The sequence below is a fragment of the Leucoraja erinacea genome, chromosome 11, assembly GCF_028641065.1.
Source record: "Leucoraja erinacea ecotype New England chromosome 11, Leri_hhj_1, whole genome shotgun sequence".
NCBI lineage: Eukaryota > Metazoa > Chordata > Chondrichthyes > Rajiformes > Rajidae > Leucoraja > Leucoraja erinaceus.
This window is the reverse complement of record NC_073387.1, coordinates 53,244,622-53,356,546: the sequence shown is the minus strand read 5'-3', so window position 1 is coordinate 53,356,546 and position 111,925 is coordinate 53,244,622. Positions and strand designations below refer to the sequence as shown.

The 111,925-nt window shown below is 44.7% G+C and overlaps 1 protein-coding gene and 1 long non-coding RNA gene across 3 annotated transcripts; one reads left to right on the top strand and one right to left on the bottom strand.

Annotated features, from left to right (window-relative positions):
- The first annotated feature begins 420 nt into the window (after nucleotides 1-420).
- On the top strand, nucleotides 421-92,321 carry LOC129701830 (uncharacterized). Of its 2 annotated transcripts, XM_055643300.1 has the most exons (18): nucleotides 440-1,416; nucleotides 7,877-7,909; nucleotides 8,910-9,019; nucleotides 14,822-14,954; nucleotides 19,033-19,199; nucleotides 27,273-27,345; nucleotides 37,048-37,465; nucleotides 40,767-40,881; nucleotides 47,105-47,154; nucleotides 54,379-54,521; nucleotides 59,495-59,571; nucleotides 62,167-62,213; nucleotides 65,448-65,562; nucleotides 65,655-65,756; nucleotides 74,599-74,805; nucleotides 81,596-81,645; nucleotides 85,805-85,911; nucleotides 92,122-92,321. In XM_055643300.1, exons 2-18 carry the CDS (start codon nucleotides 7,903-7,905, stop codon nucleotides 92,190-92,192), a joined length of 1,992 nt encoding a protein of 663 aa, XP_055499275.1. In that variant the 5' UTR covers nucleotides 440-1,416; nucleotides 7,877-7,902; the 3' UTR covers nucleotides 92,193-92,321. The 2 variants fall into 2 exon arrangements, 1 of the variants encoding a protein (XP_055499275.1); XR_008724273.1 differs by lacking the exons at nucleotides 81,596-81,645; nucleotides 85,805-85,911; nucleotides 92,122-92,321 and having other exon boundaries at nucleotides 421-1,416; nucleotides 65,655-65,878; nucleotides 74,599-74,732.
- Nucleotides 27,341-85,367, bottom strand: LOC129701831 (uncharacterized). The gene is made up of 2 exons (XR_008724274.1): nucleotides 85,018-85,367; nucleotides 27,341-27,609 (listed from the first exon to the last, which is right to left on the bottom strand). It is a non-coding gene; the product is annotated as an uncharacterized LOC129701831 (long non-coding RNA).
- Nucleotides 92,322-111,925: the final 19,604 nt, after the last annotated feature.

The window sequence follows — 111,925 nt, the reverse complement described above, 5'->3', positions numbered from 1 at the left end:
CCATCCCCTCAACGAGCGGTTGGGGGGGTGGAGGGGGCCTGTGGCGTCACACACACACACAACCACCCCCCAAACACACACAGGGGGGAGGGGAGAGGGGGTGAAGTGGGGGATGAGAGGGGGGAGACGGGGGGGGGGGGGGGGGGGGGGGGGAGATGGAGGGGGAAGGGGGAGGGTGCAGTAGCAAGTTTCGTTCAGATTGATGTTATATTTTAAAAGTTATTGACATATTAAACTTTAATAAACCTGGCAGTCACGCTCCCACTTGCCGGCCATGCCTGCGCAGATGGGGGAGTGTTGCCGTGCACGTCACAATGGGGATCTCTGGCGTCACAATGGGAACCCATCAGCCGTGCCTGTGTGGTTGGGGCTTTTGCCGATTTTCAGATCGACATTTTTATTGAGTGGCCTCACAATGGGGACCCAACGGCGCTGCAGGTAAGTTTCCTATTTTACAAATGCCACCACAGGTCCTCTATTCACTTTATTAACTTTAAGTTAATTTCTGCCGTCAATGGAATAACTTTGAACACGGCAATCACGCCTGCGCAGTGCGGGTCCATCAGCCGCACATGCGCTGTTTGGTGTAATATTGTGTTGGGGAAATGGGACCCAATGGGTCCGCGCTTTGTCTAGTATACTATAAATGTGGCCACACCATTGTCTTGTACTTACAGACATAGAGTGATACAGAGTGGAAACAGGCCCTTCGGCCCAACTTGCCCACACCAGCCAATATATCCCATCTACACGTCCCAGTTGCCTGCATTTGGCCCACATCCCTGTCCCACCCATGAACCTGTTCTAAATGTTTCTTAAGCATTGCAATAGCACCTGCCACAACTACCTCTTCCGGCAGCTCGTTCCATACACCCACCACCCTTTGTGCGAAAACGTTACCCCTCAGGTTCCTCTTAAATCTTTCTCCCCTCACCTTAAACCTATGTCCTCTGGTTCTCAATTCCCCAACTCTGGGCAAGAGACTCTGTGCATCTATCCAATCTATTCCTCTCATGATTCCTCTCGTCACTGTTGAACTGTGAGGGAATGGTAAGGAAGGGCGAATGAGCATGAAAGTGGTGTCAGTCACAAGGCAGTGTCAGTGTTTACTGATTGCTGGAATAGAGAGTTGAACCCTGCCCCGGCATGTCAGAGGAGCCAAGCCCAGTTACATAATCAAAACTCCGTAGATTTCCCACATGCACCCGGAAGAACCAAAGATCAAGAACTCGTTTCGACTTTTAGCTAGAAAAACTTTAAATTTTAAATTTAGAGAGGACAAAAATGATTGTCCACGGATATTGAACAGTATCGTCAGTTTGTATTGTGTAATAATCAATTGATTTTCTGGTTCATTTTAGCTGGCGTGCTGGTTTCCCGTTTACTCCTGTGCTGAAACCTACTCAAGATTGTTAGGTAAGTAGCCATTACTGCTTATTTAACAGATTTAGTTCAGTTTACTTTAGAGATACTGCATGGAGACAGATCCTTCAGCCCACCGAGTTCGCACTGACCAGCGACCCCCGCACACTAACACGATCCCACACACACCAGGGACAATTTTCATTTATACCAAGCCAATTAACCTACACACCTGTACGTCTTTGGAGTGTGGGAGGAAACGGGAGCACCCGGAGAAAAGCCACGCAGGTCACGGGGAGAGCGTACAAACTCCGCAAAGACAGCACCCGTAGTCAGGATCGAACCCGGGTCTCTGGCGCTGTAAGGCAGCAACTCTACCGCTGCACCACCGTGCCACTTTGTGTACATATTGTACTGAGTTTGATTTTGAGGCTTGTGATCTGTTATTTGAACTGAAACCTAATCTTGAATTCATGAAGCCACCAGTCTCTTGTCTGAGCAAATAGATAGCACTACGATAGTTCATTTTTCTTAAACTCTTTTGAAGGCATTAAGTAAACAAACATACTGCCTGCCATCAGTCTCCACAGCTCCATCAATGGTGAATTAATAGCCTGGAGTCACTGCATCTGCAATGAATAATTCCTCACACTTATCTTTCCGCCTGAACCATCAGAGTAAATAGAAAAGACAGTTTGTACCTTACCTGCTTCTATATTTCTAGGGAGTAATGCATTCATTCACTTTATGCAAGTATGCAAGATTGGTGGAGGTGGCAGACGGTGATTTAATGCGAAGAACTGCAGATAGACACAAAGTGCTGGAGTAACCAGTGGCGGAGTGGCCAGGGTGTCAGCTTGCCCGATGGCAGGAGGGGCCCCTGATGAAGTGATAGCAAGTGATGGCAAATGGGCCCCTGTAGTTGTGGGTGGGCCCCCTTTGTCTCCTGGCAACCAATATATTTAGACCCTGTCCACCACTGGGAGTAACCCAGCGGGTCAGGCAGCATCTCTGGATATAAAGGGTGGGTGGCGTTTCTGGTCGGAAGTTTTCTTCACACTGAAAGTTTCGGGTTCCGATCTGAAACATCACCCATCCTTTTCCTCCAGTGATGCTGCCTGACCCTCTGAATTACTCCAGCACTTTGTGTCTGTCTTTGGGGGGAAAGCAGCATCTAAAGTTCTTTGTTCCTGCAGGAACTGCAGATGTTGTTTTACCAAGAAAGACACAAATTTGAGGCCTGGGTTAAATCAGCCAGGATCATATTTAGTGATTGAAGAGGCATGGGAGGCCTGGCAACCTACCCTCTCCCCTCCCTCCCTCCCTCCCATCTATTTTCTTGTGCATTCTTATTGAGTGTTACATACCTGACACGAAGGAGATCATTCAGCCCATCAGGCCCATGCAAGCTTCCAGCTGTACAAAGGTTACAATCGGTGTTAAAGAATTGAATGTGTAGGAAGGAACCGCAGATCCTGGTGTACACCAAAGATAGACACAAAACGCTGAGTTTGAGTTTTGTTTAGTTTGAGTTTAGTTTATTGTCACGTGCACTGAGGTGCAGTGAAAAGCTGGAGTAACTCAGCGGGTCAGGCAGCATCTCTGGAGAGAATAAATATGTGACGATCAGACTGGGAATTTAATGCTTGTTAATTGAAGTGTTAATTAAATTCTTAATTAAATAATAAAAGGTTTTGTTTTGCGGAGAGAAATAGGTCACAACATTATTGCATACTTGCTTTGGATGTGTAGAAACATAGAAACGTAGAAAATAGGTGCAGGAGTAGGCCACTCGGCCCATCGAGCCTGCTCTGCCATTTAATATGGTCATGACTGATCATCCAAAACCAGTACCCCGTTCCTGCTTTTCCCCCATATCTCTTGATTCCGTTAGACCTAAGAGCTATATCTAAATCTCTCTTGAAAACTGTGTAATGCTGGTAGAGTCATAAAGTCATAGAGTGATACAGCGTGGCAACAGGCCCTTTGGCCCAACTTGCCCATACTGGCCAACATGTCCCCGCTGCGTCAGTCCCACCTGCCTGCGTTTGGACCATATCCCTTCTGGAGTTATGTAAAATCAAGAAGGAGTGAAAAGAAGGACCGAATAATGTTAAAATAAGGTGTAAAATAAGGGGGAGGGTAGTAGTGGTATATATTTAGAAGTATATATTTTATTTCGAACATGTAAAACACAAAAAGTTAAAAACAAAGCAAAATAACAATATAATGAAATGAACAATAAACCTTTACACAACTCACTGAATAACTTCCCATAAACATCACAAATTAAATCTTACATGTTCGAAAAGGAGTAGGAGGAAGTATACACTTATTTATTCCTACCTCTTCTCCGCTACTCATCAATTAATTCACAAACATATGATCAAAATAAACTATTCATTCATTCATTCAATCATTCATGCATTAAATCTCATTCATTCAAACTTTATCTCATCTACTTATTATATATATATATATATATATATATATATAATATAATATATATATATATATACATATATATATATAGATATATATATATACTGTGTGTGTGTGTGTATATATATATATATATATATATATATATATATATATATATATATATACATACACACTAACATATGCATACATATACGTATGTATATTTACGTATGGAAGGGGCAGGATGGGGACCCACAATCCCGTTTATATCAACTGGTGGAAAGTGTCAAAAACTTCAAATTCCTGGGCGTGCATATTTCCGAAGATCTTTCCTGGTCCCAGCTCACTAATGCAATTGTAAAGAAGGCACATCAGCGCCTCTACATCCTGAGAAGATTACGGAGAGTCGGTTTGTCAAGCAGGATTCTGTCGAACTTCTACAGGTGCACAGTAGAGAGCATGCTGACCGGTTGCATCGTGGCCTGGTTCGGCAACTTGAGCGCGCAGGAGCGGAAAAGACTGCAGAAAGTTGTGACCACTGCCCAGTCCATCACCGGCTCTGACCTCCTCACCATCGAAGGGATCTATCGCAGTCGCTGCCTCAAAAAGGCAGCCAACATCATCAAAGACCCACACCATCCTGGCCACACACTCATTTCACCATTGCCACCAGGAAGAAGGTACAGGAGCCTGAAATCTGTAACATCCAGGTTCAGGAACAGCTGCTTCCCCACAGCCATCAGGTTATTAAACACAACATCAAATAAGCTCTGAACTATAACAGTCTATTATTATTATTGCACTTTATCTGTTTATTTATTGTGTATATATGGTCCATGGCAGTGCATATATGGTCTATGGCAGTGTATATATGGTCCATGGCAGTGTATATATGGCAGTGTATATATGATCAGTGTATGGCAGTGTATATATGGTCCATGGCAGTGTATATATGGTCTATGGCAGTGTATATATGGTCCATGGCAGTGTATATATGGTCCATGGCAGTGTATATATGGTCTATGGCAGTGTATATATGGTCTGGGCAGTGTATATATGGTCCATGGCCGTGTATATATGGTCCATGGCAGTGTATATATGGTCTATGGCAGTGTATATATGGTCCATGGCAGTGTATATATGGTCTGGCAGTGTATATATGGTCTGGGCTGGGCAGTGTATATATGGTCCATGGCAGTGTATATATGGTCTATGGCAGTGTATATATGGTCTGGGCAGTGTATATATGGTCTGGGCAGTGGGCAGGTGCTACAGACCTGCACGGGAAGGTAGACGCTCCCGCCCCCACTAGTCTCGGGCAGATGGGGCTCGTCAGCCTGGGATGTCAGTCCCTCTAGGAGATGGAAAACTCTTATTTAAAACCTCCACTGCCTTGTGGCCATACCCAGTCATGAAAAAGGCTCCAGGAGTAAACCTCAAGAAAATCCGGAGTCAGAGCCCCTAACGCAGTTCGTCGTTGTCTACAACCTCGCTCTGGCAGCTCCTGCGATGGCGCTGGTGCCAAACTGTAACGGCCCTGCTGTTCCTTCGGATGGATCAGCGACGTGGAGAGGGAGGACGTGCCGCATGGGCAACACATCTGTCCTCCATATGACATCGATCGCCCAGGCTTGCATCCGACCAGGAGGCATCATGACCGAGGGGGGCCTACTTTGGTCTATGGCCTATAGACACACTGAACTTGTATCTTCCGTTCTGTATTATGTTTACATATTCTGTTGTGCTGCAGCAAGTAAGAACTTCATTGGCTATCTGGGACACATGACAATAAAACTCCCTTGACATGACTCTCTTGACATACATACATACATCCATACATATACAAACTTGCCCATCATCACAGCCCTTCTTTATTCTTGTACATTTTTTTTGCATTTCTTGTTAAACTGAGTAATGTTTGTGCTTTGCTTGAGTTCCACATCCAAATCATTCCACAATTTCACCCCACAGATTGAAATACACACACCCTTCATAGTTGTGCAAACACAAAATTTCGTTAAATTAAACTTTCCTCACAAATTATAACCACCCTCCCTGTTAAAGAACATTGTTTGTATATTGTGTTTAAGAGGGAACTGCAGATGCTGGAATCGAAGGTTACACAGAAAAGCTGGAAACTCAGCGGGTGCAGCAGCATCTATGGAGCGAAGGAAATAGGCAACGTTTCGGGCCGAAACCCTCTTCAGACTTTAGTCTGAGAAGGGTTTTGGCCCGAAACGTTGCCTATTTCCTTCGCTCCATAGATGCTGCTGCACCCGCTGAGTTCTCCTCCAGCTTTTCTGTGTAACCATTGTTTGTATATTACCTGGTAGTAAATTATTTCTTACTTTATAGATTATTTGTGCTGTATTAAATTCTACTGGATCCATAATCACCACAAGGCATTTGACTTCAAAATGTTGGTGTGTTCACAAAATCCTACATTATTAACTATCCTTCTGGCCTTTTTTTTTTTGCAGTATGCATAATGGATGTTGGGTGCTTTTGTAAGTGTTACCACATACCTCCACACAGTGATTTAGACATGGCAGCACAAGTGAACGATACACAGTGTACAGCACTCTGTGATTCAGAATGTGCCTTGTTCTTCCCAGGACTGCGATGCTCCTTGCCAGCTTTGCTCGCACATGTTTATATGAGGTTTCCAGCAGATTTTGTGGCTTAATAATAATAATAATAAACTTTATTACGGACTCAAGGTCCAGACAAGGGGCGACATTACATTAAAAATGCATTTATATCAAATATCATAAATATATATATAATCATGGTATATCACATAAAAACATCATAATTTATATTTAACAAAAACCCACAATACTTAAGTTAAAAATCCAGATTAAATCTAAAGTTTAATATCACACCCAGTAAAATAAGGGGCAGAAATAAGGACTGCAAATAAAATTAGGAGAAAATAAGGGGTTAGAGCTGATTTTGAGTAAAGTATTCCTCTCCAGAAGAGATTTCGATGCCAGATAAAACTCTTGGGACAAGATATAGTTTCCTCAACTGTTCGTATTTCATATTTTCCCGATAAAGGTTTGTCCCGCGGATAATATGAATAATAGAAGACTTGCTTGTTCAGTTTAGTTTAGAGATACAGCGTGGAAACGGGCCCTTCAGCCCACCGTGTCCACGTCAACCAGTGATCACTTACACTGCCCTACACACACTGGGGACAATTTTCAATTCTACCGAAGCCACTTAAACAACAAACCTGTAGGTCAACAAACCTGAGCACCTGGAGAAAACCCACGTAGGTCACGGGGAGAACGTACAAACTCCATGCAAGCAGCAGTCGTAGTCAGGATTGAACCTGAGTCTCTGGCGCTGTAAAGGGGCTGTCCCACTGTACAAGCTAATTCAAGAGCTCTCCCGAGTTTAAAAAAAAAATCAAACTCGTGGTAAGCACGTAGAATGTCGGAGCTCGGGACGTCTCGTAACGCTAACGGCAAGTACTTGGGTAACGTGGTAAGCTCGCGAAGACTTTTCAACATGTTGAAAAATGTCCACGAGAGCCCCGAGTACCGACGAGCGGCCATTACCGTAATTCTCCGAGTTCGAATCAGGGGAAACTCGGGAGAACTCTTGAATTAGCTCGTACAGTGGGACAGGCCCTTCAGGCAACTCTACCGCTGCACCACCCTGCCGTCCAATGTTTGTGGCACAGCAGTGTGGATGAATTCTCGGTCATGAAAGGTGGCATAAATGCAAGTCTTTCCTACTAGTTCTTGGTTCCTATCAACAGACTCAAAGGACAATTTAAGGAGTGGTGGCCAGTGGCGGACTGGGTCTAAAAATATTGGTTTCCAGGAGACAAAGGGGGCCCACTTCATCAGGGGCCCACTTGATATAGGGGGCCCACTTCATCAGGGGCCCACTTGATATAGGGGGCCCACTTCATCAGGGGCCCACTTGCCATCGGGCAAGCTGACACCCTGGCCAGTCCGCCACTGGTGGTGGCAATCATTTAAATTTAAATTCAATGAAGGAGAGTCATTCAATTTTAAGTTGTTGTATTTGGTAACAAGCGGAATAATTTAGTTTTATTAATTCCTGTTTATTTCAGGTGAAGGCGAACCTTAAGATGTCAACATGTCAGGTTAGTTTTGGTCATTACAGAATACTGGTCTTGGAGTCTGATTTTCGTTTATATTGTCACGTTTACCGAAGTACAGTGAAAAGCTTTTGTTGTGTGCGAACCAGTCAGCAGAAAGACAATACATGATTACAATCGAGTCATTCACAGTGTATAGCACGGGGTAAAGGGTATAGCGTGAATAATGTCTAGTGCAAGTAAAACCAGTAGAGTCCAATCAAAGATAGTCCAAGAGTCTCCAATGAGGGAGATAGTAGTTCAGGACTGCTCTCTAGTTGTTGGTAGGATGGTTCAGTTGCCTGATAACAGCTGGGAAGAAACTGTAGATAGACACAAAATGCTGGAGTAACTCAGCAGGACAGGCAGCATCTCTGGAGAGAAGGATTGGGTGGCGTTTCGGGTCGAGACCGTTCTTCAGACTGGGAGTCAGTGGGGAGTGGGACATAGGGATATGGAAAGGTGACAATAACAGATCAAAGGGGACCGATAATCAAGGACAATGTAGAAGGGTTTATTGTTAGCTGAGGGGAAGGGGACAACGAGGCATACAATCAGTACAGTTCATTGGCTATATTTAAGAGGGAGTTAGATGTTGTGGCTAAGGGGATCAGGGGGTGTGGAGAGAAGGCAGGTACGGGATACTGAGTTGGAGCTGAGGGGCCAAATGGCGTGACAACGAGGGCCGAATGGCCTACTCCTGACCTAATTTCTATGTAAAATGAATCAGGAGGAGAGTGAAACTAGTCAGAGAACTAGGATGGGGGAGGGATGGAGAGAGATAGAGGGAAAGCGGGGGTTACTTGAAATCTATATGCGTACTGTTGTGTTGCAAACTGCCCAAACGGTCCCAGGATCTGGAGGTGTGCGTTTTCACGATCGATGGGAGAGGGAGTGATCAACGTCTCGACAAGTGAATTGGCTTCAATCACTCGTCTTGTTGTGACTTATGGAACAGTTTTCTAATGCTTTTATGCCCATTTCTTCCCCCATTGTCCTCTTGCAGCTTGGAAACCTCTGCCCCTGAACATAAATTCCCAGAACAGTCTTGCCGCAAAGGGTTTCCGCAGCGTAAGGCCAAAATTCCTCACATGTGACAGGAAGCCAGCGCTCCAGGTAAAAACTCAAATGACACCAGGTTGTTCTTATAATGATATTGAACAGACCATTTCATTATTACCAAGTACTTGTTCATTCAAGGTGTGCCAAAAATAGAGACGTGTTAACTCACCCTGAGGATTCCACACGTGTGCAATTGTTTAAACCGTGCGTTTAAAATGAGATAATGCCAGTGCTAAAATATCAGTGGGAATAACTTCAATGGAAAGTCTATCAGCTGAATGATAATGCATCAAATCCCTGTGTTCAGCTTGTGTTATTTTATAAAATATAATGATTTCAGTGGATCATTTCAAGCATACATTATCACTTCCAAGGAATCCAACGTAAATATATGAATACCAGAGGACATAGCTTTAAGGCGAGTGGGATTAGGTTTAAAGGAGATGTGCAGAGCAAGTTATTTTTTTAATGCAGAGGGTGTTGGGTGCCTGGAACGCGCTGCTGGGGGTGGTGGTGGAAGCAGATACGATTGTGGTGTTTAAGAGATTTTGAGACGGGCACCCAGATATGCTGGGGGTGGTGGGATATGAATGCACACCTCCAGATTCAGGGACATTTTCTTCCCAGATGATATGAAGCAAACTGAATCATCCTGCCAGCAACTTGAGAGTGACCCTGAATTCCCATATTATATAAATCCGTTAGTGGTGCAAGGATTGTGAACCATGTTGTTTAGATTGGACTTCTGATTCACTAAGTTCAGATAGACAATAGACACAGGAGTAGGCCATTTGGCCCTTCGAGCCAGCACCGCCATTCAATGTGATCATGACTGATCATCCCCAATCCGTACCCCGTTCCTGCCTCCTCCCCATATCCCCTGACTCCGCTATTTTTAAGAGCCCTATGTAGCTCTCTCTTGAAAGCATCCAGAGAACCTGCCTCCACCGCCCTCTGAGGCAGAGAATTCCACAGACTCACCACTCTCTGTGAGGAAAAAGTGCTTCTTCGTCTCCGTTCTAAATGGCTTATGGCGCAGCGGGTAGAGTTGCTGCCTCACAGCACCAGAGACCCGGGTTCGATCCTGACTACGGGTGCCGTCTGTACAGAGTGTGTACGCTCTCCCCATGACCTGCATGGGTTTTCCTCCGGCCGCACCGGTTTCCTCCGACACTCCAAAGGTGTACGGGTTTCTAGGTTAACTAGCTTTGGTAAAATGTTAATTTGTCCCTAGTGTGCAGGATATCGTTAGTGTGCGGGGATCGCTGGTCGGCACGGACTCGGTGGGCCAAAGAGCGTGTATCCACGCAGTTTCGCTAAACTAAACTAAAGATGAGAGGGGATAGCAACAAATTCCTGCAGCGGTTCTCTTGCCTGAGAGAATCACAAATTACCACACAGATTAAAATTAAACTGGAAATGATCCAGGATTATCCGAAGCTGAAGAAATGCTCGCATGAATCAGAAAATAGTATAACCAGCTGAGATGTCACTTGGCAGTGCCAGAACGAAAGAAGCCAGGAATAGTAAGGTTATGGAAAATAGAACATGAAAGGTCAGAAACTTCAAACTTCTGAAAGAAAATGCAAACCACTGATGCTGATAGAAACATAGACTTGAAATAAATCTAGCTTAGAAACATGAACATAGAAACATAGAAAGGTGCAGGAGTAGGCCATTCGGCCCTTCGAGCCTGCACCGCCATTCAATATGATCATGGCTGATCATCCAACTCAGTATCCCGTCTTGCCTTCTCTCCATACCCCCTGATCCCCTTAAAAGGGCCACATAGAAAATATAGCCAACTAACTGAATATAGAGAGTTCCAGAGCAGCCACAGGTGTGAAAAAAATCTTCGGCCCACAATGAATCTGAATAGTGCAGTAACAGACTCTTCGGCCCACAATGTCTGTGCTGTACATAACATCATAGATGATAGGAGCAGAATTAGGTCATTTGGCCCATCAAGTCTACCCCACCATTCAATCATGACTGATCTATCTCTCCCCTAACCCCATTCTCCTGCCATCTCGCCATAACCCCTGACACCCGTACTAATCAAGAATCTATCTATCCCTGCTTTAAAAATATCCATTGACTTGGCCACTCCAGCTTTCTTTGGTAAAGAATTCCACAGATTCACCACCCTCCTCGTCTCCTTCCTAAAGGAACATCCTTCAAATTCTGAGGCCGTGACCTCTAGTCCTAGACCCGAGCACTAGTTGGAAATATCCTCTCCATATCCAAGCCTTTCACTATTCGTAATGAAATATCACGATCAAATTGAGAATGTTCTTCAGTGAAAATGGAGCCAATGTCATGAGAATCCATGAATTTACATGAAATATTTTTAAGGCTGTTTTGGCGAGAGTGAGAGCTGGATCGAGGAAATATTTTAAAGCTGCTATTTGTTGTTCATTCGTGTGAATCTGTGTAAGACTATCTCACTCAGTATTTTTTGCACAGCTGCTAATCTAAATTAATCAATTAATCTGCATAGACCTGACCTAATTAAGAGCCACAACTTCAATTAGCTTTTTACTCACTTTATGTAAGTAAATTAAAATGGCACCTCTCCAAGGATTAATTTCAGTGCAAAAGATCAAAAGAGAATTCAAAGTTCAATGGAGTTAATCTTTTTGCAGGTATGTACAAAATTATTATTTTCGTTCAATTACTAAAACATCACTTGCTTACAGTAGCCTTGTCATTAAAGCCTCTTAAGATAGACACAATATGCTGGAGGAACTCAGCGGGTCAGGCAGCATCTCTGGGGAAAAGGCGTAGGTGACATTTTGGGTGGAGACCCTTCTTCAGATTGAGGGTCAGGGGAGAGGGAAACTAGAGGTGTAAAAAGGTACAGGTGCCTGTCCCGCTGAGTTACTCCAGCATTTTGTGTCTATCTTCAGTGTAATCCAGCATCTGCAGTTCCTTTCTACCCTTAAAGCCACTTATTCAGGTAACAGCTTCACCATGGACCTCATGGGTTGTGTTCCTTTAAATAAATAACTTAGTCAGACAGCATTGAAAAAGGCCCATCGGCACAACTCATCTATGCTGACCAAGATGCTCCAACTAAGCTAATCCCATTTGCCCAGTTTTTGGTCCATATCATTCTAAACCTTTCTTATCCATATACCTGTCCAAATTTTGTTATTGTGCCTGCCTCAACTACTTCCATGAGTATTGGAGTATAGAAATTGGGAGGTCATGTTGCAGTGATATAAGACATTGGTGCGGCTGCATTTAGTGTATTGCGTTCAGTTCTGGGCACCATGTTACAGGAAAGATGTTGTCAAGTTGGAAAGGGTGCAGTGAAGATTTACGAGGATGATGCCAGGACACGAGGGTGTGAGCTACAGGGAGAAGTTGAGCAGGCTGACACTCTATTCCTTGCAGCGTAGGAGGATGAGGGCTGATCTTATGGAGGTGTATCAAATCATGAGAGGAATAGATTAGGTAGATGCATAGAGTCTACTGCCCAGAATAAGGGAATCGAGAACCAGAAAACACAGGTTTAAGGTGAAGGGGAAAAGATTTCATAGGAGTCTGAAGGATATTTTTTTTGCACAAAGTGTGGTGGGTGTGTGGAACGAACTGCCGGAAGAGGTAGTCGAGGCAGAGACTATCACAATGTTTAAGAAACAATTAGACAAGTACATGGAAAGGACAGGTTTAGAGGGATATTGGCCAAACGCAGGCAGGTGGGACTAGTGTAGATGGGACATGTTTGACAGTGCGGGCAAGTTGGGCCGAAGGGCCTGTTTCCATGCTGTATACCTCTATCACTATGGCCGTTTGTTTCATATTCCTACCATCCTCTATATGATGACATTGCCTCTCAGGTTCCTATTAAATCTCCCCCCCCCCCCCCCACTTTAAAACTATGCCCTCTAGTTCTCGAAGTCCCTATTGGATGTATATAACATATTTATAATAGAAAAAAAACATCCAAACAGAGGTATAAAAAATATGTAAGAAGCCTACTATGTGTAAGATCACACATCTTGATCATAGACCATTATCCTTTCACTGAAGCTCATAAAATATGACATCCATATTCGAGAAATCACTGGCTGCATTTAAAATTCACCCCCAGCACATTTCCACCACAGTTTGTTCTCTGAATAACTTTGATTGCTCATTCTTGCCTTGTGGTCAATGCATTTTTTAAACTTCAGAATCAACATCAAAGCTGGGGACCAATTCTGAACTTGGCTGTTTCTAATTCTATTTATTCTCAAGTGTAAATGCCCTGATTTCGGACTCGTTAGTTTAGCCACATGCTGGTTGTGTTCATCTGTGCGCAGAAGATGAGCGTTTTTGATGGTGTGTTGATCAGCCGTGGATGAGTTATAAGTCTGTAAATTAGTTGTAATACAACTCGGAATGGAATACTCTATTGTCACATGTGACAAGGCACGGTGAAATACCTACTTCTTCTTGCGTATGGCGTGCACAGCCTAAAGTTGTAGGACAAGGTGTTCTATTTGATCTTATTTGATTGTGCACGCCAGGTTGATTGCATTCGTCGAAACAGGGTGGACTACGTAAAGGTTGCAATCTCCCACCCTGCTTGCATACCCAATATATACAAATAGCGGCCACCTACAGTGTTGACAAATGTTACAAAGTAGGCCGGCTCCTCCTTTGTTCTCCCACCCCCCATGGCTGTCCCTCCACGCCGGGTCCTCCATTGTCCGTAGTTCCTCTCTGTTCCTCACGGCACCACCCCCGGCCGGGTCCTCCGACCGTTGTTCTTCCGCTCACCCCCTTCAACGATTTGAAGAATCGCAATCACAATAATACTTTATTAGCCAAGTATGTTTTGCAACATGCGAGGAATTTCATTTGCCAAGTCACCGATACAAATAAAAAGCAACGGAACACACAAAACACATTTTAACATAAACATCCATCACAGTGACCCCTCCACATTCCTCACTGTGATGGAAGGCGAAAACATTCGAGGGCTAAATAACTCACAAACGACACTTGGCGTACAGAACCCGAACTGTATTTATTTCAAGCCAACATGGCTGCCGTTAAAACCCTGAAGATCCCCTCCGGGAACCTTCCTGAGGAAACATTCATTTCAAGGCAGATCCCTCTAGTGGGGATTGCAGGACACAACACTTTTACCTCGTTGTAAATGAAGGTGATCATATAAGTGGACACAACAGTAACCGACGGTGTTTGGTCCCTCCGCATCGAGGCGATCAGCTCCTGCATCGGGGGGATGTCAGCTCCCCCGCGCCGGATGATCGAACCCCGTGTTGGGGTTTGTCGAGCCTCTGCATCGTTGGAGCTTCCCGACTAGCCTGTCCCAAGATTGCGAGCTCTTGATGGTAAAGTCTGCAAGCCACAGTTGGAGCGATCCCAGGCAAGGGATCAGCTCCGATGTAAGTCCACGTCCCACGGCGGGGCTCAAGTCAGTCCGAGTATGCCACCAGCTCCATCGATGGTAGGCCGCAGAGTGACCGGAGAATGCGATCCGAAAATTAATCGCATCTCCGGCAAGGTAAGAAACTGGAAAAAAAAGGTTTCCCCCAACCCCTACCCCCCCACATAAAACAAACCGGAGAACATTTAAACAAACTTTTAACACACACTAAAAATTAAAAAAATATGAAAAGACACACACACTCTGTTGGCGGTCTGAAGAAGGGTCTCGACCCGAAACGTCACCTATTCCTTCTCTCCAGAGTTGGTGCCTGACCGCTGAGTTATCCAGCTTTTTGTGTCCATCTTGTGGATATGATTTCTGGGCTTTCCTATTCATTTCACGCTGGATTCTTTTTTTCATTCATTATTTTACTCGGTGCGATAATTTGGCTTCTCTTTTCTCAATTCCAGCAAAATGGGAAGGTGGATCCCAAAGAGAGAAATGACAACACACGTACAGAAGATTGCCTCTCTTCACATCTACCAAACCAAGAGACATCTTCGATGAGAGCTCAGTCAAGCATCCCACGTGATAATGAAACAGGTAAACGATCCAAAGAGAGACACAAAACGCTGGAGTAACTCAGCGGGACAGGCAGCATCACTGGAGAGAAGGAATGGGTGGCGTTTCAGGTCGAGACCCGCTGAGTTATTGCAGAATTTTGTGTCTATCTTCGGTGTAAATCAACATTTGTAGTTCCTTCCTGCACAGGTAACTGACTGAAATCTCTTCCCTTATCTCATTGTCCCATATAGGACAGGATAAATAACCAGGATAGTACTGTCGTCCTCCGTAGTGTTGTACCCCTCGTTATCACCTCTTCCACAGCCAACAATGGACCATTGTGGGCTCCACCTTTCCTTGATCATCCTTGCTGGCCTTGATTTGTTCTTTTCATACCTTTCATTCTTTTGTTCTTTGTGCCTTTTCACACCTCGACTTTCCCTCCCCCCCGACTCTCAGTCTGAAGAAGGGTCTCGACCCGAAGCGTCACCTATTCCTGTTCTCCAGAGATGCTGCCTGACCCGTTGAATTACTCCATCATTTTGTGTCCATCTTCTTCTTTAGAAATATCAGAGAAATGTGACAATAGGGTAGAAACATAGCAACGTAGAAAATAGGTGCAGGAGTAGGCCATTCGGCCCTTCGAGCCTGCACCACCATTCAATATGATCATGGCTGATCATCCAACTCATTATCCCGTACCTGCCTTCTCTCCATACCCCCTGATCCCTTTAGCCACAAGGGCCACATCTAACTCCCTCGTAAATATAGCCAATGAACTGGCCTCAACTACCTTCTGTGGCGGAGAATTCCACAGATTCACCACTCTCAGTGTGAAAAATGTTTTCTTCATCTCGGTCCTAAAGGATTTCCCCTCTATCCTTAAACTGTGACCCCTTGTTCTGGACTTCCCCAACATCGGGAACAATCTTCCTGCATCTAGCCTGTCCAACCCCTTAAGAATTTTGTAAGTTTCTATAAGATCCCCCCTCAATATCCTAAATGCTAGCTAGTACAAGCCGAGTCTATCCAGTCTTTCTTCATATGAAAGTCCTGACATCCCAGGAATCAGTCTGATAACTTTGCACCTTGCGGTAATTGAAAGGAGCATGCTAATATTGAAACCGGTAAATATAGATAATGATTTGAAAAATAAATGAAGCGCTGGAGTAAACCATCAGGCCAGCCAGCATCTCTGGAGAATAACTTGATAGCTTAGTTTATTAGAAAAGCTTTTTGTAGCACTGTCCAGTCAGCAAAAAGACTATCCATGATTACAATCAAACTTCCCACAGTGTACAAGTACAGGATAACAGGAATAACCTTTAGAGCAACATAAAGTTCAGTAAAGTCCAATAAAAGATAGACCAAGGGTCTCCAATGAGGTAGATGGTAGGTCAGGGCCACTCTCTAGTCGATGATTGGATGGTTCAGTTGCCAGAGAGTGGTGAATCTGTGGAATTCTCTGCCACAGAAGGTAGTTGAGGCAAGTTCATTGGCTATATTTAAGAGGGAGTTAGATGTGGCCCTTGTGGCTAAAGGGATCAGGGAGTATGGAGAGAAGGCAGGTACAGGATACTGAGTTGGATGATCAGCCATGATCATATTGAATGGCAGTGCAGGCTCGAAGGGCCGAATGCCCTACTCCTGCACCTATTTTCTATGTTTCTATGGTAACAGCCTGGGAAGAACCTGTCCCTGAATCTGGAGGTTTGCGTTTTCACACTTCTGTACCTCTTGCCCGATGGGAGAGGGGAGAAGAGGGAGCGACCGGGGTGGGACTGGTCCTTGATTATGCTGGTGGCTTTGCTGAGGCAGCGTGAAGTGTAGATGGAGTCAGTGAATGAGAGGTTGGTTTGCATGATAGTCCAGGCTGCGTCCACAACTCTCTGCAATTTCTTGCGGTCCTGGATGGAGCTGTTTCCCAAACCAAATTGTGATGCATCTCGATAAAGTGCTTTCTGTGCTGCATCTGCAGTTGGTGAGGATTGTTGGGGTCATACCGAACTTCCAAAGCCTTCCAAAGTCAAGGGATATGGGGAGAAGGCAGGAACGGAGTACTGATTGTGGATGATCAGCCATAATCACATTGAATGGCGGTGCTGGCTCGAAGGCCCAAATGGCCTACTCCTGCACCTATTGTCTATTGCTCATTCTAAAGAATTAGAGGCATTGGTGTGCCTTCTTGGCCATTGCTTCAATAGTCCAGGAGAAGTTGTTGGTGATATTGACGCCAAGGAATTTGAACCATCTCTATTTCGGCGCCAAGGATAGATGGCGCCGTGGGTTATCGTCCTTCTTCAGCCTGATTTTCTTTCTGAATGATCTGTTTTTCTGATAGAAGTTTAATGAATTGAAAATTCAGATGTGCAATTCATATACTGAACCTCCTCAGGGCTCAAGTCCTCTCGCAATGATACCTGAGGATTTGGTAACCAAAGACAATGGTGTCCTATCCACTAAGAGGTTGCCAAGGCAGCACAGCGGCACAGCTGGTAGAGCTGCTGCCTCACAGCGGCAGAGATCTGGGGTTCGATCTTGACCTCGGGAGCCGTCTGCGTGGAGTTTGCACGTTCTCCCTGTGACTGCGTAGGTTTCCTCCAGCTGTTCCCATTGCCTCCCACATCCCCAAACCATGCAGGGTTGTAGGTTATTTGGCTGCCTTAAAAAAATGTCTCTGATGTGTAGGAACTGGATGAGTAAGTGGGATAACATAGTAAATGGGTGATTGTTGATTCATGTGGGCTGAATGGTCTGTTTCCATGTTGTATCTTTAAACCAAAACTATTAATGCCAGCAAGACATTGGATAACGTAATTCATATGAAGAGCATTATATTATTTTATATTATGTTATTATTATATTTTATTATATTATATTATATTATATATTATATTAATGTTATTATATTAAATTTTTGATATTATATCATATTTATTTTGTGTTATATTATTATTCATTTTTAATTATTATTTAATTATTATTTATTTTATTATATTGTTTCATTATTTTATAATATATGATATTATTATATTATAATTCCCTTTAGGATGGGAATGGTAAATATCCACTTAAAGACCTATTTCTCGTTTATTTTTAAATCTATGAATTTCTGCTTGGCCAAATGCATGTAGTTAATGGTTAGATCGAGGTTCATTATTACCTTATTAGCTTCAATGACCTAATAAATGACATGCTTCTCCCCAAAAAAACTACATTGATGTAATTTAAATCAAAACCATGTTGGTAACTGACTCAGATGCAGGTGTAAGAAGGAACCGCAGATGCTGGTTTACACTGAAGATAGACACAAAATGCTGGAGTAACTCAGCGGGACGGGCGGCATCTCTGGATAGAAGGAATGGGTGATGTTTCGGGTCATGCCATCTTCTTCAGACTGAGAGTCAGGGGAGTGGGAGGCACGGAGATATGAAAGGGTATGGTGTGAAACCAAGATATCAAAGGGGACAAAGTTCAGGGAAAATGTAGAACAGACCAGGGCGGTCACGGTGGTGCAGCGGTAGAGTTGCTGCCTTACAGCGAATGCAGCGCCGGAGACCCAGGTTCGATCCCGACTACGGGTGCTGTCTGTACGGAGTTTGTACGTTCTCCCCGTGACCTGCTTGGGTTTTCTCCAAGATCTTCGGTTTCCTCCCATACTCCAAAGACGTACAGGTTTGTGGGTTAATTGGCTTGGTGTAAGTGTAAATTGTCCCTAGTGGGTCACTAAGATAGTGTTAATGTGCGCGGATCGCTAGTCGGTGTGGATCCGGTGGGCCGAAGAACCTGTTTCCACGCTGTATCTCTAAACTAAACTAAACTAAACTGAAAACTAAAGATCATTGTAAGCATGGGGAAGGTGACAACGAGGCATATACAGATAAAATTTAATCAGGAGGACTGTCAGGAGAACGAGGATGGGGGAGGGATGGAGAGAGAGGGAAAGCAAGGGTTACTTGAAGTTGGAGAGATCAAAACTCATACCGCTGGGTTGTAAGCTGCCCAAGCAAAATATTAGGTTATCAGATGCAAGTGGTTTCTACTGAATGTCCTTCGTTTGTCTTAGAAGTGAGTAAGATCATGTCTAAACCCCGCTGTAATGCTTTACTTCTCCAAGACTTCAAGGACAAAGAAGTTAATACATCCGATTCAGAAATGGACCTCCACCCAGTCTACAAAATCACGCTTCAAACTGCGGGACAAAAGATGACCACTGCCAATGTTTTGCCTGCTACTTCTGCAATAACTTCAGAAAAGGGAGCCTCGCCTTTAATAACAGAAAAAGTGAGTATTACATATGTTCCTTAAGATTATCTTTCTTTCCCCTCCCCCACAAACAGTCTGAAGAAAGGTCTCGATCCAAAACGTCACCTATCTATGTTCTCCATAGGTGCTGCCTGAACCGCTGAGTTGCTCCAGTACTTTGTGTCTTTGAACAGTTTTCAATTCAGAGAATTGGATTAAGATCACTAGGTGGCACCAAAACATCAATTTATCTTGAAGATATACAAAGTGCTGGTGTAACTCAGTGGGTCAGCCAGCATCTCAGCAGAAAATGGATAGGTTGATGTTTCAGGTCGGGACCCTGCTTCCATAGCTAAAACGTAATAAGATGGAACCGCATGTGCTGGTTAATACCAAAAATAGTCAAAAAGTACTAGAGTTTTTCAGCAGGTCAGGCAGCATCTCTGGAGAAAATGGATGAGGAAGAATTATTCCAAATACCCCTCACCTGTATCCACCTATCACTTGCCAGGCTTTGTCCCACTCCCACCTCTCTTCTCGCATTTTATCCCCAACTACAATCAGTCGGAATCATTTCGTTGTCTAATGCATTTCGTTGTCTCTGTACTGTACACTGACAATGACAATTAAAATTGAATCTGAATCTGAATCGGAATCGGAAGAAGGGTTCCGACCCGAATCTTTATCTATCCATCTTCTCCAGAGAAGCTGCCTGTCCCACTGTGTTATTCCAGCACTTTGTGTATTTTCTGTAATCCAGCACCTGCAGTTCCTTGTGTCTACATGAACCTCCAGGGACTGTCTTTGGTGTTTGCACTAGTGTTGCTATTATTATTCTTTTGTTGTAGTTAAACAATATCTATTTTATATCGTATGTGCCTGTTGCACTTACAGGCACATTAAGCTGTTGCAACTTTCTATGAGAGAGTTAGAGAGAGCTCTAGGGGGTAGTGGAATGAAGGGATATGGGGAGAAGGCAGGCATGGGTTATTGATTGGGGACGAGCAGCCATGATACCAGGTACCAAGGTCTAAGCGGAAGCTCAGAGGGGATAGAGCCTTTTCTGTTGCTGCTCCGGTACTCTGGAACACCTTGCCATTGCACATCAGACAGGCCCCCTCTTCCATCTTCCATCTTCAAATCCACCCTAAAAACTAATTTTTATTCTCTGGCTTTCGACACTGGCTGAGACATTGCTCCTGTTTTTAGTGCTTTAATGTCTTTTAATTTTTACTGTTTTACAGTCCTTTGTTTTACGGTTTTTAATGGTTTGTAATAACTTCTTGTCCATGAGTTCTCATGTACAGCACTTTGAGGCAACTGCAGTTGTTTAAAGTGCTTTATAAATAAAGTTATTATTATTATGATCACAATGAATGGCGGTGCTGGCTCGAAAAGCCGAATGGCCTCCTGCTGCGCCTATTTTCTATGTTTCTATGTTTCTAACTTTGATCCATTGTTGGTACATATAATAATTAAACACTCTTGACTTGTGACAAAGTTCCTCTCACCTTCAGTTTCCTGTCTTGTTAACTAATCCCAGTCTCCAGTCCCTCTCTTCCCTGCTCTTCTCTTCCTACACTTCCTCCCTCGTGGTGTACCATCGAACTGTCTGCATAACTTTCTTAAACCAGTCGCAATCTCACACAATTTCTGGATCTTTTTTGCTCTCTAGACGGTGATGAATGATTTAGTATGTCAGTTTTAGTTTCAGTTTTAGTTCCACAGATACAGCATGGAAACAGGCCCTTTAGCCCCATTGAGTCCCCACTGATCAACGATCACCCGTTCACACTAGTTCCACATTATCCCTGTTTTGCATTATACACAATTGAAGCCAATTAACCTACAAAGCAAAGATTGAAGCAAAAAGCTGGAGTAACTCCGCGGGACAGGCAGCATCTCCGGAGAGAAGGAATGGGTGACGTTTCTAGTGGAGACCCTTCTTCAGACGTGCATGTCTTTGAAATGTGGCAGGTGATGTTTCAGGTTGGGACCCGTCTTCAGACTCATTCTACAAGCCCGCACGCCTTTTCAGTGTGGGAGGAAACAGGGGCACCCAGAGAAAACCCACATGGTGATGAGGAGAACGTACAACACAGGATCAAACCCGGGTCTCTGGCGCTGTAAGGCAGCAACTCTACCGCTGAGCCACCCTGCCGCCCTTACTTGATCAAATCTCCACAAATGTTTCCAAACAGACTTTGCAAGTCCAGTGAGAGTCAGAGTAAATCTCTAGTGAAACTGTAAAGCAAGGAGGCCTCAATACTTCCTCTGTGTTGACTCTGCTAAGTTGATCAGCGTGACAGTGTAGCCATTAATATCGCCCAGGGGAAAGAGGCAGGTTTTCTGGCCCTCCTCTGTGCTACAAATCATAGCCAGGATAAGACCTGACTTGCTTAAATAATCCACTTCCATGGGTTTAGCCGTGGAAAATGACCAGTCATCTGCTGGAGTGCCTCTGATGTTCCGTGTGAGTCAATGACCTCGGGAGAGAAAAAGTTCCGTCTGAGTATTTTCCTTTGAAGCCGACTTGATGAAGAGAATATAGTTTTCTCCTTTAACAGCCTGAGTAATAGGCCTCAACCGCAACTCATTGGCTTGAGGCGCTTCCATAACACCAACTTGCATTAAAATAACACATTTTACATACAATGCCTTTTACATACTCGGCTAATAAATTAAACACAATTACAATTCACAGGTGTGTCGCTTTTCAAAATTTGCCATTAGGCCACTTACGGAGATATTGGTCTGGATTCAGATGACAAATTCTGTGATTGGCTGTGTAGGAAGAGAGACACAAAATTCTGTCTGGAGTACCTCAGCGGGACAGGCAGCATCTCTGGAGAGAAGGAATGGGTGACGTTTTGGGTCGAGTCCCTTCTTCGGGTGTGCAGAAGGGTCTTGACTGGAAACGTCACCCATCCCTTCCATCCAGAGATGCTGCCTGTCCCGCTGAGGTACTCCAGCATTTTGTGTCTACCTTCGGTGTAAACCAGCATCTATAGCTTCTTCCTACACAGCCAATCACAGAAGTTCCAAGCGTAGCCAATGAGCATTTTGCAATATACTGTATGTTTTGGGATAATGCAAGGAATCAGTTCTTAGATCAAACACCAATTTTGACCTGGTATGGAATTTGCAAGGCCATAGATTAGAGAGTTATGGATCATACAGTACAGAAACAGGCCCTTCGGCCCAACTTATCCATGCTGATAGGTTTCTGGTCGGGACACTTATTTGGACTCTTTCCGTCTGAAGAAGTCCCAACCCGAAACGTCACCTATCTTTTTTCTCAAGAGACGTCCATATTCACGTTGCATCTGCCTGTACCACTCCCCTGCCCTCCACCCCCTCCCATCCCCCTCCCACCAGTCACTTCCCCTTCCATCTGTTGTATAGTCCACTACCCCCTCCCCCCCCTCCCTCCCTCCACCCCCTCCCCACCCCCCTCCCCTCCCCCTGCCAGGAGCTTATTTCTCACCCAGTAGATTCCCCTCCCCCCCCCCTGGGTCCCCCCCCCCTCCTCCCCTCCCCCATCCCCCCGTGAAGTCCCCCTCTCCCCATCCCCCCGTCCCTCCCCACCTGCCAACCCCTATAGGCCCCCCCCCCCCCCCCCCCCCCCCCCCTCCCCATCCCCCCTCCCCATCCACCCCATCCCCCTCCCCATCCTCATCCCCATCCCCCTCCCTCCCTCCCCCCCCCACCTCCCCCTCCTCCTCCCCTCTTCTCCCCTCTCCTCCTCCTCCCTCTGTCCCCCTTCTCTTTTCCCACCACCCTCCCCCCCTCCCCCCCCCCTCCTCCCCCCCCTCCCCCTGCCTCCCCTACCTCCCCCCCCCCCCCCCCCTCCCATCCCCCCTCCAACCTCCACCCCATCCCCCCCTCCCCTCCACCCCCAACCCCCTCCCCCCTCCACTCCTCCCCCCCCCCCCCTGTCCCCTGAAGAGTCCCTGCATGTTTGAGATGGTTTTCGTTGCTATGAAGTCACCTCATAATGTGTTCCTCACAACTACACATCTTAAATTTGATCCTTGAGAATTCTATGAGTAACATAATGTTCCAGATCCGTCTGATAGCACATTGTTTTAGACATATGAAAATCTTCCACCTAATAGACTGCTTAAGGTCACCGTGTTACAATGCAACGTAACATAGTGTTCTGGGTCAGGCTAGTGCTGGGGCACGTCAGTAGTTTTCAAATCATTCCTGACTACCCAATTTAAAGTTGAATTCACAACCACTATGGTATTTTGAAACACCATTAGACTACGGAGTGGTACTGTATTTTTTTTCACATGTACTGAGGTGCAGTGAAATACATTTTTGTATATAGGTCAGTACACTTTAGTTAGTTTTATCCCATGTACCGAGGTACAGTAATAAGCTTTTGATGAGTGCTAACCAGTCAGTGGAAAGACAATTTACAGTGTATAGATACCTATAGTCATAGAGTGATACAGTGTGGAAACAGGCCCTTCAGCCCAACTTGCCCGCAATAGGCACCATGTCCCAGCTACACTAGTCCCACCTGCCTGCGCTTGGTCCATATCCCTCCAAACTTGTCCTATCCATGCACCTGTCTAACTGTTTCTTAAACGTTGGGATAGTCCCAGCCTCAACTACCTCCTCTGGCAGCTTGTTCCATACACCCATCACCCTTTGTGTGAAAAAATTACTCCTCAGATTCCTATTAAATCATTTTCTCTTCACCTTGAACCTATGTCCTCTGGTCCTCGATTCCCCTTCTCTGGGCAACAGATTCTGTGCATCTACCCAATCTATTCCTCTCATGATTTTATACACTTCTATAAGATCACCCCTCATCCCCCTGTTCTCCAAGGAATAGAGACTCAGTCCATTCTCTGTAGCTCACACCCTCTAGTCCTGTCAACATCCTCGTAAATCTTCACTGAATTATTTCAAGCTTGACAATGTCTTTCCTACAACATGGTACCCAGAACTGAACACAATACTCTAAATCCGGTCTCACCAATGTGTTATACAAGATGATAAGGGGAAAATGTTTAGTGCTAAGTAAAGCTAGCAAAGTCCGTTTAAGGGTATTCCGAGGGTCACCAAATGAGGTAGGTGGTAGAGATAGTAGCTCAGCACTGCTCTCTGGTTGTGGTAGGATGATTCAGTTGCCTGATAACAGCTGGGAAGAAATTGTCCCTGAATCTGGAGAGGTGTGAGGTGTGAGTTTTCACACTTCTGTACCTTTTGCCTGATGTAGTATCACTATACATAAACACTTAGATACACGTGTAGGAAGGAACTGCAGATGCTGGTTGAAATCGAAGACTTGGATACATATTAGATAAACATCTCAGGTACAGTACAAGTGTATAGCAGTAGTGTGCTGAGAGTGTACAGAGCAGGCACGTGTCGTCAGGGTAGGCAAGGTCCTGACTAAAATTAGAAAAAGGTAATTATTAAATATAAACAGTAAAGATTTCCAAGGTAGACAAAAATGCTGGAAAAACTCAGCGGGTGAGGCAGCATCTGTGGAAATAGAAATAGGCGACGTTTCGGGCAGACAGACCCTTCAGACAGAAGAAGGGTCTCGACCCGAAACGTTGTCCATTTCCTTTGCTCCATAGATGCGCATGCCCACAGGAGAGGAGACCAATCTACGCATGCGCTGTTTTTTAAAAATCTTTTCAAAGTCGACGGCTGCCTACAGGACCGATCTGCGCATGCGTGGTTTTACGTTTTTCTACGCATGCACGTTTTTTTTTACAATTTTTAAAGGTCGACTGACTACCCAGTGCCTACCCTGAGTAAATCACTTACGGCATGTGCCTGGTCACTAGTTTGTCGCCATTTCCGAGCCCCAGTTATCGTAAGTGCAGGGATCCCTGATCTGACCGTGACGGTCTATTGTCCTGGAGGCGTTGCAGGGTCAGCTTGGCCATGTGTAGTCATGGTGTCCTCCACCGCTGCAGGCCGCGTCTCGATCAATGTGATGTGATCAAAATAAAACACTGTTGTATTGAATCATTGGATTTTTATAGCACCAGCAGTTGGACCTCTTGGGAATAATTTTCTCTTTTTAGAAGTCTCGTACAGTTAATACGGTCGGTTTGGTTGGAATAGACTCCATGTGGTTTTCTGCAGATATGTTTCACCGATGATTGCACATTTATCTAAGCCTCTTTTATTAAACAAAAGCATGGCATTTATCTCAGTGGGGAAGGTCTACAGACTAAGTACTATGGACCATAATAGATGCACAGTTCAGATTACATTATTATAACATGCAAAAATAATATAATACTCCCACAGACTGCAGATACACAAACACCCATTCATAGTTTAACTGCTGAGGTAGTGACACAAATATCAAGAAAGCTTGTGAAGATAGACTCCAAGGGATGGAGTAACTCAACGGGTCAGGCGGCATCTCTGGAGAAAAAGGGCGGGTGATGTTTCAGGTCAGAGCCCTGAAGAGGGTCTTGTGTCTGAAGAAGGGTCCCAACCCAAAATGTCACCCATCCTTTTTCTCCAGAGATGCTGCCTGACCCGCCGAGTTACACCAGCACTTTGTGTCCATCTTCAGTATAAACCAGCAACGGCAGTTCCTTTAGACTCAAGAAAGTTTCCAGCAGGCCAGTGAGATGGCTCATTGAAAGGCCCGGCATTAAGTCAAGGGTGAGTCAATGGCCTATTTCTGTGCTGTAGCATTCTTTGATTCAGCCAGGCATATTTTTGGCAAGTTTAAAGAATATTTTATGATTGATTAAAAGATAAAAAAACTGTTTAGTGATCTCCCCACAAAGATTTTGATATAACCATATAACAATCACAGCACGGAAACAAGCCATCTCGGCCCTACAAGTCCGTGCCGAACAAATTTTTTTTCCCCTTAGTCCCACCTGCCTGCACTCATACCATAACCCTCCATTCCCTTCTCATCCATATGCCTATCCAATTTATTTTTAAATGATACCAATGAACCTGCCTCCACCACTTCCACTGGGAGCTCATTCCACACCGCTACCACTCTCTGCGTAAAGAAGTTCCCCCTCATATTACCCCTAAACCTCTGTCCCTTAATTCTGAAGTCATGTCCTCTTGTTTGAATCTTCCCCATTCTCAAAGGGAAAAGCTTGTCCACATCAACTCTGTCTATCCCTCTCATCATTTTAAAGACCTCTATCAGGTCCCCCCTTAACCTTCTGCGCTCCAGAGAATAAAGACCTAACTTATTCAACCTATCTCTGTAACTTAGTTGTTGAAACGCAGGCAACATTCTAGTAAATCTCCTCTGTACTCTCTCTATTTTGTTGACATCCTTCCTATAATTGGGCGACCAAAATTGTACACCATACTCCAGATTTGGTCTCACCAATGCCTTGTACAATGTTAACATTACATCCCAGCTCCTATACTCAATGCTCTGATTTATAAAGGCTAGCATACCAAAAGCTTTCTTTACCACCCTATCTATATGAGATTCCACCTTCAAGGAACTATGCACGGTTATACCCAGATCCCTCTGTTCAACTGCATTCTTCAATTCCCTACCATTTACCATGTACGTCCTATTTTGATTTGTCCTGCCAAGGTGTAGCACCTCACATTTATCAGCATTAAACTCCATCTGCCATCTTTCAGCCCATTTTTCCAAATGGCCTAAATCACTCTGTAGACTTTGGAAATCCTCTTCATTATCCACAACACCCCCTATCTTGGTATCATTGAGAATTGCATGGACATCTTACAACCCAGCAGTAGCAATGTTGATTTCTATAATTTCAAGTAACTCCTGTATTCTCTTCTCCCACCATCTCCCAACCTGGTAGTCTTCAATGGTTCATATATACATTGAACCTTTCGAGCCAGCACAGCAATTCAAAGTGATCATGGCTGATTATCCACAAACAAAGTACCCCATTCCTGCCTTCTCCCCATGCCCCTTGATTCCACTTTGTTTCTATCACATGAATATATGAACGTACGATCATGTAGCAATAAACTAAACTAAATTAAAACCGTGTGATAATCTCCCATGTCAATAGAACACTAATGATTTATTTTATATATCGTTTGTTACCTGTTTGTGTCTGTGCTGGATAGACACTGATATATGTTCACAATTCATTACAGGTTCCATCTGAAGTTATGCCAAAGGCCTGGTACATATCAATGTTTAAAGATGATCACACTATACAAAAGGCAGGTAAATATCATTTTATTCTCTTTACATTTAGTATAAAAGTAATCTATAATCCATATATAGGGCGGCATGGTGGTGCAGTGGTAGAGTTGTTGGCGCACAGCGCCACAGACCCAGGTTCGATCCCGAATGCGGGTGCTGTCTGTACGGAGTTTGTATGTTCTCCCCGTGACCACGTGGGTTTTTTCAAGATCTTCGGTTTCCTCTCACACTCCAAAGACGTACAGGTTTGTAGGTTAATTGGCTTGGTATAAATGCAAATTGGTCCTACAAGACAAGACAAGACAAGACAAGAGAGTTTATTGTCATGTGTCCCAGATAGGACAATGACATCCTTGCTTTGCTTCAGCACAACAGAACATAGTAGGCATGAATACAGAACATGTCAGTGTGTCCATATACCATTATATACACACATCAATTAATAAGCAGATAAAGTGCAAATAAACAGATAATGGTCTATTAATGTTCAGAGATTTGTTTAGTGCCCTAGTGTGTGTAGGATAGTGTTAGTGTGCAGGGATCGCTGGTCGGTCTGGACTCGGTGGGCCGAAGGGCCTGTTTCTGTGCTGTATCTTTAAACTAAACTAAATAAGGGCCCCGACATGAAACGTCACCTAATCATGTTATCCAGAGATGCTGACTGACCTGCTCAGTTACATAGAAACATAGAAAATAGGTGCAGGAGTAGGCCATTCGGCCCTTCGAGCCTGCACCGCCATTCAATATGATCATAGCTGATCATCCACTCAGTATCCTGTACCTGCCTTCTCACCATACCCCCTGATCCCTTTAGCCACAAGGGCCACATTTAACTCCCTCTTAAATATAGCCAATGAGCTGGCCTCAACTACCTTCTGTGGCAGAGAATTCCAGAGATTCACCACTCTCTGTGTGAAAAATGTTTTTCTCATCTCGGTCCTAAAAGATTTCCCCATTATCCTTAAACTGTGACCCCTTGTCCTGGACTTCCCCAACATCGGGAACAATCTTCCTGCATCTAGCCTGTCCAATCCCTTAAGAATTTTGTACGTTTCTCTAAGATCCCCCCTCAATCTTCTAAATTCTAGTGAGTACAAGAGTCACTCCAGCACTTTGTGTAAACCAGCATATGCAGTTCCATGTGTCTCCATATAAATTCCAGATTTGGTAGATTTGGGAAAGGTCTCGTGCGTAAAACATAACCGTTTGAATGGTACTAAAGGAATGTTTATAGCCTTTCATTGGACACCTGTCCTCCCATGCATCTTATTGAATAAATCACTCTTTCAGGATAATAATTCTTTTCTATTTTATAGGAACATTTTAAAAATTGAAAAAAGCTTTTAAATTTAATAGGGGTATTAATGTAGGCCTACAATACTGCGTGTATTAAAGCGGCTGAAAGATGATATAAAAGAACAAAATGTTGTTTTTGTGCTCAGTCGGAATGTGCAGTCATACTTTCCGTTGCTGAACTCAATTCAAAAAGTAATCCTTCAGAATCTAAACATCACTCGGCTACAGCTCGTCTGTCGACCAACAGGAGCTGATCATTCTACCCCCTACGGCGCGGTGGCGCAGCGGTAGAGTTGCTGCCGCACAGCGCCACAGGCCCAGGTTCGATCCCGACTGCGGGTGCTGTCTGTACGGAGTTTGTACGTTCTCCCTGTGACCTGCGTGGGGTTTCTCCAAAATCTTCGGTTTCCTCCCACACTCCAAAGACGTGCATGATTGTAGGTTAATTGGCTTGGTATCAATGTAAATTGTCCCCAGTGTGTAGGATAGTGCTTCTTCTTCTTGCGTATGTGGCCCTTGTGGCTAAGGGGATCAGAGGGTATGGAGAGAAGGCAGGTACGGGATACTGAGTTGGATGATCAGTCATGATCATATTGAATGGCGGTGCAGGCTCGAAGGGCCGAATGGCCTACTCCTGCACCTAATTTCTATGTTTCTATCTATGTTTCTATCTATGGCGTACACAGCCTAGAGTTGTCGGACAACTTGTTCTATTTGAAGGTACACAAAAAAGCTGGAGAAACTGAGCGGGTGCAGAAGCATCTATGCAGCGAAGGAAATAGGCAACGTTTCGGGCCAAAACCCTTCTTCAGACTGATCGGGGGGGGGGGGGGGGGGGACAAGAAAGGAAAAAGGAGGAGGAGCCCGAAGGCTGGGGGATGGGAGGAGACAGCAGGGGGACTGAGGAAGGGGACGAGATAGCAAGGACTAACAAAATTGGGAGAATTCGATGTTCATGCCCTCAGGATGCAGACTCCCCAAGCGGAATATGAGGTGCTGTTCCTCCAATTTCCGGTGCTGCTCGCTGTGACCATAGAGGAGACCCAGGACAGAGAGGTCGGAGACGGAGTGGGAGGGGGAGTTGAAGTGCTGAGCCACCGGGAGGTCAGCTTGGTTATTGCGGACCGAGCGGAGGTGTTTGGCGAAACGATCGCCCAACCTCCGCTTGGTCTCACCGATATAGATCTGCTGACATCTAGTGTTCTATTTGATCTTATTTGATTGTGCACACCAGGTTGATTGCATTTGTCGAAACAGGGCGGACCACGAGAAGGTTGCAATCACCACCCCAATGGATAGTGCTTGTGTGCGGGGATCCCTAGTCAGTGTGCACGCCGTGGGCAGAAGGGCCTATTTCCGCGCTGTATCTCTAAACTGAAATACTAATTCAAACGCCAAATCTACCCTCACGTACTGCAATCGTTCTCTTTTTCTTGGACTTTCTCTCCGGCCCAACCCCTACATATGAGACCTCTGGAGTAAAGGTCGGCAATTTCACTCTTAGAGTCATAGAGTTATACAGAACGGAAACAGGCCCTTCAGTCCAATTTGCCTACACCGATCAACATGTCCCATTTACACTGGCTCCACCTGCCTGCGTTTGGCCCATATTCCTCTAAGCCTATCCTATCCATGTACCTGTCTAAATGGTTCTTAAACATTGTGATAGTACCTGCCTCAACTACCTCCTCTGGCAGTTTGTTCCATACACCCACCACCCTTTGTGTAACAAAGATACCCCTCTGGTTCCTATTAAATCTTTCCCCCTCATCTTAAACCCATGTCCTCTGGTTCTCGATTCACTTACTCTAGGCAAGAGACTCTGTGCATCTATTCTCCTCATGGTTTTATACACCTCTATAGGATCACCCTCATCGTCCTGCTCTGCAAGATTAGAATCCCAGCCCGCTGAACCTCTCTCTGCCTCTCGCTCAGGCCCTCGAATCTTGCAACATCCTCGTAAATCTTCTCTGCACCCTTTCCAGCTTGAGAACATCTTCCATATAACAAAGTGCCCAAGAAACTGAACACCATACTCTCAATGTGGCCTCACCAACATCGTATAAAACTGCAACACGACCTCCCAACTTCTAGATTCCTTTATCATCGTTACATATCTTTTATTCATTGTTCTTTATCTCTCTACATCATCGTCTATGTCTCTCGTTTCCCTTATCCCTAACCAGTCTGAAGAAGGGTCTCGACCCGAAACGTCACCCATTCCGTCTCAACAAAGATGCTGCCTGTCCCGCTGAGTTACTCCAGCATTTTGTGTCTATCTTCTAGATTCAATACTCTGACTGATGAACCTTTCTGCCATTTGATTGATTTGTATCCAGGTCGACCTCTGTGTCTTCTTCCTTCATGGAAGAACATTGAACATTTTTCATACAGAGAGTGGTGAATCTCTGGAACTCTCCGCCACAGAAGGTAGTTGAGGCCTGTTCATTGGCTATATTTAAGAGGGAGTTGGATGTGGCCCTTGTGGCTAAAGGGATCAGGGGGTATGGAGAGAAGGCAGGTGCAGGATACTGAGTTGGATGATCAGCCATGATCATATTGAATGGTGGTGCAGGCTCGAAGGGCAGAATGGCCTCTACTCCTGCACCTATTTTTCTATGTTTCTATGTCTGACATTTGAACTTAGTAACATACTTACCATTAATTGCCATTTGCAGAAACATGTTTAGCAATTCTTTCACCCATTGCATATAGATCTGATTCCTAACTTAATTCCTAAAAAATCCCACAAAGTGCTGGAGAAATTCAGCAGGTCGGGCAGCATCTGCGGCTGGAATGGACAGGCGACGTTTCGGGTTGGGACCCTTCTTCAGACCGATTGTTGTAGGGCGTGGGAAACCAATGAAGGGAGATGGGGGTGGGCCAAAGCCTGGCAAATGATAGGTGGAAACATGTGAGTGAAGTTGGATTGGCAGATTGATGGAGTAAGTGACAAAGAAGATAAGAGGGTGTTAGGTTAAGGAGGTGAGTCATATCCAGAGAGAGGAATATTGGTGAAATGCGGGATTAGTGGATGGGAAATGTGTGAATGGAGGAGGAAGGTGTTGTTAATTTGCTCAAATTCCAGCATCTACTGTTCCTACATCTTCAATCCTGAAAAGGCGACTTTGAAATACTAAACATTGTCCACTCAACTTGTACACCTGAACGATTCTCCTCGAAATGTACTCCTTACAACCTTAACCTTTCAAATGCCATCAAATAGCATCCAAGTTTGTGCATTTTCCATGCAGTTTTTTTTAAGATCATAAGATGTCCTTCCAAAATTGTATAGTATTGCCCGAGTGTATTGCACAGGACTCCTGCTGAAATGGAATCATGACTATGTGTGGTGTGATATTTTTCTACCTCAAACTAAAAGGCCCGTGTTCAGTTTGCCTTTGTATTATTTTCTGCACCTGACCCTTTTTAGCTTAGTTCAGAGATGCAACAGGCCCTTCGGCCCACCAAGTCCATGCCGACCATTGCTCACCCGTTCACACTAGTTCTATGCTATCCCATTAACTCATCCACTCCCTGCACACTAGGGGCGACTTGCAGAGGCCAATTAACCTACAAACTCATGCAGACACAGGGAGAACGTGCAAATTCCACACTGACAGCAGCCGAGGTCAGGATCGAACTTGGGTCTCTGGTGCTGTGAGGCATTTGAACTGAATCTTAATTGCTTATGTATGTGGCCACCTAAAGGGCCTGTCCCACTTAGGGGATTTTTCAGGTGACTGCCAGCGACTGTCACACACACACATCGCTTCCTTCACCAGGCCGTTATGCAGGCGGGGGACAGGGCAAGTGGGGGGAGTGCTGTCTGAGTGAAATTCACAAAGCCAACGTGATACAGACACGCACAGCGATGAACAGGAAGATTGGCACTGTAGTTAAGACGGCTAAAACACAGTGTCCCTCCTTTAAAGGGAGAGGGAGGAGAGAGAGTGGGAAGAAGGGGGGGAGAAGGAGTGGAGACAACTTTTAAGAAGCCAGAGATACACGGCTGTGAAGCTAGGCGGACATTTAACATTACCGGTCGGTTATCCTTGGTTCTGAAAACTACTGCTTACGTTTCCCAATGAGCCAATGAAATTCACTGGTCAGCACCGGCTACAACCTACGTGAACCTTTGTCCTCCCGGCGACCCACTAGGACCTCCTGGAGACCCACCCACGGTACGAGAATTCTCGCTACTCTCCATGGCATCTTCATTCCAGTCGCCGCTAATTTTTCAACATGTTGAAAAATTCTCGGCGACCCTAATGGGGCCGCGACTAGTTCCCAGAATGCAGGAACGCCTCACGACCATAGATACATAGATAGATACATAGAAAATAGGTGCAGGAGTGGGCCATTTGGCCCTTGGAGCCTGCACCGTCATTCAATATGATCATGGCTGATCATCCAACTCAGTATCCCGTACCTGCCTTCTCTCCATACCCCCTGATCCCATTAGCCACAAGGGCCACATCTAACTCCCTCTTAAATATAGTCAATGAATTGGCCTCAACTACCCTCAGTGGCAGAGAGTTCCAGAGAATCACCACTCTGTGTGAAAAATGTTTTTCTCATCTCGGTCTTAAAGGATTCCCCCCTTATCCTTAAGCTGTGACCCCTTGTCTTGGACTTCCCCAACATCAGGAACAATCTTCCTGCATCTAGCCTGTCCAACCCCTTAAGAATTTTGTAAGTTTGTATAAGATCCCTCCTCAATCTCCTAATTTCTAGCGAGTATAAGCCGAGTCTATCCAGTCTTTCTTCATATGAAAGTCCTGGCATCCCAGGAATCAGTCTGGTGAACCTTCTCTGCACTCCCTCTATGGCAATAATGTCTTTCCTCAGATTTGGAGACCAAAACTGTACGCAATACTCCAGGTGTGAAAACCATGAAGGCAACTCCCCGGCAACCACCTGCGAACATGTGTCGACCATGTGGCGAATGCATAGTCTCCTGCAGTCGCCTAAGTGGTGCAGGCCCATAAATCTCCATTCTTGCTATATCTGAACACAGGCTGAGCATTTGTAATAGATCCATTCTTCAGTTCGAGCCGCTCATAAACACAGTTCCTGTGCGTTATTTTCCCTGTCTGGTGGCTCCAATTACATCTTAGCAAAGCCATGCAAATCCAGAAACTGTGTATGTGACGAGGAAATACCTTCACTGTGTTGTTGAAAAATTATGAGCACAAGAAAGATAGCTGCAATTTTCCACTAGATCAGTAAACTAATAGTTAGGGTAAAAAGGAACAGTTTTCATTGAACTTCTAGTAACCCTTGCAACCCTCTCTCTCCGACCCTCCCCCACCCAACTTCAAACCCACTGCTAGCTTCAAAGTCATCTTGTTGAGCGTCATTGCAACTCGTTTTCACCAAGGCCTGTCTGCTTTATCATCGTTACTTTGTTACATATATTTCATGCATTCGTGCTATATCTCTCTAAATCATGGTCTATATCTCGTGTTTCTCTTTCCCCTGACTCTCAGTCTGAAGAAGGGTCTCGACTCGAAACATCACATATTCCTTCTCTCCAGAGATGCTGTCTGACCCGCTGAGTTACTCCAGCTTTTTGGTGCCTATCTTCGGTTTAATAGAATAGAATAGTTTCTTTATTGTCATTGTAACATGAGCCATGTACAACAAAATTTAAAAATGTCAGTCAGCCAGTCAGTGCACCATTCAAACATTTCTAAAAGCTAAAGATACATACAAGGTAAAATATTAAAAGATAAACAACTAAAATAAATATCACGAAAATAGCACACATAAACATCCAACCCTCCATCCTTCCCGCATCTGCAGTTCCTTCTTACACAGTTTTCATCTCGTGCTTGTTTTGGAAGATGTAATTGTTAAGTTCTGTATATCCAATGCTGCAAGAAAGACATGGAACTCACCAAGTCTATTCATGGAGGTTATTCAGTCATGACATTCTTGCCATAGAGGGAGTACAGAGAAGGTTCACCACACTGATTCCTGGGATGTCAGGACTTTCATATGAAGAAAAACTGGATAGACTCGGCTTGTACTCGCTAGAATTTAGAAGATTGAGGGGGGATCTTGTAGAAACTTACAAAATTCTTAAGGGGTTGGACAGGCTAGATGCAGGAAGATTGTTCCCGATGTTGGGGAAGTCCAGAACAAGGGGTCACAGTTTAAGGATAAGGGGGAAATCTTTTAGGACCGAGATGAGGAAAACATTTTTCACACAGAGAGTGGTGAATCCCTGGAATTCTCTGCCACAGAAGGTAGTTGAGGCCAGTTCATTGGCTATGTTTAAGAGGGAGTTAGATGTGGCCCTTATGGCTAAAGGGATCAGAGGGTATGGAGAGAAGGCAGGTAAAGGATACTGAGTTGGATGATCAGCCATGATCAGATTGAATGGCGGTGATGACTCGAAGGGCCGAATGGCCTACTCCTACACCTATTTTCTATGTTTCTATGAAGTCTGGAACAACTACTGTAGTTGTTGGTTGAAGACCTCATGCTCAAAGATCATCTGAAGCATTTCCCAGCTCGCTGGTTCACTTTAGCCATCAGCATTTGAGTAAAGGCTAAAAACTTTAATCAAAAACACTCCTTGTTTAGAGTTTAGTTTAGAGAGACAGGGTGGAAACAGGCCCTTCGGCACACCGAGTCCGTACCGACCAGCGATCCCCGCACACCAGCACTATCCTACACACATGAGGGACAATTTATATTCATACCAAGCCAATTAACTTACAAACTTGTACGTCTTTGGAGTGCGGGAGGAAACCGGAGCACCCGGAGAAAACCCACGCAGGTCACGGGGAGAACGTGCAAACTCCCTGCATACAGAACCGGTAGTCAAGATCGAACCCGGGCCTCTTGCGCTGTGAGGCAGTAGTTCTACCGCTGCGCCACCGTGCCGTCCTACAGTTCCCTGTTTGTTACTGAGATTGTGCCTGTGAATTCACCTGAGCTCATCCATCAACTGAAGTCCTGTGTCGGATCAGTTATTTCCTAATTAACCCTGTATGTTCTATACAGTTTTGCAGTTGTTTTCCGTCAGAATCATTCTAAAAATGTTCTGGGGGACAAAGTGAGCTTATTGCTCGCAAAGATGTTATTTTGTGGCCACATACTCTGTTGACTGGCGACATTAGAGCATAGAACAATGCAGTACAGGAACAGGCCCTTCAGCCCATCTTGTCTGGTACAAAATACCAAGACCAACTGGTTCTTGATTAGTGTTTAAGAAGGAACTGCAGATGCTGGAAAATCGAAGGTAGACATAAATGCTGGAGAAACTCAGCGGGTGCAGCAGCATCTATGAAGCGAAGGAAATAGGCAACGTTTCGGGTCAGTCTGAAGAAGGGTTTTGGCCTGAAACGTTACCTATTTCCTTCGATCCATAGATGCTGCTGCACCCGCTGAGTTTCTCCCGCACTTTTGTCTACCTTTGTACGGGATTAGTACGGGTGTCAGGGGTTACGGGGAGAAGGCAGGAGAATGAGGTTGAGATGGAAAGATAGTTCAGCCATGATTAAATAGGAGTAGATTTGATGGGCTGAATGGCCTAATTCTGCCCCTATAACTTATTAATTTGTGAATTGCAGATTTATGAATTTCTGCTTGCACATAATCCATATTTCGACATTCTCTGCACATGCATGTGCCCATATGAAAGTCTCTTAAATGCCACTATAGTGTCTGTTTCCACCACCACCCCTGGAGGCGCATTCCAGGCACTCACCCTCTATTTGAAAACACTTACCCCCCATATCTCCTTTAAACTTTGCCCCTCTCACCATAAAGCTCTACCATCTAGTGGTTGATAATTTCATCCGCACTTCTTTGGGATGTGTGGGGAAACCGGAGCACCTGGAGGAAACCCACGTGATCACAGTGAGAACATGCAAACTCCACACCGACAGCAACGGAGGTCACGATTGAACCCAGGTCTCTGGCGCTGCGAGGCAGCAGCTCTACCAGCTGCACCACTGTGACACCCCTAAATTGATTGACATACGCATATTAATTATCTACGAATAATAGCTTACTTTAAACTCAGCCTTAGTTCAAATCTTGCAAATTATCATTGGCTGTGAAACAATTAAAAATGAGGATAATTTGGGTTTCCCAACAATGTAACTCAAGTTGGTAACAGTGCAGATGTATATATGGCAGACCAGCAAGCAGTTTAACTCCACATAGACAGCACCTGAGGTCAGGATCGAACCTGCATCTCGGGCGCTATGAGGCAGCAGCTCTAGCGCTGTGAGGCAGCAGCTCTATCAGCTGAGCCACTGTGTGACCATTCTATTATGAACAGTGTTGCCGTGAGGGGGAGGGGTAAGAAATAATTTATTCGATAATTGTTTGCATTTTCCATTTTTGAAACCGTGGGACGATGAAACTACAGAGTCAGTTTGTTCAATTACTTTTTCTGTTTTGTAGATGATGATGGATGGTCTTCTAATACCGAGGCCAGGCTGGAACCTAACGCAACTAAACAGTCCTTTCCCATAGTTGTTACATCAAGGTTAACAGAACCATTTCCCTACAATTCAACAACCAAGGACAAGTGTACAATCAAAATGCCATTTCCGTCAGACCCACAGCGCAATTCTGATGATGAAATGCAAAACTGTAACACCCAGTCGCAGTGTCTACAGCCTAAATCTTCAGATGCCCAAAGAGGCCAAAATGGTTCCAATCCCTTATCAGCCCACTCTCTTGATAGTACGGGTTGGAATTGGAAAAACAATGCTCCTTCCAGCGATCGTCAGCATACAAGCTCCATGGAAATATTGTCTGGTTCGCTGACAGCAAAAGAACTTCATCCACATTTTTCGACTACAGCCAATCCAGAAAAGTAAGTTTCATATATCCTTCCATTGAATCATTAATTGGATAAGGGAATTTTGGTGTTAGAAACTGCTTGGGCTATTTAGGAAAGCCTAGTCTATTAGTTTAACTGCCTAGGTCTGAGCTCGCCAGAGCCAGGTGTGTAAGTCGCTGTAGAAAATAAACTCTTCTACATATATCAAAGTTCGCCACTATAAGGGTGTGTTGGTGAGGTAGACTCAAAGTGCTGGAGTAACTCAGTGGGTGAGGCAGCATCTCTGGAAGAAAGGGTCTGGGTGACGTTTTTGGGTCGGGACCCTTCTTCAGACTCTTTGAGAAAGGTCCTGACCTGAAATGTCACCTGTCTTTGAGTATGAAGGAGGGTCCCAACCCGAAACATCACCCATCCTTATTCTCCCGGGAAGCTGCCTGACCCGCTGAGTTACTCCAACAGTTTGTGTCTATCTAAGAAAAAACGTCAATTGACCCCAGTTTAAAGTTTGCTCTTCTGGGTTCAGCGTTTCTCCCAAATGTTTGCGCCTGGCATGCTGATGTTTCATTGTTTACGAAACTTTTTTAGGTATATAAATGTATCAGCATTAGAATAGGAACCACAAGAGCAGGGTGACAAGGGATGTATGTGGTGAAAAAGCAGGAACATAGAAACAGAAACATAGAAATTAGGTGCAGGAGTAGGCCATTCGGCCCTTCGAGCCTGCACCGCCATTCAATATGATCATGGCTGATCATCCAACTCAGTATCCCGTACCTGCCTTCTCTCCATACCCTCTGATCCCCTTAGCCACAAGGGCTACATCTAACTCCCTCTTAAATATAGCCAATGAACTGGCCTCGACTACCCTCTGTGGCAGACAGTTCCAGAAATTCACCACTCTCTGTGTGAAAAAAGTTCTTCTCATCTCAGTTTTAAAGGATTTCCCCCTTATCCTTAAGCTGTGACCCCTTGTCCTGGACTTCCCCAACATCGGGAGCAATCTTCCTGCATCTAGCCTGTCCAACCCCTTAAGAATTTTGTAAGTTTCTATAAAATCCCCTCTCAGTCTCCTAAATTCTAGAGAGTATAAACCAAGTCTATCCAGTCTTTCTTCATAAGACAGTCCTGACATCCCAGGAATCAGTCTGGTGAACCTTCTCTGCACTCCCTCTATGGCAAGAATGTCCTTCCTCACGAGGTACTGATTTTGGATGTAGACAAAAATGCTGGAGAAACTCAGCGGGTGAGGCAGCATCTATGGAGCGAAGGAAATAGGCAACGTTTCGGGCTGAAACCCTTCTTCATATAGCCAAGATCATATTGAATGGCGGTGCTGGCTTGAAGGGCCGAATGGCCTACTCCTGCACCTATTTTTCTCTGTTTCTATGTTTCTATGACTCATTTCCCCTTTTACAGTTTGATGTAGCGGCAAGCCTCTACTTATAGGAAAGTGTGTCATTCTGCAGATGCCGGTCCACATGCAGAGCATAATTCTGATTGTTGTGCCTGCTGTGTTCTGCAAAGAACTGGCTTGGCCAGCTTTTGAAAGAGTAAACGGTCATGGGTGGGGAAGATTGTGACCTTTTCTGCGCTGCTGAACATGGCAGCTAAACAGTGTTTGTTTGGATCTGCTGACGTTTCTTCATTTCAAATCACCAGGGGCGTACCATGGCAAATGCACAGAGGTTTTAGTGGGGATCTTCTACAATAGCTGAGTTGGACACAGTAGAAGCAAGGAACTGCCAACGCTGGTTTACATAAGAAGACACAAAGTGCTGGAGTAACTCAGCTGGACAGGCAGTATCTCTGGAGAACATGGATATGTGATGTTTCAGGTCGGGACCCTTCTTCAGACTGAGTTGAGTTTAGTTTATTGTCACGTGTATAGTGAAAAGCTTTTGTTGCGTGTTAACCATTCAGTGGAAAGACAATACATGATTACAATCGAGCCATTTACAGTGTATAGATAAATAGATAAGTGGTAAGGGAATAACGTTTAGTGCAAGGTAAAGCCAGCAGCGTCTGATCAAGGATAGTCCCAAGGGTCTCAGTATGATCTGTATGAAGAAGGGTCCAAACCTGGAAAATCGCCTATCCACGTTCTCCTAAGATGCTGCCTGACCCGCTGAGTTACTCCAGCACTCTGTGTCTACTCTTAGACAGAATAGTGTTAGACAACTCTGCTCCAGAGGGACCACTGCAACAACCAGGTTCAGGAATTGCTACTTCCCCACAGCCATCAGGCTATTAAACCTGGCTCGGACAAAACTCTGATTATTAATAACCCATTATCTGTTATTTGCACTTGATCAGTTTATGTATTCATGTGGGTATATATTTATATTATGGTATATGGACACACTGATCTGTTTTGTAGTCAATGCCTACTATGTTCTGTGTGCTGAAGCAAAGCAAGAATTTCATTGTCTTATCAGGGACACATGACAATAAACTCACTTGAACTTGAACAATCTCGGGTCCTTCCACTGCTGGACATTGAGGGACAGAGTTTGATGGGGACACCCCTCAGACAAGGGAAGATGTGTCACTCTAGGGGCCACAAGAGTGGCAAGGTACTTGGTTTAAAGATAGCTGCGAACATACTGAATGTGACATTAATGAATGGATATACACTGAGAATGTCAGAAGAGTTTGTGTCCTTGTTTTGTATATATTTTTTATTCTGAATAAAGTTTACTTTTGGAAATAAAAAAAGTGGAAGCTGATACAATTATGACTTTTAAAAGACATTTCGATAGATATGTCGAAGGAGGAATAGCTTCTTCCTCTCTGCTATTGTGTTTCTGTGCAGTCGTTCGAGAAACTGGGGTACTGTTCGATTCACCTCTACCCCATTGTGGACATTGGACCTAGTCTACAGAACTGATACACTACAATGCTGAGAACTATATTCTGCACTCTGTATCTTCCCCTTTGCTCTCTCTATTGTACTTGGGTTTGGCTTGAGTGTATTTACATATAGTATTATCGCATCTGTTTGGACAGCATGCAAAATAAAGTTTTTAATATACTTTAGTTACCATGACAATAACAAACCAAAACTGAGGAAGGCTTTCGAGGACTATGGATCAAATGCAGGCAAATGGGACGAGCCCCATATTCAAACATGGTCGGCATGGACATGTTGGGCCGAAGGGCCTGTATCTGTGCTGTACTGGTCTATGATTCTATAAAGCCACACTGAGCTCACTAAGACGCTCTCTGTTCTAAAGTGTATCTGAATTACAATTGTGCAAAGTGCATTTAGGAGTTGGAAAAAAATAATGCAAACCAAGTAATTGCCAATAATTGTATTTGAATGTTTTTTACTCAGGAATGACTGGGCGCCTCACATGGGAAACATCGATACCTCCAGCGGTCACGCTGAAGCAGGGAATGTGCGTGTTTATGAGGGTGGAAAGTCATCTGTTTCACATCATAGTTGCCAAGTAAGTGTTCCAACAGTAGTGAGCGCAAGCATTCACCTGCTGTGAAGCAGAGGCTACATGGAATAAAACTGATACACAGAAATAAAATCCCTCAAGGACCTCGAAAGATATTCTTGCCATAGAGGGAGTACAGAGAAGGTTCACCAGACTGATTCCAGGGATGTCAGGACTTTCATATGAAGAAAGACTGGATAGACTCGGCTTGTACTATATTAATGATTTGGATGAGGGAATTGAATGCAACATCTCCAAGTTTGCGGATGACACGTAGCTGGGGGGTAGTGTTAGCTGTGAGGAGGATGCTAGGAGGCTGCAAGGTGACTTGGATAGGCTGGGTGAGTGGGCAAATGCATGGCAGATGCAGTATAATGTGAGGTTATCCACTTTGGTAGCAAAAACAGGAAAGTAGATTATTATCTGAATGGTGGCCGATTAGGAAAGGAGGAGATGCAACGAGACCTGGGTGTCATGGTACACCAATCATTAAAAGTAGGCATGCAGGTGCAGCAGGCAGTGAAGAAGGCGAATGGTATGTTAGCATTCATAGCAAAAGGATTTGAGTATAGGAGCAGGGAGGTTCTACTGCAGTTGTACAGGGTCTTGGTGAGACCGCACCTGGAGTATTGCGTACAGTTTTGGTCTCCTAATCTGAGGAGGAAAGACATTCTTGCCATAGAGGGAGTACAGAGAAGGTTCACCAGACTGATTCCTGGGATGTCAGGACTTTCATATGAAGAAAGACTGGATAGACTCGGTTTGTACTCGCTAGAATTTTGAAGATTGAGGGGGGATCTTATAGAAACTTACAAAATTCTTAAGGGGTTGGACAGGCTACATGCAGGAAGATTGTTCCCGATGTTGCGGAAGTCCAGAACAAGGGGTCATAGTTTAAGGATAAGGGGGAAATCTTTTAGAACCGAGATGAGGAAAACATTTTTCACACAGAGAGTGGTGAATCTCTGGAATTCTCTGCCGCAGAAGGTAGTTGAGGCCAATTTATTGGCTATATTTAAGAGGGAGCTAGATATGGCCCTTGTGGCTAAAGGGATCAGGGGGTATGGAGAGAAGGCAGGAACAGGATACTGAGTTTGATGATCAGCCATGATCATATTGAATGGCGGTGCAGGCTCGAAGGGCCGAATGGCCTACTCCTGCACCTATTGTCTATGTTTCTATGTACTCGCTAGAATTTAGCAGATTGAGGGGGGATCTTATAGAAACTTACAAAATTCTTAAGGGGTTGGACAGACTAGATGCAGGAAGATTGTTCCCGATGTTGGAGAAATCCAGAACAAGGGGTCACAGTTTAAGGATAAGGGGGAAATCTTTTAGGACCGAGATGAGAAAAACATTTTTCACAGAGAGTGGTGAATCTCTGGAATTCTCTGCACATAAGGCAGTTGAGGTACAGGATTCTGAGTTGGATGATCAGCCATGATCATATTGAATGGCGGTGCAGGCTCGAAGGGCCGAATGGCCTACTCCTATTTTCTATGTTTCTACATTTCAAGAAGTTTGGTTTACTTCAGTTTAGTTTAGTTTTAGGTTTAGTTTAGTTTAGTTTAGTGAGATAATGCCAAAATACTTGTCACTTATTAATGCATCATTTAAAAATATGTATCAAAACAAAACAATTGATTAAGCTTTGCAAGTACGGTGGTCAATTCTACCTGGGTCAAGCCGGTGTTAATAGATCTCAAAATATAGAAACATTCAATTGCATAGGTATGCTGAGTCCTTGCCAAACTCTTGAAAGCTTGTATCTGAACTTGGAATGCAGAAGCACCATCTTCTGGTGCCTTGTGGTACCTCTGAGAGGAAGGGTGGAGATACCTGAGTAAATGAGACCACACAGAAATACTTGCTATAAAAAAGAACTGCAGGTGCTTGTTTATGTTTACACGTCTGTCCGTGTTCATGTTCATAGGAGCAGAATTAGGCCACTCGGGCCATCAAGTCTGCTCCGCCATTCAATCATCTCTCCATCCTAACCCCATTCCCACGTCCCTCCCCATAATCCCTGACACCCGTACAAATCAAGGATCTATCTCTGCCTTCAAAAATATCCATTGACTTGGCCTCCACAGCCTTCGGTGGCAAAGAATTCCACACATTCACCACCATCTGACTGTTGTGTTTCTGTAAGAAAATAATTTCATTGTTCCCTTTTGGGACATATGACAATAAAACACTCTTGTCTCTTGAAGATAGACACTAAATGCTGGAGTAACTCAACGGGTCAGGCAGCATCTCTGGAGAGAATGGCCAGTTTATATATTGGGCTATTTAGGAAAATCTAGTTTGTTAGTTTAACAAACATGATCGGAGCGCTCCAGGGTCAGGTGTGCAAGTGCCTATAGAAAAGATACAAATTACCACCACTCTGGTACATATATATAAGTTCCACACCATAAAGGTGTGTTAGTGAGGTGGACACAAAGTGCTGGAGTAACTCAATGGGTCAGGCAATATCCCTGGAGAAAATGGTCACGATGGGCCGAAGGGCCCGTTTTCATGCTGCATCTCTAAACTAGGCTATTAAGTTAAGTGCTGGATTGTATTATAAACTCACTAATTTCCTGTACTAATGTCAGTCTACCTGCATTCTCTGCAGAAGGAGATGAATCAGTATCTCCATAGAGACTGGCAGCTATCCATTACCTTGCCTGGTCCTTAGGTTTAAATAAGAGACTTCTTCAGACAAAACAATTTATTAAACTCTGCTTCCACGGTGGTCAATTAGTTTAGTTTAGTTTATAGATACAGCGCGGAAAAAGGCCCTTCAAGGAATGGGTGACGTTTCGGGTCGAGGCCCTCCTTCAGACTCATCAATCTCCATTTCCATCAATTTATACCAAATATGATAAATCAACATTGTGATCAACAAAATCAGTTTAGGTTAGTTTAGCGATACAGCGCAGAAACAGGCCCTTGGGCCCACGGTGTGTGCAGACCAGCCAGCGTTCCCCGCATATTAACACTGTCCCACACTTGGGACAATTTTTACACTTACACCAAGCCAATTAACATATAAACCTGTACGTCTTTGGAGTGTGGGAGGAAACCGAAGATCTCGGAGAAAACCCTCGCAGGTCACGGGGTGAACGTACAGATAAGCACCCGTCGTCGGGATCGAACCCGGGTCACTGGGGCTGTAAACGCTGCAAGGCAGCAACTCTACCGCTGAGCCACTGTGCTGCCCCCCCCACCTGGTAAAACCCAGTGGTAATGGATCTTGAAATAGGAATGTGGATTGACCACTCTTTCAGCATTGCCTCTACTCCTGCAGTTACTTTAGTAGGCTCTAGTGCTTGCCTGCTTTTGGAGACTTGCCACTCCTAATATGCAAAAATGTACCCAGGATCCGGTTCGCAGTCAGACTCGGTCACAGTGCCTGGTGCACACAGTCTCCCTGCCCCGTCTGTGTTTGCAAGCAAAGTCAATATATTTACGCAAAGCATTTTGCCGCCTGCTGTTCTCAGGCGTACAGAGTTTATGCCAGGGTTTGCTGTAGTGCTGAAGGTAGACACAAAATGCTGGAGTAACTCAGCGGGACAGGCAGCATCTCTGGATAGAAGGAATTGGTGACTTTATGGGTCGAGACCCTTCTTCAGACTCATCAGTCTCCATTTCCATCAACTTATAATATCAAATATGATAAATCAGCGTTGTGATCAACAAAATTAGTTTAGTTTAGTTTAGAGATACCGTGCGGAAACAGGCCCTTCGGCCCACCGAGTCCGCGCCGACCAGCGATCCCTGCACACCAGCACTATCCTACATACACTAGGGAAAATTTACAATTGTCAACCAAAGCCAATTAACCTACAAACCTGCAAGTCCTTGGAGCACCTGGCAAAATATAGGGAGAACTAGACCAAGTAGGACCCGTTAGGTCACATGTTCACATGGGAGGGCTGGTCCCCCAACGCAATATTCCACCTCTCCACCAATTCCAATATTGGTGGCCAGTGGGAGGGGGGCTTTCTGGAGTGCTAGTTTGGGTGTTGTGGGCCGAAGAGACTGGTTTTGAGAGGGCTAGTATGGACATTGTGGGCCGAATGGATTCTTGGGCTGGCAGCTCAGTCACTCGGGCCTCGTGGGCTGGCAGCTCAGTCACTCAGGTCTGGTGGGCTGGCAGCTCAGTCACTCAGCGCTGGTGGGTTGGCAGCTCAGTCACTCAGGCCTGGTGGGCTGGCAGCTCAGTCACTCAGGGTTGGTGGGCTGGCAGCTCAGACACTCAAGGCTGATGGGCTGGCAGTTCGCTCATGGCTATTCTTGAAATTCCATTTCAAGCAGAGTGCAGGCCACCAAATATATTCAATCAATCATAGCATTTCAGGCAGAGTGCAGGCCACCAAATTCAATCTCATAGCATTTCAGGCGGAGTGTAGGCCATCAAATTCAATCTCATAGCATTTCATACAGAGTGCAGGCCACAGACTCACAGTTCAGTTGATTCACAGCTTAGAATCACTGTTGTGGACTCTCCCTCGCGGTATTCCAGAGTGACTGACTCATGTCCAGGCATCTGGGGTTTTATGGTCCGCAGGCACCTGCAGTTGGAGCTCCCGAAGTCGATCCCCAGCAAGGGAATGCCAGCATGTTAGGGGCGCAGTGGGTCGGGGATACGATACGGAAAAAGTCGCATCTCCGTCAAGAAAAGAGATTAAAAAAGGTCCCCCCCCCCCCACCCACCCATTACTTAATACAAAACTAAAGATACACTAAGACATACATTTAACAACAAACCATAAACACCAGAAGAAGTTCAGGACGAGACAGATTGTTAGCGAGGCTGCCATCGTTCGGCACTACCCGATGATGGATTGCATTATAAACTCACTAATTGGCTGTACTAATGTCAGTTTTCCTGCACTGCCTCCAGACGGAAATGAATCACGTTGGAATATAGTTCCACAGACACTGGCACCTCTCCATTGCCTTGCCTGTTCCATAGGTTGAAGCTCAGAGACTTGGTATGAGCAAATGATTCAAACATGGGAAGATTATAGCACACCCTGGCACCAACTCTATTTAACACGTATATCCAAACAAACACACTTCCCAGTGATGAGCTGAAGTGAGTCATGCTCGACTGGAACGGAGAAAAATATTCAAGGATGACTTAATCCTTTCTTCTCTCAAACTGGCCAGCATTGAGGAACAATATCGATGGGATTTGCTAAATCAGATCCTACCCGTTCAATGGGCAATGTAAAGGCTGATGCCGGTATTTTCAGGGACGGGACTTGATCCAAACCTTTCATTTTTGGAACATAGAACTTAGAACAGTGCAGCGCTGGAACAGGCCCTTCGGCCCACAATGACGGTACAGGATATGAGTCGAGTCAAGTCAAGAGGGATTTTATTGTCATATGTCCAAAACCGACCAATTACAGTATGTTCTTACTTGCAGTAGCACAACATATATGTAAACACAGTACCCTGTAAAACCCATAACAAACAAAAGTTGTTTTATATGTGTGTGTGATGATAGGTGTGTGTGTGTGTGTGTGTGTGTGTGTGTGTGTGTGTGTGTGTGTGTGTGTGTGTGTGTGTGTGTGTGTGTGTGTGTGTGTGTGTGTGTGGTGTGTGTGTGTGTGTGATATGTGTGTGTGTGTGTGTGTGTGTGTGTGTGTGTGTGTGTGTGTGTGTGATTGTATGTATATGTGTGTGTGTGTATTTATGTGTGTGTATGTGTGTGTATGTATATATGTGTGTGTGTGTGTGTGTGTGTGTGTGTGTGTGTGTGTGTGTGTGTGTATGTGTGTGTATGTGTGTGTGTGTGTGTGTATACATGTGTGTGTATATATACACACACATATACACACACACACATGCACACACAAACATAAACAGACGAATAAATAAGCCATAGTAATGCAAAGTAAAAAATAATCCCCCCATCTATGTAGTTTAGAGCCTATTTGGAGTGTGTAGTGTTTAATAGCCTGATGGTTGTAGGGAAGAAGCTGCTCCTGAACCTGGACGTTGCAGTTTTCAGGCTTCTGTACCTTCTTTCCGATGTCAGGGGTGCAATGAGAGCGTGGCCAGGGCGGTGTGGGTCTCTGATGATGCCGGCTGCCTTTTTGAGAGCAGCAATTCCCGTCGATCCTTTCTTAAGTTAATTTAAAACATTATATTGAAAAATGCTCTTTAACGGAACAAAGCATGTCAAGAATCAGTGATGGCTTTAACTTGGTATTTTTTTTTGTTTCAGACATCGACACGGAATGCAACATCAGTGGATCCAGTTCTACATAGGACTGGGTATGTATTAGTTCAATCACTGATACACATGTGGCCAACACATTGCATTTAATTCCATGCAGCCACCATTCCATGCAGCCACCGATCCCACTTTCAGAGGCCGAGAGTACCCAAGCCACGTAGGGGTAAGGAGGTGGAGGGTCAGGGATTTAGTTTATGCATTTTTTTCAGCGAAATTGTGCAATCTGGTGCCTGTAGAGAGTCTTTTGAATTACATTGGGTGAGATTTATGTTTTAAATTGGGAGTGAGAAGGATTGCAAGAGAGTACAGAGGCTAGAATGTTGCTGGGTTTCAGGGAGAATAGCGCCTGTTAGGGCTTTATTCTTTGGGCGCAGAGGAGGGGGGAGGATAGTGGTTTTTAGAGATGAGAGGATAGGGATTGACGGGAAAAGCTTTTCCCACTGGGGGGAAGATTCCCCCTCCCCTTAAGGTATGAAGCTTTTGGGTAACATGAGGGGAACTTTTTACGAAAGAGTGTGCAATCTGTGTGGAATGACTGTAGCGAGTTCTTTTTTATCATTAAAATAAATTGAAGTTATATGGATGGGAAGGGATTGGAGGGTTATGGTCTGAGCGCAGGTATATGGGACTAGGGGAGATCATGTGTTCGGCACGGACTAGAAGGGTCGAGATGGCCTGTTTCCGTGCTGTAATTGTTATATGGTTATATGGTTAATAAGGTTAGGCTAAATTACATTCCTAATTACATTCCACAGTAGAGACTAGGCTCTGATCAACAGGTACAGCACATGAATGATCTTAGTATTTTCATGTATGGAAATCAGATTATATCAAGCACTTGGCCCATGTTGACCAACCTGGGTCTCACTGCACACCTGGTATTACTCCTGGCCCTGACTCCAGTTGCATACCTTCTCTCATTCCTGACCCTGAGTCCAGCCTTACACCTGGCCCCCTATTCTACCCTGATCATAGCTGCTTACCTGCTTAGGTTCCCAGTGCTGAACACTCCCATTGTCCCAGCTTTGACTGCACACCTAGTACTATTCCAGACCTTGACTCTGGATGCACACTTGGCCTTGCTCCTAGCCCCTCTGCACTGACAATATATCTGGCCCACACGTAAAGCCTCATATTTGACCCCCTAGATTTAACCTATTGCGTTCAAGTCCACAGGTGCTTATCTAATGCAGTAATCTTTTATGGGGCACTTCATAGACCAAATTCTGCATAGCAAAATTTGCAACATCCATTGGCTTCCTTGTTATCTAACATGTTAGTTACTTTGTCAAAGAAGTCATCAATTGGTTGAACACAATTTCTCATCCATAAAATTATACTCACTCAGCTGTATAAGTATTCTGTGACCATTTCCTTCATTTTCCTAACAAACTGTCCTGAAGTCATTTTCACCCCCAATATTTTCAGTATTTTGCTGTCTTCGTCTCAGCTGGGACTTTTCCAAAATGTAAAGTCCAGTAACTATATATTTAAGCATATCTATATAACTAAATGTCTCATCTTGACCACTTCCTGTCTGCGCTGTACATTGATTTTAGAAAAAAATACTACCCTATATCGCTATGATATTTGCCCATATTACCCAGTCCTCCTCCGCTGAGGCAGCCCCGAGGATTTTTCCGATTAATGATAAAATAAAGAAGTTATGTTTAAAAAATCTTGAGATCAACTGATTGGTCCTCGCCTGTCAATCACCATGATGAAGATAACACCACTTCCGGGAGGGCGGGGGCAAGACTATAAAATCTCAGAAGCCTGGACGTGAGTCAGTCACTCTGGAAGATTGCAAGGGAGAGGTCGCAGCTGTGATTCTAAGCTGTGAATCAACTGAACTGTAAGTCTGCAATGAACTTGCATAAATGATTTGTTAGCCCTTATTTAAAATGAAATGAGTTGTTTGGCCTGCACTGTGCTTGAAACTGCAATGAAAATGGAAATGAAATGAAAATTCAATGAGCTGTTTGGCCTGCCCTGTGCTTGAAACTGCAGTGGAAATGGAAATGAAACAATAATCAAACAAGAGGACATGACTTCAGAATTAAGGGACAGAAGTTTAGGGGTAACATGAGGGGGAACTTCTTTACTCAGAGAGTGGTAGCGGTGTGGAATGAGCTTCCAGTGGAAGTGGTGGTGGCAGGTTTGTTGGTATCATTTAAAAATAAATTGTATAAGCATATGGATGAGAAGGGAATGGAGGGTTATGGTATGAGTGCAGGCAGGTGGGACTAAGGGGTTCGGCACGGGCTTGTAGGGCCGAGATGGCCTGTTTCCGTGCTGTAATTGTTATATGGTTATATGGTTAAAATGTAATGAGCTGTTTGACCTGCCCTGTGCATGAAACTACAGTTGAAATGGAAATGAAATGAAAATGCAATGAGCTGTTTGACCTGCCCTGTGCTTGAAACTGCAGTGAAAATGGAAATTAAATGAAAATGCTATGAGTTGTTTGGCCAGCCCTGTGCTTGAAATTGAAATGGATATGGAACTGGAAATGAAATGAGTTGTTTTGCCTGCCCTGTGCTTGAAATTGAAATGGAAATTAAATGAAATGAGTTGTTTGGCCTGCCTGAAACCACTAATTTCAGCTCACAAGACTCCTATTAGCCGAGAAACCAGTCCCTTTTGCCCAAAATGCCCGTATTAGCCCAAGAGGAGCATTTTGGCCCAAAAAGCCCGTGCCAGGCCAGGAAAAGTCCAGAAAAAGTGCCTTTCACTGAGATTTCAACTGTTTGAAGAAAATTTGTCCTCATCTCAGTCCTAACTGGCCTACCCTTTATTCTTAAACTGTGACCCCTGGTTCTGGCCTCCCACAACATCGGGAACATTTTTCCTGCAGTTACAGTAAGTGAAAATCTAGCAGGCAAGCAGGATGCTTTCTCCAACCACCCCCATTTGAAGGCCACTATCTTCCACCATTTCTACCCATTGCTTGGTACTTACTTCCAGCAGCCACTGGTTGTCCTCCAGGATGCACCGAGCCGCAGCCTGATCCATGCCGGTCACCTGGTCGAATTCAGCACAGACACTCTCAAGGCAGCAGCGCAACGCTTCCAACGCCTCCAACGGCCCGGGACTCTTGCACTGAGGCTGCTCCATGGCCGGAGCTGCAGCATGCGACTCGCCAGCCCGGCAAACACTAGCCAGCCCGGCAAACACTCGCCAGCCCTGGTTCCCCATCTGCATCTGTCCCCGCCACTGCTTCTGCTTCCACCCCTCCCTCAGCCCCGGCTCTCCAACACCCGCAGTCCATGCAGTTGATCTGAGTTTTGACATTTTCGTTTATTACAGAATTTCTCACAACAGAGCGTGAGAAATTTGTGATCAGCGTGAGAAGTTGGCGAAATGCTTGATTCTCACGTCCAATGCGAGAGAGTTGGCAGCCCTGTTGTCCCGTGCATCGAGGTACAGGGAAAAACCTTTGTCGTGTGCTAACCAGTCAGCGGAAGGACAACACGTGATTACAATCGAACTATTTGCAGGGTAATAAAGTTTACACAACGTTTAAGCTAGTAAAGCTCAATGAAAGGTCGTCTGAGGGTCACCAATGAGGCAGATAGTAATTGAGGACTGCTCTATGCTTGTGATAGGATGATTCAGTTACCTGATAACTGCTGGGAACTAACTGTCGCTGAATTTGGACGTGTGCATTTTCACACTTCTATACCTTTTGCCCGAAGTGTGTAAACGCAAACCTCCAGATTCAGGCACAGCACTCTCTTTATCCGAAAGACTTCCTTCTATGTCTGCAGTTTGCTCCTCTCTGCCTTGTCTCAACCTTTTTCCATGGATTTCTTCCTTTGCTTATCGCCAATAAACATAAGTATGCAAGTACATGGAGTAGCTTGCAAGATGAGTTTGGAGATACAATGTGGCCCTGTCGACCTTGATTCCTAGCTTATGTCCATCTCCTTCTATTATTCATCCGCTGACCATCCAAAACAAACCCTACATTTGTGTCTATATTCCCAATTCTCAAGACCAGCATCTGCAGAAGCGTCACCCTTCTCTCATCCCAAATTGACTCCATCTTTTGTGTCTATCTTCTCTTTAAAATCATCTGCAGCTAGTGCTCATCCCAAATTCGTCTCATACCCATCTTCCCCGTATAGCTGAACTTGATACTGAATAGTGTATATAGTGAACTTGATACTGAAGATAGACACAAAATGTTGGAGTAACTCAGCGGGTCAGGCAGCATCTCTGGAGAAAGGATCAGGTGGCACGATGGCACAGCGGTAGAGTTGCTGCCTTACAGCGCCAGAGACGCGGGTTCGATCCTGACCGCAGGTGCTGTCTGTACGGAGTTTGTACGTTCTCCCCGTGACCTGCTTGGGTTATCTGCGAGATCTTCAGTTTCTTCCCACACATCAAAGACAAACAGGATAGATAGTAGGTTAATTGGCTTTGTGCCCCTGTTTCCACGCTGTATCTGTAAACTAAACTAAAAACAGAAAGGTATAGGTGACGTTTCAGGTCGTGACTCAAAAACTGAAGAAAGGTCTCGATCTGCAACATTGCATTTTCCTTCTCTCCAGAGATGTGGTTTGGCCCGCTGAGTTACTCTAGCATTTTGTGTCTATCTGCGGTGAACTTGATACCATTTGATTTGAGCTTGTTACCATTCCCATGGCCATTCCCAAGCACTTTGGTCAACGAGAGTTGTTTTTTAAATGTGCTATAGAAATAAAAGTGACTTGACTTGACTTGATCTGCCCTTCATAATACATGATATCCACTGACAGAGAGTTTATGATGATTTATTAAGATGCAATTGACCTTCCCAATGCTGTGCTTGCTGGGAATGTTTCACCTAGTTCACACGCCCTTCCTGCTTTCCCCTTAATCCTGCACTGTTCTTATCTTTCGTGCAAGACTGTCTCCTTTGTTTCTCCCAAGGGTGTAGTTTGTGAACTATGATCAGACAAGAGCAGTGTGTGCAGATTGATCTGGACTGCTTCGGACTACTGTTCACTTGTTTAGCATCAGAAATTCAACAGCGTATTCATTTTGTTGATTGATGTTCCGTTATTTTATCCCAAAGAGTGAGATCTCAAAAGATTTCTTTCCACTTCATCCTTATCCGTTTATATTAGTGTAATGTTACTAAGCCAAGGTCATCGAGCCCTGAGGTACCCATCTCAGATATTTCACATACAGCCCACTGACCAAACTTCTAGAACTCATCGCTTCTTCCTTTTCAGTCAGTTCCTTATTTCATTCCTAGATTGCAATCTAAAAGTTATTCCCTTCATCTCGTATCTGTACACTGTGGACGGCATGATTGTAATCAAATAATCATGTATAGTCTTTCCGCTGACTGGATAGCACGCAGCAAAAAGCTTGCCACTGTATCTCGGAACAGGTGCAATTAAATAAACTAAACTAAACCAAAATTAGTTTCGTTTAGAGACACAGCGTGGAAACAGGTCCTTCGGCCCACCGAGTCCGCGCCGACCAGCGATCCCTGCACACGAACACTATCCTATACACACTAGGGACAATTTACAAGCCAATTAACCTACAAAGCTTTGGAGTGTGGGAGGAGACCAGGGATCCCGAGGCAAACCCACACAGGTCACGTGGAGAACGTACAAACTCCGTACAGACAGCACCCGTAGTCAGGATCGAACCCGCATCTCTGATGCTGTGAGGCAGCAACTCCACCGATGTGCCACTTGTCGAGTTAAAGCTTTGAATTTGACCAAGCGGGGCCCATCAATTATAGGGAAGCGGGGAAGAGCCTGCCAGTGATCTCAACGCTCACAAGTTCCAAGGGAGAAGAATTTAATTGAAATTCAGATGTTTATACCCTAAATCTGGTTGATTAAAAGCAAACTGGATCTCAGGTGGGGAAGACTTGGGCTGGTGCTACCAGTGAAACTGTTTTACTTGAGAGATACGATCCGGAAACATGCCCTTTGTCCCACCGAGTTTACACCGACCAGCGATCTCCGCACACTAACATTATCCTACACACACTCGGGACAATTTACAATTTTACCGAGAAAATTAACCTGCGTCTTTGGAATGTGGAAGCAAACTGGAGATCCCAGAGAAAGCCCATGTGGTCACGGGAGGAAGGTAGAAACTCATGCAGCACCAGCAGTCAGATGGAAGCAGGCTCTCTGGCGCTGTTATGCCCCTGTCCCACATACGAAACCTGAACGGAAACCACTGGAGACTTTGCGCCCCACCCAAGGTTTCTGTGCAGGTTTCCGGAGGTCGCAGGAGGTTGCCGGAGGTTGCAGGTAGTGGAAACAGGTAAGAGACTGACAAAAACCTCCGGGAACCTCCAGGAACCACATGTGAAACCTTGGGTGGGGCGCAAAGCCTCCTGAGGTTTCCGTTCAGGTTTCCTGTGTGGGAGTCCATAAGGCAGCAACCCTACCACTGCACCACCGTGCCGCCCCTGACAAGGTCCCTGTGTGGAGTCCAATGAAATGCTGGAAACACAGAAGTTTAAATGTGAGACAGATATAATGGTTGTTAACCAGCTTAACTCCTCTTCCCATTCCCATTCTGTTTTTTTCTGTCCTGGACCTCCTCCATTGCTAGAGTAAGGCCACGTGCAAACTGGAGGAACTGCACCTCATATTCCAATGATCTGATCTTATACTTTCACCATTTATAATGCAATAGATCAATTAGGTGACAGAAGATGGGACATATATTACATTAACCAGCCAGATCGTGCTCACGTCACCCTCTTGTCTTTATTTAACAAACACAAGTTTATTCCTGAAGCAAACTGCTTGCTAATCTGTCCTATATTACACCTGCACTGTTACCAACTTGCGTTATATTGGTGGGATAGCAAAATTGTTTTAATTGTTTCACAGCCAACGATAATTTGCAACATTTCGATCCTGACCTGGGGTGCTGTCTGTGTGGAGTTTGCAGGTTCTCCCTCTGACCACTTGGGTTTACTCCAGGTGCTCAATTTCCTCCCACATCCCAAAGACGTGCGGGTTTGTAGGTTAATTGCCCTCTGTACATTGCCCTTGTGTAGGATAGTGCCAGAGTACGGGGATCACTAGTCGGTTCAGAATCGGTGGGCCGAAGGGCCTGTTTCCATGCCGTATGTATAAACTAAACTAAACTAAAAAGCTGATCGATGGTCGGCATGGACTCGATTGGGCAAAGGGCCTGTTTCCTCGCTGTATCTCTGAATTAGACTGAACTACTATCTTCATTTTAACATTTTAAACCGTTGCTAAATTGCTTTTGTTTCACATCCACAGATCAGTCCCGGCATTAGAAGCAACAACCAGACATCTGACGATCCTAGATCCTGTACGACACGCAAGCCCAGGCACAGATACAGACCCATGCTTGGAAATCAGGCGTGACTCAACTAATCTCAATTCAGTAGACATCGAAAATGGTAAATTAAACATAATCGCCAAGGATACAGTAGAGAGTGAATTGTAAGCACTTGCTGCTCAACAGTAAAACTAGGTCTTGAGAATACAGAATAAAACGATTATCCACTAGTCTAACCTAGATGACAGGGGATCCAATTTTCTGTTATAACGATGGGTGAACGCTATAACATTATCAATGAAGTTCTGGAAACTTGGGTGTCATCATTTCTGCATTCCATGTCTCTACTTTGAGGCTTTGTCTGTGGTTCCCTGTCACCACATTAGCACAATCCACATCCCTATTTACTAGTTATTTTAATAGCCCTCACTAATCTTTGCCCTCCCAACAGTCTTCACCGAGTTCGCAGCTGAAGTGCTACAATTGACATTTAATTAGTGAGGATTTTACTAGAATGTTGCCTGGGTTTCAGCAACTAAGTTACAGAGAACGGTTGAACAAGTTAGGGCTTTATTCTTTGGAGCGCAGAAGGTTAAGGGGGGACTTGATAGAGGTTTTTAAAATGATGAGAGGGATAGACAGAGTTGACGTGGATAAACTTTTCCCACTGAGAGTAGGGACGATTCAAACAAGGGACATAACTTGAGAATTAAGGGACAGAAGTAACATGAGGGGGAACTTCTTTACTCAGAGAGTGGTAGCTGTGTGGAATGAGCTTCCAGTGAAGGTGGTGGAGGCAGGTTCATTTTTATCATTTAAAAATAAATTGGATAGTTATATGGACGGGAAAGGAATGGAGGGTTATGGTCTGAGCGCAGGTATATGGGACTAGGGGAGAATACGTGTTCGGCACGGACTAGAAGGGTCGAGGGCCTGTTTCTGTGCTGTAATTGTTATATGGTTATATGGTAAACGATGTTAGCACGTGTAGGAAGGAACTGCAGATGCCGGTTTAAACTGAAGAAAGACACAAAATTCTGGAGTAAAGGGCCTGTCCCACTTACGTGTCCTTGGGACGCAAATTACATAAATTGAGGCGCACGGGCATCGTAGGGCCGCGCGGGGCCGGTCCCACTGAGAAGCGCGGAGGGAAAATTTTGTAGCGAACGAAACGTGCACCAACGACCTGTCGAGTAACTGACGGCCAAAGTGGGACAGGCCCAAGACCCTGGCGCGAGGGTTACTCTGCATTTTGTGTCCATCTTCAAATGACGTCACGCGCTCCAGACGCTGTGCGCACGCATGAAATCACGTAATTACGCAAGGTCGCGTAATTAGCGTGCCAAGGACATGTAAGTGGGACAGGGGCTTAACTCAGTGGGACAGGCAGCATCTCTGGAGGGAAGGAATGGGTGACGTTTCGGGTCGAGACCCTTCTCCAGACACATTTAATGCTCTTACTTCTGATTATCGTCCAGTAATGCCAGTGATAGAATCTTCTATTATCGCGCAAAAGACAAAGTGATTGTGTGCGTGATGACTAGTTATTAGCCCTGACTGATCTTTGCACTAACGATGGCGGCTCACCTGAACATCAAAGAATACCTTGCACCTGAAGAAACAATCCGAGCTAGCAAATTGGTGCCTTAGGCAAGAGAGGGGAATGGAATAAATTGAAGAGCGAAACCTGTCAAGAAGCTAAGATTGAGGACTGAAATAATGAAAAACGTTTTCATCCAGAGAGTTGTGAATCTGTGGAATTCTCTGCCACAGAAGGCAGTGGAGACCAATTCACTGGATATTTCCAAGACTTAGCTCTTAGGGCTAACAGAATCAAGGGATATGGGGAAAAAGCAGGAACGGGGTATTGATTTTGGATGATCAGCCATGATCATATTGAATGGCGGTGCTGGCTCAAAGAGCCAAATGGCCTAATCCTGCACCTAATGTTCTATGTTTCTATGTCTCTAATACCTGCAGCAAGGAAGCATTATATTGCCTTCCAATTGTTAACAGGATCAGTGGACCTGGGACAAAAATTACACCAATCCTTTCATTCTAGTGGCACAGCGGTAGAGTTGCTGCCTCACAGCACCAGGGACCCGGGTTTGATCCTGTCCATGGGTGCTGTCTGTATGGAGATTGGACGTTCTCCCTGTGACCACTGTGGGATTTCTCCTCCCACACTCCAAAGACGTACAGGATTGTAGGCTAATCGTCTTTGGTAAAATTATAAATTGTCCCTAGTTTGTAGGCTAGTACTTCTTCTCCTTTCGTGTCCATCCTCCACGTTTCAAGTGTTGACATCACAGTCATCGTCCGTCCTGAAATGGACTCAAGCTTCTAGCGACAATCAGTGGGAGCCATCACTTGTTGCAATAGATGACTGTGGTAGCAGAATGAGCTTGGGATGCGTCCAGCTTCCAGCCCCGCGACATGGACGCTTCTGCTATGGGGCCAGGATAGTGCTAGTGTGATTGCTGGTCGGCGTGGAATCGGTGGGCCGAAGAGGCTGTTTATGTGCTGTATCTCCAAAGCCTAAGGTCTAATGGCAATATTAATACTCTTATGTTGGGCGAGTCCAGAACCAGGGACCACACTCTTGGCATAAAGGGGGGGGGGCATTTAAGACTGACGTGAGAAGAAACGTTTTCACCCAGAGAGTTGTGAATTTGTGGAATTCCCTGCCACAGAGGGCAGTGGAGGCCAAGTCACTGGATGGATTTAACAGAGAGTTAGATAGAGCTCTTGGAGCCAGTGGAATCAAGGGATATGGGGAGGGCAGGCACGGGTTATTGATTGGGGACGATCAGCCATGATCGCAATGAATGGCGATGCTGGCTCGAAGGGCCGAATGGCCTCCTCCTGCACCTATTTTCTGTGTTTCTGTGTTTATGTGCAGGAAGGAACTGGTATAAACCGAAGATAGACACAAAAAGCTGGAGTAACTCATTAGGGCCAGTTACCGCATTGTATCTCTGAAGTAAAACGTCTAAAGCACAGGATCAGGCCCTTCAGCCCACAATGCACATGCTGAAGGTTATATCAGGTCAAGCCAATCTCCTATGCACGCACACAATCCATACGCCTGTGAATCCATGCACCTATATAAAGCCCCTCAAATGATGTTATTTTGTCCGCCTCCACCACCAGCCCTGGGTGCAGTCCAGGTGGACCCATCAAACTGGGTCAAAAAAACTTGTTCTACACATCTTCAAACTTCACCCCGCTCACCCTCACCTCTGCCAGTCGACACTATCTATTTTACTTAAGACTTTAGAGATACAGTGTGGAAACATGCCCTTCAGCCCACTGAGTCTGCGCCGACCCGCAATCACCCCATACACTGGCACTTGTCCCTACACATTAGGGACAATTTACAATTTTTACCGAAGCCAAGCCTGTATGCCGTTGGAATGTGGGAGGAAACGGGAGCACCCGGAGAAAACCATATAACCATATAACAATTACAGCACGGCAACAGGCCATCTCGGCCCTACAAGTCCGTGCCGAACAACTTTTTTCCCTTAGTCCCACCTGCCTGCACTCGTACCATAACCCTCCATTCCCTTCTCATCCATATGCCTATCCAATTTACTTTTAAATGATACCAACGAACCTGCCTCCACCACTTCCACTGGAAGCTCATTCCACACCGCTACCACTCTCTGAGTAAAGAAGTTCCCCCTCATGTTACCCCTAAACTTCTGCCCCTTAATTCTGAAGTCATGTCCTCTTGTTTGAATCTTCCCTATTCTCAAAGGGTAAAGCTGATCCACATCAACTCTGTCTATCCCTCTCATCATTTTAAAGACCTCTATCAAATCCCCCTTAACCTTCTGCGCTCCAGAGAATAAAGACCTAACTTATTCAACCTTTCTCTGTAACTTAGTTGTTGAAACCCAGACAACATTCTAGTAAATCTCCTCTGTACTCTCTCTATTTTGTTGACATCCTTCCTATAATTGGGCGACCAAAATTGTACACCATACTCCAGATTTGGTCTCACCAATGCTTTGTACAATTTTAACATTACATCCCAGCTTCTATACTCAATGCTCTGATTTATAAAGGCTAGCATACCAAAAGCTTTCTTTACCACCCTATCTATATGAGATTCCACCTTCAAGGAACTATGCACAGTTATTCCCAGATCCCTCTGTTCAACTGTATTCTTCAGTTCCCTACCATTTACCATGTACGTCCTATTTTGATTTGTCCTGCCAAGGTGTAGCACCTCACATTTATCAGCATTAAACGCCATCTGCCATCTTTCAGCCCATTCTTCCAAATGGCCTAAATCACTCTGTAGACTTTGGAAATCCTCTTCATTATCCACAACTTGGTATCTTGGTATCATCTGCATACTTACTAATCCAATTTACCACCCCTTCATCCAGATCATTGATGTACATGACAAACAACAAAGGACCCAACACCGATCCCTGAGGCACCCCACTAGTCACCTGCCTCCAACCCGACAAACAACCATCCACCATTACCCTCTGGCTTCTCCTGCTGCCTGCCTGTCCTGCTGAGTTATGCCCCGCTGCCCCATTTAGGAAACCTGAACGGAAACCTCTGGAGACTTTGTGCCAAATTCAGCCACTGTTGAATCCATCTTGCTACTCCTGCATTTATACCCAACAGTTGAACCTTCTTAACCAACCTTCCATGAGGAACCTTGTCAAAGGCCTTACTAAAGTCCATATAGACAACATCCACTGCTTTACCCTCGTCAATTTCCCTAGTAAACCCACGCGGTCACAGGGAGTGGGTACAAACAGCACCCATGGTCAGGATCGAACCCGGGACTCTGACACTATAAGGCAGCAACTCTACCACTGCGCCACCCCATGAACTGCCTTGGTTACAGAAACTTTTTGCGCTTATGTCGTCGTTTTTAATTTATTGAATCTGTTTATTATGTTATCAGTAAGTATTGTGCTTATATCCCTTTTATTCTGCTGCTGCAAGTAAGAATTTCATTTGTTTCTTTATCGGTACAAATGACAGTTAAACTCTCTTGATTCTCTTGACACTTGAACGACGTTTGAATTCTTATCATTGGTGTGGAATTCTTGCTTTGTCCAGATACCAATCTGAACCGGCAGAACCAAAAGCAAAAACCACAAGAGGAGATATCTGATCCAAAACATCAACAGAATATGGTAACAAAATGCTTTACATGCCTTTTTATATTGTGACCATCGCTGGCTATTTTTACAGTTTCACCCTAATCCTATTTGTTATTGGTTTTGCAAATGACATTGTGTGTAAATAGTTTAACCGGGGATCAGTGCTGAACTACTATCTACCTCATTGGAGACCCTCGGACTATCCTTGATCCCTTATTCCCTTATCCTGTGTGTATACACTGTAAACGGCTCGATTGTAATCATGTATTGTCTTTCTGCTGACTGGATAGCACGCAACAAAAGCTTTTCACTGTACCTCGGTACACGTGACAGTAAACAAAACTGTAAAATAAACTGGTTAGATTTCAAAGAATGAACAAATGTTCCCAGCTTTCCTCCAATCATGGTATTCCCAAGCGAGAATCAGAACAGAGGAAACAAGGTCAATAGTTTGTAGTTTTTTATTTCAGAAACCCAGTGGACGGTGAGCAACTGTACTCTTTTAGGTTGTACTTTGAAGGTGGCACAACAGTAGAATTACTGCCTCACAGCACCAGAGACCTGGGTTCAATCCTGATTACGGGTGCAGTCTGTACATAATTTGTATGTTCTGCCCATGATCTGCTTGGGTTTTCTCCGGGTGCTCCGGTTTCCTCCCACACTCCAAAGATGGAGGTTCCCGGAGGTTTTTGTCAGTCTCCCTACCTGCTTCCGCTACCTGCAACCTCCGGCAACCACCTGCAACCTCCGGCAACCACCTGCAACCTCCAGGAACCGCACGGAAACCTTGGGTGGGGCGCAAAGTCTCCAGAGGTTTCCGTTCAGGCTTTCTAAGTGGGACAGGGGCATAACTCAGCAGGACAGGCAGCATCTCTGGAGGGACTGAAGAAGGGTCTCGACCCGAAATGTCACCCATTCCTTCTCTCCAGAGATACTGCCTGTTCCGCTGAGTTACTCCAGCATTTTGTGTCTACGGTTTAAACTAGAATCTGCAGTTCCTTCAAACAGGTTTGTAGGTTAAATGGCTCTTGTAAATTGTAAATTGTTCCTAGTTTGTATAGGATAGAGCTAGTGTATGGGGTGAACGATAGTTGGTCGGTGGGGATGGTGGGCCCAAGGGCCAGTTACCACGCTGTATCTCCAAACTAAACAAAACTAAACTAGGCCTGTCTTTCCCAGAGCTGCATGTTTATATCCAACACTCACATTTCTACTCTTGATTTAGTACAGAGCCAACCCTTGACAAAGCCACAAACAGCTCCCCATTGATTGTGAGCTGTCATTCCTTGTTCTTCTTAATTGCTCTTTGTCTTTTGAGGTGGCCGATCACATCCTCTTCCCCCAAAGACTCTGATATCTATCTAGCCGAGATCCTAATCATCATGCTCCATGTACAGCTGTATCGTTCTACCCAGAGACTCACACGCATCAGATTTGTGGGCAGCACCGTGGAGCGGCTGGTTGAGTTGCCGCCTTATAGCGCCAGAGACCCGGGTTCGACCATGACCATGGATGCTGCCTGTGTGGAGTTCGCACATTCTCCTTGTGACTGCGTTGCCTTCCTCTGGGTGCTCCGGTTTCCTCCCACATCCCAAAGAAGTACGGGTTTGTCAGTTGCCCCTAGTGTGCAGGGAGTGGATGCGAAAGTGGGATAACATAGAACTGGTGTGAAGGGGTGATCGATGGTCAGCATGGCTTCGATGGGCCGAACGGCCTATTTCAATGCCGTATCTCCAAAACTGTAAAAACAACATATGAAGCAGGAGCGAGTCAGAAGGGCATCCAGGATTTCTCTCCTAAATTCAAATCCTTTCTTAAAAAAGGCGATGGTACATTTTGCTTTCTTAATTGCTTGCTACAGCTACAGGTTGGTCTTCATATACTATGAGCAGGTTTATACAGCTTCCCTTCAACACCAACGCTACCAGATCTCTAAGTGTAGGAAGCAACTGCAGATGCTGGTTTGAACTGAAGATGGACACAAAATGTTGGAGTAACTCAACGGGTCAGGCAGCATCTCTGGAGAAAAGGAATAGGTGACATTTCGGGTCGAGATCCATCTTCAGACTGAGAGTCAGGGGAGAGGGAAAGAGAGACATAGACATTCCCTGGGACAAATGAATGAAAGATATTTTTATTGTACCATCTTTAACTCTCATTTCCCTTTCCCCTGACGCTTGATCTGAAGAAAAGTTTCCACTCGAAACATCACCCATTTCTTTTCACCAGAGATGCTGCCCAACCCGCTGAGTTACTCCAGCATTTTGTGTCGATCTACTAGACCTCTCATCACATGCTGCTTTTCTGTTATACCGTTTCATATTTTACCACCTTATATTCCATTTGTCAAGTATCACCAGTGGTTTTGTTCATACGGTCAGAAGTTCATAAGTGATAGGAGCAGATTTAAGCCATTCGGCCCATCAGGTCTATTCCGCCATTCAATCAAGGCTGATCTATTTCTCCCTCTCAACCCCAATCTCCTGCCTTCTCCCCATAACCCCTGACAGTACACACCGATACAGCATCGCTGCACCACTGAAAAGTCAAGAACTAGATTGGGCCAGATTAATTTCTGCCTGTTGATCATTCAACGTGTTTTAAAATCTTGTAATTTTATTATTTCAGGAATGGATTACACGAGCCAAATATGACTTCCATGGTCAAACGTCAAAGTGAGTTTCCATAAGTCAATGTTACTCCTTGCATGTGATTGTTTAAAGATTATAGAAATAGATGTTCCTGACATTAACTATTAACGATCTACCAAAATCAAACGGTAAACTTTAAATCTCCACTCTTAGCTGTGACAAAACTTTATTAAAAAGATTTCAATCAATATTATAATGTTATTTGGGCTAGGATCAAACTAAAATCCATTGAAGCTATGATCTTAAAAATATAATTTTTTTGTGCAAAATCATTCACTTTTATGGTATTAATATATTAACTGCCAACATTTGTTATCCGTAAAATATGTTTTATCCAAAAAGTAACTTACAGTTCTAATATAATGGTCGTTTAATGTAAGGTTGTAGATATATTTGGCTTTAGCTAAAATATAAATGGCTCATTATTTTGTTCTTGGGGTTTGAATGTGCAATTTCTCATCCATAGTCTTTCTAACAGTTGCTCCACGAAAATATGTTGCTCAGGTTTCAGATTAGATTGAACTAGAGTTAGATAGAGCTCTAGGAGTCAAGGGATATGGGGAGAAGGCAGGCAGATAGAGCTAGTGGAGTCAAGGGATATGGGGAAAAGGCAGGCACGGGTTCTTGATAGGGGACGATCAGCCATGATCGCAATGAATGGCGGTGCTGGCTCGAAGGGCAGAATGGCCTCCTCCTGCACCTATTTTCTATATTTCTATGTAGATTAGAGATATGGCATGGAAAGAGGTCATTTGGTAGAGTTGCTGCCTCACAGCGCCAGAGACCCAGGCTCAATCCTGACTATGGGTGCTGTCTTTACGGAGTTTGTATGTTCTCCCCGTGACCTGCGTGGGTTTTCTCCGGATGCACCGGTTTCCTCCCACACTCCAAAGATGTACAGGTTTGTAAGTGAACTGGCTTCTGTAAATTGTAAATTGGCCCTAGTGTGCAGGGTAGTGTTGGTATATTGGCCGATCGCTGGTCGGCGTGGACTGGGTGGGCCAAAAGGCCTGCTTTCGTGCTATATCTCTAAAGTCTACAGTCTAAACAAAGTAAGAATTGTTGATAAGGTGTAGACAGTTCAGGAAGGTTCATAAATTCTCGGAGCAAAATTGGGCCATTCGGCCCATCGAGTCTATTCTACCATTATCTCTTTCCCTCTCAACCCCATTCTCCTGCCTTCTCCCATAACCTCTGACACCTACTAAGCAAGAATCTGTCCATCTCCACTTTAAAAATATCCATTGACTTGGCCTCCACAGCCGTCTGTGGCAGTGTGTACCTTCAGGCACTAATTCTGGCTGTTACTTAAAGGATTTTATCTCCTGTAGAAAGTGAAAAGCAATGCCATAAATTGGAGAGGACTCTAGTCCCAAACATTTGCAATTGCTGACACAAGTGCTATCCTCACAGATCTACCCAGTCAGAGGATCCACCCTATAATCTGTCAGCAATCTCATCGGGAGAGAAAGCAGTTTGCAATCTACAGGGAGTGATGCAAGGCATTCCTTAGTTTTGAGTGTGTAAACAGAAGTAAGCTGTAAACAGAAATTACCAGAGCACGGGTTACTGCAGTTGGAATATTAAATTATGACTTGGTGTTTTTCCACTGTATGTAATCATCATGTACATAATTGTATTATACACGTATAATGCAAGATCCAAATGTCCTAAAATATATTAGATCAGCATAACTGAGATATAGCCAAATTACTCAAAGTTAAAATACGCAAATCTAATATAATTAAGTTTAAGAAAGAACTGCAGATGCCGGAAAAATCGAAGGTAGATAAAAATGCTGGCGAAACTCAGTGGGTGAGGCAGTATCTACGGATTGAAGGAATAGGTGACGTATAGAAAATAGGTGCAGGAGTAGGCCATTCGGCCCTTCGAGCCTGCAGTGCCATTCAATATGATCATGGCTGATCATCCAACTCAGTATCCTGTACCTGCCTTCTCTCCATACCCCCTGATCCCTTTAACCACAAGGGCCACATCTAACTCCCTCTTAAATATAGCCAATGAACTGGCCTCAACTACCTTCTGTGGCGGAGAATTCCAGAGATTCACCACTCTCTGCGTGAAAAATGTTTTTCTCATCTCGGTCCTAAAAGGATTTCCCCTTTATCCTTAAGCTGTGACCCCTTGTCCTGGACTTCCCCAACATTGGGAACAATCTTCCTGCATCTAGCCTGTCCAACCCCTTAAGAATTATGTAAGTTTCAATAAGATCCCCCCTCAATCTTCTAAATTCGAGCGAGTACAAGCCGAGTCTATCCAGTCTATCCAAACACCCCCTCACCCCCACCCACCCCATCCCACTCAATGTTGTTCCCTCCTGCCTTCCCTGTGCCCGCCTGGAAGCGTACCCATTTCTCCCACACCCAGACCCCCACTTTGCCCTTTCATCTATACCCCTTCCTGTGCACCTCCTCTCCGTGTCCCATTATCTCACAGCCTTTTCATCTCTGTCCAACTATTTCCCCATTCACATCCTCCTCACCTGTATCCACCTATCACTTGCCTGCCTTGTCCCGTACCCCACCACTGATTGAAGTCTCTCCCCCCAACTTCAATCAGTCAGAACAAGGGTTCGGACCCGAAGTATCATCTATTCTCCAACCTCCACAGATGCTGCTTGACCCATTGAGTTACTCCAGCATTTGCCTTTTTCTATGTAAACCACCATTTACAATCCAGGCTCAAATATTACTGGCCACAAGTTTCATAAGTTTCATGAGTGATAGGAGCACAAGTGGCCATTCAGCCCATCAAGTCTACTGCGCCATTCAATCACGGCTGATCTATTTCTCCCTCCTATCCCCATTCTCCTGCCTTCTCCCCGTAACCCCTGACAGCTGTGTATCCTTTAAACTTGACTCCTCTCACCTTAAAGCTACGCCCTGTAATATTTGACATTTCCATCCTGGGAAAAAGTTTTTTTAATGTCTACCCTATCTCTGCCTCTGATGATTTCATATACTTATATCAGGTCTCCCTTCAACCCCCGGCGTTCCCGAGAAATAAGAGCATTCAAGTTGTTTTTAATTTGGATGTAATGCTGGTGAACATTCCAAAAAAGCACGGCAGCTTCTCTCTCAGATCACAGGAGATGCATTAAAGTGGGCTGAGACTGTAATTACTGGCATGCAGATCTGAAAGACACATCGACCAGCCACGGTTTCTTTTGATGTGGTAACATTATAATGTTCAAGGTTCACTTGCAAGATCGAATGAAACTTAATAATATCTCTACAGGGAACTGGCTGTCAAAAAGGGAGACTTGGTCTTTATCCACAGACAGAGAGATAACAACTGGTTTGTGGCCGAATGCAAAGGAAACAGAGGCTTGCTCCCAGTTTGCTATGTGGAGGTTGGAGACTGCTTCATTGATTTCATTCCACTCTGAACCTAAAGTTTAAGTACAAACTTGATTCCTGACTTCAACTTTCTTCTTTTCGATAGTCCCCTTCTGAGTTTCAACCGCACGGAACTACCATCGATGAAGTAGCAGTTGCCAAATTCAGATTCGCGGCTTTGACGGACATAGAGTTGCCGCTTGAAAAGGTGAAGCGCTCTCTTGCTGTTCTCTCGTTAGCAAGCAAGATTTAGAGACTCTCATTGAGCAAGGACGAGAACCGCAAACCACAGCCTATGGCCGAGTCGAGGGTGTGAGCCACAGGGAGAGGGTGAGCAGGCCGGGATTCTATTCCTTGGAGCGCAGCAGGATGACGGGTGATCTTATAGAGGTGGATAAAACCATGAGAGGAATAGATCGGGTAGACGCACAGAGTCTCTTGCCCAGAGTAGGTGAATTGAGGACCTGAGGCCCATAGGTTTAAGGTGAAGGGGAAAATATTCAAAAGGAATCTGAGGGGTAACTTTTCCACACAAAGGCCGGTGGGTGTATGGATTGAGCTGTCAGATGAGGCAGTTTAGGCAGGGTCTATCCCAACGTTTTAGAAATAAATAGACAGGTACATGGATAGGACAAGTTTAGAGGGATATGGGCCAAATGCATGCAGGCGGGACTCGTGTAGCTGGGACATGTTGGTCGGTGTGGGCAAGTTGGGCCGAAGGGCCAGTTTCCATGCTGTATGACACTGTGACTCTGTGAATGTGGTTCCCTTTATCCCTTATCTCTGGACTGTGGTCGGCGTGATTGTATTCACGTGTAGTCTTTTCTCTGACTGGATAGCACGCAAATCTTTTCACTGTACCTCAGTGCACGTGACAATAATAAGCGAAAACTAAATTAAACTGAGCAGGCCAGGCGGCGTCCGTGGAGGAAATAGACACACAATGTTTTGGGTCGGGACCCTTCTTCACTCCCTCCACACATACTGCCTGACCCGTTGAGTTACTCTAGCACTTTGATTTTTTTCCCCTCAATTTTCCAGCATCTGCAGTTTCTTGTGTCCCTGAACTTTACTTTCCATGTTCTTTAGTCAAATCTAATGGAACCATATAACCATATAACAATTACAGCATAGAAACAGGCCATCTCGGCCCTTCTAGTCCGTGCCAAACACGTATTCTCCCCTAGTACCATCTACCTGCACTCAGACCATAACCCTCCATTTATTTCCCGTCCATATAACTATCCAATTTATTTTTAAATTATAAAATCGAACCTGCCTCCACCACCTTCACTGGAAGCTCATTCCACACAGCCACCACTCTCTGAGTAAAGAAGTTCCCCCTCATGTTACCCCTAAACTTCTGCCCCTTAATTCTCAAGTCATGTCCCCTTGTTTGAATCTTCCCTACTCTCAGTGGGAAAAGCTTATCCACATCAACTCTATCTATCCCTCTCATCATTTTAAAGACCTCTATCAAGACCCCCTTAACCTTCTGCGCTCCAAAGGATAAAGCCCTAACTTGTTCAACCTTTCTCTGTAACTTAGTTGCTGAAACCCAGGCAACATTCTAGTAAATCTCCTCTGTACTCTCTCAATTTTGTTGACATCCTTCCTATAATTAGGCGACCAAAATTGTACACCATACTCCAGAATTGGCCTCACCAATGCCTTGTACAATTTTAACATTACATCCCAACATTACATCCCAACAGAAAACATCTTTCTATGAGGTGACTTAATGTCCTCATTCGCCTGGAGTTAATAAAAGATAAATGACGACAAATATTTAGCAATTACAGAAAATGAATGCAGAACGGGGAGGTTCTTAGAAAAATCATAGCTGAGCCTTCAATGAAAAACATCAAATTTGAAACATCTTGAACTATTAAATTCCAGTGGTTATTTTGCTCAACAGATATTATAGAAAATGAAACTTGAAATTATTTAGTGAATAGTTCAATTTTGCTTCTCGTTTATGAGTCTGGAATCTGTAAAAAGTAGCCTTGCAATTATTGGATTACCTCAGAAAAAAACCCCAGCGAGTTCACTAATTCCTTCAGGAAAGGAAATCTGCCGTCCTTTTCCTGTCTGGCCTCGTGGCGACCTTTGTCTCCTTTAATTAGAGTAGGTTCCCCATACAGAGTTCCACCTCTCAGAGCGGTGTCAAAATGTTGTTACCAGATGTCAATTTACACATTTTATTTTAAACAGCTGCATTTTCATGTATTCTGGCCCCGAAACGTTAACTCGGGCAAGAGGGCCGCTCCCTCGATAGTTTGATTTATATTCAAGTGTAACAAGGTACAGTGAAAAGCTTGCTATCCAGTCAGCGGAAAGACTATTATTACAATGGATACAGGATAAAGGGTATAATGTTTAATGCCAGATAAAGTCCAGTAAAGTCCAATTAAAGATAGATTGAGATGAGCACAGTTTAGAGTATGAAATGCTGCTGTTGGCGTAGAGGTTTAAAATAGTGGAGCGACTGTAATGAATGATTGCTGATCCACTTCAGACTTTAGATCGCAGAGAGGCAGCACGGAAATAGGCCCTTCGGTCCATGCCGACTAGCGATCACCCTGTACACTAGCACTATCCTGCACACTAGGGAAAGTTTACGATTTTTACCAAATCTAATTAACCTACAAACTCATATGTTTTTGGAGTGTGGGAGAAACATAGAAAATAGGTGCAGAAGGAGGCCATTCGGCCCTTCGAGCCACACCGCCATTTATTGTGATCATGGCTGATCGTCCCCTATCAATAACCCGTGCCTGCCTTCTCCCCATATCCCTTGACTCCACTAGCCCCTAGAGCTTTATCTAACTCTCTCTTAAATCCATCCAGTGATTTGGCCTCCACTGCCCTCTGTGGCAGGGAATTCCATAAATTCACAACTCTCTGGGAGAAAAGTTTTTTCTCACCTCAGGCTTAAATGACCTCCCCTTTATTCTAAAACTGTGGCCCCTGGTTCTGGACTCGCCCAACGTTGGGAACATTTTTCCTGCATCTAGCTTGTCCAGTCCTTTTATAATTTTATATGTTTCTATAAGATCCCCCCCTCATCCTTCTAAACTCCAGTGAATACAAGCCCAGCCTTTTCAATCTATCCTCATATGACAGTCTCGCCATCCCAGGGATCAATCTTGTGAACCTACGCTGCACTGCCTCAATCACAAGGATGTCCTTCCTCAAATTAGGAGACCAAAACTGTACACAATACTCCAGATGTGGTCTCACCAGAGCCCTATACAACTGCAGAAGAACCTCTCTATTCCTATACTGAAATCTTCTTGTTATAAAACGGGATTGTTAGGAATCGGGAGGAAACGGGAGCACCCGGAGAAAACCCATGTGGTCACGGGGAGAATGTACGAACTCCGTACTGACAGCACCCGTAGTCAGGATCGAACCCTGGTCTCGGGCTCTGTAAGGCAGCCTCTCTACCGCTGCACCACCGTGCCAACTTGTGCCACCACAGTGAGCAGAGAGTCACCAGACTTGGGTGCCATCAGATGGACATTGGTCTTCACTATTTAGTTACTTGTGTGAGTGCATGAAAACATTGTAGAAATTGCTTTTAGAGGTAAAGTTTTGATCTTCACACTTTAAAATGATTTCCTAGTTGCTATAATTTACTGTTTCTTTAGAATATTTGCAATTATGTTTTTTTTAGTTGTGGCATCTCCTTGATTCATGTAGAACTTACTGAAGTTACCAATGAAATTTCCACCAGCTTCACATGTCCAATGGATTAGCTTTGTTGCATGTTTTTGCACACTAATAGGAAAGTTAGAAAACGATTCATGATGGAATTTTTTGTTCTTAATAATTCTACCAATAAAATGGCGGTGTGGAAGGGGTTAAGGTGATTTTCTATTCACTCCGAAAGTAATCAGAGGAGCTGTCAGTCAGCTAGTCTAAGAAGTGTCCTGACCCAAAACGTCACCTGTTCATATCCTCCAGAGATGCTGCCAGGCCCGCTGACTTACTAACCTCCAGAGATGCTGCCTTGCCCGTTGAGTTACATCAGCACTTTGAGTTCCAATCAAGATTGCAGCATCTAATGTGAAGGAAGGAATTGCAGATGTTGGTTTAAACCGAAGATAGACACAAAATGCTGGAGTAACTCAGCGGGACAGGCAGCATCTCTAGAGAGAAGGAATGGGTGACGTTTCGGGTCGAGACCCTTCTTCAGCCCAGCTTATTGTCTTGATGTGGTAATTGGGGCATTTCAATGCCTTCGAAACATTACCAAATCTCTGGCAAATCAGTTAATGTAACCAAGGCAGCAACCTGTCCTTGTATTGCCTACTGTCCAGCAGGTCTCTCTGGAAGGACTTAGAAACTTTTTGTGTGTCAATGGCAGGAAGGAGATATTTTCAAACCCAATTCTTAAATGCCCTGGATAATCCAGAATGAATGTTTCTTGGGGGTACCTCTCATTGGTCTTTTATTAAGATAATAAGAAACTGGGGCAAATAGGCCCAAAAAACCTCGTAGGACTTCTTGGGCAGCATCGATGTGTTGGGCCGAGGGCCTGTTTCCACGTGGTATGACTCAATGAGTATAAAACAAAGCACCCATTCAATACTGCAAAATAGCTGACATCCAGTTTCTGGGAATATACAGTGGCTTGCAAAAGTATTCATACCCCTTGAACTTTTCCACATTTTGTCACGCTACAACCACAAACGTAAATGTATTTTATTGGGATTTTATGTGATAGACCAACACAAAGTGGCGCATAATTGTTCAAAGCTTGGGATATTTTTTTATAACTTAACCCTGCTTTAAACTTCTCTACAACTTTATCCCTGACCTGTCTGTGGTGTTCCTTGGGCTTCATGATGCTGTTTGTTCACTAATGTTCTCTAACAAATCTCAGAGGCCTTCACAGAACAGCTGTATTTATACTGAGATTAGATTACACACAAGTGGACTCTATTTACCAATTAGGTGACTTCTGAAGGCAATTGGTTGCACTGGATTTTTTTAGGGGTATCAGAGTAAAGGGGGCTGAATACTTTTGCACGCCACACTTTTCAGTTTTTTATTTGTAAAAAAATTTGAAAACCATGTATCATTTTCCTTCCCCTTCACAATTATGCACCACTTTGTGTTGGTCTATCACATAAAATCCCAATAAAATACACTTACGTTTGTGGTTGTAGCGTGACAAAATGTGGAAAAGTTCAAAGGGTATGAATACTTTTGCAAGCCACTGTATTTCCTTGGTTCCTTAAGCAAATGGCAATCTATTATCTCAGTCTTCAATTATGCTCAGGGATTGAGCATTGAAAGGCTGCTGTGGAGAATCTCAAAGATCCGGAACACTGAGTGGAAAAAAAAATCATCTTAAATCTAACTAACAAACTCCTCCTGGCCAAAAATTAAGGACCACAGTGGTGCAACAGTACAGTTGCTGCCTTACAGCACCAGAGAACAAAGGTTCGATCCTGACTACGGGTGCTGTCTGTACGGAGTTTGTACGTTCACCCTGTGACCTGCATGGGTTTTGCCCGGGTGCTCTGGTTTCCTCCCACCCTCCAAAGACGTACAGGTTTGTAGGTTAATTGGCTTGGTGTAATTGTAAATTGTACCTTGTGTGTGTGTTGTGTGGGGATCGCTGGTCACCGTGTACACGTTGGGCCTGTTTCCGCGCTGTATCTAACCTAGTGAGGTTATTCACATCCAACAGAGTGTATATGTCATGCGACATCAACTGCAACCCTAAAATTGTAACCTTATGCCCCTGTCCCACTTAGGAAACCTGAACGAAACCTCTGGAGACTTTGCGCCCCACCCAAGGTTTCCGTGCGGTTCCCGGAGGTTCCCGGAGGTTTTTGTCAGTCTCTCTACCTGCTTCCACTACCTGCAACCTCCGGCAACCACCTGGAACCGCACGGAAACCTTGGGTGGGGCGCAAAGCCTCCAGAGGTTTCCGTTCAGGTTTCCTAAGTGACACAGGGGCATAAGTTAACATCACAGCATGAAAAATTAATTTTCATCGTCAAGCAATTTGTGTTGTGGGATGGGTAAAATTCCATCAGGTGTTTCCTAACAACTACTCACGCATGCACACACACACACACACACACACACACACCCACTCTCGGGAAATGTTTATTATCTTCAGGGACAAACAGGTTACAGAAGATAACAATTATCACCATGGGCCATAGCATTAAATATGTCTCATACAAAATAATCGTGGGCTGAAGCATTAAAACGTTTCCAGATGCTGATAATCAAAAACAAAAGTAGAAAGAAATGCAGGAAGAGCTCAACAGGTCAGAGAGCATCCACACAAAGTCTATCTCTCAGGTCAATAACTCTTTATCATTATTATGTTTGATTGGTCATCTTGACCAAGACACAAAGCAGCTTGATTCAAAAAGACACCACAATCATAATCCCGGAATGAATGTGAAGAGAGTGAAAGGGATTTATACATCAATGAGTCCAACTTGAAATAGAGTTGCATTGAATTCTCCTTGAAATTTCATCGATTTATTACAAGTATAATATGGTGCAACATAACTCTGGAAATTAACCGTTTCAGACCTGGGTGAGGGCTGTGGAAAGATATGAAGTAGATATATTATTTTTCTTTTCTGCTCTGTTTTTTTACCTTCCCCTTTTTTTTCTATTTCTTTTTTTTTGCTCTTCGTTTCTGGTCTTCTCTTTTTTTCTACATCGTTATGGGCTCTTTATCTCTACCTATCCACAAACTACTAATTGCTAACTTCTGGGGCTAACATCACTACTTTCCTAATATGCCCCTGTCCCGCTTAGGAAACCCGAACGGAAACCTCTGGAGACTTTGCGCCCCGTCCAAGGTTTCCGAGCGGTTCCCGGAGGTTTTTGTCAGACTCCCTACCTGCTTCCACTACCTGCAACCTCCGGCAACCACCTGCAACCTCCGGGAAACGCACGGAAACCTTGGGTGGGGCGCAAAGTCTCCAGAGGTTTCCGTTCAGGTTTCCTAAGTGGGACAGGGGCATATTAGGAAAGTAGTGATGTTAGCCCCAGAAGTTAGCAATTAGTAGTTTGCGGATAGGTAGAGACAAAGAGCCCATAACGATATAGAAAAAAAGAGAAGACCAGAAAGGAAGAGCAAAAAAAAAAAGAAATAGAAAAAAAAGGGGAAGGTATTAATCTCTTCTTTTTTATTCTTTTCTTGCGTCTATTATTTTTCTATTGTTAAATTTAAAACAAGAAGTTGTACACGAAATGTATTATGCTATAAGCCATGGTTTATAAGTGTACATTGCTTCTAATAAAAATATTTTTTTTTTAAATAAAAATGATTATCCTTGAAAGTTAAGGCTGCATTGCTTCAGGTTTATAGCGAATAGTGGCCATTTAGGCTTTGAGGGAATTGGCTTGGTTTTATATGAGAGACACAAGGAACGGCAGATGCTGGAAACCTGAGCAAATCGCAAAGTGCTGGAGGAACTCAGAGGGTCAGGCGGCATCCGTGGAGGGAACGGACCGGTGACTTTTCGGGTTGCGATCCTGGACTGGAAAGGTGACTTTCGGATTAGGACCCTTGTTCGGACTCTAAAGAAGAGTCCCGATCCAAAACGTCGCTTTTCTCTTCTCTCCACAGATGCTGCCTGACCCGCTGGGTTCCTCCAGCACCTTATGGTTTTATGTTAGCTTTCTTGAGTCACGGAATGTCAAAGTCAATGCGATGAACTTCAATAGAAGCTAAAAAGTCATCTGTGTTCAAATGTGATTCTCCAAGGGGCAGCACGGCGGCGCAGCGATAGAGTTGCTGCCTTACAGCACGAGTGAGCAGGGTTCGATTCTGACTACAGGTGTTTGTATATTCTCCCTGTGACCGTGTGGGATTTCTCTGGGTGCTCTGGTTTCCCCCCACACTACAAAGACATACAGGCTTGTAGGTTAATTGGCTTTTGTAATTTGCAAATTGTCCCTACTATGTACAGTATGTTAATGCCAGTGTATGGGGTGATCGCTGGTCGGCATGCGCACATTTTCTTTTAGTTAAATTTAGAGATAATGCAATCAACTCGACGTGCACAAACAGAAGATCAAACAGAACAAGTTGTCCTACAACTTTAGGCTGTGCACGCCACACCACATTGTTCCCGATGTTGGGGAAGTCCAGGACAAGGGGTCACAGCTTAAGGATTCAATTTAATTCAATTCAATTCAATTTTAATTGTCATTGTCAGTGTACAGTACAGAGACAACGAAATGCATTTAGCATCTCCCTTGAAGAGCGACATAGCAAACGATTTGAATAAAAAATAAATAATAAGTGTCCGGGGGGGGGGGGGTGATTGGCAGTCACCGAGGTACGTTGTTTAGTAGAGTGACAGCCGCCGGAAAGAAGCTGTTCCTCGACCTGCTGGTTCGGCAACGGAGAGACCTGTAGCGCCTCCCGGATGGTAGGGGGTAAACAGTCCAAAGGATAAGGGGGAAAAATCCTTTAAAACCGAGATGAGAAGAACTTTTTTCACACAGAGAGTGGTGAATCTCTGGAACTCTCTGCCACAGAGGGTAGTTGAGGTCAGTTCATTGGCTATATTTAAGAGGGAGTTAGATGTGGCCCTTGTGGCTAAGGGGATCAGGGGGTATGGAGAGAAGGCAGGTACGGGATACTGAGTTGGATGATCAGCCATGATCATATTGAATGGCGGTGCAGGCTCGAAGGGCCGAATGGCCTACTCCTGCACCTAATTTCTATGTTTTTAAGAAGCGATCCCCGCACATTAACACTATCCTACACATACTGGGGATAATTTATCATTTTACCAAGCCAATTAATCTACAAACCTGTACATCTTTGGAGTGTGGGAGGAAACCGGAGCACCCAGAGAAAACCTACGCAGGTCACGGGGAGAACGTACGAACTCCACCCAGTCAGCACGCGTAGTCAGGATCGAACCCGGGTCTCTGGTGCTGTAAGGTAGCAAAGTCTACCACTGCGCCACCTTGAACCTTACTATTTAAATCTGTGATATTGGTCCATGCCCCCACAACAGCTTTAACTAACAATTGATTTATTTCAGAATCAGATGGTAATTTTGCTCCGGAGGATAGATGAGAACTGGTACGAAGGAAAGGCCCCTGGGACAGATCGGAAGGGGATATTTCCTGTTACATATGTTGAAGTGATTGGAAAACCACCAGGCGATCACATGTGCCACCGAGATCACACGCCAACACCTGCAAGTCATTTGGATACAGAGGTGGCTTCACAGAGGTCTTTACATCAGGTAAGATGGCACAAGGGATATCTGTTTTAGATGCTAGCTGAAATGCATGAGTCTGGAGAGTGGTGGGTGACTGAGGAGTGGGGTAAGTAGGGGGGGGGGGGGGGGGGGGTACAAGGAGTATAAAATAGCCACAGCATAAATCTGCACAGGAACAGGCCCTTTGGCCACAATGTCCATGCTGATCATGAATCCAATTGAAACAAATCTCCTCTGCCTGCATGAGATCCACATCCCTCCTTTCCCTGCATTTCCATGTAAATAGAAAAACAATAGAAACAAAACTAAAATAGAAAATAGGTGCAGGAGGAGGCCATTTGGGCCTTCGAGCCAGCACCGCCATTCATTGTGAACATGGCTGATCATCCACAATCAGTAACCCGTGCCTGCCTTCTCCCCATATCCCTTGATTTCCTCATATGACACTCCCGCCATCCCGGGGATTAACCTCGTGAATCTATGCTGCACTGCCTCAATGAGAAAGGATGTCCTTCCTCAAATTAGGAGACCAAAACTGCTCACAATACTCCAGATGTGGTCTCACCAGGGCCCTGGACAACTGCAGAAGGGCCTCTATACTCAAATCCTCTCGTTATGAAGACCAACATGCCATTAGCTTTCTTCACTGCCTGCTGTATCTATCTCTCTCCTGACAGCTTTATTTTACACATCTCCTTATCTGTCAACCTTTCATCTGCATTTCACTTAGCCTTTGCCACTTACTTCATCCATTTGCAAATCAAAACTCACTTGTATCCACCTATCACTCGCCATCTTTGTCCTCCCCCCCAACTCCCCTTTTCAGCTTTCCATCCCCTGATCCTATCAGTCTGAAGAAGGGTTTTAATCCAAAACGTTGTCAGTCCATCCAACTGAGCCATCCTATCACCAACTAGAGAGAGGTCCTAATTTACCATCTACCTCATTGGAGACCCTCGGACTATCTCTCATCGGAATTTGCTGGACTTTATATTGGACTAAATGTGATACCCTTTACCCTGTATATGTACACTGTGGATAGATGCACACAGTGTAATCATGTATAGTTTTTGATTGTCATCATGTTTGATCGTAATCATCTATAGTCTTTCCGCTGACTGGATGGCATGCAACAAAAAGCAGGATATTTGCAACACAGTCCAGCAGTTATTTTACAGAGTGTTCAAGAAGGAACTGCAGATGCTGGAAAATCGAAGGTACACAAAAATGCTGGAGAAACCCAGCGGGTGCAGCAGCATCTATGGAGCGAAGGAAATAGGTGACGTTTCGGGCCGAAACCCTTCGTCAGACTGATAGGGGGTGGGGGGGGGAGAAGGAAGGAAAAAGGGAGGAGGAGGAGCCCGAAGGCGGGGGAATGGGAGGAGACAGCTCGAGGGTTAAGGAAGGGGAGGAGACAGCAAGGGCTAGCAAAATTGGGAGAATTCAATGTTCATGCCTGCCGGACACAGGCTACCCAGGCGGAATATGAGGTGCTGTTCCTCCAATTTCCGGTGTTGCTCACTCTGGCAATGGAGGAGACCCAGGACAGAGAGGTCGGACTGGGAATGGGAGGGGGAGTTGAAGTGCTGAGCCACCAGGAGTTCAGGTAGGTTCATGCGGACTGAGCGGAGGTGTTCGGCGAAACGATCGCCCAGCCTCCGCTTAGTCTCACCGATGTAAATCAGCTGGCATCTAGAGCAGCAGATGCAGTAGATGAGGTTGGAGGAGATACAGGTGAACATTTGTCGCACCTGGAACGACTGCTTGGGTCCTTGAATGGAGTAGAGGGGGGAGGTAAAGGGACAGGTGTTGCATTTCTTGCGGTTGCAACGGAAAGTGCCTGGGGAGGGGGTGGTACGGGAGGGAAGGGAAGAATTGACAAGGGAGTTGTGGAGGGAGCGTTCTTTGCGGAAGGCGGACATAGGGGGAGATGGGAAGATGTGGCGAGTGATGGGGGTCACGTTGGAGGTGGCGGAAATGGCGGAGGATTATTTGTTGTATTTGCCGGCTGTTGGGGTGAAAGGTGAGGACTACGGGGACTCTGCCCTTGTTGTGAGTGCGGGGATGGGGAGAGAGAGCAGTGTTGCGGGGTGTATGGATGAGACCCTGGTGCGAGCCTCATCAATGGTGGAGGAGGGGAATCCCCGTTCCCTGAAGAACGAGGACATTTCCGATGCCCTGGTGTAGAACGTCTCATCCTGGGAGTAGATGCGGCGTAGGCGGAGGAATTTGGAGTAGGGGATGGAGTCCTTACAGGGGGCAGGGTGGGAAGACGTGTAGTCCAGATAGCCATGTGAGTCAGTGGGTTTGTAGTGTATGTCAGTCAGAAGTCTATCCCCTGCGATGGAGATGGTGAGGTCAAGGAATGGTAGGGAAGTGTCGGAAATGGTCCAGGTGTATTGGAGTGCCGGATGGAAGTTGGTGGTGAAATGGATGAAGTCAGTCAGTTGTGGGTGGGTGCAGGAGGTGGCCCCAAAACAGTCGTCAATGTAACGGAGGTAGAGGTCGGGGATGGGGCCCTGGTACGTATTGAACAAGGATTGTTTGACGTACCCGACAAAGAGGCAGGCGTAGCTGGGGGCCCATGCGTGTGCCCATAGCTACGCCTTGTGTTTGGAGGAAATTATAGAGATCAGTGATGGTCTGAAGAAGGGTCTTGCCCCGAAACGTCTTCCATTCCTTCTCTCCAGAGATGTTGCCTGTCCCACTGTTACTTCAGCATTTTGTGTCTATCTTCGATGGTCTATACAGAACAGTATTGAGGAAATAAAGAACCTCATCGGAGTACCTCGGGCTACCTTTAATCGGACTTAACTGGACTTCACCTTGCACAAAACATGATTCCCTTTATCCTGTATCTGTACACTGTGGACAGCTTGATTGTAATCACATATATTATGTCCACTGACTGGATAGCTTGCAACAAAAACAAGCCTTATTCCCCCAGGCTTGTTCTGGTCCCATCAACTCTGTGGGAAAGCTTTTACAGGTGTAACCAATTCCCACTGTATTGCTAACATATTATCTCCACAAGGATCAGCCAAGTAAAGAGAATAGCAGAGGGGAACAATTTGTCCTGAAACTGTTAAACATTCTGCGAATCCTATAACCAGAAGATGTAAGTTGAAAGAACTCATGGTTAGCCACAAGAATTCTGTCCGTCTAATATTTTAAGTTCAGTTTAGTTTAGTCTGGTGTAGTTTAGTTTCGAGATACAGCGCGAAAACAGGCCCTTGGGCCCACCGTGTCCGCGTCGACCAGCGATCCACGCACATTAACACCAACCTACACACTCTAGGGACAATTTACACTTATACCAAGCCAATGAACCTACAAACCTGTACATCTTTGGAGTGTGGGAGGAAAGCGAAGATCTTGGAGAAAACCCAAGCAGGTCACGGGGAGAACGTGCAAACTCCGTACAGACAGCACCCGCCATCGGGATCGATCCCAGGCCTCTGCCGCTGCAAGCACTGTAAGGCAGCAACTCTACCGCTGCACCTACAGCACAGAGTCTTTGCAAATTTGCCCACCCACACTGACAAGAATCAGAGCAAAGCAATGGTATTTTAAACAATTTCACTGTTCTAATTTTGACACCATGGTTGTGAATGATTCATTGATTGAGTGTGAAGATTTAAAATCGATGGTAGACACAAACAGCTGGAGTAACTCAGCGGATCAGACAGCATCTCTGGAGAAAAGGAATGGGTGACTTTTTGGGTCAAGACCTTTCTTCAGACTGAGAGTCAGGGTTATCTATTCCTTTTCTCCAGATATGCTGTTTGTTCCCGTAAGTTGCTCCAGCTTTTTGTGTCTATCTTCGGTCTAAACCAGCATCCTTTGTACAGATTTAAGATTGGTGTTTGCTCTTTCTAACTCCATATTGAGGCCAGCCTTGGTGTTGACTGTGGATCAAACTGAAAGTAAACACATTTAATAAAGAGAGCTTGTGCCAACAATTGGTTGTGTGCTAAAGTGCACAGCGACTGTATTTCAAGTCGTGCTTGTATCCGGTTTATGACTGCCCATCTGCGAACAGTGGTATGAATATTGAAGGAAATAGAAATAGTGTTTGCTGAACACAACCGCTCAGTCTGCCTAAACCTATCTGTTCTCCCAGTTGCTCAACACTTTAACTCCCCCTCCCATTCCCACACTGACCTATCTGTCCCGGGCCTCCTCCATTGTCAAAGTGAGGCACAGCGCAAATTGGAGGAACGACAGTTTAAGAATAAGGAGTAAGCCATTTAGAACGGAGACGAGGAAACACGTTTTCTCACAAAGAGTGGTGAGTCTGTGGAATTCTCTGCCTCAGAGGGCGGTGGAGGGCGGTTCTCTGGATGCTTTCAAGAGAGAGCTAGATAGGGCTCTTAAAAATAGCGGAGTCAGGGGATATGGGGAGAAGGCAGGAACGAGGTACTGATTGGGGATGATCAGCCATGATCACACTGAATGGCGGTGCTGGCTCGAAGGGCCGAATGGCCTACTCCCGCACCTATTGTCTATTGACACCTCATATTTTGCTTGGGCAGCTTACACCCCAGCGGTATGAATATTGACTTCTCTAACTTCAAATAACCCTTCTTTTTCCTCTTTCTCCATCCCTCCCCCATCCTAGTTCTCAGTCTGAAGAAGGGTCTCGGCCCGAAACGTCACCCATTCCTTCTCTCCAGAGATGCTGCCTGTCCCACTGAGTTACTCCAGCATTTTGTGTCCATCTGTGAATATGAATATTCAGGCTGGATGTGTGCACACATTTCCAACAAACATGAGCTGCCCTTGTTATGGAAAAAGGTGTAGCTGATTTATTATTCCAATCCATTGCTTCACCTCCAGCTATTTTCATCTGGATATTATTGCCCTGGAAACTTTGATTTGCACAGAGAGAGATTTTGCTCGCCCTGCACTGCAGTTGGTTGCCTTGCTAATATTTTACATGGAGCCAACATTTTAATTAGGCGCAGTGGTACAGTTGCTGCCTCACAGCGCCAGAGACCCAGGTGCTGGATTGAAGGGCCGAATGGCCTACTCCTGCACCTATTGTCTATTGTCTATTTACTGTCGTCATGTTAGCAGAGGCTATAGACATTCATAGACATCAACTGGCATGCCACAGTGAAGTTATTTGTCGTGAATACCATACACATGGTATGCAAAGAGTCACCACATATGGAGTGCATAGTTACAAAGTACATTAGGTTCCTTTACGCACTTGAATACCAACAAAGAATGTGACAGATAGGTATCGATGTGATTGCCATTTTAAATGTTAAATTACACAATAACTCCGTGGAATGTTTTTCCTTTACATGAGAATTAATATTTGCATCTGTTGAATGTACAGATGGCGGCTCTTTCCTATTTTCAATCATAACTCATTGAACCACGACAGGCAAAGAGACTCCACCATTTGGTTTCTCCTGAGACTTGATGCGAGCACAGAAAGAGTTTCAACATGTTGAAAATGGTTAAAGGGTTTGCTGAAACGCAAATGAATTACGGGACATTTGACCTTCACTGTCACTTTGTAGCGTCATTCATTTTGGCAAAGAATTTGAAATATTTGTTAGACTTGAAGTCCAGGTTTAGGAGCAGCTTCTTCCCCAGTTTAGTTTCGTTTAGTTTAGTTTAGTTTAGTTTATTTATTCATGTGTGTATATATTTAGATTACGGTATATGGACACACTGATCTGTTTTGTAGTAAATGCCTACTATGTTCTGTGTGCTGAAGCAAAGCAAGAATTTCATTGTCCTATCAGGGACACATGACAATAAACTCACTTAAACTTGTTTTTGTTTTGCTAAGTTTAGTTTATTGTCACAAAAACCGAGGTACAGCGAAAAGCATTTGTTGCGTGCTAACCAGTCAGCGGAAAGACAATACATGATTACATTCAAGCCGTCCACAGTGTACAGATACATGATAAAGGGAATAACATTTAGTGCAAGGTTTAGTCCCGTAAAGTCCAATTAAAGATAGACCGAGGGACTCCGATGAGGGAGATAGTCGTTCGGGACCGCTCGCTAGTTGGTGAGAGGACAGTTCAGCTGGGATGAAACGGTCCAGGAATCTGGAGGTGCGCATTTTCACATTCCGGTGCCTCTTGCCTGATGGGAGAAGGGAGAAGGGAGAAGAGGGAGTGACTGGGGTGAGATTCATCCAGGATTATGCTGCTGGCCTTGTCGAGAATAAAACCATTTTGGGACGTATGGCTTTAAAACACTCTTGAATCTTGACTCGTTAAATCATCGGTCTTACACTCTGGTGATTCTGCAAACATTGAGACCTCTTGATATGTATGCGGATTCCTGCAACGTTCCTTACAACTGCAGACATTGAGTCATATTTTTTCAAAATGGACCAGTAAATCATAGGAGCATTCTGCTTTTCTTTCGATAAATCAAAATTACACCTCGACTGCCAGCTCATTTTATTCTGCTGTAACCTTTTCTTTTCTTTACATTAGACTTTATGTGTGGAAACTGACCCTTCAGCCCACCAGGCCCATCTCGACCAGTGGTCACTCCGTACACTAGCACTATCCTACACACTAGGGACAATTTACAATTTACTGAAGCCATTTAACCCACAAACCTGCACGTCTTTGGAGTGTGGGAGTAAACCTGAGCACCCAAAGGGGACCCACGTGGTCACAGGGAGAACGTACAAACACCATACAAACAGCACCCATAGTCAGGATCGAACTCGGGTCTCTGGTGTTGTAAGGCAGCAACTCTATCACTGCGCCACCGTGCCGCCCAAGGTTCCGTTGTCTCCAAAGTTTTAAAGGATGCCCTTTCTCTCCTGTAGCTTCATCAAAGAAACGTGAATTATGACAACGCTCAGCTTGGTGAAGAAATGTAAGTATTTAATTTAATCGAGTTTTAAAAATACACTGCTTCAAATGCACTGAAAAATCGCTCAAGAATACCTAACTAACTACCTCAGCATTAATTAAAACAATACTGTTTAGACACAATATCTAATTTGTTCCATGCTTCAGATAGTTTTGTATAAGAGACAAAGAAATCTAAAAAAAAAGTAATCTTATATCATGCATAAACCACTGACAATGATTATAAGAAGCAGACACAAGGAACTGCAGATGCTGGAATCTTGAGTAGAACACAAAATGCTGGAGTAGCTCAGCAGGTCAGGCAGCATAGACACAAAATGCTGGATTAACTCAGTGGGATAGGCAGCATCATCTCTGGAGGACGTAGATAGGGGACATTTCAGGTTAGGGCACAGGGGTCAAGGGTCGGAGTGTCCCTATTCCTGTTCTCCACCGATGCAGCCTCTCTGAAGAAGGTTCTTGACCCGAAACATCACCCATTCTTTCTCTGAGTCTGAAGAAGAGTCTCGACCCAAAATGTCACCCAGTCCATCTCTCCAGAGATGCAACCGGGCTGCTGAGTTACTCCAACACAGGGTCGTGGAGGAAGGCCGCATTAAGTTAGCTGTGATCTAATAAAGCCGCATCCAAGAAACTTCAATTAGATACACTTCAAAATGGACATTATTTTGTTAAAATAGCCCTCATGACTTACTAATGTTTTAATTCTGGCCGTCAGTCGGAGAGGATTATTTTATTGAATCTTCTTTTACACTTTGGTATTTGAAATACGTTCATTTTAAGATTAAAATAAAAATAATAAAAGATGAACAAAAACATATTAATAATAATAAAAAGATTTGTTCTACAAAATTTGGATTCATTCAAAAGGCCGCACTTAATGGCTGAGAAGGCCGCAGGTTCCCCACCCCTGCTCCAGTACTTTGTTTAGTTTTGCTTAGTGTTAGTGTGGAGATACAACTTACAATTTTATCGAATTAACCTACAAATTTGTACGTGTTTGGAGTATGGGAGGAAACCGGAGCACCCAGAAACAACCCAATGCAGGCCATGGGGGGAACGTACAAACTCAGTACAGACAGGATCTAAACCAGATCTCTGGCGCTTTAAGGCAGCAACTCTACCGCTGCAACACCGTGCCGCCCACTCTGTCTCGCTACTACATATATTTACCAAGGACGTTAATCAAGATGATCGTTTTATTTTGTTTCATCCAATTTTGCTCAATAGAATCTGTTTACATTTGGAAAACTCTCTTGAAAGGGTTAGTCAAAAAGAGTACTGAGTTATCACTTGTGGATATACAAGCAGAAGACCAAAGAGCGTCAGCGTTGCCTGTAATGTTTAATTCAGATTTATCCAATGTCTAGTCATTTAACATTGCCATACCATGCTCCCAAATGGCAAGAATCAGCATTATCTGTCTCTACAATTCTTTTTAAGAATGTACACCATCAACATGAGGAAATGTTTGAAAGCCTTTGATTTACTCTAGTTTAGTTTGGAGATACAGCGCATAAACAGGCAGTTTGGCACACCGAGTCTGCACTGACCAGTTACTCCAGCACATTAAAGGGCCTGTCCCACTTGGTGATGTTTTTCGGCGCCTGTCGGGGTCATATTAGTGTCGCCACAAGATATCAAAGGGACAAACATTTCAAAATCCAGCGGCGACAAAAAAAATGTCGCGACACTTGAAAAAACACCGCGCGTCAATACGTCATCACCGTGAACTGATCCGTCAGTCAATGATGCCGGCAGTCGCTGAAAAAAATCGCCAAGTGGGACAGGCCTGTAACACTACCCGTCACACATTAGGGACAATTGACATTTATACCAAGCCAATCACCCTACAAACCTGTACGTCTTTGGACAGAGAAATAAGCCAATACATCATCATCATACTCGTAAGGTCATAAGGAACAGGAGTGGAATTAGGCCATTCGGTCCATCAAGTCTATTCCGTCATTCAATCACGGCTCATCTAAGTCACGCTCCTAACCCTATTCTCCTGCCTTCTCCCCATAACCCGGGACCCCCGTGCTGCTTGCCTTTTTAAGTATTTTCTGCTATTATATTTCACCTTTGATGTCAGCTTGTTGCTGTAACAAAAGTAACAAAACTAATTTATTCATCGCATCTCCTGCAAGAATTAGATAATTGTGATATTGGCTGAGGGTTTAAAGATAAAGCACCGTAAACCTTTATATCTACCTGAGATGGCAAACATGTTTTATTTTTGTTTAGAACACAAAGTGCTGGAGTTAAGCCCCCGTCCCACTTTCCCGAGTTATTCACGAATTCTCCCGAGTTTCCCCCTTGATTCAAACTCGGAGAATGTCTGTAGCGATTCCGTAGGAGTCCGTAGATATTTCGTAGCGGCTCGTAATGCCAGCCGTAGGTACTCGGGGCATCAGGTAAGCCGGGACGTTTTTTTCAGCATGTTGAAAAATGTCTACGAGTTAAATAAATAGCTCCGAGTACCTACGGTTGGCATCTCCGAGTTTGAATCGAGGAGAATTTGTGATTAACTCGGGAAAGTGGGACGGGGCTTAAGTCAGCAGGTCAGGCAGCATTTCTGGTAGACATGGATAGGCCCACATGCAGAATAATTCCAACATTTAGTGTTTTAAACAAAAAAAAGCCTGTGTGCCTTCTTAAGTCCGAAGAAGGGTCCCGACCCATAGCGCCACCTGTCCATGTTCTCCAGGGGTGCTGCCTGACCTGCTGAGTTACTCCAGCACTTTGGGTCATTTTTTTGCAAACCAGCATCTGCAGGGTCTCAACCTGGAAACGTCACCCATTCCTTCTACGACAGACACAAAATCCTGGAGTAACTCATCGGGACAGGCAGCGTCTCTGGAGGGAAGGAATGGGTGACGTTTCAGGGTCGAGACCCTTCTTCAGACTTTCCTACACATGATAGAGGTCTTTAAAATGATGAGAGGGACAGACAGAGTTGATGTGGACAAGCTTTTCCCTTTGAGAATAATGAAGATTCAAACAAGAGGACATGACTTCAGAAGTTTAGGGGTAACATGAGGGGGAACTTCTTTACTCAGAGAGTGGTGGCGGTGTGGAATGAGCTTCCAGTGGAAGTGGTGGAGGCCAGGTTCATTGGTATCATTTAAAAATAAATTGGATAGGCATATGGATGAGAAGGGAATGGAGGGTTATGGTATGAGTGCAGGCAGGTGGGACTAAGGGAAAATAATTGTTCGACACGGACTTGTAGGGCCGAGATGGCCTGCTTCCGTGCTGTAATTGTTATATGGTTATATGTTATTCCTTCTATCCAGAAATGCTGCCTGTCCGGCTGAGTTACTCCAACTTTTTGTGTCTATCTGCAGTTTGTTGTTTCAACACTTCAACATACCTGAACTTGAAGGTTTCAACTTCTCTGCTACCTGCCGTTTAAATGCTCCCAATCTCCACTGGTGACCCTGGCCTGCCTTCGACGGCCAAGGCCCAAGGCTCTGTAATTCACTCATTAATCCTTTCTTTCCTCCTCAAAGGCAATCGGAAGCTATTGCTCTGAACAGCCTTCTGACCGTCAGTCATGTGGAGCTTGGTGTAAAGTTGTTTCTGATAGTACTCCTGTGAAATGTCCCTGAGTGCTTCGCTGTGTTGAAGATGCTTTATAATAACAAGCTGTTATTGTTGTAACAATCATTCTACTGAGAAACATGATATGTGTTCAACCACAAACATTCCCCCCCTGCGGTAACTCAAATACTGATACTTAGAAGAATGGAAGGTCCAATTATACTCTGCCATGTGCCTCCAAGATTGCTGTAGCTTAGTTTAGTCCAGTTTAGAGATACATGGGCGGAAACAGGCCCTTCAGCCCACCGAGTCCGTGCCGACCAGCTATCTCCTTACACTAATGCTCATCTACACACTAGAGACAATTTACAATTATACAAAGCCAATTAACCTACAAACCTGACATCTTTGGAGTGTGGGAGGAAACCGGAGATCCCAGGGAAACCCCACGCGGGTCACGGGGAGAACGTGCAAACTCCGTACAGACAGCATCGGTAGTCAGGATCGAACTCGGGTGTGAGGCAAGGAGGGGCTCTAACCGCTGCGCCACTGTGCCGCTCCAATATATCTTGAATCGAATGCAAATAATATGTGATAAAACTCCCACTATTTTACAGATACTTGGCTTTATATTCATTTGTCCCTAAGAAGCTCGATGAGCTTGAGCTCAGACAAGGAGACCACGTTAAAGTTATTAAAAAATGCGATGATGGATGGTACTTGGGTAAGTCACAAGCACATTCTAATTGTGGCAGATTCTGTAGAGTCCCGTGAAATAAAATGCATAAGAACCATCTCACTGTAGTACGAGTTAGAAGATGCAAAGCAAGTGTTAACTGTATCACATAATGCAATTGATATTTCATAGTTGCCTCAGACTGAACCTGCAAACTGATGATAAATTCCAAGGGAAATAGAGGCGGTGAAGGGTCTAAATGTCAGCTGCCAAGCATTACACATTCTGAAATGGTTCCTATGGATTTGAGGCTAACAAATGAGACCCCACTGTTTATGAAAGGAGAGAGAGAGATAGACAGAGAGAGAGAGACAGAGAGAGAGAGATAGAGACAGAGACAGACAGGAGAGAGATAGAGAAAGGCAGAGACCGACAGAGAGAAAGAGACAGAGAGAGAGAGAGGGAGACAGAGAGAGACAGAGAGAGAGAAAAGACAGGGACAGAGGTACAGACAGGGAGACAGAGAGAGAGAGAGAGACAGAGAGAGAAACAGAGACAGAGAGCAGGCAGAGACAGAGAAGCAAGAACTAACTTAATATTAGTCCTGGAGAGTGGAGAGAGGACAGAAATTAATGGAAGCTAGTGGAAGCAATGTTACATCAAGATTTGCAAATACTAATATGAGCAGAATTAATATGGATTTATAAAGGAGAATTGATGTTTCATTGAACTATTTGGTTTATTGAGTATGTGGCATAGTGGTGTTTAAGAGGCTTTCAGCCAGAGACATGGATATGCAGGAGGGATATGGATCACATGCAAACAGTCTGTACTGTCCTTCGGCCCACCAAGTCCGCACTGCTCATTGATCACTGGTTCTATCCGACACACTAGGGACAATTAACAGAAGCCAATTAACTTACAAACCTGCACATCTTTGGGATGTGGGAGGAAATCAGAGCACCCGGAGAAAACCCACGAGAAAACAGGGAGAACGTGCAAACACCTTATAGACAACGGCCTTTAGTCAGGATCGAACCAGGGTTTCTGGTCCTGTGAGGGAGCAACTCTACCGCTGCGCCACTGTGCTGATTGAGTATGTTAGGTATTCAGAAGAATGAGAAGATGCTTCATTATGTCCAAAATTCTTAGAGGGCTCAATACGATGGATGTGGAGAGGGTGTTTCCCCAGCTACTGAGTCCAGAGCAAAAGATAACAGTCTCAGAGCCAATTAAGCCGTAAACAAGGGAACATTTCTTTAACTCAGCGGGACAGGCAGCATCTCTGGAGAGGAGGAATGGGTGACTTTTCGGGTCGAGACCCTTCTTCAGAAATGCCACCTATTCCCTCTCTCCGGAGATGCTGCCTGTTCCCGCTGAGTTACTCCAGCATTTTGTGTCTACTTTCGATTTAAACCAGCACATGCAGTTCCTCCCTGAACATTTCTTTAAGTTTGACATAAAATGCTGGAGTTACTCAGGTTGGCAGCATCTGTGGAGAGAAAGAATGGGTGACGTTTCAGGTCGAGACCGTTCTTCAGACTTTCTTTAACTTTGGGAATGATGAAACTTTGAAATCATCTATCCTGAAGGCAGTAGTTGATTGCATTCGTAACTGGGATTGATAGATATCTGATATCAAGGGAATTGGGGAATGAGGGGGAGAGGGACGAGAGGGCAGGAAAAGGGCCAAGGGTTCAGCTAGGGTTTTGCTAAATGGCAGAGTAGGCTCATGGGGCCTGTATCTGTTCCTGCTATAGATTTCCCCGTGCTCGTGTCTCATCCAGCTGGAATTTTATGACATCTTAAGTGCAGGAAAGGAAAACAAATTTTCACCGCTATGTGAGCTGGATTCCAGGAAGGGTCATGCGGAAGGCAACGTGGAGAGAGTAAAGTGCAAGGCCCCTCTCGGTGGAATGTGCTCGCATGATCCAACTCTGAAACCTAATTAGTGGATGTGGTTTGCAACAGAGCTGCTTCATTGCGGCTGCTCTTCAACAAAAAGGTTTTGTGTCTTCAACAGACAACACAACTCCACTGGCCATTGTTCAGCCCACTAGCTCAGCTGATCACACTGTGATTCTTGATAGCTGTCTCTATTGTCTACAATAGCATCTGTTGCAATGTCATCTGCAAGTTCAAGTTCAAGTTTATTGTCATGTGTCCCTGATAGGACAATGAAATTCTTGCTTTGCTTCAGCACACAGAGCATAATAGGCATTGACTACAAAACACATGAATAAATAAACTGATAAAGTTCAAAATGACAGATAATGGGTTATTAATGTTTTGTCCTAGCCAGGTTTAATAGCCTGATGGCTGTGGGGAAGTAGCTATTCCTGAACCTGGTCGTTGCAGTCTTCAGGCTCCTGTACTTTCTACCTGAAGGTAGCAGGGAGATGAGTGTGTGGGCAGGATGGTGTGGGTCTTTGATGATACTGCCAGCCTTTTTGAGGCAGCGACTTCGATAAATCCCCTCGATGGAAGGAAGGTCAGAGCCAATGATGGACTGGGCAGTGTTTACTACTTTTTGTAGTCTCTTCTTCTCCGGGGCGCTCAAGTTGCCGAACCAAGCCACGATGCAAGCCGACTAATCATGTGTAGGAAGGAACTGCAGATGCTGGTTTACGCCGAAGATAGACACAAACTGCTGGAGTAACTCTGCGGCAGTATCTCCGGAGAGAAGGAATGGGTGACGTTTTCGTCAGATCTAATCGCGCCTTGTACATTCTCATCCGAATGATTGGTATAGATGACAGATACTAGTGGACCCAGCACCCAGCAAAAGGCACACGACTTGGGTCCAGTCCAGACAGGACTCTCGTCTGCAAAATAACCTTCCACCACCAGCCTATGCTTCCCACCATCAATTCAATTCTGTATCCAGTTAAGATAGACACAAAATGCTGGAGTCACTCAGCTGGTCAGATGGAACAGGCAGCATCTCTGAAGAAGGGTCTCAACTTGAAACATCACACCCATTCCTTCTCTCCAGAGATGCTGCCTGTCCCGCTGAGTTACTCCAGCATTTTATATCTATCTTCAGTGTAAACCAGCATCTGCAGTTCACTCCTACACACTCTGTATCCAGTTAGTTAGCTCTCCCTGGATCCCATGCAATGTAACCTTTTGGAGCAGGGGGACCATGTAGAACCTAATCAAAGACCTCGCCGAAGCTCATGTAGACTAGATCTCAGTCAAATTTGTCAGACATGACATTCCATGCACAAAACCATGCTGGCTATCCCTAATCAATCATATCACATCATATCCATAACAGGAAGACCCAATTCTAAGATGCTAAAATGAGTTGGCGTCATTCTTGCTTCTCATAACTTTGTTTTGGCTGCAGTTGAAGTATTGCATGCAGTTCTGGTCACCCCATTATAGGAAGGATGTGACGGTTTTGCGGAAGAGGTTTTCCAGAATGCTGCTTGGATTAGAGGGTACACACAAAACGCTAGAGTAACTCAGCGGGTCAGGCAGCATCTCTGGAGAAAAGGAAAAGGCAATGTTTTGGGTCGAGACCCTTCATCAGACTGAGGGTCGGGGAGAGGGAAACAAGGGAGAGGGATTCGAGGCTACGGGGAGAGGTTGGACAAATTTGGACTGTTTTCGCTGGTACGTTGGAGGTTGAGAAGAAATTGATAGAAGCATGTAAAATGATAAGAGGCATAGACAGGATAGATAGTCAGAATCTTGTAGACAAGCCCATACGTCTTTGGAGTGTGGGAGGAAACCGGAGCACCCGGAGAAAACTCATGCGGTTACAGAGACAACGCACAAGCTCTATGCAGACAGCACCCGTAGTCAGGATCGAACCCGGATCTCTGCCGCTGTGAGGCAGCAACTCTACAGCTGCGCCACCGTGCCGCTTGGCTATTATCTTAGCGAAATGAAAGTTTAAGCATTTAAGAAATGTTAGTTTAAGCATTTTTTCACGGGGGCTCTAACATCAATTCACCACGTCCAGCCTGAAGAAGGGTCTAATTCCGAAACGTCACCTATTCCTTCTCTCCAGAGATGCTGCCCGTCCCACTGAGTTACTCCAGCATTTTGTGTCTACCTCCGATTTAAACCAGCACCTGCAGTTCTTTCCTGAACATTTCTTAAAGTTAGACATAGTTAACCAGCGTCTGTAGTTCCTTCCCACACACAATTCACTCCAGATGTGGTGTCTCTTTATCACTTATCATTGATGCCATGTGAGGCCTGACATCTTATAGCAATTGCGCTGATCTTTGGGGAACAGACTGAGTGGGGGTGTTGCTGGATAAGAATTATTGATGCTTTTCTGATGAAAGGTATTCCCCAGCAGCTGAGAGTGTGGGTCAGGCCAGTAAAACAAGTGAAGATGTCAAGTGTGAGAAGCTAGAAAGATATGTCTTTAACACACCCAGTAACACTGAAAGAATGAGTGTTTTAACTGGGTAGGTGGGACTATTTTTGTCTGAAGTCTGCAGAAGGGTCTCGACCCCGAAACATCGCCTATTCCTTTTCTCCGGAGATGCTGTCTGATCCAATGATTCACTCCAGCTTTTTGTGTCTCTCTTAGGACAATTTGAGTTTGAGAAACCATCCAAAATTGATATTATTCTTACAAAAAAATTGAAGGATTCCTGCTTAGTTATGCTTTAGATATGTTCTAGCTAATTTAATGCTGGAGCATAGAATGCGAATTGTGGGAACACCCAGAGCTCAGGAGCGATTTATCGTCTGATTATTAATTTTCAACATTTTTATAGCACGTTGTCAGTGCTAAGTGAAATGGATGAATGAGCAGCTTTGTAAAGTTGTGCAAAGTTTGTGAGTTCTAAATGGCCACTTACGTGTTAAGTACTTGAAAATTATTTGTCACAGAGGCATCAAATTCATGGAGTATGTGACACTTATGAGTCACTTTCCGTTCAGAGTACATGAATAATTTTAGTTTAGTTCAGAGATACAGCGCGGAAACAGGCCCTTCGGCCCACCGAGTCAGCGCCGACCAGCGATCCCCGCACATTAACACTATCCTACACACACACACGAGGGACACTTTACATTCCTACCAAGCCAATTAACCAATAAACCTGCAGGTTTTTGGAGTGTGGGAGGAAGCCACGCGGTCACGGGGAGAACGTACAAACTCCTTGGGGCAATCTGCGTCCTGTGTTAACTGAACAACTCAAGGCATGAAATATTTACAAGGACGTTGCCAGGACACGAGGGTCAGAGCTACAGGGAGAGGTTGAGCAGGCTGGGACTCTATTCCTTGGCGCGCAGGAGGATGGGGGGGGGATCCTATAGAGGTGTATAAAATCCATGAGAAAAATAGATCAGGAGGACACAGAGTCTCTTGCACAAAATAGGGGAATCGAGAACCAGAGGACATAAGTTTAAGGTGATGGGGAAAAAGATTTAATAGGAATCTGAGGGGTAAAGTTTTTACACAAAGGATAGAAACATAGAGACATAGAAACATAGAAAATAGGTGCAGGAGTAGGCCATTCGGCCCTTCGAGCCTGCACCGCCATTCAATATGATCATGGCTGATCATCCAACTCAGTATCCTGTACCTGCCTTCTCTCCATACCCCCCTGATCCCTTTGGCCACAAGGGCCACATCTAACTCCCTCTTAGCTAATGAACTGGCCTCAACTACATCTGTGGCAGAGAATTCCAGAGATTCACCACTCTCTGTGTGAAAAATGTTTTTCTCATCTCAGTCCTAAAAGATTTCCCCCTTATCCTTAAACTGTGACCCCTTGTTCTGGACTTCCCCCAACATCGGGAACAATCTTCCTGCATCTAGCCTGTCCAACTCCTTAAGAATTTTGTAAGTTTCTAAAAGATCCCCCCTCAATCTTCTAAATTCTAGCGAGTACAAGCCGAGTCTACCCAGTCTTTCTTCATATGAAAGTCCTGACAGCCCAGGAATCAGTCTGGAGAACCTTCTCTGTACTCCCTCTATGGCAAGAATGCCTTTCCTCAGATTAGGAGACCAAAACTGTACACAATACTCCAGGTGTGGTCTCACCTGGACGGTGGGTGTATGGAATGAGCTGCCAGAAGTGGTTGGTTAGGCAGGGACTATTGCAACGTTTAAGAAAGACTTAGACAGGTACATGGATAGGACAAGTTTGGAGGGATGTGGGCCAAACGCAGGCAGGTGGGACTACTGTAGATGGGACTTGTTAGACAGTGTGGGCAAGTTGGGTTGAAGGGCCTGTTTTTCACTCTGTATGACTATTCATTACAGTTGTATTTCATTTGCAGGTACATCTATAAGAACCAAGAAGTTTGGCACCTTCCCAGGAAATTATGTGCGGAAATTTGAATTGGTTTAATAACCATTAACCAAGTTACGGACTATATTAGGAAATGCTTTAAAATGGACAGGAAATGGAAAGAACGTCCAATCTGTAATGACGATCAAAATGTCAATGGTCAAATTAAATTGACTGGAATTTCCTAAATTATTCTCGAGTAAGTATTTTACTGCTCTATCAAAACTGGTGAACATTGTAGAGTGGCACTGTGGCGCAGGGGTAGAGTTGCTGCCTTACAGCACCGGAGACCCGGGTTCAATCCTCACTACGGGTGCTGTCTGCACAGAGTTTGTACCTTCTCCCCGTGATCTGTGTGGGTTTCCCCCTGGAGCTCTGGTTTCCTCCCACACTCCGACAACGTACAGGTTTGTAGGTTAATTGGCTTGGTATAAATGTTTCAAAACATTGTTCCTAGTGTGTGTTGGATGGTGTTAATGTGCGGGGATCGCTGGTCAGTGCGGACTCAGTGGGCCGAAGGGCCTGTTTCTGCCCTGTATCTCTAAACTAAACTTAAATTGGTTTTAGTTGAGTGTAAAAGACATTGAAACAGGTACATGGAGGTTTAGAGGGACATGGGCCAAATAGAGACAGATGGGGCTAACACAGTTAGGCTAACACAGTGGGGTACCTTGGTCGGCACAGGCAGTCTGGGCCGAAGGGCCAGTTTTTATGCTGTATGGCCCTATGACCAAACCATTACCATGTATGGTAATCTATGGTCAATTATACTATTCCCATATTACATCTGTCAAAATTTAACACTCACTTCAACCACAGACAAAGACACTTATTGTGTAAGAAGGAACTGCAGATGCTGGTTTAAAACGAAGATAGACACAAAAAGCTGGAGTAACTCAGCGGGACAGTCAGCATCCCTGGAGAGAAGAAATGGGTGATGTTTCGGGTTGAGATCCTTCGTCAGACCCTACAAGTCCCTACATTTGGCTTACTCACCAGCTCATTTCCTTTCTTCTGCAGAACGTCAATGAGGCAAGGCCTTTAGAATGAACTCATCCTTCTCTGACTGGGCTAGTCACACACCAGACCCTGTTAGACTATAGATTACATGTTACATCTTGCGTAAGAAGGTACTGCAGATGCCGATTTAAACCAAAGACACAAAATAACTGGAGTAACTCAATGGGTCAGGCAGCATCTCTGGAGAAAAGGAACAGGTGACGTTTTGAGAGATATAGAACAAATGAATGAAAGATGTGCAAAAAAGTAGATGATAAAGGAAACAGGCCATTGTTAGCTGTGGGGCTAGGTGAAAACAAGTTACAGACAGTGAAGGTACACAAAATTGCTGGAGAAACTCAGCGGGTACAGCAGCATCTATGGAGCGAAGAAAATAGGCGACGTTTCGGGCCGAAACCCTTCTTCAGACTGAAACTTCTTCAGTGAAACTCACCAGGACAACATTGAAACTAATACAATGACTAGGGTGGAGAAGGAATGAGAGAGAGGGGGATGCAAGGGTTACTTGAAGTTGGAGAAATTAACACTAAATACCGCTGGGGTGTAAGCTGCCCAAGCGAAATACGAGGTGCTGTTCCTCCAATTTGCATTTGGCCTCACTCTGGCAAGTTGCATCTTGACTTCTTTGAATAGATCTTCCTTGTCTGACATGACTTCCGACGATGTCAGAGGTTCAATTGTGTAATAGATACGCCCAAAACAATGAAGCGCATGGCTGCCTTCCAGCAATGTCTAGCAGCCTTTCCCTAGAACCCAACATTCGATCTCATTAAATGTGCTGCGTTTACATCATCACTGTGAGTAATATTTAAAACATGAGCTCATTGCGCATGTTTAATCAGGCACCAGACACACTGAGTCACAGCAGTGAATTCAACCCTGTGCATTCAAAGTTCACACCACATGAGAAATGGAGATTGAATGACGGAGCTCTTATTAATCATCTTATCAGAACGGAACTTCGCATTAGACAAGGCAGGCGTGCAAACAAAATGTCTCACTTTGAATAATAGTATAAAGAAGCAGGGGGACTGACCATGTAAAAATCTGGGAGAGATAAATGATAGGGCAGAAAAGACACAAAGTGCTGGAGTAATTCAGCGGGTCAGGCAGCATCTCTGGAGAACATGGATACGTGATGTTTCGGGTCAGGACCCTTCTTCTGATTGACTATACAGATTACAGTTTAGTTTGATGTCACGTGTAGCGAGGTACAGTGAAAAGCTTTTGTTGCATGCTATCCAGTCAGCAGAATGACAATACATGATTAGATTACAATCGAGCCATTTACAGTGTATAGATACATGATAAGGGAATAACGTTTAGTGCAAGGTAAACCCAGCAAAGCCTGATCAAGGATAGTCCAATGTAGATAGAAATGCTGGAGAAACTCAGCGGGTGAGGCAGCATCTATGGAGAGAAGGAATAGGTGATGTTTCGGGTCGAGACCCTTCTTCAGTCTGAAGAAGGGTCTCGACCCAAAACGTCACCTATTCCTTCGCTCCATAGATGCTGGCTCACCCGCTGAGTTCCTCCAGCATTTTTATCTACATTTGATTTTTCCAGCATCTGCAGTTCCTTCTTAAATTATAGTCCAAGGGTCACCAGTGAGGTAGATAGTAGTTAAGGTCTGCTCTCTGGTTGTGGTAGGATGATTCAGTTGCCTGATGACAGCTGCAACCGAATCAATTGCTGAATCAGTTACTGACTCAATAAGTCCAAAGACGGGTCCTGACTCGAAATGCCACCATTCCATGTTCTCCAGAGATGCTGCCTGACCTGCTGAGTTACTCCAGCACTTTGTGTATTAATCAGCAAGTGCAGTTCTTTGTTTCTACAATGTAGTCGCAGAGTGGGATCAATGCCCAAGGCAGTAGCTTTTCATCTGCACTTCACATCAGTGCATTAAAAAGTTTTGGCCCAGCAAATGGACCAGGTCGCAAGTTGGTCCCTGTGCAGCAACATTGAACATTGTTTTGCACAACAACGGTGGGTAAGTATACGGAACGAGCTGCCAGAGGAGGTAGTTGAGGCAGGTACTATCACAACAATGAAAGGACATTTTGGACAGGCACATGGATAGGGCGGCTTTAGAGGGATATGGAGCCAAACACAGGCAGGTGGGACTTGTGTAGATGGGACATGTTGGTCGGCATGACCAAGTTAGGCTGAAGAGCCAGTTTCTCTGCTGTTTGAATCTATGACTTCATTTTGGCCACCCAAATGTCATACGAGGAAAGGGCCAATGATACTATGTGTCTCATTTTAAGATCAAGAGGAGTCAAATATTTCACATGAAGAGCCTAGCGCTGTCTCTCTGGATCCGATTCAAGCACGCAGCTTAAAGACACATAGTTGCCGAGCAGTGGCCATAAAAAGCAACTCTATGTGTCAGAGCAACAATTATGTGTGAAGTTTAGTGGCATCATTCTTGTATTCTGCATGGGAATTAAAACTCACTCTCAAGGCCTGAGAAGCAAGGCGAATAAACTCAAGGTATGGACACACAAGGAATTGCAGATGCTGGTTCACAAAAAAAAAAGACACAAAGTGGTGGAGTAACTCAGCGGGTCAGGCAGGCGGGTCCGGTGGACATGGCTCGGTGGCGTTTTAGGTCGGGACCCTTCTTCTGTCTTCTTTTGAAAACCAGGATCTTCAGTTTCAGTGTTTAAGAAGGAACTGCAGATGCTGGAAAATCGATGGTACACAAAAAAGCTGGAGAAACTCAGCGGGTGCAGCAGCATCTATGGAGCGAAGGAAATAGGCAACGTTTCGGGCCGAAACTTTACCTTTTTCCTTCGTTCCATAGATGCTGCTGCACCCGCTGAGTTTCTCCAGCTTTTTTAAGTATCTTCAGTTTCAGTGTCTGAAGCAGGGTCCCGACCCGAAACATCACCCATCCTTTTTCTCCAGAGATGCTGCCTGACCCGCTGAGTTACTCCAGCACTTTGTGTCTCTCTTTGGTCTAAGCCAGCATCTGCAGCTCCTTCCAACATGCTATCTTCTTTGTTTCTGCACACAAAGGGGGCAAGCTGAGGCGGCCATCTTGGATGGCAGGGTCAAGTTGGGCAAAGCAGCCTGTTTCTGTGCCACATGACCCTCTGACTCTAAGTCTTTGGAGACTTTATGAATGAATGACATCTTTAAATAATAAATGGCTTGTATAATCAGTGTTCATATGCATTTTCCTTGTGTAATTTGACAGCTGGAATATTTGAACCAATGTTTTGACCCAAAATGCAAGTGGAAGAAATAGCTCATAATTTATTCCATTGCATTAAAAAGAAAAGGGACATTTATTTATTGAATGCTAATGGGTGGCACAGTAGCACAGCGGTACAGTCCAGGGTTCGATTCTGACTACGGGTGCTGCCTGTACGGAATTTGTACGTTCTTCCCATTACCACGTGGGTTTTCTCCGGGTGCTCTGGTTTCCTTCCACAATCCAAAGATCGTAGTTTAATTGGATCCGGTAAAACAAATTGTAAATTGTCCCTAATGTGTGTAGGATTGCGCTAGTTTACAGGGTTCACTGGTCAGCGCGGACTCGGTGGGCTGAAGGGCCTGTTTCCGTGCCACATCTCTGAACTAAACTAAACCTCACAAAGTCTAACAGGTTTGTGGGTTAATTGGCCTCTGTAAAATTCCCCTGGTGTGTCGGGGGGCTGATGAGTAAGTGGACTAGTGTGAACGGGTGATCGATGGTCAGCAAGGACTCGGTGGGCTGAAGGGCCTGTTACCGTTCTGTATCTCTAAACTAAACTAAAGTACATGCACAGGCAAACTGGATATCTGTCCGTTACCATTGTTACTGAACCAGATGTTCTTTATTATTGCACCATGTGTGTGGTCTGGCAATGTTACTGTGCATTAGTGATATCTTGATTACAGAACCTAGTTGGAATATTGGAAATGATTTCCACCTAATTATTTGGTTGCCTGGGGCTATCCAACCTATTTCATGCATTTCTGACATTTATAACAAGAGATGACGAACACCGTCCAAAAACAACTTACAGTAATTCTCCATTCAAGTTCAAAACCAGAGGGAATTGTAAGACTTTTTTGTTCCATAGTATATTGATCCAACATCTAATTGTAATTTTTGAGTCAGAAATGACGTAAGTGCCAATTAGCATCAGATGTTTTCTAAGGTAATATACACAATACAAACTAAAAATGGCTTAATGACGGAACTTGCTTTGCATAAATGCCCACAATTATTTGTTATGTCTCTCAATGTATACACCCCTTTGTCATAACATTCAATGAATGATACTTTATGACTATACTTTAAATCACAGTGATATTCTTTGTTTTGCGCTCCCAAGGTATGCAAAGAGTCGCCACATAAAGTACGCTTAACAAAGTTGCACAGTATCCCTCGCCAGGTCCTCCCTCCATCTGACTGCGGTTCATAGACAGGCCGAGATTGTTTAGCAGCTGAGAAGAGTGAAAGCATTGATATTTCAGATCAATAATCTTTCATCAGAACTGGGGAAATTCACAAATCGAATATATTTTAAGTTGCGGGGAAATGTTTCGGTGAGATTCAAGAGAACAAGGAGAATTTCTTGTAGAAACAAAGAACTGCAGATGTTAGTTTACAAAAAAAAAAGACAAACTGCTGGTGTATGTCAGCGGGCCAGGCAGCATCTATGGGGAATATGGATAGTACCCTTCTTCAGAGTTCAGGTACCTCTCTGGGTGCTCCGGTTACCTCCCAGATTTTAAAGGCGTGCGGGTTTGTAGGTTAATTGGCTTCTGTAAATTGTCCCTAGCGAGTAGGATAGAATTAGTATGTGGGTGATCACTGGTTGGCGCTGACTCAGCGGACTGAAGGAATTGTTCATCTCTAAACAAAACTAAACTAATTAAGATTGAGATTTTAGGCTACGGAGATACAGGGAGGACACTTAGTCCCACCGAGACCCCGCCGACAAGCGATCACCCTGTACACGAGCACTAACGTACACATTAGGTGCAATTTGCAATTTACAAAAAGCCAATTAACCTACAAACCTGCACGTCTTTGGAATGTGGGAGAAAGCCGGAGCACCCGGAAAAAACCCACGCGGTCACCGGGAGAACGTACAAACTCCGTACAGACAGCACCCATGGTCAGGTTGGAACCTGGGTCTCTGGCGCTGTGAGGCAGCACTTCTACCGCTGCACCACCATGCTGCGCCTTTAGCATGGAATCATACTCTGCACAAACCTTAACAAACATAATTACCAATCTCAAGCATTTGTATCTATTCCCTTATCTTATGGTTCAGCATTAAGTCCAGTTTCCATTGCCAAGTCTTTATTAGGTTGACAGTTGAAAAATCAGTTGCGCAGAGACAGCTCCCATTGTTTGTCGCTGTTTTATTGTTGTTATGGTGATTTGGTCTTATCCTGCTCACCTTTTCCATCGCACGCCTCTTGTGTCTCTTGTGGTTTGGCAGAATGCCAGGACAGGAAATATTTAACAATGCTGATCGTATGGGTTAGGATGATCAATTCAAGTATCATTGAATGAGGAGGATGTGGCTTTGATATTGCAGCAGCCGGCGGTACAACTACAAAATACATCTACTGTATATATGTCCAGGCATGGTAGTGTGTTATCATGACAATGGGTCATTCTGGGGAAGTCAGCCAGTATAATTTCCAAAAATATTGCATTCCCAATGCTGTACGGAGATGAAATTTGTAGAAAGGTGCTGGTTTACACCGAAGATAGACACAAAAAGCTGGAGTAACTCAGCGGGTCAGGCAGCATCTCTGGAGAAAAGGAACAGGTGACGTTTCGGATCGAGACCCTGCTTCGTGACTCTCAGTCTGTACGTCTTTGGAGTGTGGGAGGAAACCGGAGCACTCAAAGAAAACCCACGCAGATTTCGAGGAGAACGTGCAAACTCCGTACAGACAGCGCCCGTAGACAGGATCGAACCCGGGTCTCTAACGCTGTGAGGCAGCAACTCTACCGCTGTGCAACTGCACTGCCTGTTATCTTACAATCTTAAATATATCCGTAGTTGTGAAAGCAACCATATACTGGCAAATCAAGATGCAAGCTTCATATTACTAACATGTCTGCAAATGGAATGAAGAAAGATAAAATTGATTCATTTTCAAAAAGACAAATGGATGCTTGGACTCCTAAACGCTGAAGTCCAATTTGATATATGAGTTCCCTTCATTACACATTTAAACATTTTGAGTGTTACCAGAGGCTTATTCACACACAACTTTGTGCACATACACACACAGAGAATTGTAGTTGAGGCCGTATTTTGAAACCAGCACCTTCAGTTCTTTGTTTTTACCTGCATGTTGCTTGATTGCATCCCTGTATAGTATTATCTGATTTGACTGGTTAGCATGCACATAAAAGCTTTTTGCCCAAGGGCTTGTTTCCACGCTATATCTCTAAACTGAACTAATATCAAAGAAGATCAGTTTAGTTTATTGTCACATGTACCGAGGTACAGTGAAAAGCTTTTGTTGCGTGCTAACCAGTCAGCAGAGAGACAATACATGATTACAATCGAGCCATTTATGTTGTACAGAGATCCATGATAAGGGAATAACGTCTTGTGCAAGGTAAAGTCCAATCAAAGATAGATCGAGGATCTCCAAAGAGGTAGATAGTGGTTCAGCACTGCTCGCTGGTTGTGGTAGGATGATTCAGTTGCCTGATAACAGTTGGGAAGAAACTGCCCCTGAATGTGGCGTTGTGCGTTTTCACACCTATACCTTTTGCCCGATGGGAGAGGGGAGAAGAGAGAGTGGCCAGGGTGCTAGGATGTGTGCGTTTGCTGGTTAAATGAAGGGGAGTTGATGGTCAAATGAGATGTGGGGAAGTAAGGAGGGATGGAATGGGATTAATGGATGTCAAAGTGTTGTCACATGTTGTCATATTCTGGCAACAGAACAATGATATTCTTACTTACAGCAGTATAACAGGCCTGAAAGTACAGTACTCATAGATAGCATAATAAACAAAACAAAACTACAATGAATTCAAAAACCGCAATGTTAGTGCACAAAGTTGGAGGTCCTCAGTACAACCAAGGCAGCACCTTGTTCACGGTTGAGTTAGTGCTTGCGTTCAAGAGCCTGACCGTTGTTGGGTAGAAGCTGTTCTTGAACTTGATGGTTACGGTTTTCAGACTCCTCTGTACCACCTTCCCGATGGCTGGAGTGAAATGAGAGCGTGGCCAAGGTGGTGTGGGTCTCTGACGATGCTGGTTGCCTTTGTGAGGCAGAGACTCCTCGTAGGTCCCATTGAAGGTGGGGGGGGTCTGCACCCTTGATGGACCAGGCAGTGTTCACCACTTCTTGCAATCCCCCTTCATTCCTGGGCTTTCGAGTTGCCGTATCAGGTCGTGATGCAACCAGTCAATAATAATAATAATAATAATCTTTATTTATATAGCACTTTTCAACAAAACCAGTATTTGAACCAAAGTGCTTTACAGAGATTGATTAAATTAATTGAACAGATCAAATGTCAATAAATCCATACAAAACAAAAAAGAGAAAAAAGAAAAAAGACACAGAACAGTACATTATAGAAATCAACATGAAACGTCCCCCCACAGCAGAATTCACTGTGAGGGAAGGCACTAAAAATATCCAGTTCTCCCCCTCAAAGTCAATATGCTCTCCCTGTAGAAGATGTGAGCCAGTATAGGCCCCTGGGCTGAATGGCCTCCTGTGTTGCCATAAACAGTACGGCAGACCTGTTGTAAGACATTTTATTCACCATGTTTTGAAGATTGTCTGACATGATTCACAACGTTTATCTAGAGAGCAGCTGAACTGCTCGAACCATGAAGACTTCAATGGGTTTTAATGTTTTTAAACCAGCTGCCCCTTCTTCCGATCCTTCATATTTGAACGTTCATTGATTCGATCCACCATCTGTGGTGCATTAAGGATCCCAGCTGGAACGGTGCTTGGAATACTTATGGTTATTTTCAGTGCTCCTAGGTAAGGAAGAAAAACGTTTCTTAGGATTTCTGTTGATAACTATTACCCGCTTATTCCCAATAGAAAAAAATGGGACAGAACAGAATTAGACTTGCGGGGAGGGGGGGTTGGTGCAGCAGTGGATTTGCTGCCTCACGGTGCCAGAGACCCGTTTTGATCCTGACTACGGGCGCTGTCTGTACTGAGTTTGTACGTGTACCATAAGGTACAGTGAAATCCCCCACACAAAACAAACCACACCCCGTGGCCTGCGTGGGTTTTTTTCAGGATAGGCGGCGCGGCTCTGGCCAGCAGCGGCCTCTGCAGCCTGTCCGCGTTTTTATTATTTTTGTCTGTGTTTTTATGTAGTGTTTGTTATTTTATGTTGGGGTGTGTGTGGGGGGGGGGGGGGGGGGGGTGGGAGGGGGGGGGGGGACTTTTTGAATCTCTCCCTGCACTGGAGACCCGACCTTTTCTCGTCGGGTCTCAGTCGTCGTTGAGGCCGCAACGAGGAGCGGCCTCCAACAGGAAGAGACCGGGGACTCAGGTGCCGACTCACCGTTGCCGTCGCGGAGCTGGCCGAGTCCGGAGCGGTGGAGGAGCGCTGCTGCTGCTGATGCTGTTGCTGCTGCTGCCGGAGAGTCGGAGGCTCTCTACAGGTCTGTGGACGACGGCGCCGGGAGCCCACGGCTCCCTGAAGGGAGACCGCTTTTCGGGGCTTCTGCGGCGGCGACTTCTCCCGCCCGAGTTGCGGGGTCGAAGAGCTCCTGGAGCGGGGCCTGACATCACCGCCCCACGCGGCTGGAATGGCCGCGGACTCTGCGAGCGCACACCGGGGGCTCCAACACCAAGACCCGGTGTGCGACCTCGCATCACCCGGCGTGGCTTTAATGGCCGCGGGACAATCGCCATCGCCAGCCGGGGGCTGTGACTTTGACTCTGACATCGGGGGGGGGGGGGAGAGTGCAGGGGAGAGAGAAGTTTATTTGGCCTTCCATCACAGCTATGTGATGGATGTTTATGTTAAATGTAATTATGTTGTGTCTGGGGTCTATTTGTGTGTAATGTATGGCTGGAGAAAAGGCATTTCGTTTGGACCTCCAGGGGGTCCAAATGACAATTCAATTGACTCTTGACTCTTGAGGATCTCTGGTTTCCTCCCACACTCCAAGATGCAAGATGCAAGATGGGTTTATCGTCACATGTACCATAAGGTACAGTGAAATTCGAGTTACCATACGGCCAGACTGAGTGCAAAGCAGTACGACACACAACCACAGAAAATAAACATTTAACATAAACATCCACCACATTCCTCACTGTGATGGAAGGCAATAAAGTCTAAAATCTCTCCCCATTTCTTATCCGTGGTTGGGGATATCGAACCATCCACGGTCGAGGCCCGCAGTCGGAGATCCGAGGCCCTGGTGTCGGGGTGATAGAACTCCCTCGTCGGGACGGTTGAAACTCACCGCGGCTTGGAGCCCCGTCTCGGTCCCTAACCAGGGACGGCGATCTTTAAACCGGGCTCCAAGATGTTCAAGACCGCAGGGCCACGGTTGGCAAGGGGATCGCAACTCCACAAAGGTACGTCCGCGACAAGCCGCGCCTGTGTTGAAGCGCGGGTCGGTCTCCGGGAGAGGCCGCGCCGCTCTACAATGTTAGGCCGCAATGGGGGACGGAGATACAACATGGAAAAAAATCACATCTCCATCGAGGTAAGAGATTGAAAAAGGTTTCTCCCAAACCCCCACCCCAACCCCCACCACAAAACAAACCAAGGAACACTAAAACACTTTTAACACATACTTAAAATAACAAAACAGAAATAAAAGACAGACAGACCGTTGGCTAGGCAGCCATCGTCAGCGCCCCCTGATGTAATATTTGGCGCTGAAGGACCAGTTTCCACACTGTATCGTCATAGGTTTACGTGATAGGAGGAGAATTAGGCCATTCGTCTGATCGTCTACTCCGCCATTGAATCATGGCTGATCCATCCCTCCCTCCCTCTCATCTCCATTCTTCTGCCTCCCCCCCCCATAACCCCTAACACCCGTACTAATCAAGAATCCATATAATAAAAATATCCATTGACTTGGCCTCCACAACGAATTCCACAGATTCACCACCCTCTCACAAAGGAAACTCCTCCTCATCTCCTTCCTAAAGGAACTTCCTTTAATTCCGACCTTTAGTCCTGGACTCTCCCACTAGTGGAAACATCCACTGTATCCAAGCCTTTCACTATCCTGTACATTTCAAACAATCTCGCTACAGTCTCAGTCGTAAGGTTCTATTAGTCATGCAGTCTGTCAACATCTAACCAGCTGGGATTGCATATGAATAATGGCCACGGATGGAGCAGTCACGGCAGTATGGAGAGCGGCCACAAGGCAACTGTACTCTATCACGGAGCCAACGCTGTCATGAGGGGACAAAATGGACTGGTGGAAATAAACAGGTCTGACTGCGGTAAAAGCAGAGGATATGTTTTATGTGAAAAGGTTCCACTTCTGACCAGACATCTTGAAAATTCCATGAATGATTGCTTCGGTTCCAGAGGCACGCTGGAGCTTTTAACGCTTCATCCAAATGGCTTTTCTTCACCCGTGAACTTAAACAGAGTCGACTGCCCAGCTTCACATGTGGAGAGCATCAAACTGGAGCCTGGATCTTGTCCACGGCCACGTGAAGACACTTGAACGCCCGGATCACTGGGCATTAATCAGGATGGTTGATGTTTCCTTTGCTAACTCGATTTGTTACGGATGGAATCAGGATTTGAACCTGAAATATATATATGATATGAGCAGAATTCGGCCCATCATGTCTACCCCGCCATTCGACCGTGTCTGATCTGTCTCTCCCTCCTCACCCCATTCTCCTGCCTTCTCCTCATAACCCCTGACACCCATACTAATCACAAATCTATCTACTGTATCTCTGCCTTACAAAATCCATTGACTTGGCCTCGTCAGCCTTCTGAAATCAGTTGGAAACCATCCAACTTCTGTTTTTTTTAACCCCTTCCCCTCTCTTCCCCACCTGGATGCTCACCCATTTATCCCACTATTCTGCCCCTTTTACCTTTTATGAAAAGAAAGTACATTTTTCTGAGTGTAAATCTTCGAATGATATGTGAGTTTGTTTAGTTTAGAGATACAATGCGGAAATAGGCCCTTCGGCCCACTGAGTCTATACTGACCAGCGATCCCCGCACATTAACATTATCCTACACACACTAGGGACAATTTAAATTTATACCAAGCCAACTAACCTACAAACCTGTACAGCTTCGGAGTGCGGGAGGAAGCCGAATATCTCGGAGAAAACGCACTTGGTCACAGGGAGAATGTACAAACTCCGTACAGACAGCACCCATAGTCAGGATCGAACCTGGGTCTCTGGCGGTGAGGCAGCAACTCTACCGCTGCGCCACCATGCTGCCCTTCTGATCTATTAATCCAGTGGAATGTGAACTCAAAACCAATCACGGTGATTTGTGTTCCATTTTAAATGGAAATGAGGAAATAGATAAAGAAAACTTTTATTAGTAAAATCTGTCAGATTGTTTTAATAGGCCTCATTGGCTCCAAATAGCTTCCAGAGAAGGTCGCCAATTTTCAGTTTGGCCTGTGTACAACATCAGTTCTGCACCAAAGTAGTTGATTCGCAACTGCCCAGAAAATGATCTAGAAACCTACAAGTGGAAGAAAAATAGTCCTTGCACCATGGGGACGGCACAGTGGTGCAGCGGTAAAATTGCTGCCCTACAGCGCCAGAGACCCGGGTTTGATCCTGACTACGGGTGCTTGTCTCTACGGAGTTTGGCCGTTTTCCCTGTGACCGCGTGCGTTTTCTCCAGGTGCTCCTGTTTCCTCCCACTTCCCAAAAACGTGCGGGTTTGTAGGTTAATTGGCCACTGTAAAAATTGCCCCTAGCGTGGAGGGAGGGGATGCTAAAGTGGAATAATGTAGGAGTAGTGTGTGAGTGGGCAATCAATGGTCGGTGGGCTATAGGGCCTGTTTCCATGCCATGTCTCTCAACTAAACCAAACTATAAACTAAATATGCATGTGCCCCAGATACTATATTACACGTAAGCCATGTCTTTTTAAGCGCAATTGTAACTCCACATTCTAACTGAAAGTGTAATATATTCCTTCTTGTCTCATTCTTGTGAAAATAAACAAAGCTCTCTGCGTTTTAAATGGGTTGAAATCCATCACAGTGAGTGCTCATAAAATCACACTAGTGGTATTGAGCAGCGGTAAAAGGCTCTCCGCGCGGTCATTTGACATTTTGTATTTATATTTATAATATTATATTTTATATTTATAATAGTCATCAAATCACAAACATCTACGGACATCAGTTTAACTTACAAACCAAGAATAGTAATAAGATTTATACAAAAAGTTGGACAAATTGCCATGATTTTAAGCATGGGGTATTATTTTTGCTATGGAATTCAATATAGTGTCGACATTGTCTGATAAATTCAAGTGTATTCAAAGGGGAGTGTAATGAAACATCCATAATAAATATAAACGCTGGATATTCAACTTACATATTTTTAATACATTACCTTGTAGCGCGGTATGCTGGCATAATATATTAATATTCATATGCTGAGATGAGAAGTGATATATTGTGGGTTTAGTTTAGTTGAGTTTTCAGTGTAGAGATATAGCAGAGAAGCAGGCCCTTCGGCAATCATCCATACACTAGCCCGTACACTTGTACACACCAGGGACAATTTACAATACAGAAGCCAATTAACCTACAAACCTGCACGTCTTTGGAGTGTGGGAGGAAACGGGAGCACCTGGAGAAAAGGCACAGGGAGAACTCCGTACAGACAGCACCCATAGTCAGGATCGAACCTGGGTATCTGGGGCTGCAAGGCAGCAACGCTACCACTGTGCCACCGTGCCGCCCTTGAGGCACTGTATGCAGTGTGCTGGCATAATGTAGTCATAGAGTCCTACAGCATGGAATCAGGCCATTCGGCCCAACTTGCCCACCCTGGCCACCTGCCTGCGTTTGGTCCGTATCTCTCTAAACCTGTTCTATCCAGTCAGTATCTATTCCATAGAAACATAGAAAAATAGGTGCAGGAGTAGCCCATTCGGCCCTTCGAGCCTGCACCGCCATTCAATGTGATCATGGCTGATCATCCAACTAAGTATCCTGTACCTGCCTTCTCTCCATACCCCCTGATCCCTTTAGCCACAAGGGCCACATCTAACTCCCACTTAAATATAGCCAATGAACTGGCCTCAACTACCTTCTAGGCAGAGAGTTCCCGAGATTCACCACTCTCTGTGTGAAAAATGTTTTTCTCATCTCGGTACAAAAGGATTCCCCTCTATTTCCCCTCTAAATCCTAAAGGATTTCCCCTCTTTTCCTATCCTATTAATATTTTGATATTCATATGCAAAGCTAAGAAGTGATATAATGTGTGGATACATGTGTGGACTTGGCATATTCTTATTCTCAAAGCACCCGGAGAAAACCCACACAGTCATGGGCATGGAAACTCCGTACAGTCAGCACCCGTAGTCAGGGTCAAACCCGGGACGATTGCTATTCTGAGCTATATTAGTGACCTAGATGTGGATGCAGGGCAGAATTTCTAAACTTGCAGATCACACAAAACTGTGAATCATTACAAAGATAATGAGGAGAAGATGATGCTGGAGCTCAGCAGGACACAAACGAGCTGGTGGAATGGTAAGACACGTGGCTCGTGGCATTCAATATGTATGATGCATCTTGCTACGGGACAAGAGGAGAGCCAAACAAAACAAGCAATAGTGTTCTGAAAGGTATGTGCAGCAGCAGAGCGAGCCAGGACTATGTGTGCACAAATCATCAAAACTAGTAAACCAGGTTGATAAAGCAACTGTGGGCAGCACAGTGGCACAGCGGTAGAGTTGCTGCCTTACAGCGCCAGAGACCCGGGTTCAATCCTGACTATGGGTGCTGTCTGTACAGAGTCTGTACCTTCTCCCTGAGACCAAGTGGGTTTCCACTGGGTGCTCCGGTCTCCTCCCACATTCCAAAGAGGTGCAGATTGAGTTTGAGCTTAGTTTATTGTCATGAGTACTGAGGTACAGTGAAAAGCTTTTGTTGTATGCATACTGGTCAACAGAAAGACAATACATGATTACAGTCAAGCCATCCACAGTGTGCAGATGCAGGTTAATTGGTCTCTGTAAATTATCCCTAGTGTGTAGGATACAACTAGTGGACACAGGTGATTGTTAGTCGGTGCAGTCTCAGTGGGCCGAAGAGCCTGCTTCCACGCTGTATCTCTATAAACTAAAAAAACAATTCATTAGACATAAGCAACTTTGGGTTTTATGAACAGAAGCAGAGGTAATATAAGCAGGGAAGTTATGATGCATCTTTATACTGATCCAAAGTACCTGTTCAACTCGACTGCCATTTCCTTGTTCCCCATAATAAATTCACCTGTTTCTGTCTTCAAGGGACCCAAATTTGTCTTAACTAATTTTTCCCTCTTCACAGACCTAAATAAGCTTTTACTATCTTCCTCTATATTCTTGGCTAGCATACCTTCGTACTTCATCATTTCTCCCCATATTGCATTTTTAGTTATCCTGTGTGGCTCTTTAAAAGTTTCCCAATCCTCTGTCTTCCCGCTCATCTTTGCTATGTTATACATCTTCTCTTTTATTTTTATACTGTCCTTGACTTCCCTTGTCAGCGTCTTACTCCCCTTAGAATCTTTCTTCCTCTTTGGGATGAAATGATCCTGCATCTTCTGGATTATTCCCAGGTAGGCCCGCCATTGCTGTTCCACCATCATCCCTGCTAGGGTCTCTTTCCAGTCTTTGGCCAGCTCCTCCCTCATGCCCCCATAGTCCCCTTTGCTCAACTGTAATACTGACACTTCCGATTTTCCCTTCTCCCTCTCAAATGGTAGATTAAAAATTATTATAGTCACTTCCTCCTAATGGCTCCTTTACCTTGAGTTCCCTTATCAAATCCGGTTCATTAGACAACACCAAATCCAGAATTGCCTTCTCCCTGGTAGGCTCCAGTACAAGCTGCTCTAAGAATCCATCTCGGAGGCACTATACAAACTCCCTTTCTTGGGGTCCAGTAACAACCTAATTTTTCCAGTCTACCTGCATGGTGAAATCTCCCATACCAACCGTGGCATTGCCTCTGCTACATGCCAATTTAACTCTTGATTCAACTTGCACCCTATATCCAGACTTCTGTTTGGGGGGCTGTAGATAACTCCCATTGGGGTCTTTTTACCCTTACAATTCCTCAGGAGACTGGAACACCCAGAGAAAACCCACATGGTCACAGGGAGAACGTACAACCTCCGTACGGACAGCACCTGAGGCCAGGATTGAATGCGGGTCTCTGGCGCTGTAAGGCAGTAACTCTACCACTGCGGGCCCGCCTTGAATCGCCCTGGATATTCTGGACTGCTTCTTTGCAATTCTAAGCAACTATTGTCAGATAAGAAGTAAGATTGAAGAACCATCTGCACCTCTGGATAGAAAGCAAGCATTGCCACAACACAATGTGAGGAAGGGCATCAAAATGTCTTTTAGCACTGGGCAACATTTCTCCTTCAGCTAACATCACTCGGGTTCATTATCCAAACATTTATCTTGTATTGCCACTTGTGGGATTTCACTGTAGATATATTTTCATCTGTTTGCTTCCATTACAACAGTCAAAGAAGTATTTAACTGGCTGTGAACTGTTTTTATGATTTGTTTTAATTACCCTTAAAGAAAAATAAATTAATGCAAATGCTTTTCTTCCGTCTTAGCTTTTTTTTAATAGTTAGTCAGCATAACTCATCTTAATCCTGAACAAAAATCATCCTAAATAGCCAAGAGTAAACTGGAAAATAATATGGGAATATTAATGTGTCTACATAGCAATGACATTTCAGAATCTAACTATTGGATCCTCTCTTACAAAACCCTGGAAGCACATGCTGCACAACCTTTAGAAATCCTTCACAATGACGTTATTTACATTAGTACAAAGACATCATTGTGAACGTTTTGTTGATGTTGTGAAACAATGCACAAGTTTCTCGCAATCATGCTCTTTCAAGGTCTACCACTTGCCGTCATTAATTTAATTTCTTTTGCCAACTAAAGTTGACAACTTGAGGACGGCACGGTGGCGTAACAGTAACGTTGCTGCCTTACAACACCAGAGACGCACGCGGGCTCAACTCTGGCTACAGGTGCTGTCTGGACGGAGTTTGTAAGTTCGCCCTGTGACTGCGTGGGGTTTCACCGGTTTCTCCCCACACTCCAAAGATGTACGGGTTTGTAGGTTACTTGACTTTGGTAAAATTGGTAAATTGTCTCCAGTTTGTGCTGGTTAATATCCCATTATCTGTTATTTGCACGTTATCAGTTTATTTATTCATGTGTGTATATATTTATATCATGTATATGGACACACTGATCTGTTTTGTAGTAAATGCCTACTATGTTCTGTTGTGCTGAAGCAAAGCAAGAATTTCATTGTCCTGGGGTAATCGCTGGTCTGCACGGGCTTCACGGGCTGAAGGGCCTGGTTCTATGCTGTACCTCTAAAGCCTAAAGTCTAGATATTAATAGCATTATTATTACTCTTATGACAGCTAAACAATTTGCGTTGGGCAAGTTGCTGATCTTAAAATCATTCAAAGACCTTTGATTACATTTATTTGCAGAATATTGCCACGAAAGAGGCTTTCTGTTGGGGTCATCATGAAACAATTCCCTTTCTAGAAGCTTACTAAGATGTTAAAATTCTCTGTGGCCTAACAACACTATTTTGCACTGTACTGATTGGCAAGTTTTTTTTTGTGTGACTACAAGCCTGGAAGAGGTCCAAAAAAACCAGTAAAGCAATGGATTTGTGAGCATTGCAAACAGAAACTGAGGTTGAACACTTTGAGCAGAGGGAGAAGGGAGAAAATGAGGTCAGCGGCTACAGTCCTGGCAGGCAGGCAGCTGCCTTTGACAGTGAACCATTGACTCCATTTATACCTCACACTGCCTCGGCAAAGCTAGCTGCATAATCAAGGACGAGTCGCACCCTGGCCACTCCCTCTTCTCCCCTCTCTCATCGGACAAAAGAAATAGAAGTGTGAAAACGTACACCTCCAGATTCAGGGACAGTTTCTTCCCAGCTGTTATCAGGCAACTAAACCATCGAACCACAACCACAGAGCAGTCCTAGGCTACATTGGAGATCCTCGGAATATCTTTCATCGGACTTTACTGGCTTTATCTTCCGAACAGCTCTGTCACAGGGGACTCTGTGATTTACGGACTGTTCCTAGGGACGCATTCAGAGACTGACATCGAGTGCTGCTGGAAGGTCATGAACACAGTGAAAGACGCTCTTTGGTCTGCTCGAGCGTTGTTGACCTCCCAGCAGAGAGGGATGTCATTCGGAGAATGTTGCCGACTGGCCCGCTGCAGACTGCAGGAGTACGTGCTGAGGGACGCACTGAAGCTCGGTGAAGCCAACTCCCGAGGCTCGGTGGGGGAGGACCACAGTCTAGGGTCCTTCTGCTGCTGGACATGGGGGGGCAGGGTGTGGTGGGGGATAAATAATTTATTTCCTCAAAATAAGGGAAGGGATTCCACGCCAGTGGACCACATGAGTGGCAAGGGTGGGGGATAAATTTGTGAAATTTGAGCAATGTATGTAAACAGTATTGAATGTTTGTATTAACCTCCGAAAATGTCAGATGAATATTTTGCACGGTTCATGTATTGTGTATATTTATTACTTGAATAAAGTCTATTTTGAAATTTAAAAAACGAAACTTTATTCGCATTATTCCCTTTATCATGTGTCTGTACACTGTGGATGGTTTGATTGCAATCATGTATAGTCTTTCCGCTGAAGATAGACACAAAATGCTGGAGTAAGTCAGTGGGAATGGCAACATCTCTGGAGCGAAGGAATTGGTGACGTTTCAGGTTGAGACCCTTCTTTAGACTCTTTCCGCTGACTGGTTTATATGCAACAAAAAAGCTTTTCACTGTACACGTAAAGCAAAGTATTTGCAAGAATTCCAAAACAGAAACTGAGATTTAACATGTTTAAGAAGGAACTGCAGATGCTGTAAAATTGAAGGTAGACAAAAATGCTGGAGAATCTCAGCGGGTGAGGCAGCATCTATTGAGCAAAGGAAATAGGCAACATTTCGGGACGAAACCCTTCTTCAGTCTGCCTCACCCACTGAATTTCTCCAGCATTTTTGTCTACCTGAGATTTAACATGTTGAGCAGAGGGAGAAAATTAGGTCAGTGGCTGCAGTTCGACATAAAATGCTGGAGTATCTCAGCGGGACAGGCAGCATCTCTGTTTTGGGTCGAGGCCCTTCGTCAGGCATTGCCGTGAATGAGGCTTTTCATTTGGGATCATCATGAAACAATTCCAGTTAGAAATTTCCCTTTCCAGAAGCTTACAAAGATGTTAAAATTCCCAGTTAGCCAACCCTATTTTGACCTGTACTGATTTGACAATAGAAAATAGACAATAGACAATAGGTGCAGGAGTAGGCCATTAGGCCCGAGCCAACGCCGCCATTCAATGTGATCATGGCTAATCATCCACAATCAGTACCCCATTCCTGCCTTCTCCCCATATCCCCTGACTACGCTATCTTTAAGAGCTCTATCTAACTCTCTCTTGAAAGTATCCAGAGAACCGGCCTCCACCACCCTCTGAAGCAGAGAATTCCACAGACTCACAATTCTCTGTGAGAAAAAGTGTTTCCTCGTCTCCGC

Coding starts and splice junctions, on each gene's coding strand:
- LOC129701830 (XM_055643300.1), top strand. Junction 47,155..54,378: donor CCAGTTCTACATAGGACTGG/GTATGTATTAGT, acceptor TCACATCCACAG/ATCAGTCCCGGCATTAGAAG. Junction 54,522..59,494: donor TTCAGTAGACATCGAAAATG/GTAAATTAAACA, acceptor TGCTTTGTCCAG/ATACCAATCTGAACCGGCAG.